At 47.8% G+C, this 144,179-nt stretch overlaps 1 protein-coding gene across 1 annotated transcript; it reads right to left on the bottom strand.

Annotated features, from left to right (window-relative positions):
* Positions 1–35,952: 35,952 nt before the first annotated feature.
* LOC136576818 (vomeronasal type-2 receptor 26-like) lies at positions 35,953–93,997 on the bottom strand. Its single transcript, XM_066576401.1, has 7 exons — positions 93,923–93,997; positions 92,307–92,330; positions 74,037–74,315; positions 66,837–67,655; positions 46,283–46,498; positions 36,971–37,094; positions 35,953–36,860 (listed from the first exon to the last, which is right to left on the bottom strand). Exons 1-7 carry the CDS (start codon positions 93,995–93,997, stop codon positions 35,953–35,955), a joined length of 2,445 nt encoding a protein of 814 aa, XP_066432498.1.
* Positions 93,998–144,179: the final 50,182 nt, after the last annotated feature.

The raw sequence follows: 144,179 nt of genomic DNA, 5'->3' as shown, positions 1-144,179 counted from the left end.
GGTGCAATTAGTGTAACGCAAGCGCTGTCTGCCGCTAAGTGCACGCCAACATACAACACATTTTTTACACCGCTCTGTGTTAGTTGTCAGCTGCCTGCACAGTGTACGGTGACAGACACCCATAGAGGGAAAGTCTGATACACGCTGTATAGCCTGTATTGCATTGAAAAAAACAGATATTAAAAAAGAAATGCTTTTTATGGCTACCTGTGACCCAGTGCATTTGACTGTGTGGCCTGTGGGAGTTCAGGTGCATCACAATTGCATATTGCACAGCTAGTCCTGCTTGCATCCTTCCTTATAATTTATCTCTGGCTTCATTTTGTGTTATATAACCGCTGGCAGCCACCAACTGCGTGGCAATAATTCACAAAAATTTTTACACCGCTCGGTGTCTGCTCGATTCTTAATCCACCATGCTGAGGGGTAGGGGTAGAGGACGTGGACGCGGTCGAGGGCGCGGAGTTCCACGTGAGGGTGTAGGCATAGGCCCAGTTCCTGGTTCTGGTGAATCGCAGCCAGCTGCTGTGGGATTAGGAGAGAGGAAAGTTTCTGGGGTCCTCAGCTTCATATCACAATTTTTGGGTCCACGTCGTAGACCTTTATTAAAAAACGAGCAGTGTGAGCAGGTCCTGTCGTGGAGGGCAGAAATTGCATCCAGCTATCTATCGACCACCCAGTCTTCTACTCTGAATCCTCTGGCTGCTGCTCCTCCTTCCTCCCAGCCTCCTCACTCCATGAAAATGACACATTCTGAGGAGCAGGCAGACTCCCAGGAACTGTCCTTGGGCCCCTGCCCAGATTGGGCAACAATGGTTCCTCTCCCACCGGAGGAGTTTGTCGTAACCGATGCCCAACCTTTGGAAAGTTCCCGGGGTCCAAGGGATGAGGCTGGGGACTTCCGGCAACTGTCTCAAGAGCTTTCAGTGGGTGGGGAGGACGATGACGATGAGACACAGTTGTCTATCAGTGAGGCAGTAGTAAGGGCAGTAAGTCTGAGGGAGGAGCGCACAGAGGATTCGGAGGAAGAGTCGCTGGACGTGAGGTGACTGACCCAACCTGGTGTGATAAGCCAAATGAGGACACGTCTTCAGAGGGGGAGGCAATTGCAGCCGCAGGACAGATTGGAAGAGGCTGTGGGGTGGCCATGGGTAGACGCAGGGCCAGAGCGAATTATCCCCCAGCTGTTTCCCAAAGCACCCCCTCGCGCCAAGCCACCGTGCAGAGGCCAAGGTCTTCAAAGGTGTTGCAGTTTTTCACTGAGACCGCGGACGACCGACGAACTGTGGTGTGCAACCTTTGTCTCGCCAAGATCAGTCGGAGAGCCACCGGCCTCACCACCACCAGCATGCGCAGGCATATGATGGCCAAGCACCCCACAAGGTGGGACGAAGGCCGTTCACCGCCTTCGGGTTGCAACACTGCCTCTCCCCCTGGGCCCCAAGCTGCCACTGAGATCCAACCCACCTCTCACGACACAGGTATGAGCGTCTCCAGGCCTGGACCCACACCCTCACCTCCGTTGTCCTCGGCCACATCCAGCAATGTCTCTCACCGCAGCGTCCAGCTGTCGCTAAGAGAATCGTTGGATCGAAAGCACAAATACGCCGCCACGCACCCGCACGCTCAAGCTTTAAATGTCCACATAGCCAAATTGATCAGCCTGGAGATGCTCCCGTACAGGCTTGTGGAAACGGAGGCTTTCAAAAACATGATGGCGGCGGCCCTGCGCTACTCTGTCCCCAGTCGCCACTATTTTTCACGGTGTGCCGTCTCAGCCCTGCACGACCACGTCTCCCGCAACGTTGTATGCGCCCTCACCAACGTGGTTACTGGGAAGGTCCACTTAACAACGGACACGTGGACAATCACAGGTGGGCTGGTCTACTATATCTTCCTGACGGCACATTGGGTGAATTTATTGGAGGCTGGGACTGAGTCAAAGCCTGGGACCGCTCATATTCTACCCACCCAGAGAATTGCGGGCCCCAGATCAGTGCTGGTATCTGCGGCGGTGTATGCCACCTCCACTAAACCTTCCTCCTCCTCCTATGCAATCTCTGCCTCGCAATCCAGATGTGTCAGCAGCAGCACGTCACCAGCAGTCCGTGTCGCCTGGCTGAAACGACTCAGTTTAGGAGAAAAGAGGCACACGGCCCACGAACTGTTGCATGGTCTGAAAGAGCAGGCCGACCGCTGGCTTTCACCGCTGAGCCTCCAACCGGGCATGGTCATGTGTGACAACGGCCGTAACCTGGTAGTGGTTCTGCAGCTCGGCAGCCTCACGCACGTGCCATGCCTGGCCCACGTCTTTAATTTGGTAGTTCAGCGGTTTCTGAAAGGCTACCCACACTTGTCAGACCTCCTCGGCAAGGTGCGCCGGGTCAGCACACATTTTCGCAAGTCCAACACAAACGCTGCCACCCTGCTGACCCTGCAACATCAGTTTAACCTGCACCGCCTGCTTTGCGACGTGCCCACACGGTGGAACTCTACGCTCCACATGTTGGCCAGGCTGTATGAGCAGTGTAGAGCTATAGTGTGTTAGCGCAAAATTCGCTATTTCATATATACTGTGCGTTTCAAATTAGATAATATGTACAGGCCTGGAGAGCCTTTCAAAGATCACACGTCTCACATCATGTGTCCCAAAAGAGTCTGCCTTTATTCAAGCGCGTAAAGTTTAAATAAAATCTCAACACAGGAAGTGAAGTAATTTAGGATACAGTTACATTATTTTGTGAGCTGATAGGTCATACTCAGAGAAAGGTATTTGTGAGGTCGCTTGTGAGGTCATTCATCTGGGAGGAACTTCGGTGAGCACGCTCAGTTCATTCTTGAATTTGGTCTCATGAGAAGATCATCCTGTTTCTCCTCTCTGCTTGACCAAGACAAAGGCAAAAACATTCCTAAATAGGTTCCTGCCAGTTAGAACTGGTTTGACCAGTTTATGGACAATAAGCACTGCTCCTTAAATTCTTGTGGAGGAGGGGTCTGGGTGGGGGGCGATGTTCCCTTCCCCCAGAGGTTTACATTATAGACAAAATATAGTATGTTTACAGTTTACAACAGAAAATACATACAAAATGGTGAACCTATTGGAAATCTCCCACAGTGGAATACCAACTCCAACATGGGCGGCGTAGTGGGAGTCAGCCTCCTCGATTCTTTACAGAGGAGTGGGCCTGGATGGCAGATATCTGCCAGGTCCTTGGAAACTTTGAGGAGTCTTCCCAGATGGTGAGCGACGATGCTGCAATCATTAGCGTCACCATTCCACTGCTATGCCTGTTGATAAGTTCCCTGCCAAGCATAAAGGCTGATGGTTTGCAGTCGGAAACGGAGGCGGGGGAAGACAGTATGTCGCTGGATAGTCAGAGCACCCTCATGTCTATATCTCAGCGCATCGAGGAGGAGGAGCGGGAGGAGCCTGAGGAGGAGGAAGGGGAAGAGAAAGCTGGGCCCACTGCAGAGAGTAAACATGATGCTTGCCTCACATCCATTCAGCGTGTATGGCCTGCGGAGGAGGAGGAGGAGGAGGAGGACCCTCAAAGTGATCTTCCTAGTGAGGACAGCCATGGGTTCCGTATAGGTTCCCTGGCACACATGGCTGACTTCATGTTAGGATGCCTTTCTCGTGACCCTCACGTTAGACGCATTCTGGCCACTACGGATTACTGAGTGTACACACTGCTCGACCCACAGTATAAGGAGAACCTTTCCACTCTAATTCCCGAAGCCAAAGGGGTTCGAGAGTGATGCAATACCACAGGGCCCTGGCGGACAAACTAATGGTAAACTTCCCATCCGACAGCGCTAGTGGCAGAAGGCGCAGTTTTGAGGGCCAAGTAGCAGGGGAGGTGCGGAGATCAGGCAGCATGTTCAGCGCAGTCAGGGGAAGACTCTCCAAGGCTTTTACTAGCTTTATGGCTCCCCAGCAAGACTGTGTCACCACTCCCCAGTCAAGGCTGAGTCAGAGGGAGCACTGTAAAAGGATGGTGAGGGAGTACGTAGCCGATCGTACGACCGTCCTCTGTGATGGCTCTGCTCCGTACAACTACTGGGTTTCAAAGCTGGACACGTGGCATGAACTCGCGCTGTATGCCCAGGAGGTGCTTGCTTGCCCTGCTGCTAGCGTCTTGTCAGAGATGGTGTTTAAGGCAGCTGGGGGAATCATCACGGATAAGCGTACCCGCCTGTCAACTGACAGTGCTGACAGGCTTACACTCATAAAGATAAACAAAGCCTGGATTTCCCCAGACTTCTCTTCTCCACCAGCGGACAGCAGCGGTACCTAAAGATTATTTTCGCTGCAACTGCGGATGCAAGCATTGTTCTCTATCACTGTAAAAAATGGGGACCTTTACCTTTGTCAATTTGTGTATGATATTCGTCCTCCTCCTCCTGCTCCTTCTCTTGAAACCTCACGTAATCACCCCGAACGGGCAATTTTTCTGTGGCCCAAAAGGCTCATATAACTTTAGTAAACAATATTTATACGTTTCAATTCTCATTAAAGCATTGAAACTTCCACCTGAACCAATTTTTTTTTTAACTTGGGCTGCCTCCTGGCCTAGTTACAAATAAAGCCACAGTAAGCTAAGCGATTAATGAGTTTCACCTGCCCTCTGGGTTTGGCATGGGCAATTTTTCTGGGGTACATTTGTACTGTTGGTACACCAATTTTTTGGGCCCTCATCTACAATGTAATCCAAGTAATTTTTATGGGCTTCGCCTGCACTCATGGTACACCAATGTGTCTGGGGTTAGCCTACACTTTTGCTACAGAAATGTAACTCTGTTCTGCCTACCTATAATTCTGCCACAGTAATGCTAGAGGGGTCTGCCTATACTTCTGCAACAGAAATGTAACTTCGGTCTGCCGATACTTCTGCTCCTGAAATGTGACCTTGGTTTGTTTTTACTGTTACTATTGTAATGTTACTAATACTGGCCTCTGCCTATACTGCTGCTACGTAAATGTTACTGGGGCCTGTCTATACTGCTACTACTGAAATGTAACAAATACTGGGCTCTGCCCATACTGCTTCTACGGAAATGTTACTGGGGTCTGTCTATACTGCTACTATTGAAATGTAACTAATGCTGGGCTCTGCCCATACTGCTTCTATGGAAATGGTACTGGGGCCTGTCCATACTGCTACTACTGAAATCTTAAAAATACTGTTCTCTTCCTATACTGCTGCAACGGAAATGTTAATCTGCTGCTTTCCCTATACTGCTTCTACGGAAATGTTGCTGGGGCCTGTCTATACTGCTACTACTGAAATGTTTCTAATACTGGCCTCTGCCTATACTGCTGCTACGTAAATGTTACTGGGGCCTGTCTATACTGCTACTACTGAAATGTAACAAATACTGGGCTCTGCCCATACTGCTTCTACGGAAATGTTACTGGGGTCTGTCTATACTGCTACTATTGAAATGTAACTAATGCTGGGCTCTGCCCATACTGCTTCTATGGAAATAGTACTGGGGCCTGTTAATACTGCTACTACTGAAATCTTAAAAATACTGTTCTCTTCCTATACTGCTGCAACGGAAATGTTAATCTGCTGCTTTCCCTATACTGCTTCTACGGAAATGTTACTGGGGCCTGTCTATACTGCTACTACTGAAATGTTACTAATACTGGGCTCTGCCCATACTGCTTCTACGGAAATGTTACTGGGGTCTGTCTATACTGCTACTACTGAAATGTAACTAAAGCTAAGCTCTGCCCATACTGCTTCTACGGAAATGTTACTGGGGCCTGTCTATACTGCTACTACTGAAATGTTAAAAATACTGGGCTCTGCCCATACTGCTTCTACGGAAATGTTACTGGGGTCTATCTATACTGCTACTACTGAAATGTAACTAAAGCTAAGCTCTGCCCATACTGCTTCTACGGAAATGTTACTGGGGCCTGTCTATACTGCTACTACTGAAATGTTAAAAATACTGGGCTCTCCCTATACTGCTGCAACGGAAATGTTAATCTGCTGCTTTGCCTATACTGCTTCTACAGAAATGTGACTGGGGCCTGTCTATACTGCTACTACTGAAATGTTACTAATACTGGGCTCTGCCCATACTGCTTCTTCAGAAATGTTACTGGGGCCAGTCTATACTACTACTACTACTGAAATGTTACTAATACTGGGCTCTCCCTATACTGCTGCAACGGAAATATTAATCTGCTGCTTTGCCTATAAGGCTTCTACAGAAATGTTATTGGGGCCTGTCTATACTGCTACTACTGAAATGTTACTAATACTGGGCTCTGCCCATACTGCTTCTTCAGAAATGTTACTGGGGCCAGTCTATACTACTACTACTGAAATGTTACTAATACTGGGCTCTGCCCATACTGCTGCTAAAGAAATGTTACTGGGGCATGTCCAAACTGCTACTACTGAAATGTAACAATTACTGGGCTCTGCCCATACTGCTTCTACGAAAATGTTACTGGGGTCTGTCTATACTGCTACTACTGAAATGTAACAAATACTGGGCTCTCCCTACACTGCTGCTACGGAAATGTTAAACGGATCTGTCTATACAATTATTACTACTGAAATGTTACTGGGGTCTGTCAATACTGCTGTAAATGAAATGTTACTGGGGTCTGTTCCTACTGCTGCAAATGAAATGTTACTGGTGTCTGCCTATACTGTTACTACTGAAATGGTACTGGGCTCTGCCTAGACTGCTGCTACTAAACTGTTACTTGGGTCTGTCTCTACTGTTGCTACTGAAATATGACTGGGGTTTGTCTCTATTGATAAAACTGAAATGTTACAGGGGTCTGTCTATACTGTTGCTACTGAAATGTAACTGGGGTCTGTCTGCACAGCTGGAACTGAAATGTAACTGAGGCCTGTCCCTACTAATACTAATGAAATGTTACTGAGGGTCTGTTCCTACTGCTGTCAATGAAATGTTACCGGGTCTCTCCCTTCTTTTGCTACTGAAATGTTACAGGGGTCTGTCTAAACAGCTGCAAATGAAATGTTACTGGGGTCTGTCTATACTGCTGCAAATGGAATGTTACTGGGGTCAGTCCCTACTGTTACTACTGAAATGTTACTGGGGTCTGTTCCTACTGCTGCCAATGAAATGTTACTGGGGTCTCTCCCTTCTTTTACTACTAAACTGTTACTGGGGTCTGTCTCTACTGTTGCTACTGAAATATGACTGGGGTTTTTCTCTATTGATAAAACTGAAATGTTACAGGGGTCTGTCTATACTGTTGCTACTGAAATGTAACTGGGGTCTGTCTGCACAGCTGGAACTGAAATGTAACTGAGGCCTGTCCCTACTAATACTACTGAAATGTTACTGAGGGTCTGTTCCTACTGCTGCCAATGAAATGTTACCGGGTCTCTCCCTTCTTTTGCTACTGAAATGTTACAGGGGTCTGTCTATATTGTTGCTACTGAAATGTTACTGGGTCTTTCCCTACTGCTGCCAATGAAATGTTACTGGGGTCTCTCCCTACTGTTGGAACAGAACTGTTACTGTGTTCTGTATATACTTATACTACTGAAATGTTACAGTGGTCTGTCTATACAGCTGCAAATGAAATGTTATTGGGGTCTGTCTATACTGCTGCAAATGAAATGTTACTGGGGTCTGCCTGAACTTCTGGAACCAAAATGTTACTGTGGCTTGTCCCTACTAATACTAATGAAATGTTTCCGGGGCCTGCCCCTACTGATACTATTGAAATGTTACTGGGGTCTGTCACTACTGCTGCCAATGAAATGGTACTGGGGTCTGACTGCACTGCTGGAACTGAAATGTTACTGGGTTCTCTCCTTACTGCTTGTACTGAAATGTTACTGGGGTCCGTCCCTACTAATACTACTGAAATGTCACTGGAGTCTGTCTGCACTGCTGGAACTGAAATGTTACTGGGTTCTCTCCCTACTGCTTGTACTGAAATGTTACTGGGGTCCGTCCCTACTGCTGCCAGTGAAATGTTACTGGGGTCTCTCCCAAATTTTACTACTGAATTGTTACTGGGGTCTGTCTATACTGTTGTTACTGAAATGTTACTGGGGTCTGTCCCTATTGATATAACTGAAACTTTACAGGGGTCTGCCTATACTGTTGCTACTGAAATGTTACTTGGGTCTGTCCCTACTGTTAGTTTTGAACTGTTACTGGGGGTCTGTCCATACTTATACTACTGAAATGTTACAGGGGTCTGTCTAAACAGCTGCAAATGAAATGTTACTGGGGTCTGTCTATACTGCTGCAAATGGAATGTTACTGGGGTCTGTCCCTACTGTTTCTACTGAAATGTTACAGTGGTCTGTCTATACAGCTGCAAATGAAATGTTATTGGGGTCTGTCTATACTGCTGCAAATGAAATGTTACTGGGGTCTGCCTGAACTTCTGTAACCAAAATGTTACTGTGGCTTGTCCCTACTAATGCTAATGAAATGTTTCCGGGGCCTGCCCCTACTGATACTATTGAAATGTTACTGGGGTCTGTCACTACTGCTGCCAATGAAATGGTACTGGGGTCTGACTGCACTGCTGGAACTGAAATGTTACTGGGTTCTCTCCTTACTGCTTGTACTGAAATGTTACTGGGGTCCGTCCCTACTAATACTACTGAAATGTCACTGGAGTCTGTCTGCACTGCTGGAACTGAAATGTTACTGGGTTCTCTCCCTACTGCTTGTACTGAAATGTTACTGGGGTCCGTCCCTACTGCTGCCAGTGAAATGTTACTGGGGTCTCTCCCAAATTTTACTACTGAATTGTTACTGGGGTCTGTCTATACTGTTGTTACTGAAATGTTACTGGGGTCTGTCCCTATTGATATAACTGAAACTTTACAGGGGTCTGCCTATACTGTTGCTACTGAAATGTTACTTGGGTCTGTCCCTACTGTTAGTTTTGAACTGTTACTGGGGGTCTGTCCATACTTATACTACTGAAATGTTACAGGGGTCTGTCTAAACAGCTGCAAATGAAATGTTACTGGGGTCTGTCTATACTGCTGCAAATGGAATGTTACTGGGGTCTGTCCCTACTGTTTCTACTGAAATGTTACTGGGGTCTGTTCCTACTGCTGCCAATGAAATGTTACTGGGGTCTCTCCCTTCTTTTACTACTAAACTGTTACTTGGGTCTGTCTCTACTGTTGCTACTGAAATATGACTGGGGTTTGTCTCTATTGATAAAACTGAAATGTTACAGGGGTCTGTCTATACTGTTGCTACTGAAATGTAACTGGGGTCTGTCTGCACAGCTGGAACTGAAATGTAACTGAGGCCTGTCCCTACTAATACTACTGAAATGTTACTGAGGGTCTGTTCCTACTGCTGTCAATGAAATGTTACCGGGTCTCTCCCTTCTTTTGCTACTGAAATGTTACAGGGGTCTGTCTAAACAGCTGCAAATGAAATGTTACTGGGGTCTGTCTATACTGCTGCAAATGGAATGTTACTGGGGTCTGTCCCTACTGTTTCTACTGAAATGTTACTGGGGTCTGTTCCTACTGCTGCCAATGAAATGTTACTGGGGTCTCTCCCTTCTTTTACTACTAAACTGTTACTTGGGTCTGTCTCTACTGTTGCTACTGAAATATGACTGGGGTTTGTCTCTATTGATAAAACTGAAATGTTACAGGGGTCTGTCTATACTGTTGCTACTGAAATGTAACTGGGGTCTGTCTGCACAGCTGGAACTGAAATGTAACTGAGGCCTGTCCCTACTAATACTACTGAAATGTTACTGAGGGTCTGTTCCTACTGCTGTCAATGAAATGTTACCGGGTCTCTCCCTTCTTTTGCTACTGAAAGGTTACAGGGGTCTGTCTAAACAGCTGCAAATGAAATGTTACTGGGGTCTGTCTATACTGCTGCAAATGGAATGTTACTGGGGTCAGTCCCTACTGTTACTACTGAAATGTTACTGGGGTCTGTTCCTACTGCTGCCAATGAAATGTTACTGGGGTCTCTCCCTTCTTTTACTACTAAACTGTTACTGGGGTCTGTCTCTACTGTTGCTACTGAAATATGACTGGGGTTTTTCTCTATTGATAAAACTGAAATGTTACAGGGGTCTGTCTATACTGTTGCTACTGAAATGTAACTGGGGTCTGTCTGCACAGCTGGAACTGAAATGTAACTGAGGCCTGTCCCTACTAATACTACTGAAATGTTACTGAGGGTCTGTTCCTACTGCTGCCAATGAAATGTTACCGGGTCTCTCCCTTCTTTTGCTACTGAAATGTTACAGGGGTCTGTCTATATTGTTGCTACTGAAATGTTACTGGGTCTTTCCCTACTGCTGCCAATGAAATGTTACTGGGGTCTCTCCCTACTGTTGGAACAGAACTGTTACTGTGGTCTGTATATACTTATACTACTGAAATGTTACAGTGGTCTGTCTATACAGCTGCAAATGAAATGTTATTGGGGTCTGTCTATACTGCTGCAAATGAAATGTTACTGGGGTCTGCCTGAACTTCTGGAACCAAAATGTTACTGTGGCTTGTCCCTACTAATACTAATGAAATGTTTCCGGGGCCTGCCCCTACTGATACTATTGAAATGTTACTGGGGTCTGTCGCTACTGCTGCCAATGAAATGGTACTGGGGTCTGACTGCACTGCTGGAACTGAAATGTTACTGGGTTCTCTCCTTACTGCTTGTACTGAAATGTTACTGGGGTCCGTCCCTACTAATACTACTGAAATGTCACTGGAGTCTGTCTGCACTGCTGGAACTGAAATGTTACTGGGTTCTCTCCCTACTGCTTGTACTGAAATGTTACTGGGGTCCGTCCCTACTGCTGCCAGTGAAATGTTACTGGGGTCTCTCCCAAATTTTACTACTGAATTGTTACTGCGGTCTGTCTATACTGTTGCTACTGAAATGTTACTGGGGTCTGTCCCTATTGATATAACTGAAACTTTACAGGGGTCTGCCTATACTGTTGCTACTGAAATGTTACTTGGGTCTGTCCCTACTGTTAGTTTTGAACTGTTACTGGGGGTCTGTCCATACTTATACTACTGAAATGTTACAGGGGTCTGTCTAAACAGCTGCAAATGAAATGTTACTGGGGTCTGTCTATACTGCTGCAAATGGAATGTTACTGGGGTCTGTCCCTACTGTTTCTACTGAAATGTTACTGGGGTCTGTTCCTACTGCTGCCAATGAAATGTTACTGGGGTCTCTCCCTTCTTTTACTACTAAACTGTTACTTGGGTCTGTCTCTACTGTTGCTACTGAAATATGACTGGGGTTTGTCTCTATTGATAAAACTGAAATGTTACAGGGGTCTGTCTATACTGTTGCTACTGAAATGTAACTGGGGTCTGTCTGCACAGCTGGAACTGAAATGTAACTGAGGCCTGTCCCTACTAATACTAATGAAATGTTACTGAGGGTCTGTTCCTACTGCTGTCAATGAAATGTTACCGGGTCTCTCCCTTCTTTTGCTACTGAAATGTTACAGGGGTCTGTCTAAACAGCTGCAAATGAAATGTTACTGGGGTCTGTCTATACTGCTGCAAATGGAATGTTACTGGGGTCAGTCCCTACTGTTACTACTGAAATGTTACTGGGGTCTGTTCCTACTGCTGCCAATGAAATGTTACTGGGGTCTCTCCCTTCTTTTACTACTAAACTGTTAATGGGGTCTGTCTCTACTGTTGCTACTGAAATATGACTGGGGTTTTTCTCTATTGATAAAACTGAAATGTTACAGGGGTCTGTCTATACTGTTGCTACTGAAATGTAACTGGGGTCTGTCTGCACAGCTGGAACTGAAATGTAACTGAGGCCTGTCCCTACTAATACTACTGAAATGTTACTGAGGGTCTGTTCCTACTGCTGCCAATGAAATGTTACCGGGTCTCTCCCTTCTTTTGCTACTGAAATGTTACAGGGGTCTGTCTATATTGTTGCTACTGAAATGTTACTGGGTCTTTCCCTACTGCTGCCAATGAAATGTTACTGGGGTCTCTCCCTACTGTTGGAACAGAACTGTTACTGTGGTCTGTATATACTTATACTACTGAAATGTTACAGTGGTCTGTCTATACAGCTGCAAATGAAATGTTATTGGGGTCTGTCTATACTGCTGCAAATGAAATGTTACTGGGGTCTGCCTGAACTTCTGGAACCAAAATGTTACTGTGGCTTGTCCCTACTAATACTAATGAAATGTTTCCGGGGCCTGCCCCTACTGATACTATTGAAATGTTACTGGGGTCTGACTGCACTGCTGGAACTGAAATGTTACTGGGTTCTCTCCTTACTGCTTGTACTGAAATGTTACTGGGGTCCGTCCCTACTATTACTACTGAAATGTCACTGGAGTCTGTCTGCACTGCTGGAACTGAAATGTTACTGGGTTCTCTCCCTACTGCTTGTACTGAAATGTTACTGGGGTCCGTCCCTACTGCTGCCAGTGAAATGTTACTGGGGTCTCTCCCAAATTTTACTACTGAATTGTTTTTGGGGTCTGTCTATACTGTTGCTACTGAAATGTTACTGGGGTCTGTCCTATTGATATAACTGAAACTTTACAGGGGTCTGCCTATACTGTTGCTACTGAAATGTTACTTGGGTCTGTCCCTACTGTTAGTTTTGAACTGTTACTGGGGGTCTGTCCATACTTATACTACTGAAATGTTACAGGGGTCTGCCTAAACAGCTGCAAATGAAATGTTACTGGGGTCTGTCTATACTGCTGCAAATGGAATGTTACTGGGGTCTGTCCATACTGTTTCTACTGAAATGTTACTGGGGTCTGTTCCTACTGCTGCCAATGAAATGTTACTGGGGTCTCTCCCTTCTTTTACTACTAAACTGTTACTTGGGTCTGTCTCTACTGTTGCTACTGAAATATGACTGGGGTTTGTCTCTATTGATAAAACTGAAATGTTACAGGGGTCTGTCTATACTGTTGCTACTGAAATGTAACTGGGGTCTGTCTGCACAGCTGGAACTGAAATGTAACTGAGGCCTGTCCCTACTAATACTAATGAAATGTTACTGAGGGTCTGTTCCTACTGCTGCCAATGAAATGTTACCGGGTCTCTCCCTTCTTTTGCTACTGAAATGTTACAGGGGTCTGTCTATATTGTTGCTACTGAAATGTTACTGGGGTCTGTTCCTACTGCTGCCAATGAAATGTTACTGGGGTCTCTCCCTTCTTTTACTACTAAACTGTTACTTGGGTCTGTTTCTACTGTTGCTACTGAAATATGACTGGGGTTTGTCTCTATTGATAAAACTGAAATGTTACAGGGGTCTGTCTATACTGTTGCTACTGAAATGTAACTGGGGTCTGTCTGCACAGCTGGAATTGAAATGTAACTGAGGCCTGTCCCTACTAATACTAATGAAATGTTACTGAGGGTCTGTTCCTACTGCAGTCAATGAAATGTTACCGGGTCTCTCCCTTCTTTTGCTACTGAAATGTTACAGGGGTCTGTCTAAACAGCTGCAAATGAAATGTTACTGGGGTCTGTCTATACTGCTGCAAATGGAATGTTACTGGGGTCAGTCCCTACTGTTACTACTGAAATGTTACTGGGGTCTGTTCCTACTGCTGCCAATGAAATGTTACTGGGGTCTCTCCCTTCTTTTACTACTAAACTGTTACTGGGGTCTGTCTCTACTGTTGCTACTGAAATATGACTGGGGTATTTCTCTATTGATAAAACTGAAATGTTACAGGGGTCTGTCTATACTGTTGCTACTGAAATGTAACTGGGGTCTGTCTGCACAGCTGGAACTGAAATGTAACTGAGGCCTGTCCCTACTAATACTACTGAAATGTTACTGAGGGTCTGTTCCTACTGCTGCCAATGAAATGTTACCGGGTCTCTCCCTACTGTTGGAACAGAACTGTTACAGTGGTCTGTCTATACAGCTGCAAATGAAATGTTATTGGGGTCTGTCTATACTGCTGCAAATGAAATGTTACTGGGGTCTGCCTGAACTTCTGGAACCAAAATGTTACTGTGGCTTGTCCCTACTAATGCTAATGAAATGTTTCCGGGGCCTGCCCCTACTGATACTATTGAAATGTTACTGGGGTCTGTCGCTACTGCTGCCAATGAAATGGTACTGGGGTCTGACTGCACTGCTGGAACTGAAATGTTACTGGGTTCTCTCCTTACTGCTTGTACTGAAATGTTACTGGGGTCCGTCCCTACTAATACTACTGAAATGTCACTGGAGTCTGTCTGCACTGCTGGAACTGAAATGTTACTGGGTTCTCTCCCTACTGCTTGTACTGAAATGTTACTGGGGTCCGTCCCTACTGCTGCCAGTGAAATGTTACTGGGGTCTCTCCCAAACTTTACTACTGAATTGTTACTGCGGTCTGTCTATACTGTTGCTACTGAAATGTTACTGGGGTCTGTCCCTATTGATATAACTGAAACTTTACAGGGGTCTGCCTATACTGTTGCTACTGAAATGTTACTTGGGTCTGTCCCTACTGTTAGTTTTGAACTGTTACTGGGGGCCTGTCCATACTTATACTACTGAAATGTTACAGGGGTCTGTCTAAACAGCTGCAAATGAAATGTTACTGGGGTCTGTCTATACTGCTGCAAATGGAATGTTACTGGGGTCTGTCCCTACTGTTTCTACTGAAATGTTACTGGGGTCTGTTCCTACTGCTGCCAATGAAATGTTACTGGGGTCTCTCCCTTCTTTTACTACTAAACTGTTACTTGGGTCTGTCTCTACTGTTGCTACTGAAATATGACTGGGGTTTGTCTCTATTGATAAAACTGAAATGTTACAGGGGTCTGTCTATACTGTTGCTACTGAAATGTAACTGGGGTCTGTCTGCACAGCTGGAACTGAAATGTAACTGAGGCCTGTCCCTACTAATACTAATGAAATGTTACTGAGGGTCTGTTCCTACTGCTGTCAATGAAATGTTACCGGGTCTCTCCCTTCTTTTGCTAATGAAATGTTACAGGGGTCTGTCTAAACAGCTGCAAATGAAATGTTACTGGGGTCTGTCTATACTGCTGCAAATGGAATGTTACTGGGGTCAGTCCCTACTGTTACTACTGAAATGTTACTGGGGTCTGTTCCTACTGCTGCCAATGAAATGTTACTGGGGTCTCTCCCTTCTTTTACTACTAAACTGTTACTGGGGTCTGTCTCTACTGTTGCTACTGAAATATGACTGGGGTTTTTCTCTATTGATAAAACTGAAATGTTACAGGGGTCTGTCTATACTGTTGCTACTGAAATGTAACTGGGGTCTGTCTGCACAGCTGGAACTGAAATGTAACTGAGGCCTGTCCCTACTAATACTACTGAAATGTTACTGAGGGTCTGTTCCTACTGCTGCCAATGAAATGTTACCGGGTCTCTCCCTTCTTTTGCTACTGAAATGTTACAGGGGTCTGTCTATATTGTTGCTACTGAAATGTTACTGGGTCTTTCCCTACTGCTGCCAATGAAATGTTACTGGGGTCTCTCCCTACTGTTGGAACAGAACTGTTACTGTGGTCTGTATATACTTATACTACTGAAATGTTACAGTGGTCTGTCTATACAGCTGCAAATGAAATGTTATTGGGGTCTGTCTATACTGCTGCAAATGAAATGTTACTGGGGTCTGCCTGAACTTCTGTAACCAAAATGTTACTGTGGCTTGTCCCTACTAATGCTAATGAAATGTTTCCGGGGCCTGCCCCTACTGATACTATTGAAATGTTACTGGGGTCTGTCACTACTGCTGCCAATGAAATGGTACTGGGGTCTGACTGCACTGCTGGAACTGAAATGTTACTGGGTTCTCTCCTTACTGCTTGTACTGAAATGTTACTGGGGTCCGTCACTACTAATACTACTGAAATGTCACTGGAGTCTGTCTGCACTGCTGGAACTGAAATGTTACTGGGTCTTTCCCTACTGCTGCCAATGAAATGTTACTGGGGTCTGTCCCTACTGCTGCCAATAAAAAAAAGTTACTGAGGTCTCTCCCTACTTTTACTACTGAACTATTCCTGGGGTCGGTCTATACTGCTGCTACTGAAATGTTACTGGAGTCTGTTTCTATTGCTGCCAATGAAATGTTACTGGGGTCTCTCCCTACTGTTAGTACTGAACTGTTACTGGGGTATATCTATACTTATACTACTGAAATGTTACAGGGGTCTGTCTAAACAGCTGCAAATGAAATGTTACTGGGGTCTATCTATACTGGTGCAAATGGAATGTAACTGGGGTCGGTCCCTACTGTTACTACTGAAATCTTACTGGGGTCTGTTCCTACTGCTGCCAATGAAATGTTACTGGTCTGTCCCTATTGCTGTCAATGAAATGTTATTGGTGTTTCTTGTTTACATATACTACTGAAATGTTACAGGGGTCTGTCTATACAGTTGCAAATGAAATGTTTCTGGGGTCTGTCTATACTGCTGCAAATGAAATGTTACTGGGGTCTCCCATACTGTTAGTACTGAACTGTTACTGGGGTCTATCTTTACTTATACTACTGAAATGTTACAGGGGTTTGTCTATAGAGCTGCAAATGAAATGTTTCTGGGGTCTGTCTATACTGCTACAAATGAAATGTTATTGGGGTCTCTCCCCACTTTTACTACTGAACTGTTACTGGAGTCTTTCTACACTGTTGCTAATGAAATGTTACAGGGGTCTGTCTATACTGTTGCTATTGAAATGTTGCTGGGTCTTTCCCTACTGCTGCCAATGAAATGTTACTGGGGTCTCCCCCTACTGTTGGAACTGAACTGTTACTGTGGTCTGTATATACTGTCTATATAGCTGTAAATGAAATGTTACTGGGGTCTGTCTATACTGCTGCAAATGAAATGTTAGTGGGGTCTCTCCCTACTGTTACTACTGAACTGCTACTGGGATCTGTCTATACTTATACTACTGAAATGTTACAGGGGTCTGTCTATACTGCTGCAAATGAAATGTTACTGGGGTTTCTCCCTACTGTTAGTACGGAAAAGTCACTGGGTTCTGTCTATACTGTTGCTACTGAAATGTTACTGGGGTCTATCCCTACTAATATTACTGAAATCTAACTGGGGTCTGTCTGCACTGCTGAGACTGAATTGTTACTGTGGTCTGTCCCTACTGCTGCCAAGGAAATGTTACTGGGGTCGGTCTATACTGTTACTACTGAAATGTTACTGGGCTCTGCCTATACTGCTTCAACTGAAATGTTACTGGGGTCTGTCTGTACTGTTACTACTGAAATGTTACTGGGCTCTGCCTATACTGCTGCAACTGAAATGTTACTGGGGTCTGGCTATACTGTTACTACTGAAATGTTACTAATACTGGGCTATGCCAATACTGCTGCTACTGAAATGTTACTGGGCTCTGCCTATACTGCTTCAACTGAAATGTTACTGGGGTCTGTCTGTACTCTTACTACTGAAATGTTACTGGGCTCTGCCTATACTGCTGCAACTGAAATGTTACTGGGGTCTGTCTATACTGTTACTACTGAACTGTTACTGGGCTCTTCCTATACTGCTGCAAATGAAATGTTACTGGGGTCTGTCTATACTGTTACTACTGAAATTTTACTAATACTGGGCTATGCCTATACTGCTGCAACTGAAATGTTACTGGGGTCTGGCTATACTGTTACTACTGAAATGTTACTAATACTGGGCTATGCCTATACTGCTGCTACTGAAATGTTACTAGGGTCGGTCTATACTGTTACTACTGAAATGTTACTGGGGTCTGCCTATACTGCTTCAACTGAAATGTTACTGGGGTCTGTCTGTACTGTTACTACTGAAATATTACTGGGGTCTGTCTATACTTATTCTGCGGAAATGTTACTGGGGTCTGTCTATACTTTAACTACTGAAATGTTACTGGGGTCTACCTAGGCTTCTGAAACATAACTGTTAGTGGGCCCAGCTTATACCTACAGGAAAATTACAGGGGTCTGTGCATAGTATGGGTGCACTAAGTTTACCCATTGCGTTGTTTTACATATCTGACCCTAAAAAAAAACCCAGACTGACTAGGGCATGGAGTGTGCGGTGAAGCCAACCTGTATTGTATCTCACGTTATCTTAGCTGTCCGGGGCACTGCAATGGGATTTATTTATGTACCGCCGGTGGGTTCCAGGGAGCCACCCATGCTGTGGGTGCACACAGACTTCCCATAGTGGACTTGTACCTGCCTGTGACTATAAAAAAAAGCCAAACTGACTCTGCCATGCAGTGTGGGCTGAAGCCAACCTGTATTTTATCTGACGTTAGCTCAGCTGTCCGGGGCACTGCAATGATATTTATTTATGTACCGCTGGTGGGTTCAAGGAAGTCACCCATGCTGTGGGTGCACACAGACTTCCCATAGCGGAGTTGTACCTGCCTGTGACTGTTAATTAAAAAAAAACAGTCTTGCTAGGGCATGCAGTGTGGGCCGAAGCCAACCTGTATTTTATCTGACGTTAGCTCAGCTATCTGGGGCACTGCAATGGGATTTATTTATGTACCGTCGGTGGCTTCCAGGGAGCCACCCATGCTGTGGGTGCACACAGACTTCCCATAGCTGAGTTGTACCTGCCTGTGACTATGAAAAAAGGCCAGACTGACTCTGGCATGCAGTGTGGGCCGAAGCCAACCTGTATTTTATCTGACGTTAGATCAGCTGTCCGGGGCACTGCAACGGGATTTATGTACCGTCGGTGGGTTCCAGGGAGCTACCCATGCTGTGGGTGCACACAGACTTCCCATTGCGGAGTTGTACCTGCGTGACTATTATTAAGAGAATCCCAGTCTGACTAGAGCATGCAGTGTTGGCCGAAGCCAACCTGTACTTTATCTCACGTTAGCTTAGCTATCCGGGGCACTGCATTGGAACAAACAAGAGGAGCGATACAGCGCTAATGAGATGTTCACAGCTACACTAGCATTGGAGTCCGCTCTAGGCCCGTGATTGCTGAGGGTTTGTGCAGAGGCCTTTATCCTGGGTGTAGTGAAAGTCCGCTTCCTGCCTAGGATTTCAGAACCTGTTGGCCGAGGCATATGTCCCGGGGAAACTGCAACTGCGCAATGTTGGGGCTGTGCAACTTTTTCCTGGCTAATCCAGTCATTGGAGCGGTGAAAGGAAAGGTAACTGATTTACTGAGCCCGTCGCAGATGAACTAGCATCGAAGTCTGCTTCATGCCCGCATTTGCTGAGGGTGTGGGCTGAGGCCTATGTCCCGGGGGAAGTGCAAGTACGCCAGGCTGGGGCTGTGGAGCTTTTTCCTGCTAATTCAGTCATTGGAGTGTTGAAAGGAAAGCTAACTGATTTAATGAGCCGGTCGCAGATGAACTAGCATCGCAGTCCGCTTCATGCCTACTATTACTGAAGCTGTGGGCCGAGGCCTATGTCGTCGGCGTGGTGCAAGTCTGCCATGTTTGGCCGCTATGATTTATTAATTGTTCATGTCTTGGGTTGCCTAGGACCCACCTATGCTGTTGGTGCCCACTTAGTTCCCATCGCGGTATTTGACCTGTCTGGCACAAAGACACTGACTCACATGGGTAGGGGGCAGAGTGCAGATGGCTTTCCCCTTGCGGTGTCGATTGAGCTATGCGACACCTAGACAGAATGAATACTGTGTGGGCACCTGGATTCCCCATAGCTATGTAACTCATGCCCACGTTTGCAGTTTCTGACGGAGGTGGCACAGGATTGGAATGAAGATCGAACGTCAATTTCTCATCGATTCTCTACAGCATTGTGGGCTATTGCCCCGCCCCTTTTAAGGTGGGCTGCTACCTGGCCCTGTCAACCCTCTGCAGTGTGTGCCTTTGGTTCCTCCTCATGGCAGACGCACTTATGAATAGACATGAGGGTGGTGTGGCTATGAGGCCAGCGTGTGGCATGAGGGCAGGGGGGGGGGGATGGGCAGCATGTAACCCAGGAGAAGAGGCAGCGGTGTGTCCCGCAGGTAGTGATTGTGCTTGGTTGGAGGTAGTGTGGTGCTTAGCTAAGGTGTGCCTTGCTAATGAGGGTTTCTCCGAAGTAAAAATTGTTAGGGGGGGGCCCACTCTTGCCGCTATTGTGGCTTAATAGTGGGACCTGGGAACCTGAGATGCAGCCCTGCATGTAGCCCCTCACCTGCCTTATCCGTTACTGTGTCGTTTCCATCACTTCCTTAGGTTTTGAAGATTTGCACAAATGAAAACCTTAGCGAGCATCGGCGATATACAAAAAATGCTCAAGTCGCCCATTGACTTCAATGGGGTTCGCTACTAGAAACGAACCCTCTAGCATCGCGGAAAGCTCGACTCGAGCAACAAGCACCCGAGCATTTTGGTGCTCGCTCATCTCTAGTTATTACTCATACCCTCCCCAAAGCAGCGTTACATCTGTATTTTCCTCTGACTGCTCCGCTGGGCAGCTCCTTGGTATTACGTCTTCAGGTAACTTGTCTCCACATTTCCTCACATGTTTTCCCTCAGGATTGTTCTCTCTCACAGCATTGAGTAATGGTTTTTACCGCCAGTTTTCTTCCCATTGTTGGCCCCTCCAACTTCCTGTCTCACTCCCTGAGGATGATGGGAGATGTAGTCTTCTCCCCTTCTTTCCCTCCCAGAGAGGCTCATGACAGAATTCCCCTCACATAAGGTCTGCTGGTGTAGCATCTCTCGAAATAGTATTTTACCTGCACTGTTAACTAGAGATGAGCGAATCTACTCTTTTCGAGTATTTACTTGATCGAGCACCGCGATTTTCGAGTACTTCAGTACTCAGATGAAAAGATTCGGGGGGCGCCGGGGGGCGAGGGGAGGCGTGGCGGAGCGGGGGTAGCAGCGGGGAACAGGGGGGAGCCCTCTCTCTCTCCCTCTCCCCCCCTCCCCCCCCCCCACTCACCCACGGCGCTCCCCAAATCTTTTCGTCCGAGTACGGAAGTACTCGAAAATCGCGGTGCTCGGGCAAAAAAGGGGCGTGGCCGAGTAGGCTCGCTCATCTCTAATGTTAACCCTTTTGTGACACAGCCTAATTTGGACGTAAGAAAACGGGTTTGGTGCCATCTCAGCGTTTGTTTTTTGCTTGGCGAACTGTCGTTTTACCTTTTTTGCGTACATACAATGTATTGAAGAACTTTCATTATATTTTGCTGAAGGGCAAGAAGAAAACATCAATTCTGCCATTTTTACAGCGCTACTCATACAGCATAAATGACATGATTCATTTTTTTCTGCAGCTCTGTACGATTACCATGTTTTTTTTTAGATTTTTCCACTATTACTTAATAAACACACTTTCATTGATAAGTATTTTTTTCAAATCGCTGCATTAAAAGCCCAATAACTGTTTTATGCTCCTATGGATGGAGGTCTGCGAGGGCTTGTTTTCTTCAGTAACGAGCTGTAATTACTACTACTACAGTTTTCAGGTATGTGTAGTTTTAATGATAAATTTTATAGCATTTTTTGGGAGGCAAAAATAAACAAAAAAGCTGCTTGGCTTTTTTTCTGCTTTTTTAAGTGCATGCTCGCTAAGATAAAAAGTATGTATCATTTATTCCACAGGATATTGAATTCAATGGGCAACTCGAGCATTTTTGTATGGGACCGATGCTTTGCATAGCTGATAACTTATCAAACACCAGAAAACATCAGACAGTCATGTAAACACCACAGAAACGGATAGGGAAGGGCAGGGACAACATGCATGGCTGCATCTGAGGCTTCCAGGTTCCACTATTAGGCCAAAATAGGGGCAAGAGCCTGGCGGTCACCCCCCTAACTATTTACTTGGGACAGACCATAAGAAACAAGGCATACACGCTGGCACATCTTAGCTAAGCACCACACTAGCTGCAACCAAGGACAATCACTGCCTGCGGGTGACACCACTGCCTCTTCTCCTGGGTTACATGCTGGCATTGCTGTCCAACCCCCCTCACAACCCGGCGTCCACAGCACACACAACATTTTCCCTGCACAGTATTCAGCTGGCCTCATGCCACACACTCACTTTATAGCCACACCACCCTCATGTCTATTTCTAAGTGCGTCTGCAATGAGGAGGAACGGGAGGCGTACACTGCAGAGGGTTGGCAGGGCCAGGCAGCGACCCTCTTTGAAAGTGTGGGCGATAGCCCAGAATGCTGATGAGAATTGATGATAAATTGATGTACGATCATCATTCCGATCCCGTGTCACCTCCGTCACAAAATTGTCAGGAGCCGCAAACGTGGACATAAAGGGGACTCAGGTGCCAGCACTTCTGCACATCTCCATGATGCAGCAGCACATACTAACACCAAGGACTGGTTTGAAGCAGGAGGTATCACAAAAGTAGCAACCACACGTATACAGTGACCCTGTGAACGTCTCATGAAATCAGTTCATTCTGTGTAGGTGACAGATAGTTACAGATAGACAAACACCGTAATGGAAAATCTTTGTGCACCCACAGCATTATTAACGGACGGTATTACACATGAAGAAATCAGAGTGCCCATACAAGGCCGAGTTTCCCCCGTCAAGGACCTCAGCCTTGGCCCACATTTCTGTCCAATTCATTCTTTGTATGCGCCAGATAGCTGAACAACGCAATGGGAAAGCCTTTGTGCACCCACAGTATAGGCGAGCCCCTGGAACCTAGGGACAGAATTAAACAGGTAGAAAAGAGAGTGCCCAAACATGACAGAGTTTCACCCCACCAAGGACCTCAGCCTTGGCCTACATTTCTGCCCAATTCATTCTGTGTTTGTGTCAGATAGCTGAACAATGCAATGGGAAAGTCTTTGTGCACCCACAGCATAGGCGAGAACTTGAAACTCAAAGACAGTACTAAACATGAAGAAAAGAGAGTGCCCAAACCCTGCCCAGGACCTCAGCCCGCACTTTTGTCCAAGTCATTCAGTGTATTAGTGCCAGATAGGTAAAATGACACAATGGGAAAGCCATCTGGACCCTAGCCAAGTCAGTCAGTGTAATTGTGCCAGACAGGTAAAACTCTGCAATGGGAAGTCTTTGTGCACCCACAGAATAGGCAAGCCCCTGGAACCCAAGGAAAGTATTAAACATGAAGCAATTACAGTGCCCAAACATGGCAGAGTTTCACCCCACCCAGGACCTCGGCCTCTGCCCATACTCTCAACAATCGTGGGCATAAAGCGGACTCGGATGCCAGTTCAGCTGTGAACGTCTCACTAATTCAGTTATGCTTCTTCTGATTGGTCCGAACAAGTGTCTCAGATAACTGTGGTAACACGAGAGATAATACATAGTGCCCAGCACTAATCCCCAGACTCCCAGAAGGGGGAGGAGGTGGCATAATAATCCCGAGAAACCATGACCGAGGTAGCACCCGCAATACTCTGTGTGGGAAGCACGTGAGCGGGCCCAGGGTCAGGCTCGGCCCCAGCCTCCACCTTGTGTGACCCAAGGTGCCGTGAGTTACATAGCAATGGGAAATTCATGTGTCCCCACACACTTCATTCTGTGTATGTGTCAGATAGCTAAACACCGGGCTGGGAAATCTTTCTGCACTCTGTACCCTATCCAAGTCATTCAGTGTATTTTTGCCAGATAGGTAAAACACCGCAATGGGAAGTCTTTGTGTACCCACAGCATAGACGAGCCCATGAAACTCAAAAACAGTATTACACATGAAGAAATCAGAGTGCCCACATGGCAGAGTTTCACCCCGCCAAGGACCTCGGCCCACACTTGTGTAATTCTGTGTATTTCTGCCAGATAGCTGAATACCACTATGGGAAACTTTTGTGCACCCACAGTATTGGCGAAACCCTCAAACCTTTCTGTAGCAAGTATATAGGCGGACCCCCCAAACCTCTTAGTAGCAAATGTATAGGCGGACCCCTGAAACTTTTCTGTTGCAAGAGTATAAGCGAATTCCTTATACATTAGTGTACCAAGAGTATAGGCGAAAACCTGAAAAAGTTTGTTTGCCAAGAGTATGGGCGAGGGCAGGAAAACTTTGTTGGCTAAGACTATAGGCAAGGAGCTGAATAATTGGTGTACCAAGAGTATAAATGTACCCCTGAAAAATTGGTGTACCAAGAGTACAAGTGTACCCCTTAACAATTGCTTAACCCCGAGGGCAGGTGAAAGCAATAAACATTTTTTAAAGATGCAGCTCATTGTCACTTTATTTGTAACAGACCCTGGAGGCAGCCCTCTGAAAACATTGGTTTTAAGAAAGCCTTTTGGCCCGCAAAAAAATTCGTAGTTCAGCGTGGTGACATGCTGTTTTAGGAAGAGGAGGAGGAGTAAGTTCCAAAAGGGATAGACAAAGCAACTTTTCCCCTTTTTTGGGGTTAGAAAGAGGAGGCATATTTCTTGTATTGCAGCTAAAAGAACCATTATGTTCCGCTGCTTTTCACTGGTGGAAAAGAGAAGTCTGGGGAAATCCAGCCTTTGTTCATCTTTATGAGTGTAAGCATGTCGGCGCTGGCAGTTGACAGGCGGGTACGCTTATCCGTGATGATTCCCCCAGCTGTACTAGCCACCCTCTCTGACAAGATGCTAGCGGCAGGGCAGGCCAGCACCTCCAGTGCGAGAATTCGTGCCACGTGTCCAGCTTTGACACCCAATAGTTGTATGTAGCAGAGGGATAACAGAGGATTGTGGTACGATCAGCTATGTACTCCCTCACCATCCTTTTACATTGCTCCCTCCGACTCAGCCTTGACTGGGGAGTGCTTACACAGTCTTGCTGGGGAGCCATAAAACTGGCAAAGGCCTTGGAAAGTGTTCCCCTGCCTCGCTGGACATGCTGCCTGATCCTTGCGCCTCCACTGCTAGTTGGCCCTCGGAATTGCGTCCTCTGCCGCTAGCGATGTCAGATGGCAACATTAGCATCACTTTTTCCACCAGGGCCCTGTGGTATTGCATCACATTTGTACCCCTTTCCTCCTTGCGAATGCGAGTGGAAAGGTTCTCCTTATACCGTGGGTCTAGAAGGGTGTACACGCAGTAATCTGTGTTGACCAGAATGCATCTAACGCGATGGTCACGGGAAAGGTGACCTAACATGAAGTCAGCCATGTGTGCTAGAGTCTGATTACGCCACACATTGCTGTTCTCACCAGGAGGATGACTTTCAGGATCCTCCTCTTCAGCCCAAACATGCTGAACAATTGAGAGGCAAGCAGCATGACTACCCTCTGCATGTGGGCAGCAGTCTCTCCTCCTCCTCCTCCTCACCCTCCCCTCCTCCTCTTCCAAAACATGCTGAGAAATAGATATGAGGGTGGTTTGGCTATCAAGCGTCATACTGTCATCGACCTTAATGTTCAGCAGCAAACTTCTCAGCAGGCAAGGCAGCGGGATGGAAATGCTAATGTTGGCTGCATCGCTGCTCACCATTTGGGTAGACTCCTCAAAGTTTCCGAGATCCTGGCAGACGTCTGCCATCCATGCTCACTCCTCTGCAAAGAACTGCGGAGGCTGACTACCACTGTGCTGCCCATGTTGCAGCTGGTGCAGCGTAGAATTCCAGCGCGTGGGAACGTCGCACAGCAGTCGGTGCTCTTTACTGAGGAGTGGTCATGGGTGACAGATATCTGCTTGGTCCTTGGAAACCTTTAGGAGTCTACCCAGATGGTGAGCGGCGATGCGGCAATCATTAGTGTTATCATCCCGCTGCTTTGCCTGCTAAGAAGTTCGCTGAAAAGCATAAAGGCCGACACTTTGCGGTTGGAACAGAAGACGGGGGATGACAGTATGTCACTTGATAGCCAGACCACCCTCATGTCTATATCTCAGCATGTTTTGGAGGGAGAGAGGGAGGGGGAGGAGAGGAGGAGGAGGGAGAAGGGACAGTTGGGCGCACTGCAGAGGGTACCCAAGCTGCTTGCCTGTTCAGCGATGTGTTACGTACTGGGACCCTGGCACACATGGCTGACTTCAAGTTAGGCTGCCTTTCCTGTGACCCTCGCGTTAGACGCATTCTGGCCAACACAGATTACTGGATGTACACCCTTCTTGACCCCCGGTATAAGGAGAACCTTTCCACTCTCATTCCCGAAGAGGAAAGGGGTACGAGAGTGATGCAATACCACAGGGCCCTGGTGGAAAAAGTGATGCTAAACTTCCCATCTGAAAGCACTAGTGGCAGAAGATGCAGTTCAGAGGGCCAAATAGCAGGGGAGTAGCGGGAATCAGGCAGCATGTCCAGTGCAGGCAGGGGAACACTCTCCAAGGCCTTTGCCAGCTTTATGGCTCCCCAGCAAGACTGTGTCACCACTCCCCAGTCAAGGCTGAGTCGGAGAGAGCACTGTAAAAAGATTGTGAGGGAGTATGTAGCCGATCATATCACCGTCCTACGTGATGCCTCTATTCCATACAACTATTGGGTGTCAAAGCTGGACACGTGGCACCAACTTGCGCTGTACACCCTGGAGGTTCTGGCCTGCCCTGCCCCTAGCGTCTTGTCAGAGAGGGTGGTTAGTGCAGCTGGGGGAATCATCACGGATAAGCGTACCCGCCTATCAACTGACAGTGCCAACATGCTAACACTCATAAAGTTGAACAAAGCCTGGATTTCCCCAGACTACTCTTCTTCGGAAAGCAGCAGAACCTAATGTCCTTTTTGCTGCAACAAGAGAAAAATGCATTCTCTATCATACTATACTTTTGCTACAGAAATGTTACTGTGGTCTCACCTATACTTTTGCTACAGAAATGTTACTGGGGTCCGCTTATACTTTTGCTATAGAAATGTTACTGGGGTCCGCCTATGCTCTTGGTACACCAATGTTTCAGGGGTTCGCCTACACTCTTGCTACAGAAATGTTAGAGGGGTCTGCCTATACTTCTGCGACAGGAATGTTACTGGGGTCGGCCTATACGTTTGCTACAGAAATGTTACTGGGGTCTGCCTATACTTTTGCTACAGAAATGTTACTGGGGTCTGTCTATTCTTTTGCTACAGAAATGCTACTGGGCTCGGCCTATACTCTTGGTACACTAATGTTACTTGGGGTCGGCCTATACCCTTGGTACACCAATATTTCAGGGGTTCGTCTACACCTTTGCTACTGAAATGTTACTGGGGTCCGCCTATGCAGTTTCTACTGAATGGTTTGAGGGGTTCACCTATACTTTTGCTACAGACATGTTACAGGGGTCTGCCTATACTTTTGCTACAGAAATGTTACTGAGGTCCGCCTATACTCTAGGTACACCAGTGTTTCAGGGGTTTGCCTATACTCTTGCTACAGAAATGTTACAGGGGTCCGCCGATGCAGTTTCTACTGAATGATTTAAGGGGTCCGCCTATACTTTTGCTACAGAAATGTTACTTGGGTCTGCCTATACTTTTACTACATAATTGTTACTGGGGTCTGCCTATACTTTTGCTATAGAAATGTTACTGCGGTCTGTCTATACTTTTGCTACAGAAATGTTACTAGGTTTTGCCTATACTCTTGCTCAGAAATGTTACAGGGATCTGTCTATACTGTGGGTGCACAAAGACTTCCCATTGCGGTGTTTTACACATCTGGCACAAATACACTGACTGACTAGGGTAGAAATGTGGGCCAAGGTCCTTGGCGGAGTGAAACTCTGCCGTGTTTGGGCGCTCTGATTTCTTCCTGTGTAATACCATCTTTGTGCACCGACAGCATAGGCGAGCCCAAGGAACTCAAAGACTTCCCATTGCGATGTTGATCTATCAGACACCCACACAGAATTAATTGTGTGGGGACACATGGATTTCCCATTGCTAGGTAACTCTTGGCAACTTGGGTCACACAAGGTGGAGGCTGGGACCGAGCCTGACCCTGGGACCGCTCACGTGCTTCCCACGCACAGTATTGCTGCATTGTGGAGATGTGTAGAAGTTGTGTAGAGTCCTCTTTATGCCCACGTTTGCGGCTCCTGACAATTTTGTGATGGAGGTGGCACAGGATTGGAATGATGATTGTACGTCAATTTATCATAAATTCTTAACAGCATTGTGAGTTATCGCCCACACTTTCAAGGAGGGTCGCTGCCTAGTCCTGCCAACCCTCTGCAGTGTGTGCTTCCGGTTCCTCCTCATCCAGTACGCACTTATAAATAGACATTAGGGTGGTGTGGCTATAAGCGAGTGTGTGGCATGAGGGTAGCTGAACGCTGCTCAGGGAAACTTTTGTGTGCGCTGTGGATGCAGGGGCATGCGCGGACAGCAATGCCAGCATGTAACCCAGGAGAAGAGGTAGCGGTGTCACCCGCAGGCAGTGATTGTCCTTGGTTGCAGTTAGTGTGGTGCTTGAGTAAGATGTATGAGCACATGTGCCTTGCTAATGAGGGTTTGTCCAAAGTAAATTGTTAGGGGGGGTGACGCCAGACTCTTGCCCCCATTTTGGCTTAATAGTATGACGTGGGAGCCTCAGATGCAGCCATGTATGCTGCCCCTGCCCTTTCATATCCGTTTCCGTGGCGTTTCTATGACTTTCTGATGTTTTCTGGTGTTGCACAAGTCATGACCTATGCTGAGCATCGGTCCCATACAAAAATGCTCGAGTCGCCAGTTGACTTCAATGGGGTTCGTTACTCGAAACGAGCTCTCGAGCATTGCGAAAAGTTCGACTTAAGCAACGAGCACCCGAGCATTTTGGTGCTCGCTCATCTCTATTTGTTGGTGATGAACTTTAGTGTAATATAGGTATATGCTTCCTGGACGCCATTGACTGGCAAACAGTTTCTGTAGTAACCCATTGGACCTCTGGGATTACATAGCGAAGGGTCAATGGTGTCACAAAGGTAGCACTCTGCGAATGTTTTACTGTACGTTGATCACAACATGATAGGGTTAACACTAGGGAACCATGTTCTTGCAGTTAGTTATATTTGGTACATAGTATATTAGCTATACATTCTACATGTTTAGGGAACTTTATATATATATATATATATATATATATATATATATATATGTAATCAAATTTATCAATATAGCAAAAGGGGTCAAGAAGGGACCCTGGAAACTACAGGCTGGTAAGTCTTACTTCAATAATTAGAAAAAATATTCAAGGGGTTTCTGAGAGACGCCATCCTAGAATACCTCAATGAGAACAACGGAATAACTCCTTACCAGCATGGGTTCATGAGGGGTCGATCATGTCAGACCAATCTGATCAGCATCTACAATGAAGTAAGTTCTAGGCTGGACCTAGGAGAGTCTGTTGATCCTGTATTTCTGGACCTCTCTAAAGCATTTGACACAGTGCCGCATAATAGGCTGATATATTGAAAACAAAGATCTGATATAGGCTGATATATAAAATGAGACAGCTCGGACTGGGTGAAAATGGGTAAATAACTGGCTCAGAGATAGAAAACAGAGGGGAGTAATAAATGGTTCATACTCTGATTGGGCCACCATCATCAGTAGGGGGCTACAGGGTTCAGTATTAGGCCCCATTCTGTTTAATATATTTATCAACAACCTGATAGCGGGGCTTCACAGTAAAAAATCAATATTTGCAGATGATAGAAAATTATATAAGACAATTAATACAACAGAGGACAATGTACAGCTACAAAAGGACCTAGATAAGCTGGGGGCTTGGGGAGAAAAATGGTAAATGAAGTTCAATGTGGATAAATGTAAGGTTCTGCACATGGGCAGGAGAAACGGATGTCTCCAGTATACACTAAATGGGGTATTGCTAGGGAAAAGTGATATGGAAAAAGATCGGGGGTGGTGGAGCCTGGATGCCGAGCGGCATGGTAGTGTGAGAGCAGCGCTCCCGATAGTAGGCTTCTCCCGAGACCCATAGCAGCGGCAGACAGACAGCAACATGGGCAAAATCACAAAAAACAAGGCAGCAGAACATCAGGGAACCCGCCGGACGTCTAAGGGGCAAGTGGATATGCAGCGTTTCTTCAGAGACCGGAGCGCTTGGCCCCCGCCCCCCCCCCCCCTCCAAGATGGCGCCGGCTCGTGAGCTTGTTCCCGCTCCTAGCAGAGGAGATGAAGAAGAGACCCTGTCAAAGGAGGAGGACAGCGAAGGGGTGTCCAGAGGCTTTATGAAGGAGCTCATAACACAAGCCCTGCGCCCCATCAGCTCTGACTTGGCTGAAATCAAAGAGGTGCTCAGGCAGCTGGGGCACAGAGTTAAAGATTTGGAATCTACTTCTGCAGCTATCTCTACCCATGCCATGCAGCTCGAGCAAGTGGTGAAGGACCAGCACTCACGCACACCTGAATAGGGTGCTATTGATGCAGGAAGACCTGGAAAATAGAAATCGCCGCAACAATGTGCGCATCAAGGGTCTTCCGGAAACCTTCACGGGTGAGTGCCTTCCTAACATTGCGAAAGAAATTTTCAACACGTTACTAGGCGCGGATAGAGCTTCCACGATATGCATTGAAAGAATACATAGAGCTCTTAGGCCCCCACCTAGTGCGTCTGAACCACCTAAAGACGTCATTTGCAAACTGCTAGCCTTTCCTGACACAGCAGCTGTATTGAGAGCTACCAGAACCCACAAAGATTTAAAATATGCGGAGACCCCGATACAAATTTTCCAGGACTTGGCACCCTCCCCATTAGCAAAGCGCCGCGTTCTACGCCCACTGCTGGATGTCCTCAGATCCATGGAGATAAAGTATGCGTGGCTCTTCCCCTTCGGACTTAGCATTATGCACAGCGGCAAAAGAGTGAGCGTGCGTATGCCCGAAGATCTTCAGAACCTGTGGAAATTGCTGGACATTGATCCCATAGAGCTCCCGAGCCGGCAACCGCTCCCTGAACCTCCTCAGCTACCCCATCTGGAGAACCCGGGGAGGTGGCTGGTTGCGGGTAGCTCTAAATCCCCAAAAGGCAAAGGAAGATCGGTGAGAATGTGAGACGACAGATCTGTTATCCGGCGATACTAGACACCGTTCATCTCCCACCCAGAGTGGTCCAATTTACCTTGGGCCCCATAATGATGGAGTGACATGCTCCCCTATCCAGTTTTACTACCCCACAGAGGAGACTCTGGAAGCCCCGAGGACACTTAAATACCCAGGCCGTACCACTCCTCCGGAAGCGAACTGGAGACTATACGTTTCCCCCCCCCCCCCCCTCGGGGGATTCACCCGAATAATTACACTCCTTTGTTTTCTCGCTTTGTGCCCGTTAACTTTTTCTTTCTCTTCTAGTAGTGCATAAATTGTTCTATTTGATGTTCTACACGATTTGTTCCTTGTTGAACCTGTCTGCCATAGCAGCATGTGACTGGGGAGCCCACCCAGTCACTTTCGCTCTCCCCCCTGTGGGTCGAGGGTGCTGCCTGTCTGTCCAGGCAGTGAAAAATTATTCTGACATCTCTGCAGGGTCTACGACTCTGTAGGATCTCAGTAATCTGCCCCCAAGTGGTCCGGGGTACTGGGTCCTCTGACCCCCCCCCCCCCCCCCCTGGCCCACGCCTGTTTAAATTGATCAGTGGTATTTTTCTACTGACTTAGTGTTGTTTACTTATTGTTTTGCTAATTATCTTTTATTTGTACCCTTCTGTGTCTTAATTTTTTCCTACCCCCCTCCTTGCTCTACCCCTTCTAACCCGTCCCCTCCTGATACCCTTGGGTGCTGCGTGGGGTGATTGGCAGCTGTCCACACCGCTCTTGGTACGCAACTCACTGTAACTATGTCTGACATTTCATCTCCCTCATCTATAGCTCAAGAACATCAGTATGAACGGACTCCGTCTCACGTCCTTTAATATCAGGGGCCTGAATGCACCACTCAAAAGGCATAACCTGGCGCTTCTTCTGAAAAGGTATGACACCAAAATTCTTTTCACACAGGAAACGCATTTCAAGGGCCACAAACACATGGACTTACCAGGAAAACAATTCCCTAAGGCCTTCCATAGCACTCACCCCTCGTCGGCCTCGAAGGGAGTCTCCATTTTCTTTCACAAATCGATTAATTTCGTAGAGGAGGCTCAATTCAGAGATGACGAGGGTAGAGTCCTTTTCATCGGAGGGTCTCTAAACAACGTTAAACTGACACTAGCTAACATATACGCCCCGAACGCTGACCAGGTACCCTGGCTTTTAAAACAGCTGGAGATATTAAAACACTTTAGAACAGGCCAGACAATTTTGGCGGGCGACTTTAATGTGACCCTCAACCCGCTGGATTCATCTTCCGGTCATTCCCAGACTTCACAGTCTAGACTAAGAAAACTCGGTAGGACTCTGCAGGAAATGGGACTAGTTGACGCCTGGCGTACATTACATCCGTCAAGGAGAGACTACTCATTTTTCTCCCCGGTGCACTCTACGTTCCAGAGATTGGACTACGTTCTGGTCTCCTCTGATCTCCTCACTTCCCTGATTAAGGTTGACATCGATACAATGTCAATCTCTGACCACGCACCAGTACACGCGACCCTCAGAGCGCCAACCCCGCTCCCTCGGGAGTGGAGATGGTCTCTTAATGCCTCTTTACTGGACTCACCCGAGGAGAGGGAGCATTTATCCAAATTACTTGAGGAATACTTCCTCTTGAATTCATCAGACAAGATAGAGACACCAATGGTTTGGGAGGCTCACAAAGCCTACATGTGGGGCCTCCTGATTGCCCTGCGCACACGCATCAAAAAACGCTTACAAAAGGAAATCGACTAAAAATTAACGCAGATAGCAAAAATGGAACTGACAGCGAAACTCTCCGAAACAAAACAGAACTTGAATAATCTGTCGGCTCTAAGGGCAGAATTGAGATTCGTCATAACAACAACATTTAATAAAAAACAAATGCAGTTTAAGCATAAGGTGTATGCGCAGGGCAACCGAGGGAGCAAGCTGATGACCGCGCTGATTAAAAAGACCAGGGCGAGGAATCAGATTAGCTCCATCAAATCTACCTCTGGTTTAACAATGACCTCATCCAAGGACATAGCATTAGAATTTCAGAGCTACTACTCCAACCTGTATAATTTGAAGGGTCCCCCGCAATCCGGGGCTCCGGATGATCCAGTCACCCTGATAGACAAGTTCCTATGCCATCTTAACATTCCCAAACTAAATCTTGCAGATGCATCTGCCTTGACTGCTCGGGTCACCCAACCCGAAGTAGAGAAATTGATAGCTTCATGCCCCCCAAACAAAAGCCCCTGCCCGGATGGCTTTCCCATTCAATATTATAAAGCTTTCATGCCTGTCTTAAAACCAAGACTGACGGACCTATTCAATAATCTATTAGATGGGGCAGCCCTGCCGAGACAATCTCAAGAGGCCCACATAAGCCTGATTCATAAGGAAAATAAGGACCCAGAGTTATGTGGAAGCTATCGCCCAATATCCCTGATCAACTTAGATATGAAATTATGGGACAAGCTACTCGCCAGAAGACTTGAGCCTCTCATGCCTGGTTTGATTGATACTGAGCAGGTGGGCTTTGTCAAGGGAAGGGAGGGGAGAGACAACTGCATTAGATTACTCCATGCAACCCGCTATGCACAACACCATAAGATTCCACTAGCCTTAGTAGGCACGGACGCGGAAAAGGCTTTTGATCGAGTAGACTGGCGATATATGGAAAGCGTCTTATATCATTTTAACTTCCCGTCGGAGTTTATCCGAGCAGTGTTCTCTCTCTATGCGTGCCCCTATGCTAGACTCAAAATCAATGATATCCTCTCTCCCCCCTTTGATATAAGAAATGGTACTCGGCAGGGCTACCCCCTCTCTCCCTCCCTTTTTATTCTGGCATTGGAACCAATGCTATTGAAGGTCAGACAGGACCAGACAATCCGAGGACTGTCGCCTGACAGCCAATCCCTTCACACAGCGGCATTTGCTGACGACATCGTCTTTCTAGTAACTGACCCACATAAGAGCCTTACGCGTCTTATAGATTTACTGGAGGAGTTTAGTGCCGTATCCAACTTTAAGATCAACTTCGCGAAATCGACAGTGCTGAATGTATCTATTCCCGAGAACCAATGTAGGCTTTTAAGAACCAATTCCCCATTTACATGGTCGTCCTCCTCGTTGGACTTCCTCGGCATTAAGCTGTCCAAGCATGCAGAGGACCTATACAAAGAAAACTTTACCCCCTGCTGAGCCAAATTAAACATCTCCTCAAATCCTATGATGTGCCATTCATATCATGGTTTGACAGGAAAAATATTATCAAATCATATATACTACCTATCATTTTATATAAAATTAGAATGATCCCAATTCACCTCCCAGCCAACTTCTTCAAGAGAAAACGCTCGGCTTTTTCGAGCTTTGTGTGGAGACAGAGGAGACCGAGACTGGCACATAAACTGCTGACTAAGAGGCGCGCCGAGGGAGGTATTGATCTCCCGGATACGTACGACTTCTACCGAGCGTCTCAACTACGTTACTGGATAGACTTGTCACAGGGCCGCAGAGACACTCTTTTGTCCACGCTGGTGGAGGGTTACAGTGGCGCCACATTGTCGGAGGACCTTTGGCTCCCATCGGGGTCCCGCTATAAAACGAAAGCTTTCAACCCGTTACTCAGAGGTGCCTGCGGGGTGTGGGACGAGCTGAGGGTGGACCTTGCGCCGCTCCCCTCTTCCCATCCTTCCATTATACAATATTATCAACACGCTAGGTCTCCCACCGGACCTGAGTACTGCCTCGGTCTGGAAAAGATTCAAATCATTCACGATAGCTGACCTTCAAGCTCTAGCTAGCAATCTTCAGCCAGCAATCATTTTAAACAGGCTATTACCATCTGAAAAATTCTCCTTTCTACAGAGAGCCCATGTACTGGGGATATTCAAGAAATTCCTCCTAACATTTAGATCCACTAGGCCACGGACCGCCTTTGAGAAGGCCCTGACCGAAAATAAAGCCTCCCTCAGGAAAATCTCCTTTCTGCGGAAAAACTGTATAACTCCCCTCTCATTTTGTAAACCAGCATTTCTTACCTCGTGGGAAAGGAAGTTGAATATTGTACTCTCAGCAAGCGAGGTAGAGGCGATCCTAAAAACCTCCTTCGGGAGATCTCCTTGCATACTCGCTCAGGAATCACATTATAAACTATTAGCCAGATGGTACCGGACCCCCCAATGGCTACATGACCACAACCTCGCAACCCAGGGTTCTTGTTGGAGATGCGGGAGGGACATTGGATCATACTTACACCTGTGGTGGACGTGCCCATTAATAACCTCCTTTTGGAAAGAGGTAGAGAAAATTATTCAGAAACTGTACCCGAATTTATCCATCTCACCAGACATGGTCCTCCTGTGGAGACCGTCACACCAGTTTCACCCACTGAAGGACAAACTATTAGCCCTTCTATTTGATGCAGCTAAGTCCTTAATACCTTCTCTTTGGATGCAAAACACACACCCCTAGCTCAGACAATGGAAAGAAAAAGTTGATAACCTCTATAATTTAGAAGAGCTACACAGTTGGTCTACAAACTCCCACGATAAATTCACTCAAATCTGGGCGCCATGGATGAGACTTAGGTGACTGGTATGCTGGGACGAATGAGACGGTGCCCGTCTGCCCCTGGAAGGATGCCCATTATACACACCCTAATACTGCGTCAGGACTGCGACGGTAACAAGACGGCATCCTCTACGTCTAGAAGAAAGCAGGTTTCATCACCAACACAGGAGGGGGTTCTTTACTGTAAGTGCAGTGAGACTGTGGAGCTTTCTGCCTGAGGACGTGGTGATGTAAAAATCCATAGAGTTTAAGAGGGATTAGATGTCTTTCTAGAACACTATGATATCACAGGATATAGACATTAAATAATCAGCAGGGTTGTTGATCACAAATGTTGATCCAGGGATTACTCTGGCTGCCATTATGGAGTCAGGAAGGATGTTTTTTCCCTCCATAGGAACTAATTGACTTGCTGTTTTTTTTTTTTTTGCCTTCCTCTGGACCAACAAAGGAGGGTGGGGGGTTGAAACAGGCTGAACTAGATAGACATTGTCTTCATTCAGCCTAACATACTTTGTTACTATGTAAATCTCTCATCTGCTTCTTCCCTCCACTAAATGTGTTTTTGAGTTGAGGTCCGGTCTCCATAGGATAATGTAGCACTTTGGGAAGAATATACACCCTAAAAGTCCAGCACATGAGGTCAATATGGCAAATATCTCCACAGCCACCATGTATTTCCCTCTGGTGCTCAGATAAGCTGGAATCATGGCAATCCAGACACTACAGAACACCAGCATGCTGAAGGTGATGTACTTGGCCTCATTAAAACTGTCCGGTAATGTCCGAGCTAAAAAAGCCATAATAAAGCTAACAGCCGCCAAGACCCCCATATAACCCAGGACAGAGTAGAACCCAATAACACAACCTTCATTACACTGCACAATGATCTTTCTCTGATAGGAATGTGTGTCCAGCTCCAGGAAGGGGGGCGCTAGAGCCAACCAACCCATACAGATTATTACTTGGATGAATGTGCAAAACACCACCAAATAATTAGTCCACTTGCTTCCAATCCAGTGTTTCCAGAAACTGTCAGGCTTGGTGGCTCTGAAAGCAATGGAAACCATGATGGTCTTGGCCAAGACACAAGAAACGGCTACTGTGAAGAGGATTCCAAATGAGACCTGACGTAGTATGCAAGTGAGGTCCACGGGATGTCCAAGGAACGAGAAGACACAGAGGAAGCTCAGCATGATGGAGACCAGAAGGAGGAAGCTCAGGTTCCTGTTATTGGCCTTCACGATGGCCGTGTCTTGGTGCAAAATAAAAGCAACAAGAATCATGAATGTAAGGAAAGAAAATATAGTAGAGACCAGGGAAATAACCAGGACCATTGTGTCATCTGTGTAGGAGAGAAATTCCAGCTGCTTTGGCACACAACGGTCCTTCTTCTTGTTGGGCCAATCAAGGTCTGTACATTTCATGCAGGTTTCACTGTCTGGAAAATCAAAAAATAAAAACCATAAATATTCAGTATCTGAAGAATCATCAATATATCGTTAGTCCATAATCATCAGTGGAGCACACCTATGCGTAAGGTTTTCATACCTGTAATGTTGGAGATTTCTCCTGAGGAGCACTGGACACAATTATAGCAGCAGGTATGGATTTTGGAGTGGGAGACTTTACGAGTTCCTGGTAAACAGTTCTCTGAACATTGAGATGCAGGGATCTTGGGAGAAAGACAATTTACTTTGCATGAGTAAACTTCTAGAATGATCTATGTTCCCTGTGCAATAATTTCTCACAGTCCATATAACCATATCCAATACTTTTCTATGATGGGCGTGTAAGGGATTGTACACCATGCTGGAATGTCTCAAATACTCGTTGATGTAAACAAAAATTTTTATTATTTGCGTGTGGAAGCACACAAATGTAATAGAAACCACATAGTCTTGTAGATATATCTTTTAACCCGTTGCAATCCAATATATATATTATATAACGTATGTATATATATATATATATATATATATATATATACACATACATATGAAAAGGCACAGACATGGCGTGATTAATAAAAACAATTAATTAAAACAATACTAGAACAGGATGAGTAGCGGAGTAAATATTTAACTCGTCTGCTGATTAGGGGTGAAAATTTTATGGTCTCTAAATTGGTGTTAGGGGGTCACCAGGCCAGAGTGTTATCTCTGCTATAGATTTCTCATATTCTCCAATAATCCATGAAGCCACTTACAATGTGGATTTCTGTCTTCAGAGTGTCAAAGATGGCTATAAATTCGCACTCCAAAATTCATCTGGGACGTTGAGATTTAACCCCTTAATGACACGGCCTATTTTGGCGTTGAGGACGAAGCGATTTTTTGGTATTTTTCCATCTCCATTTTTCAAAAGCCATAACTTTTTTATTTTTCCGTGGACGCGGCCGTATAAGGGCTTGTTTTTTGCGTGGCGAGCTGTAGTTTTTATCGGTGCCACTTTTGGGTATATAGACAATATCGTAATTTTTTATTTTTTTTTTAATGATAACAGGGAGAGAAAACGCATCAATTCTGCCATAGATTTTTTTTTTTTTTTACAGCGTTAATCATGCAGCATAAATGACACACTAAATTTTTTCTGCGGGTCGGTACGGTAACAACGATACCAAAATTGTTATATTTTTTTTAGGTTTTTACACTTTTTTGCAATAAAACCCCCTTTTTTTGGAAATCTTTTTTTTTTCTCTATAGCTGCATTCAAAGTCATGTAACTTTTTTATTTTTCTATGTACGGAGCTCTTTAAGGGCTTATTTTTTGCGAGACGAGCTGTAGTTTTCATTGGTACCATTTTGGGAAGTGTACGGCTTTTTTGATCACTTTTATTGCATTTTTTGTGAGGCAAAATGCTAAAAATTAGCATTTTGCCTCTGTTTTTTAGCGGTTTTTTTTACGCTTTTTGTCGTACAAAATAAAAAGCATGTTCAACTTTTTGTACACGTCGTTACGGACGCGTCAATATCCAATATGTGGGGTTTTAGTTTTTTTTCCCTTTTTTTATGCTAATATTAGAAAAAGCTTAAAAAAGGGGTTTTTTACATTTTTTTTTTTTACATTTTTCTTTTTTTTACACTTTTCTTTTCTTTTTTTTATACTATTTGAGTCCCTCTGAGGGACTTACATCACTGTGCCTATGATCGCTGTCATAAGGCATGGCAAAGCTACTGCTCTCCCATGCCTTATCGCCTATACAGCGATTATAGGCACAGGCAATACAGGACGCCAGTGTCTGGCGTCCTGTTGCCATGGTGACAGGCCGGGCTCTCGCGATAACATCGCGAGTTCCGGCCGGAGACACACAGGGATCGCGATCCCTCTGTGAACTCTTTCCCTGCCGCGATCTACTTAGATCGCGGCAGGGAAGGGGTTAACAGCGGCGGGCGCATCTCCGATGTCCCCCCGCTGTTGGAGCGGGACGCCGGCTGTGACTGACAGCCGGCTCCCGCTGCGGGATAGCGCGGGATCTTATGTGATCCCGTGCTATCTCCAGGACGTACCAGGTACGTCATGTTGCGGGAAGTACCAGGCTGCCATGACGTACCAGGTACGTCCAGGAGCGGGAAGGAGTTAAAGTTGCCTTTTGATATAGTAACCTTCATATATTCTATGTTGTGTCTGTGGCTAGTAAAGTGCTCCGCCACAGGTAATTCAGTCTTTCCCTCTCTAATTGTGTGGTGATGAGATCTCATCCTCGCCAACACAACGGCTCCCCAAGAGGGCCTTCACTGCACGGGATCAGGTACACAGCATTGGACATGGAACATGTGAATGTCCCTTGGATTTTGTAGTGCTGCTGTGTGTTGGGGATTTGTATCCTGTCCACGGTCAGTACATGTCAGCAGATCTTACAGCTCCTTACATTGCAGTGATAAGTTGCTTTTTGTGTGTCGGATGACAATGGACTCCTGATTATAAAGTTACTGAAATTTGCAGGTTGCCTGTAACACAGAGGGGAGAGTCCAGGAATATGGTGTTCAGATGGTCATTCTTGTGTAGGTATGGTGGAGTTTCTTTGGGGTTTTCCTTATCACCTCCGGATACGGATTGTAGGTCACAACTAGAGGTACACAGTCATTTCATTCCTTCTCTCTGTATTAGAGCAATTGATTCCTGGGTATCCTGGTGGCTCCTGTGATTTGGTCATCAATTGATGTGGGATGGTAGCCCCGATTTAAAAATGTTTTTTTTTTTATGATGGTATAGATGTACTTCTCTGTCTTTTTGGTTGAAGTAGATCCGGTTGTATCTGATAGCCTGGCTGTAGACAATCGACTTTTTGATGTGTTTAGGATGGAAACTGTCCCATCTGAGGTATGTGTGCCAATCAATAGGTTTTTGGCACAGGGATGTTTGTACTGAGTTGTTTCAAATTTTTATGGTGGTGTTTTATGGTGGGTAGCTTAATGTCAGGTTTGTCATGGGATGGAATGCCTTACATCTCATGGAATTGTATTAGTTCTTGGTCAGAGCTGGTCCAGATGATTATGATGTCATTAATGTAGCAGAAGTAGACAAATGGTTTGATGGAGCAGGAAGCCAGAAGGTCACTTAGCAGTTTTGACATGAAAAAGTTGGCGTATTGCGGTGCCATTTTACTGCCCATGACAGTTCCAGTGAGTTGCAGGAATATCTCTATTTCAAAATAAGAAAAGATTGTGTGTTGTTCATCCTCAAACACAATTATTTCCTCTTTTGGCAAATAGATATATCATGAAAGTTATTATATTAAAAGGTATCTTCAAATCTCAATGTCATAGAAGAATTTTGTAGTACAGGTTTATAACTAGAGATGAGTGAATGTACTCGTCCGAGCTTGATGCTCGCTCCAGTATTAGGGTACTCGAGAGGCTCGTTACTCGAGACGAGCACCACACGGTACTCGAGTCAATTCCATTTCCTTCCCTGCATGTTTTGCACCATTTTCTGGCCAATAGACATGCAGGGAAGGCATTACAACTTCCTCCTGTGATGTTCCAGCCCTATCCCACCCCCCTGCAGTGAGTGGCTGGCGAGATCAAGTGACCGCCGAGTATATAAAGCGGTCCCGCCCGCTGCTCGCCTCAGACACACACTGGGAGAGATTAGGGAGAGTGCTGCTGCTATAGGGAGAGTGTTAGTGTCTACAAGAACCCCAACGGTCCATCTTAGGGCCACATCTGACCGTGTGCATTACTGTTGTGGCTGGCTGGGAGCAGTTTTGCACAATTTTTTTTTTCCATCTCGGGCTGAGCAGGCCATTACAGCTATAGCGTTCTCAGTCTGCAGTCTATTATGCAGAGTATAGGGGCAGTGCTGGTCAAGCAGGGATAGTGGTAGTGTACAATTCTGTCAACAAGTACCCCAAAAAAACTTCTCCTTAGGGCTACCTGTAAGTGTGTGCATTACTGTTGTAGTGGCTCACTATTAGCCAGCTAGGCCTTTCTGTAGCCCAGCGTATAATTTTTTCGGACCACAGTGTGCGTTACATAACCGCTGTGACCCTCCAAGTGCAGGCCAATAATTGCCAATTTTTTTACACCGCTGTGTGCGTCCCATCAACTTCACGCACAGCGTGCAGCAACAGCCGCTGATAGAGCGAAAGACATATACATGCTATCTAGGCGGCTGTTTTTAAAAAAAAATAAATAAATGAACAAAACACTCCTTAGGGCTACCTGTGCGCGTGTGCAGTTTACTGCGTGGCAGCTAGGAGTTGTACTTGCTCACTATTAGCCAGCTAGGCCTTTCTGCAGCCTAGCGTATAATTTGTTTGGCCTACAGTGTGCGTAACATAACCGCTGTCAGCCTCCAAGTGCAGGCCAATAATTGCCTAATTTTTTACACCGCTCTGTGTCTGCTGTATTCTGTGTAGGCCCAGAGAATGTGGCCGTGGACGCGGGCGAGGACGCGGAGGTTCAAGTGAGGGTGTGGGCACAGGCCGAGTTCCTGGTCCAGGTGAATCACAGCCGGCTGCTGCAGGATTAGGAGAGAGGAAAGTTTCTGGGGTCCCCAGCTTCATATCACAATTTATGGGTCCACGTGTTGGACCTTTATTACAAAATGAGCAGTGTGAGCAGGTCCTGTCGTGGATAGCAGAAAATGCATCCAGCAATGTATCGACCACCCAGTCTTCTACGCAGTCCACTGCTGCAACTCTGAATCCTCTCTCTGCTGCTCCTCCTTCCTCCCAGCCTCCTCAGTCCATGAAAATGACACATTCTGATGAGCAGACAGACTCCCAGGAACTGTTCTCGGGCCCCTGCCTTGATTGGGAAAAAATGGTTCCTCTCCCACCTGAGGAGTTTGTCGTGACCGATACCCAACGTTTGGAAAGCTCCCGGGGTCTGGGTGATGGGGCTGGGGACTTCTGGCAACTGTCTCAAGAGCTTTCAGTGGGCGAGGAGGTCGATGATGATGAGACACAGTTGTCTATCTGTGAGGTAGTAGTAAGAGCAGTAAGTCCGAGGGAGGAGCGCACAGAGGATTCGGAGGAAGAGCCGCTGGATGATGAGGTGACTGACCCCACCTGGTTCGCTAAGCCAACTGAGGAGAGGTTTTCAGAGGGGGAGTCAAGTGCAGCAGCAGGACAGGTTGCAAGAGGCAGTGGGGTGGCCAGGAGTAGAGGCAGGGCCAGAGCGAAGACTCCCGCAACTATTTCCCAAAGCACCCCCTCGCGCCAAGTCACCCTGCAGAGGCCTAGGTCATCAAAAGGTGTGGATGTTTTCAGTGAGAGCGCTGACGACCGATGAACAGTGGTGTGCAACCTGTGTCGCGCCAAGATCAGCCGGGGAGCCACCAGTACCAGCCTCACCACCACCAGCATGCACAGGCATATGATGGCCAAGCACCCCACGAGGTGGGACGAAGGCGGTTCACTGCCTCCGGGTCACACCACTGCTTCTTCCCCTGGGCCCCAACCTGCCACTCAGATCCAACCCCTCTCTCAGGACACAGGCATGAGTGCCTCCGGGCCTGCACCCATACCCTCACCTCCACTGTCCTTGGCCCCATCCAGCAATGTCTCTCAGCACAGCATCCAGCTGACGCTAGCACAGGCCTTGTAGCACAAGCGCAAATACACCGCCACGCACCCGCACGCTCAAGCTTTAAACGTGCACATTGTGAAATTGATCAGCCTGGAGATGCTGCCATACATGCTTGTGGAAATGAAGGCTTTCAAAAACATGATGGCGGTGGCGGTCCCACGCTACTCGGTCCCCAGTCGCCACTATTTTTCCCGGTGTGCCGTCCCAGCCCTAAACCAGCAATCTCCCGCAACTTCAATCGTGCCCTCACCAACGCGATTACTGGAAAGGTCCACTTAACCATGGACACGTGGACAGGTACTGGTGAGCAGGGCCAATATATCTCCCTGACGGCACATTGGGTGAATTTGGTGGAGGCTGGGACCGAGTCAGAGCCTGGGACCGCACACGTACTACCCACACCCAGAATTGTGGGTCCTTCCTCCGTTCTGGTATCTGCGGTGGTCTATGCCACCTCCTCTAAACCCTCTCCTCGTCCTCCTACGCAACCTCTACCTCTCAATTAAGAAATGTTAACAGCACGCCGCCAGCAGTCGGTAGAGCGCGGCAGCACAATGGTGGGCAAGCGTCAGCAGGCCGTGCTGAAACTGCTCAGCCTAGGTGACAAGAGGCACATGACCCCCGAGCTGTTGCAGGGTCTGACTGAGAAGACCAACATCTGGCTTTTGCCGCTGAGCCTCCAACCGGGCATGGTCGTGTGTGACAACGGCCGTAACCTGGTGGCAGCTCTGCAGCTCGGCAGCCTCACGCACGTGCCATGCCTGGCCCACATCTTTAATTTGGTGGTTCAGCGGTTTCTGAAAAACTACCCACACTTGTCAGACCTCCTTGGCAAGGTGCGCCGGGTCAGCGCACATTTCCGCAAGTCCAACACGGACGCTGCCACCCTGCGGACCCTGCAACATCGGTTTAATCTGCCAGAGCACTGGCTGCTGTACGACATGCCCACATGGTGGAATTCTACGCTCCACAAGTTGGCCAGGCTCTATGAGCAGCGTAGAGCAATTGTGTAATACCAACTCCAACATGGGCGGCATAGTGGGAGTCAGCCTCCCCAATTCTTCACCGAGGAGTGGGCCTGGATAGCAGACATCTGCCAGGTCCTCAGAAACTTTGAGGAGTCTACCCAGATTGTGAGTGGCAATGCTGCAATCATTAGCATCACCATTCCTCTGCTATGCCTGCTGAGAAGTTTGCTGCAAAGCATAAAGACTGACGCTTTGCGATCGGAACAGAAGACGGGGGAAGACAGTATGTCGCTTGATAGTTAAAGCACCCTCATGTCTATATCTCAGCGCGTTTTGGAGGAGGAGGAGGAGGGGGAAGAGACAGCTGGGCCCACTGCTGAGGGAACCCATGCTGCTTGCCTCCCATCTGTTCAGCGTGTATGGCCTGTGGACGAGGAGGAGGAGGAGGAGTAGGATCCTGAAAGTGATCTTCCTAGTGAGGACAGCCATGTCTTGCGTACTGGCACCCTGGCACACATGGCTGATTTCATGTTAGCCTGCTTTTCTCGTGACCCTCGCGTTAGATGCATTCTGACCTCTACGGATTACTGGGTGTACACCCTTCTCGACCCCCGGTATAGGGAGAACCTTTCCACTCTCATTAACGAAGAGGAAAGGGGTTCAAGAGTGATGTAATACCACAGGGCCCTGGTGGACAAACTGATGGTAAACTTCCCATCTGACAGCGCTAGTGGCAGAAGTCGCAGTTCCGAGGGCCAAGTAGCAGGGGAAGCGCGGAGATCAGGCAGCATGTTCAGGGGAACACTCTTCAAGGCCTTTGCCAGCTTTATGGCTCCCCAGCAAGACTCCGTCACCACTCCCCAGTCAAGGCTGAGTCGGAGGGAGCACTGTAAAAAGATGGTGAGGGAGTACTAAGCCGATCGTACCACCGTCCTCTGTGATGCCTCAGCTCCATACAACTATTGGGTGTCAAAGCTTGAGACTCTTTATAATTTGGGATCCCACAGGCTCCAAATTGTCAGATCCTACAGAAATACTCTTCGGCTAAGGCTGTCCCATTTGCTTCAGTGACTCTGCACGTATTGGAACATTGGACCAATATTCAAATTTGATATCTTTCTTTTATTTTGTCCATGCTTATTTTAAAATTCTGTCTTGTTGTGTATTTATACTGCATTTCCTTATGCTCCCATGTTACAACCTTTTTTGTATATCCTTGTACATATCAGGTATCTTGCCCTGATAGACCTTTTCTAGATTAAATCTGCTATTTAGAAGTTAGCCTTGTGCATTTTAAAAATGAATCATAACTTCATAGATTGTGTTCATAATTCATAGATTGTGTTTCAGTTTACAGATATCAAAACTGGTGGTGGCAGTGTGTATTTGTATGAGCATTGTAGAGATGTGGAGTGCGTTAGAATGGAATAGGTGGATGATTTGAGCTTTCGCTTTGCATGTGTGCATAAGCCTGGGAAAGCTGGGTATAAATTAGACAGTATTCTAATGACTTCAAGCTTTCAATACTGTTAGAATGATCGAGGACAGAGGCTCCTCTGGTCTACTATGTGACAGATAGCATAAAACTTTCACATCCTTATTAGTGGACTCATCTACTCATCCTGTTCTGGTATTGACTTAAGTGCAAATTAATCACACCATGTCTGTGCACTTTCATGTGTATGTGTATAAATATTTATGCCTCTTCGGATCTGTTCCATTAAGCCTGAGAAAGAACCCTATGTAAATTTTAAAGCTTGCTGTAACATCATGTATTTTTGTTAGCCATTAAAAGGTATCATATCTACAAGATTACTTGGTTTCTCTTGCTGGGAACAGTCATATTTTGCTAACACAATTCCAGACTTTTTTTCTCTTTGCAAATATAATAATTACAGTCTCTAGAAGGGCACCGTAAACTAAATTTACAGTCTCTCAATTAAGTATGCCAAACCTGGCTGATGATTCTTGCCTAAACCTTCTATGCCACTATGCGTGTAAGAGAGACTATTTCCTACCACAACATACTCTGCTTTTGCATTATTCACAGGTTTTAACCAGCCACTTGTACTTTATGTTGATGTCCTTGTGCCTCCATCTGATTCTAACATTAACGCTGACCACTCACAGCTGCATACATTTATGGATGCAAGAAAAAAGTAAGTGAGCCCTTTGTACACCCCTAGATCTCCACATTGATTACTAATAAAATATCATCTTATAGTTAATTAAGTCACAATTATGGACAAAATCGGACTAAACTAAAAACACACATATATTTGTACATGTGCTTAAATTGTTATTGCTATGGGACCATCGTGAATAAACTACTTCCTAAAGACTTGTGGATGATATTCCACAATATTTCTTGGTGATTCCGATGTGACTCCAAAAATTTCTACCCTTCAAAGAGAAATGAAAAGCGGTAGATAAGGGGAGATAAGCCGTAAGGGTCATTCTTACTTCAGTTTCCAAGTTTTACTCTTTAGCACAGTAGCTCTCCTATATACTAGCTCTCAGGAACCGTATACTCAGTTCTGGTGTGTTGGATTTCCTCACTAACTAGTCAGAGATACTTTGCACCTCTACTCTAATATAACATATACTGCTGTCTGACACGATGGGTTCATTTTCGCCTCCATCATATAGCACCATATGGTGAGTCAAGAGAAATGTTTTGTGGTTGACCCGGAAGATGGCTGATTATATCATTCTAGTAAGTGACCTATAACTGTGACCACAAGTCCAGGACCAGAGGATTTTTCAGGATTTATTAGCTCAGTCTTCCAGTCCAACTTCCCTCCTCTCTCTTTTCACTGGCGATCCTACAATTCTTGCCCAGATTACCATAGTCTCACCTCGCTGACCCTGTTCTTCCACAAGATCTGATCCGCTTTGATATTAAATGCAGCATCATTTTGTTTTGTTGTTGTAGAACCAATATATTTTACGAACACCGATCCATTCTGTGAAAGGAGCCAATTCACGATGGAATATTGGGAGATGAAATCTCCATTGTCGTAGAATAGCAGATTTCCAGTATTATCTTTCTGACTTCCCAGGTATCGGTGAAGCTGGAAGAATGAAGGAGGGAAATGTATCACACATATGTGTAATGTCTATTTGTGTTGAATATAATGTGTTGGATACAAGCCAAAGAAGAAACTTCTCCAGATAGGAAAGATGCCTTTCTGCAGACAGACTGTTTTGGAGTGTTTGTGCCTTGTCAGTTCAGAGCAGGATATTGGTTGCCTGTGTGAGAGGCCTTGGATGTGGGTCTGAGGGGATAATGTTTCTTCTGAAGAAGCGCAAAGAGTCGATGTTACGTTCATGTGTGAGAGGACCCTAAGACATAGTGTGACATGACAAGCAGTGAAGAAGCTGTGAACTGTCTATATCATATATAGTATAGAAAAAAAGGGAAAAACCTTTATCCAGCTGTGCTCTGTCGCAGGACCTCAAGAGCATATAGGGAATAAGCTTCCACAACGGCCGGTAATAATGAGCCAAGTTTACTCCCATAAAAATAAAACAGAATAGTAACAGGTTTATAGTACCTCTACTATCGGGTAAGCAACGTGTTTCTGCGTCATCTGACGCCTTTATCAAGCATATAATCCTTATACCCAATCTCATATATATATATACAAAACATACCCTAATCAAAGATCCATATGGGGGACATCTGATTCCATCCCTTAACCACGCTAAACGCCATCAAAGCGTGTATGGGTGAAGGGCGGAAGCTAAAGTGGTTCCGCTTTCATCATCCAATGGATGCTGAAGCGCACCTGCGTTCCACATAGATAGCCTTCCATGCAATGTAAAAAAGATCCACGTAATGCGTCATCACGCTGTAGAGGAGGACGCATCGTGGATGAGGTTATCACGCTCCTGAAAGGAGCGCGCGGGGCTTGTCAATGCTCTGTGTAAATAACAACGTGCCGCGTCATCACGCTCTGCTCGGAGGTCCGCAGTGACTTAATTAGTCACGCTTCAGATGGAACGCACGGAGCGTGTCAATGCACGCTATAGACTGACAGTTTAGTTAATTGATCATAGATGGAGCACACGATGCATGTCAGTCTGTAAAACACCCTGGATCTATTACCATACGTTACAGATGTTTGGGAATTGCCCACATTATATGTCAATTATCTCTTTCAACAGCTGGTGATACATTAACTTAATTCCATACCTACAAACCCTATCTCCCAAATGGCAACTCCTGGTTCCCATGCAAAGGGTGATCAATAGATTATTCTAATAAAAAAATATATATAGGGGAATTAAGTCACTGCGGACCTCCGAGCAGAGCGTGATGACGCGGCACGTTGTTATTTACACAGAGCATTGACAAGCCCCGCGCGCTCCTTTCAGGAGCGTGATAACCTCATCCACGATGCGTCCTCCTCTACAGTGTGATGACGCATTACGTGGATCTTTTTTACATTGCATGGAAGGCTATCTATGTGGAACGCAGGTGCGCTTCAGCATCCGTTGGATGATGAAAGCGGAACCACTTTAGCTTCCGCCCTTCACCCATACACGCTTTGATGGCGTTTAGCGTGGTTAAGGGATGGAATCAGATGTCCCCCATATGGATCTTTGATTAGGGTATGTTTTGTATATATATATATATGAGTTTGGGTATAAGGATTATATGCTTGACAAAGGCGTCAGATGACGCAGAAACGCGTTGCTTACCCGGTAGTAGAGGTACTATAAACCTGTTATTATTCTGTTCTATTTTTATGGGATTTAACTTGCCTTACTATTGTGGAAGCTTATTCCCTATATGCTCTTGAGGTCCTGCGACAGAGTACAGCTGGATAAAGTTTTTTTTCCTTTTTTTCTATACTGTACTATCCCCATTTTTCCTGCCAGAGAATTGGGGTTTTCTTTAGAGCTGCTGCTCTCCAAAAAAGTTTATATTGTGTAGGATATCAGACACACATATATTTTTTGGATGATACGGAGGATCCTGACTAAAGATACCTATTGAAGGCTTACTTGGATTCCAGGTGTAGGCGGGACACAAAAATTTTTTTTTTGCTGTTCCGCCCAACACCGGGTAAGTGGAGTGGATTCACTATCTATTATTTTACCCACGTGCAAGGCGCTCTTCCTAATTTGTGTCTCTATATCATATATAAAGATTCCATGGAGATGACAAGTTTATTATTAGAGTTTATAATTAGAGATGAGCGAGCCCACTGGTCCGAGCTTGATGCTCGTTCGAGCATTAGGGTGCTCGAGATGCTCGTTACTCGAGACCAACACCACGCGGTACTTCAGCCAATTGCATTTCCTTCCCCGCATGTTTAGCACCATTTTCTAGCCAATAGACATGTGAGGTAGCCATTACCACTTCCTGCTGTGACGTGCCAGCCCTATCCCACCCTACAGTAGTGAGTGGCTGGCGAGATCAAGTGACCGCGAGTACTTAAAGCGGTCCCGCCCGCGACTCGCCTCAGACGCATGCTGGCAGAGGTTAGAGAAAGTGCTGCTGCTGACATAGGGAAAGTGTTAAAGTAGGATCCAGTCTTCAAGAACCCCAACAGTCCTTCTTTGGGCTACTCATGCTTCATAGTGTGCATTACTGTTGTGGCTGGCTGGGAGCACACAGAGCAACACAGAGTGTTGGGGCACAGCCACTTTTATAGGGAAAGTTATACACTATACAGTCCTGATCCTCCGTGCCAAATACCCCAAAGCTCCTTTTTAGGGCTACATCTGACCGTGTGCATTATACTTGTGGCTTGCTGGGAGTAGTAGGGAGTGTATTACGCATCTAGGCCAGTTCCCAGCCTTTCAGTAATAGCGTTCTCAGGCTGCAGTGCCATACAACCAGCTCTCACCGTGAAACAGCACTCTAACATCTCCTAGCCTACTGGAAGTGACTTCATTTATACCACTCTGTGTCTGCAGTGCATTAGACAGAGGTCTCACCGCTAAACAGTACTGTAATATTTCCTGGGCCACTACAAAATATTTCAGCTCTGCCGCTGTGCAGAGTGTTCCACAATACCTTTTCCTTGGTGGGGTTGAAATAGCCGCAGTTACCAGCACTAGCCACTGGCTTTAGAGTCTTCTCCCACTCCACACAGCCTCTATAATCTACAAGTCCCTGCGAGCAGTAAATTACCCCAAGGTATCAGCGCAAGACAGCGGGTTACTTTTTCCTAGTCACAGCATAGAGCCTCCGCTATCTACAAGTCTCTGTGTGCGGTGAATTAAGCCACAGTTGTCAGTGCTGTACAGTGGGGTAATTTATTTGGGCCCTGCTCTATTCTTAATCCGCCATGATGAGGAATAGGGGTAAGGGTCGAAGATGTGGACGTGGATGCGGATGTGGACGTCCAAGTAAAGGTGTGGGTACAGGCCGAGTTTATGGTCGTGGTGATTCACTGCCGGCTGCTGCGGGATTAGGAGAGAGGCAAGATTCTGGGCTGTCCAGCTTCATATCACAATTTGCGGGTCCGCGTGGCAGACCTTTATTGCAAACAGAGCAGTGTGAGCAGGTCCTGTCGTGGAATGCAGGAAATGCTTCCAGCAATGTATCGACCACCCAGTCTTCTACGCAGTCTACTACTCCTGGCCTAGGGACTGCAACTCTGAATCCTCTGGCTGCTGCTCCTCCTTCCTTCCAGCCTCCTCACTCCATGAAAATGACATATTCTGATGAGCAGGCAGACTCCCAGGAACTGTTCTTGGGTCCCTGCCATGAGTGGGAAAAAATGTTTACTCTCACACCTGAGGAGTTTGTCGTGACCGATGCCCAACCTTTGAAAAGTTCCCGGAGTCTGGGTGATGAGGCTGGGGATCTCCGCCAACTGTCTCAAGAGCTTTTTGTGGATGACGACACAGTTGTCTATCAGTGAGGTAGTAGTAAGGGCAGTAAGTCCAAGGGAGGAGCACACATAGGATTCAGAGGAAGAGCAGCTGGACGATGAGGTGACTGACCCCACCTGGTTTGTTAAGCATACCAAGGACAGGGCTTCAGAGGGGGAGGCAAGTGCAGCAGCAGGACAGGTTGGAAGACGCAGTGGAGTGGCCAGGGGTAGAGGCACGGCCAGAATGAAGAATCCCCCAACTGTTTCCCAAAGCACCCCCTCGCGCCAAGCCTCCATGCAGAGGGCTAGGTGTTCAAAGGTGTGGATGTTTTTTAGTGAGAGCGCGGACGACTGACGAACAGGGGTGTGCAACCTGTGTCGCACGAAGATCAGCCAGGAAGCCACCAGTACCAGCCTCACCACCCCCCAGCACCCCTGGGACTTGTACGAAGGCCATTAACCATCTACGGGTCACATCACTGCCTCTTCCCCTGTGCCCCAGCTTGCCACACTGATCCAATCCCCCTCCCAGGACACAGGCACGAGCGCCTCCGGGCCTGCACCCATACCCTTATCTCCACTGTCCTCCACTCCATCCAGCAATGTCTCTCAGTGCAGCGCTTAGCTGTCGCTAACAGAAGCATTGCAGCGAAAGCGCAAACACGGTGCCACCCACCCTCACGCACAAGCTTTAAACGTGCATATAGCCAAATTAATTAGCCTGGAGATGCTGTCGTACAGGCTTGTGGAAACGGAGGCTTTCAAAAACATGATGGCGGCAGTGGTCCCCCGCTACTCGGTCCCCAGTCGCCACTATTTTTCCTGGTGTGCCGTCCCAGCCCTACACCAGCACGTCTCCCACAACATAAATTGTGCCCTCACCAACATGGTTACTGGGAAGGTCCACTTAACCATGGACACGTGGACAAGGACTGGCGGGCAGGGCCACTATATCTCCCTGACGGCACATTGGGTGGATTTGGTGGAGGCTGGAACTGAATCAGAGCCTGGGACTGCTCACCTCCTACCCACACCCAGAATAGCGGGTCCTACCTCGGTGCTGGTGTCTGATGCGTTTTTTGCCACTTCCTCCAAACCCTCCCCCTTTTCCTCCTCTGCCACCTCTACCTCTCAATTAAGAAGTGTGAGCACGTCGCCAACAGTCGGTAGCGCGCGGCAGCACAGCGGTGGGCAAGCGCCATCAAGCCATGCTGAAACTAATCAACTTAGGTGACAAGAGGCACACGGCCCCCAAGCAGTTGCAGATTCAGACAGAGCAGGCCGACCTTTGGCCTTCGCTGCTGAGCCTCCAACCGGGCATGGTCGTGTGAGACAACGGCCGAAACCTGGTGGCGGCTCTGCAGGTCGGCAGCCTCACACACGTGCCATGCCTGGCCCACGTCTTCAATCTGGTGGTTCAGCGGTTTCTGAAAAACTACCCCCACTTGTCTGAACTGCTCAGCAAGGTGTGCCGCGTCTGCGCACATTTCCGCAAGTCTACCAGGGACGCTGCAACCCTGAGGACCCTGCAACATCGGTTTCATCTGTCAGAGCCCCGACTGCTGTGTGACGTGCCCACTTGCTGGAATTCTATGCTGCACATGTTGGCCAAAATGTACAAGCAGCGTAGAGCAATAGGGGAAAACCAGCCGTAACATGGGTGGTGGAGTGGTAGTCATCCTCTGCAATTCTTTACTGAGGAGTGGGCATGGATGGCAGATATCTGCCTGGTCCTTGGAAACTTTGAGGAGTCTACCCAGATGTGACCGGCAGTGCGGTAATCATTAGTGTTACCATCCCGCTGCTTTGCCTGCTGAGAAGTTTGCTCCAAAACATAAACGTCGACGCTTTGCAGTTGGAACAGGACACAGGGGGTGACAGTATGTCACTTCATAGCCAGACCACCCTCATGTCTATATCTCAGCATGTTCTGGAGGAGAGGGAGGAGCAGGAGGAGGAGGAGGAAGAGACAGCTGGGCACACTGCAGAGGGTACCCATAGTGCTTGCCTCATATCTGTTCAGCGTGTATGGGCCGTAGAGTAGAACAGGAGGAGGAGGATCCCGAAAGTCATCTTCCTAGTGAGGACAACGATGTGTTGCGTACTGATACTCTGGCACACATGGCTGACTTCATGTTAGGCTGCCTTTCCCATGACCCTCACCATTCTGGCCAACACGGATTACTGGGTGTACACCCTTCTCGACCCACAGTTTAAGGAGAACCTTTCCACTTTCATTCCCGAAGAGAAAAGGGCTACGTGAATGATGCAATACCACAGGGCCCTGGTGGAAAAAGTGATGCTAAACTTCCCATCTAACAGTACTAGTTGCAGAAGATGCAGTTCCGAGTGCCAAGTAGCAGCGGGGGCGCGGAGATCAGGCATCATGTCGAGCGCAGGCTGGAGAACACTCTCCAAGGCCTTTGCCAGCTTTATGGCTCCCCAGCAAGACTGTGTCACAACTCCCTAGTCAAGGCTGAGTTGGAGGGAGCACTGTAAAAAGATGGTGAGGGACTACGTAGACAATCGTACCACCGTCCTCCGTGATGCCTCAGCTCCATACAACTATTGGGTGTCAAAGCTGGACATGTGGCATGAAATTGCGCTGTACGCCCTGGAGGTGCTTGCCTGCCCTGCCGCTAGTGTCTTGTCAAAGAGCGTGTTTATTGCAGCTGGGGGAATCATCACGGATAAGCGTACCCGCCTGTCAACTGCCAGTGCCGACATGCTTACACTCAAAACGATGAACAAAGGCTGGATTTCCCCAGACTTCTCTTCTCACTGGCGGAAAGCAGCGGAACCTAATGATTCTTTTCACTGCAACAGGAGAAAAAACCATTCTCTATCACCAGAAAAAAGGGGGTATAAGCTTTGTCAATCACTCTCGGATATTATTACTCCTCCTACTCCTCCTCCTAAAACAGCATGTCATTACGCTGAACTGCCAATTTTTCTGAGGCCCAAAAGGCTCTGTTTATAATTTTTTTTACAATTTTTAAAAGTTTCAAAAGTATTGATACTTTAACAGAAACCTATTTTTTTTCACAGGGCTACCTCCAGGCTCTGTTACAAATTACGCAACAGCGAGTTATGGGTTTCACCTGCCCTCGCGGTTGAGCGATTTTTCAGGGGTGCACTTGTACTCTTAGTACACCAATTTTTCTGGCCCTTGCCTATACTGTTATCTAACTAATTTTTCCGGCCTTCGCCTACACTCTTGGTAACAAAATTTTTTCAGGTGTTCGCCTACACTCTTGGTACACCAATGTTTCGCTTATACTCTTGCTACAGAAATGTTAATGGGGTCTGCCTATACTCTTACTACAGAAATGTTACTGGGGTCCAACTATAATCTTGCTACAGAAATGTTACAGGGGTCTGCCTATACTTTTGCTACCGAAATGTTACTGGGGTCTGCCTATAGTTTTGGTACACCAATGTTTCAGGGGTCCTCCTACACTTTTGCTACAGAAATGTTACAGGGGTCTGCCTATACTTCTGCCACAGGAATGTTACAGGGGTCTACCTATACTTCTGCTACAGGAATGTTACTGGGGTCCGCCTATACTTTTACTACAGAAATGTTACTCGGGTCGACCTACACTTCTGCTGCAGGAATGTTACTCGGATCCACCTACACTTCTGCTACAGGAATGTTACTGGGGTCCACCCATACTCTTGCTACAGAAATGTTACAGGGGTTTGCCTATAATTTTGCTACAGGTATGTTACTGGGGTCTGCCTATACTTTTATTACAGAAATGTTACAGGGGTCTGCCTATACTTTTGCTAGAGGAATGTTACAGGGGTCTGCCTATACTTCTGCTACAGGAATGTTACTGGGGTCTGCCTATACTTCTGCTACAGGAATGTTACAGGGGTCTGCCTATACTTCTGCTACAGGAATGTTACTGGGGTCTGCCTATACTTCTGCTACAGGAATGTTACAGGGGTCTGACTATACTTCTGCTACTGTAATGTTACTGGTGTCCGCCTACACTTTTACTACAGAAATGTTACAGGGGTCTGCCTATACTGTGGATGCCCAAAGATTACCCATTGCAGTGTTTTACCTATTTGGTACAAATACACTGACTGACTAGGGCAGAAATGTGGGCTGAGTCCAAGGTCCTTGGCGGGGTGAAACTCTGCCATGTTTGGGCACTCTGATTTCATCCTATATAATACTATCATTGTGGACTGACAGCATAGGCGAGCCCAAGTAACTCAAAGACTTCCCCTTGCGGTGTTGAGCTATCTGACACCTACACAGAATGAATAGTGTGTGGACACATGGATTTCCTATTGCTATGTAACTCGTGGCACCTTGGGTCACACAAGGTGGAAGCTAGGACCAAGCCTGCCCCAGGGTCTACTCACGTACTTTCCACACAGACTATTGCGGGTCCTAGCTTGGTCATGGTGTCTTGGCCTTGAAAGGCCACCTCCTCCTCTTACTTGGGGTCAGGGGATCAGCACTGGGCAACATGCATTTTCCCTTGTGTTACCACAGTTATCTGAGGAACTGGTTTGGGCCAAACAAAAGGAACGTTACTGCATTAATGAGACGGTCACAGCTACACTAGCATCCGAGTCCGCTTTATGACCACGATTACTGAGGGTGTGAGCCGAGGTGGAGGTCCTTGGCAGGGTGAAACTTCCTTGTTTGGGTGCTCTGATTTCTCATAATGTAATACTTTCCTTGGTTTCCAGGGGCTCGTCTATGCTGTGGGTGCACATAGACTTCCCATTGAGTTGTATTACCTGTCTGGCCGAAACACACTGACTGACTATGGCAGAAATGTGGGCCGAGGCCAAGGCTCTTAGCAGGGTGAAACTCTGCCATGTTTGGGCACTCTGATTTCCTCATGTGTAATACTATGCTTGAGTTCCTTGAGCTTGCCTATGCTGTGAGTGCACAAAGACTTCCCATTGCTGTGTTTTACCTGTCTGGCACAAATACACTGACTGACTAGGGTAGAAATATGGGCCGAGGCCCTTAGCAGGGGGAAACTCTGCCATATTTGGGTGCTGTGATTTCTTTAGGCGTAATATCATCTTTAATTTCCTTGGGCTCACCTATGCTGTGGGTGCACAAAGACTTCCCATTGCGTTGTATTACCTGTCTGGCACAAACACACTGACTGACTAGGGTAGAAATGTAGGCAGAGGCTCTTAACAGGGTGAAACTCTGCCATGTTTGGGCACGCTGATTTCCTCAAGTGTAATACCATGCTTGAGTTCCTTGGGCTTGCCTATGCTGTGAGTGCACAAAGACTTCCCATTGCGGTGTTTTTCCTGTCTGACACAAATACACTGACTGACTAGGATAGAAATGTGGGCCGAGGCCCTTGGCGGGGGTGAAACTCTGCCATGTTTGGGCACTCTGATTTCTTCATGTGTAATACTTTTCTTGGGATCCAGGGGCTTGGATATGCTGTGGGTGCACAAACACTTCCCATTACTTGTAGTAACCTTCAGTATAGACTGTGAGTTATCCAAAAAGAATTGTGGACCAATCTTGCAGAGAAAAATCAGCTCCTCACAGAGATTGATGAATGCATAGTGTTTTATGAGGCTCTGAAGATGATATATAGGTTTTTTTACACAGAATTCAAAGTCCCTTGCACGGTGTAGATGGTCTAACACTTCTAGAAGACAAGACATCTATCCTAAATCAGTGGTCAGCACCAACACATGGTACAGGACTCAGCAATACATTGCATCCCAAAACAGTCAGAGGAAACAGAACTTAATGAGATCCCCACCTTGGAGGAGACATCAAGGCTAGCAAACAGCTGAAAAGTGGCAAGGCAGCAAGAACTGCTGAAATTCCACATGAGGTTTGGGTACATGGTGGTTCAGTGTTACACACTAAAGTCCATCTGCTGTTTGTCTCCTGTTAAAGGGGTTGTCCTGCGAAAGCAAGTGGGGTTAAGTACTTCTGTATGGCCATATTAATGCACTTTGTAATATACATCGTGCATTAAATATTGGCCATACAGAAGTTATACACTTACCCCCTCCGGTGCTGGCGTTCCCGTCTCCATGGCTCAGTTTAATTTCTGTGTCTTCTGGCTTCTTTAGACGCGCTTGCGCTGTGCGGTCTTCTGCCTGGTGAATGGGGCCGCTCCGGCACGCTCGCGCCATAGAGCTGGTCTGCACGTCGTCATCGTAGCTCCGCCTCCATCACGTGGTGCCGATCAGCCAATTAGGTGGCTGTATTGGCAGTGGAACGCAAGGAAGGAGAAGACAATCCATGGTGCACCATGGGAGAAGACCCGCGGTGCACCATGGGAGAAAACCGCGGTGCATCATTGGGAAAGTACCGGCGGCCATCTTTAAAAGAAGAAAAGAAGATGCTGCGCGAACTGGGAAGGAGGTAAGCGATTTTTTTTTTTTTAAATTACAAACGGTATTGATTTTAACGGTGCAGAATGCGGGGTTAGGTTGAAAAAAAAAATTGCATTTCGCCGCGGGACAACCCCTTTAAGAACAAAGCAAATTATCCCAGGACCACTGAGATGCCATCATAATCACCCTATATCTAATATAAATAAGCCTACATGCTTTTTCTTGCACCGCACTTTGACCAGTCTGCCTCACCTTAGGACTTTTGTGTCATTCAATTCTTTAGATCTTGACCGCAGCCATAAAATCCAAAATTTGAGGCAAAACAAAACTTAAAAAATACTGCTCCATAGTTTAGAAATCCAATAAGAGAAAAAAAGAAAGGAGGTGGTAGATTGACTTACCAGGTGCCAGATGAGACACACCCTGCCCAAGGGGACCCACCGCCACCCAACATCCAAGAACGCATATATCAGTAACCCGATGTTCCAGTGGTATACCGGAGAGCCAGCTTGAATCAGTTAAGACTAGAGATGAGCGAGCACTAAAATGCTCGGGTGCTCAGTACTCGAGTCGAACTTTCCGTAATGCTCGAGAGCTCGTTTCGAGTAACGAACCCTATTGAAGTCAAACGGGGCCTCGAGCATTTTTGTATGGGACCGATGCTCCGCATAGGGGATGATTTGTGAAACACCAGAAAACCTCAGAAAGTCATGGAAACACCACAGAAACGGATAGGGAAGGGCAGGGGCAGCATGCATGGCTGCATCTGAGTCTCCCAGGTCCCACACTAAGCCACAATAGGGGCAAGAGTCTGGCGGTCACCCCCCTAAGAATTTACATCGGACAAACCCTCATTAACAAGGCACACCTCAGCTAAGCACCATACTACCTGCAACCAAGGACAATCACTGTCTGCGGGTGACACCGCTGCCTCTTCTCCTGGGTTACATGCTGCCCAACCCCCCGCACAACCCTGCTTCCACAGCACACACAAATTTTCCCTGCGCAGTGTTCAGCTGCCCTCATGCCACACGCTGGCTGCATAGCCACACCACCCTCATGTCTATTTATAAGTGCGTACTGGATGAGGAGGAACCGGAGACTAACACTACAGAGGGTTGGCATGGCTAGGCAGCGATCCTCTTCGAAAGTGCGGGCGATAGCCCACAATGCTGTTGAGAATTGATGATAAATTGCGTACGATCATCATTCCAATCCCGTGCCACCTCCGTCACAAAATTGTCCGGAACCGCTAACGTGGGCATAAAGGGGACTCAGGTGCCAGTACTTCTACACATCTCCACAATGCAGCAGCACATACTAACACCAAAGATTGGTTTGCAGCAGGAGGTGTCGCAAAAGTAGCCACCACAGGTATACAGTGACCCTGTGAAAGTCTCATGAAATCACTAACGCTTCCTGTGGATGCTCCAATCCAGTATCTCGGATAACTGTGGTAATTTGTAGCACGAGAGATAATACATGCCGACCAACGCAGATCCCCAGACCCCAAGCAGCAGGGGGAGGTGGCATAATAAGCCCGAGAAACCATGACCGAGGTAGGAGCCACAATACTTTGTGTGGGAAGCACGTGAGCGGGCCCTGGGTCAGGCTCAGTTCCAGCATCCACCTTGTGTGACGCAAGGTGCCGTGAGTTACATAGCTATGGGAAATCCATGTGTCCTCACACAATTCATTCTGTGTAGGTGTTAGATAGTTAAACACCGCAATGGGAAAGCCATCTGCACTCTGCACCCTACCCTAGTCAGTCAGTGTATTTTTGCCAAATAGGTAAAACTCTGCAATGGGAAGTCTTTGTGCACCCACAGCATAGGCGAGCCCATGAAGCTCAAAAACAGTATTACACATGAAGAAATCAGAGTGACCACACATGGCAGAGTTTCATCCCACCCAGAATCGCGGCCCACACCTTTGCCCTACTCATTCTGTGTATTCATGCCAGACAGCTGAACACAGCTATGGGAAACCTTTGTGCACCCACAGTTGGGGCAAACCCCTCAAACCTTTCTGTAGCAATTGTATAGGCAGACCCCCTCAAACCTCTTAGTAGCAATTGTATAGGCGGACCCCTCAAACCTCTTAGTAGCAAGTGTATAGGCGGACCCCTGAAACTTTTCTGTTGCAAGAGTATAGGCGAATCCCTCAAACCTTTTATTAGCAAGTGTATAGCCGGACCCCTGAAACATTTCTGTAGCAAGTGTATAGGCGGACCCCACCAAACTTTTAGTAGCAAGTGTATAGGCGAACCCCTCAAACCTTTTAGTAGCAAGTGTATAGGTGGCCCCCGCAAACCTCTTAGTAGCAAGTGTATAAGCGGACCCCTGAAAACTTTTCTGTTGCAAGAGTATAAGAGAATCCCTCAAACCTTTTAGTAGCAAGTGTATACACGGACCCCCAAACTTCTTAGCAGCAAGTGTACAGACGAACCCCCCAAACCATTCTATAGCAAGTGTATAGGTGGACCTCCTAAACCTCTTAGTAGCAAGTGTATAGCCAGACCCCTGAAACTTTTCTGTTGTAAGAGTATAGATGGACCCCTGAAAATTTTCTGTTGCAAGAGTATAGGCCAGTGATGATGAACCTATGGCACGTGTGCCAGAGGCGGCACGCAGAGCCCTCCCTGATGGCACGTGCCACCTTCGGCCGCTCACCACGTTAGTGATTACTGGCAGGGGCCGCAGCTCCCTTGCCAGCGTTCACTCAGCAGCGCTGATCCCGGCGCACACAGTGTCGTCAATGTGCAGCCGGGATACCCCTCCCCTGCTGTCTCTCTTAGGTTCCGCGGGAGCAGGGGGTTGAGGCGTCCTGAAGCACACTGTCATCACAGTGTGCACCCGGAATGGGCGCCAGCAGCAGCGCCGAGCAGAGTAGGAGGGGGTAAGTATATAGGTCTCGGTCTCACTATTACTACTGGGGCCGCTATGGGATGTCACCATTACTATTGGGGGCCGCTGTGGGGTGTCACCATTACTACTGGGGGCCACTGTGGGGTTTCACATTACTATTGGGGGCCGCTGTGGGGTGTCACCATTACTACTGGGGGCTGCTGTGGGGTGTCACTATTACTACTGGGGCTGCACTGGGGTGGGTCACTATTACCACTGGGGCCGCTCTGGGGGGTCACTATGGGATATGTTTACACGAGGTGAAAATGCTGCAGAATGTCCTCAGCGGAAATTACCGTGGCAAATTCCACAGCATTTCCGCATCCAAAAGAAGTCAAAATCTGCACCTGGTCTATTTCCAAACGGTCCTGTCCTTTTAAGAACGATGGAGGTAAAAATCATATGTCGTCATAAGCCCCGCCCCCTGATGTGTTGCCACTTTGCAATAAATAAGTAGGTTTTAGGTTGCAGTTTGGGCACTCGATCTCTAAAAAGTTTGCCATCACTGGTATAGGCGAACCGCTCAGACCTTTTAGTAACAAGTGCACAGGCGGACCCCCAAAACCTCTTAGTAGCAAGTGTATATGCAGACCCCTGAAAAACTTTTCTGTTGCAAGAGTATAGCCGAACCCCTCAAACCTTTTAGCAGAAATTGTATAGGCGAACCCCTTCAACCTTTTAGTAGCAAGTGTATAGGCGGACCCCCCCAAACCTCTTAGTAGCAAGTGTATAGGCAGACCCCTCCAACCTTTTAGTAGCAAGTGTATAGGTGGACCCCCCAAACCTTTTAGTAGTAAATGTATGGATGGACCCCTGAAACCTTTCTGTTGCAAGAGTATAGCCGAACCCCTCAAACCTTTTAGTAGCAAGTGTATAGGCGGACCCCCCCAAACCTCTTAGTAGCAAGTGTATAGGCGGACCCCTGAAACTTTTCTGTTGCAAGTGTATAGCCAAACCCATCAAACCTTTTAGTAGCAAGTGTATAGGCAGACACCCCAAACCTCTTAGTAGTAAGTGTATAGGCAGACCCCCCCAAACCTCTTCGTAGCAAATGCATAGGCAGACCCCTGAAACATTTCTGTTGCAAATGTATAGGCAAATCCCAGAAACATTTCTGTAACAAGAGTATAGGTGAACCCCTGAAAATTTTCTGTTGCAAGTGTACAGGTGAACCCCTCAAAGCTCTTAGTAGCAAGTGTATAGGCGAACCCCTGAATTTTTTTTTTTTTGCAAGAGTATAGACGAACCCCTCAAACCTTTTAGTAGCAAGTGTATAGGTGAACCCCCCCAAACCTCTTAGTAGCAAGTGTATAGCCGGACCACTGAAACTTTTCCATTGCAAGAGTATAGGCGGACCCATCCAACCTTTTAGTAGCAAGTGTATAGGAGAACCCACCAAACCTTTTAGTAGCAAGTGTTTAGGCGAACCCCTCAAACCTCTTAGTAGCAAATGTATAGACGGACCCCTGAAACTTTTCTGTTGCAAATGTATAGGTAAACCCCAGAAACATATCTGTAGCAAAAGTATAGGTGAAGTCCTGAAAATTTTCTGTTGCAAGAGTACAGGTGAACCCCTTAAACCTTTCTGTAGCAAGTGTACAGGCAGACCCCCCAAACCTCTTAGTAGCAAGTGTATAGGCCGACCCCTGAAACTTTTCTGTTGCAAGAGTATAGCCGGACCCCTCAAACCTTTTTGTAGCAAGTGCATAGGCGGACCCTTCTAACCTTTTAGTAGCAAGTGTATAGGCGAAACCATCAAACCTTTCTGTAGCAAGTGTATAGGTGGACCCCCCAAACTTCTTAGTAGCAAGTGAATAGGCGGACCCCTGAAACTTTTCTGTTGCAAGAGTATAGGAGAACCCCTCAAACCTTTTAGTAGCAAGTGTTTAGGTGGACCACCCAAACCTTTTAGCAGCAAGTGTATGGGTGGACCCCCGAAAATTTTCTCTTGCAAGAGTATAGGCGAACCCGTCAAACCTTTTAGTAGCAAGTGCATAGGCAGACCCCCAAAACCTCTTAGTAGCAAGTGTATAGGCGGACCCCCCAAACCTCTTAGTAGCAAGTGTATAGGCGGACCCCTGAAACATTTCTTTTGCAAGTGTACAGGCGAACCCCTCAAACATTGGTGTACCATGAGCATAGGCGAACCCCTCAAACATTGGTGTACCATGAGTATCAGCGAACACCTGAAAAAATTTGTTTGCCAAGAGTATAGGCGAGGGTAAGAAAAATTTGTTGGGTAAGAGTATAGGCGAGGGCCTGAAAAATCGGTGTACCAAGAGTACAAGTGTACCCCTGAAAAATTGCTTAACCCTGAAAGCAGGTAAAAGCCATAAACATTTTTTTTTAAATGTAGCTGTCGCTTTATTTGCAACAGAGCCTGGAGACAGCCCTCTGACAACATTTGTTTTAACCCCCGTAAAATTGGCGTTTCAGCACAATGACATGCTGTTTTAGGAGGAGGAGGAAGTTCCGAAAGGGATAGACCAAGTTACTTCTTCCTTTTTTGGGGGTTAGAGAGAGGATGCATATTTCTCCTGTTGCAGCTAAAAGAATCTTTAGGTTCCACTGCTTTCCACCGGTGGAGAAGAGAAGTCTGGAGAAATCCAGCCTTTGTTCATCTTTATGAGTGTAAGCATGTCGGCGCTGGCAGTTGACAGGCGGGTATGCTTATCCCTGATGATACCCCAGCTGCACTAAACACCCTCTCTGACAAGACACTAGCGGCAGGGCAGGCCAGCACCTCCAAGGAGTACAGTGCAAGTTTGTGCCACATGTCCAGCTTTGACACCCAATAGTTGTATAGAGCAGAGGGATCATGGAGGATGGTGGTACGATCGGCTATGTACTCCCTCATCATCTTTTTACATTGCTCCCTCCGACTCAGCCTTGACTGGGGAGTGGTGACACAGTCTTGCTGGGGAGACATAAAACTGGCAAAGGCCTTGGAGAGTGTTCCCCTGCCTGCGCTGGACATGTTGCCTGATTCCCGCTACTCCCTGCTATTTGGCCCTCGGAACTGCATCTTCTGCCACTAGTGCTTTCAGATGGGAAGTTTAGCATCACTTTTTCCACCAGGGCCCTGTGGTATTGCATCACTCTCGTACCCCTTTCCTCTTCGGGAATGAAAATGGAAAGGTTCTCCTTATAACGTGGGTCTAGAAGGGTGTACACCCAGTAATCCATGTTTGGCCAGAATGCGTCTAACGCGAGGGTCACGGGAAAGGCAGCCTAACATGAAGTCAGCCATGTGTGCCAGGGTACCAGTACGCAACACATCGCTGTCCTCACTAGCCCATACGTGCTGAACAGATGAGAGGCAAGCAGCATGGGTACCCTCTGCAGTGTGGCCAGCAGGCTCTTACCCCTCCTCCTTCTCCTCCTCCCCCTCCTCCTCCAAACCGCACTGAAATATAGACATGAGGGTGGTCTGGCTATTAAGCGACATACTGTCATCCCCGTCTCCTGTTCCAACCGCAAAGCGTTGGCCTTTATGCTTAGCAGCAAACTTCTCAGAAGGCAAAGCAGTGGGATGGTAACGCTAATGATGGTAACGTGGAATGAGGAAAATCCTGGGCGCTCCGTGCCGAGCAGCGTTTCCCAGAAAGCGGAAGGAGCAGGCCAGTTTCCCCTGATAGAGCCGACGTCGGTAAAGTAAGGACTCGCAAAACGTCACAACGAGCACCTTGTCGGGGCCAATGGGAAAGAGCTGTGGTCTTTGACACATTTTCTCAAAGTGCTGAGAAGGAGTGGGGACGCACTCAGTCAATGTACCACAGCCTTCCCCCACCGCTGCCTCCCTTGGGGCAGAGCCACTGAGTCCCCCTCTTCCCTGCCAAGTCCCCACTCTGCTTGTCTGGCCGTGGGGCCAACGTGTGGCCATTTCAAGCCTGGGCTCCTCCTCCGAGAAGTCTGGCAAGGCTGAGGTGGGCGCCTGCCCATATCTGCCATGTGACCCCTTGTGAGCCCCTCTCCCACGCAATCGGTGCGAAGATGAGGCGACCGCTCCAAGCCTGGGCATCCCCACTTAGAAGCAGGGCAAGGTGGATGTGGGCGCCTGCCCGTCTCCGCCGTGTGACCCCCATGTGAGCCCCTCTCGCACGCAGTGGTGCGAGGATGAGGTGACCGCCGCAAGCCCAGACACAACCTCTGAGAAGCCGGGCAAGGTAGAGGCGGTGGCCCTCGCCCACCTCTGCCATGTGAGCCCCTGCGAGCCCCTCTCCCACACTGCGGTGCAAGGATGAGGCGGCCGCCCCAAGCCTAGACACCCCCTTCGAGAAGCTGGGCAAAGTAGAGGCGGGGGCCTGCCCGTCTCCACCGTCTGATTCTCTGTGATCCCCTCTCCCATGCAGTGGTGTGAGAATGAGGTGACTGCCCCAAGCCTGGGCACCCCCTCCGAGAAGCTGGGCAAGGTAGAGGCGGGGGCCCTCGCCTGCCTCTGCTAACCTTTTCTCGTGGGTTAGCTTAGCACGGCACGTCACAGCGCAAGAAGAACGTGTTCTCTCTCTCCTCCCAGAAAACGCTCTGAGAGGGCAGAGCATCATACAGCACTAGAGATGAGCGAACGTACTCGTCCGAGCTTGATGCTCGGGCGAATATTAGGGTGTTCGGGATGTTCGTTATTCGTAACGAACACCACACGATGTTCGGATGTTCGGGTTACTTTAACTTTCTTCCCTGAGAAATCTTTTCTATATGCGCTCAATGGGGCCGGCGGCAGCAGCGCCAACCCCATTGAGAACATATAGAAGACAAATCCTTCTTCTCTGCCACAGCTGTAACAGCTGTGACAGAGAAGAACGATGTTTGCCCATTGAATTCAATGGAACCGGCAATACAGCCGACTCCACTGAATGCAATGGGCTGCCGGCGATCGCGGGATGAATTGTCGGAAAGGGGTTAAATAATACATTTCATCCAGAAATGTGTAAAAATAAAAAAAATATATATATATACTCACCTGGTAGCGGCAGACGGAGTTCAGCGCGGCAGGCTGCAGTTCATGAATGGGTGTGAGTGAGGGCTGGCCTCTGATTGGTCAGGCTGTGACCATTCAGAGGCATCTTATTCAGCAGGCGGGGATTTTAAATCCCCGGCTGCTGAATACTACTCACAGCTGTTCAGAGCAGTTCAGGAGAACTGCAGCCTGCCGCGCTGAACTCCGTCTGCCGGCACCAGGTGAGTATATATATATTTTTTATTTTTACACATTTCTGGATGAATTGCAGGAAAGGGCTTATATATTTAACCCCTTTCCGACAATTTATCCCGCGATCGCCGGCAGCCCATTGCATTCAGTGGAGTCGGCTGTATTGACGGCTCCATTGAATTCAATGGGCTAACATCGTTCTTCTCTGCCACAGCTGTTACAGCTGTGGCAGAGGAGAACTTGCTGTGTCGTTCCCATCATTTTCTTGAATTGCCAAGATTTTCACACATGAAAACCTTAGCGAGCATCGGCGAAATACAAAAATGTTCCGGTCGCCCATTGACTTCAATGGGGTTCGTTATTCGAAACGAACACCCGAACATCGCGGGAAGTTCGTTTCGAATAACGCGAACCCGAACATTTTGGTGTTCGCTCATCTTTATACAGCACTAATCTTGTGCATAATTCTCAAAACACATGCCATCTATGGCTGTGATATGACTATCACAGCCATCCATGTCTCCATGGACCAATCACAAGGGTCCCTGGTAGTTTCTATTTACAAAATATGGATTTGGCAGCTTTCTATATTTCCAGGTGCACTAAAACTTTTTGCTTTGGGGTGCAGGGGAGTGGCAGGGGGTTCAGGGGAGGGGCAGGGGGTTTAGGAGAGAGCCAGCTTGGGAGGCCGTCAAAAGGCATATTGGCGGTCGTTAAGGGGTGTATTTTTCAAAATAGGGTCATTTGTGTGGGTATCTATCATTCTGACACCTCTGAGCGTTTGCAAACTTGGCTTCGTGCAGGAAAACAAAATGTTCCTCAAATTTTTAATAATGAATGTTAAATCTGTATGTCTCTAAGGGTGACTACCCACTAGCATTTTTTTCCCGCTGTTAATTCACTGCGTTTTTGTTTTTTTTCAAATATCAATGGGACTTTCTAATGTTAAAATCGTAACGCAGCAAAAACGTCAATTGCATTGAGATTTTAAGATTACAAAGTCCCATTGACATCTGGAAAAAAAAACAACGCAGCGAATTCGCGAGTGGAAAAACGCTAGTGGATATTCACCTTTAAATGCTAAAAAAAAATAAACTAAAGTTTTGTAAATGCGCTTCCAGAATAAAGTAAACACATGGAGTATATATCTTATCAAAAATCTGGACAGTATGTTTGCACATATTTGAGATATTGCAATTAAAAAAAAAAGACAATTTTTCCCCAATTTTCCCAATTGTGTTGCTTTTAACAAATGTACACAAGTTATATCAGTCTATTTTTACGACCAAGTGAAGCACAATATGTGGCTAAAAAGTAATGTCAGAATCACTTGGAGATGCAAAACCTTTACGGAGTTATTCTATGTTACAGTTACACATGTTAGGTTTCCAAAAATTTGCCTGGTCATTAAGGTACAAGTAGGCTTGGTTACCAAGGGGTTAAATTAAAGGTGCCCACACACCTTCAACAGCTGTTGGCTGAATGATCATTGTGTCCCTCAGCTCTGTTTGGCTTGGCTGGGTGTTTACATCTTTAGGGGGGGTTGGTCACAGCCATACAAACTTTCTTCAAGAGAACAAAAGGATCAAGCATTAAAATAAAAAATCTTGCTATTTATATAGCACCAACATATTCTGCAGCACTTTCAGGTAATTATTTATTTATTTTACAGACCCCAGAAGGATGGAAGGCTGAGTCAACCTTGAGCCAGCCACCTGAACCACACAAGGATTGAACTTGAAACCTTCTAATTGTAGGTGAGAACTTACACTCTGTGCCACACGAGGCTCAGATATCAAGGTCCCTGATACTTTTTTTCTCCAAACTCATCTGTCAGAGGAAGTTGAGCATCCCACATAGAAATTAGAGATTTGTCTGGCCCAGCTGTAATAGGTGGATTGGATGACTAAACACTAATGTGTATGAGAGCCTTTACTGTGTACAATTACTACCATCACGGAGTATGTACATCGTACATATATCTCTGCAAACAGCTTGTGAATAAAGTGAATGTTAGGAGTGGGAGAACATCATTAGCAGTGCAATATAATGGCAGTAGGTACACAACGCCGGCGTATGTGCCAACGATCAACTATTCACAGTACAGTTGGGCATACATATCAGTTATACCATAAGATGTTTATGGGCACTCGCATTTTGCACTTACCAGGTGACTGTACTTATGGAGATAATTTATCTCTGCAGATTGACAGTTCCTGGTGAGGTGTAGATCATGTAGAGCCTGAGCCAATATGTAAACTGCTTTATAGACTCGGTCGGAGAGTCCAGGGTCTTGGAAGTTATAAAAGTCTGTGACCCTTTCTGTGCCAGTACAGTTATGAAGAGATTTCTTGTATGCAAACTGAAGTAATTCATTCATTCGGGAATCTCTTGATAGACAGTGGACATTTACCAGCCAAATATGAGCCAGTAACATGTCTTCTGGATGATTTACAGTCTGGAAACTTTCATAGAAGCTGCTCATATCTGGAAGAGGCAGCCGAAAAGGTTCAAGAGCCAAACTCCCATTTAATGCTTCTTTGTGATGTTCTATAATAGCTGCCATTAAAGCAAATGGAGGACCGAAGACCAGAGTCTTATCCCGCAACACAATTCGTAATGCGTGTAACCAATCTGCAAGGTATACAGAATACGTCCCACAGAGTATGATAACCTGGGCTGATGACTTGCTGATGATCTCCATGTTTTTTCTTTCTATCTCATGTATAGCATTTAAGCTCACATATTTTACTTTTATGGTGTAGGCCACACAGATTTCATTCATGGTTAGATATTGTGTCAAAATCTGAATCTCCTCATTACCACTGTCATCGTCTGAAGATACAATCCCAACCCATGTCCATCTAAAGAACTTCATTATCTTGGATAACACCAAACAACTGATCTGGGCACTTTGACTGGTTCTGTAAAAAGTTGGGTAGCGATGTCGATCATTTAAAACAGAACTTGTTGCCCCATAACTGATCTATAAAGAGTAATGATATAAAACAAGTATTAATGCCAAATAAACAGCCTAGAATCTAATGGAAAACCAAAAGAAATAGAAATGATTGCTGGTATGAAATAGCAGCCTAGCCCACACATAGGGCAGAACCTCCCCTCCTGGACCGTAACTACAGATAGAAGAAACAGTAAATGAAGTCCACACATTTCTGCACTGATTATAAAATGTGGTCTGGTTGTATCTAAGTTACAATTATAGCCAGACACAATGGGGAACATTTTCTGCAAGGGCCGTTTGCACAAAAATGTTGTGACTTCTAAGCATTCTGTGTCAGCCCTACAACCTTCTTTGAAAAGAGGGTATGGCTTGTTGGGAGGGTGTACCAAGAAACTTATGCCAGACGCTGGCATAAATTATGCCAGAAATGTGGGCCTGTTGGGGACAGGCATACATTTCTGTCAAGGCACACAGAGGATGGGAGTATGCACTGAGTGCCTAAAGAAGCATGTGTCTCATGTATTCAGCGCACCGTGCGCACTGGAACATTTTCCTAAGCCCGGTGCAGGACATGCCAGCTTAGAAAATTCTTCCCAATGTGACTACTATCACACATACAGCTGTATCAGTCATGGCTTACACTGAACACATTAAGTAATCATCCACAGTGCAGGGAGAAAATGTAAGTAAACCCCTGAATGTAATAAACTGTAGATCCCCTTTAGCAGCAATTACTTACACCAAATGTAAGCAGCTTCAAATAGGATTCCTGCTTCAACAAATTATATGCCTGCAGTCAGAGGAGTAACTTGAAGCTCCTGGGCCCCAATGCAAAACTGTAACAGGGCCCCCAACTATAATGCTTTATTTATAGTATTGGGCTTTGTATATGGCCTTATGGCCCCCTAATGCTCCTTGGCCCAGGTGCAACTGCATCCCCTATAGTTATGCCCCTGCCTGTAGTCCACCATCAGGTCTACAGGTCACATCTCATCTTTTATTATTTTGAAATCCTATTTATCTAGATGCTTATAGGTAGGGTGATTGCGCTGTACTATCTAAACTAGTCAGCAAGAGGGCATACGTTGAGGAGCTGAGCAACAAGGTGCTGGCTTGTCATGACGGCACTTACCATGCTCCCTTCCAGAGGGATGCATGTAGCCTCAGCCAGGGCAGCGCTGCGCTTCTTCCAGACACTCCTTGGAAAGGGATGCCCAATAAACATAGCGAACAGTGATTGAGGTGTTGTCACGGGTGACGCTACTGTTCTGTTACACACTGGATTGACCTTTGGCAGAGAATAAATGAGCCGCAGACAGATATAACGTATCTCAGGTCCATGGGAATGGTCAGGGCTTGGCGAAACTGTACTTAAAATGAACTTCCACCAGTACAAGGCAAAAAAATAAATATTCCAAGTGCAAGCATTAAGACAGACTTGAGTAGAAGTACCTCCACACGTCGATCCCAGACTTCAGGACACCTGTGTGTTAACAATTGAAGATGTGTACCTCCACACAGCGGTCCCAGACTTCAGGACGCTCATGTGTGAACAATTGAAGAGTTGCAGCTTTATGTGGTGATCCCAGACTTCAGGACGTTCACGTAGGAAGTTCAAAAATAACCAGAGTACCTCTGCACTGGGCCTTGGACAATTAGACTCACGTTCAGCTCATGCTCGCTCTCTCCTTTGGGGCTCACTCCTCTAGCATTGATGGTCCTTTCACAATGGGAAACCTCTCCTCTTCCATCTTCACCACATTAGGGTTAAAGGTACCCCCATGTGGCTCTGTGCTTTCCTCTCCTAGACTAGGAAGATGAACCCTGAACGGAACTAACTTTCCCGCTCTCAATCACACACATTTATAATCTCAGACACACCATGTGACAGGACATAAATTGCTACCTTTACCGAACATTCATATCCGTCTCATGCAAACAGTTAACCCATCATGTGCTGCAGCTGTGCAATACATATAACATGATGACTTGACAGTTTTTGCACAGTGCATCAACATTAGACATAACAAATATGACATTTATGGAGGGGACCAGGAAAGCATATGCTGTGCCACTACACAAGAACTTAAAGGGGTTGTCCCGCGGCAGCAAGTGGGTCTATACACTTCTGTATGGCCATATTAATGCACTTTGTAATGTACATTGTGCATTAATTATGAGCCATACAGAAGTTATAAGAAGTTATTCACTTACCTGCTCCGTTGCTAGCGTCCTCGTTCCCATGGAGCCGACTAATTTTCGGCGTCTAATGGCCAAATTAGCCGCGCTTGCGCAGTCCGGGTCTTCTTCTTTTATCAATGGAGCCTCTCGTGCAGGATGCCGGCTCCGTGTAGCTCCGCCCCGTCACGTGCCGATTCCAGCCAATCAGGAGGCTGGAATCGGCAATGGACCGCACAGAAGCCCTGCGGTCCAGCGAGTGAGAAGATCCCCGCGGCCATCTTCATCAGGTAAGTAAGAAGTCACCGGAGCGCGGGGATTCAGGTAAGCGCTCTCCGGTGTTCTTTTTGAACCCCTGCATCGGGGTTGTCTCGCGCCGAACGGGGGGGGGGGGGGGGGGGGTTGAAAAAAAGAAAAAAACCCGTTTCGGCGCGGGACAACCCCTTTAAGCTTCATACAGCCAGGTGTTATGCTTCCATCTACTATTTAGCTGAGCTAACCTGGTCCTGGCCCTCTAGGTTCAGGAATAGCCTTAGCTGCGTGACCTGGTTGTTCTAAGCTAGCCTAGAAATTATTTTAGGGTGCGAGTACTCCTCAAAGGGACTAGTTTTTGTGGTTAAACTGACTACAAGGTGAAGGTTGATATAGAGCAGACATTGAGAAATGGGGGTCTAACAAAGATAGTTTATTATCCCACCTCTCCCTCAGAGATTGATTTGAAAACCCAGTTATTTCTTCTTTCTCTTTACTTCCTAACCGAGTCTCTGTGTGACTATATTATTACCCGAATCCTGAGAAAACTCTCACTATCTAACTGCCTATTAGGACTGAGTATTCAGACAACCCCTTAGGTTGGGTCCTGTTACATATAGATCCTATATTTGATTCCTCCCAAAATCTGGGAAGTTTTCATTGCCTTTTTCTCTATTGAGAGGATAGGTTCTGTAGGTTCCTGATGAGCTGTTGTTATGGTGAAACGTGTCAAGCCATGAACCAACGTGTACTAAACCATGAATGAACTCACTCTGTAAAGTAAAAATCATTCTAGGTTACATTTCGAAATCACAAATCAACGTATTGTTTAATCCAAGGATCATATTTTAGATCCGTGTTGAATGAATGAAGGCAGTAAGACTATCCTGGCTCTGTCATTCTCAGTGTACTAACCTTACAGTGTAACCCACTTACTGGTTGGCATGCCTTAAATCAGATCTCTTTCCTTTTACCAATCCTTGCTTTATGGGTCATTGTGTTCTGTATACTGTATAGGGATTCCTTCATCTTGGATACCAACATGGGTTTGTCTATGTAGATTTATGTAATGTGCATGTCTCAAAGTTTACAGCTCTGCACTTTCCAAGCTTCATGTGTGGGTACTACTCAGCTTCTGTATGTGTTTTCAGCCTGAATTTTTTAATATTTTGAATAAAATTCAGTTTTAAATATGTCTATTCTGCGATGGGCTGTAGCTACAAATAAGATTTACACAATATTGAGAAATGTTGGGCCATTTATCCTTGAAAATGTTTTACAGCTTATCATTATTTCTGGGATGCCTTGTGCGAGCATCCCTCTTCAGTTGATGTCCCAGCATCTCTATAACATTAAGGACAGGATTGACTTTGCCATTCTAAAACATTTTTTTCCCACCATTTTTTATGTTATCACTTGTGTACTTTGGATCCTTGTCCTGTTGCATCACCCTTCAGTTTGATCATTGTTTCCTCTGTGATCACATGCCAAAGCCACCTAAACCATGAAACCCCTCCATCATAGCCCTAAATCATGATACTTCCTCCACTGTAGCCCCAAACTATAGTAGAAAGTGAGGTCCACAGCAGTTTAAGTTGATGCATAAAAACGTATTTTATTCCTCCATGTAGATCGCCGCAATCTACATGGGGGACTAAAATACAAAGATTTTATGCATCAACTTATGCTGCCGTGGACTTCACTTTCTACTATATACTGTTTATGTGGAATTGAGATCTGGGTTCCCAATTCCGTAGCGTTGCATTGGATTTTGGTCCTGCCTTTGTGGATGTTGAGTGAGTGCTGCCTGAAAAAACCTTTTGCTTCTATCATAGCCCCAAACCATGATGCGCCTTCCACTATTTGCTCCAAACCATGATGCGCCTTCCACAAGGCTCCACAGTTGGATTAGCTTTTGGTGTTGGTGTTGAGTGCTCTCTTTTCCTTCAAATATAATATTGTGTATTTGTACAAAAAGGTCCCCTTTTGTTTCATTTTCCCAAATCAATGTAACTTTTTAACAAGTCTTAATGATTGGGAACAGGAAACCAAACCAGAAAAGCAATGGCTGTCAGTGGATGGTTTCCTGTCTTGGTTTTCTATTCCCAATCATTGTTAAGACTTGTGAAAAAGTCACATTAATTTGAAGGAATGCTGCCATCCAATAGGTGGCGCTGCAAAGGTATTTTTTCAACTTCCTTATTTGGAAAATGACATACTCAGTATAGACGTCATGGGTATCTTGATAATAACAAGGTATCACTGAAAGGATAATCAAACTACTAGCGACCACTTGTCTGTGAGTATGTATATGGGTAGGGGTGTGGGAATGCCAGAATTGCAGATGGGTTTTATTTCACAGTCTTATCTAACACAGACAACCTCCTCTTCATCATACACTAATCTATTACATGGACGACCTCCTCCTCCTGAAATACTAATCTATTACACAGACCTCCTGCTCCTCCGATATCTTACGCAGACAACCTCCTCCTCTGTTCCAACTACCACACAGCTTCCCACTAGCACTGAGCCACTATGTACCACACAGAAATGAGTCCAGCACCCACTCTTATGAAAGCTGTCTGAAAGGAAGTCTGTGTTACCCATAGGCACCAATCACAGTGCAGCTTTCATTTTACCTCAGCAGTATAAGAAATAACTATTGGCAACAAAAATTACAGGGGAAGTCAGTGAGTATAAAAAGAAATACACGGGCAACGCCGGGTAATCAGCTAGTAGGTGACAAACCATCAGATGCCGTATCAATAGTTTGTGTAAAATGTCATAGTTTAAGCTTTGGTTGTATTGTTATTAGGCCAAGATCAATAGACCTTACAAGCATCCGTTGTGGTACCCATCTAGTGACGTGATGAGCGATAAACTCTTTTTATAACATCCATTAATTGACTCGTCTTTTGTAACAATCATTATTTGACCCTACGCATGTTTCAACCAAACTATCAGCGGTCCTATATCAGAAAGTACCAGGTTTTTTTTTGGTTCATTGATCCTTGGTACCTCATATCCTACTAGGAGTGGCCGTTCAGTGACAGTAATGTGGATGTAACAATTATAAAACTAGCATAAAATGCATACGCAGAACTCAAATCTGATGTAAATGATGGAACAGGGAATCACCCAGCAGCTCAAAATATACGAGAAATACTAAATGGTGCTAAGATCGGGTGTAGGAATGCGGGGGTTAGACCTAGAAGTGCATTGCATTTTGTGCTTATGGTTATAAATGTTACGTCCACATATAGGACCCCTGATGATACCATTAACGTGGTTGCAATGTGCGTAGTGTCAAACAACGGTTGTTATAAAAAGAGTTTATCGCTCATCACGTCACTAGATGGGTACCACAACGGATGCTTGTAAGGTCTATTGATAGTGGCCTAAGAACAACAATACAACCAAAGCTTAAACTTTAGGACATTTAACACAAACTATTGATACGGCATCTGATGGTTCATCACCGATGAGGTCGCATTCGCATGGTGGCATTTGCCAATAAACAGTGTGCTCTCACCTCCACGATCAATCATTATGATGCCAAGGGCCTGTGTCTGCAACACACATGATTTAATAAATGAAGGATCGCGGTGTGTATTACACAAATTATCACATTTTGTGCTTGGAAACCCATTAGAGGCCATTTTTGTATACGCCTATGGGGATAACCAACTACAAAAGGAGATCCAGCCATTTCATGGTGCGTTCCCCCCGTCCTCCCTTCTTTTGTGTCGTTTTTGGTTTTGTGTTTTTGGGTTTATGCTTTGCTTCATATTAATGTCATCACTGTTAGCTATGAGCAGTTCCTGATTTTTAATTCTAAGTATTAAAAGTCATATTTTATCATTATCCTTTCAGTGATACCGACCTATGCAGCTAAGATCCGAGTCTCAATGATCAATGAGAACCAGAAACATGTTTTTCTGACAGAGCTAAGGACATGAGGATGCCACCTACCTGTGAGTACCGGTATATGGCCAGTATTTGAGCCATGGACACCGTAGATACTGAACCCAGGTCTCCAATAAATCCGACTACATTCCTCTGCTCTCTACAACAATAATTGGGGACGGTCCTTCCGGGTCCTGATAAAATCTGTAGGACACTTCTCACAGATTTCTTGCTTTCGGAGCACGAGTCATATACATGATATCCCAGAGAGATGTTGGGTAGAATTGTCTGATCTCGGTTAATTTCCTCAATAGCGAAACGGAAAGTCAGAAGATACCTGTAGTACTGAGGCACGGGTCTGTGGAGATGAGATAAAGTGGTAGGAGATGAATGGAGGTCGTGTTGGCGACCATCTGATCAGTAAGTATTAACCCTACTGATATTTTTACCATTTTGATATTTTTATGTTCTATTGTGGAAAAACCTTCATGACAACTATGGATTCTAGATTTTCAGGAAATCAGATGGCTAAGGTTGTGTAGTTTTTATGGTGTGTAAAGATACACTGTGTGATGAAATGTTGCAGAAGGTTAGTCGCTGCATGTATTTTTAAGAATACTCCGCCATGTTTTAACGTATGATGTTCATGAAACTGTAATAGACGGAAGAACTCATACCCTTTTGTTTTATGCCATGTTGCCTGAGGGAATTCTTGAAGTTTCTGTACTGATTGTTTGTATCACGTTGGCAATTATCTGTTTTTGTTGGCTTTGCTATAACATCACCAAAAGTTCCCTGAGAGGCAAAGTGTGGTCTCCCCTGAACCCTCCGAAGTAATCTGTGTGATTGCTGGAAGATGCTGTAAAACTGTTCCAGGACAAGGAAGACTGTGTGTCCTCCTATAAAGTACTGTGTGATATAGTGTCCTGTATACTTCGTGAAGAATAGTGAGCATATGAAGATGGGGGCAGAACAGTCTAAAACTTATCTTACCCCTATCGAGATAATAAGAGAGAGGGCGGGGGAGGATATCAGTAAACAAGCCTATAAAATATACAGACAAATAGGACTTAAAAAGGCGGGAACTTTCAATTATGAATTTTGGTCCCAATTTAAAAATAAAAATATTAAAATGCTACGTGACTTAAAGCTAGAAAAAGGTATCGAGGCCATAATAGACTTATCTAGGAAAGCCCAAGACGAACACTGGGACACGGAGGCCAGGGAAGGCATAGTTGTTCATTGTCCTCTGGCCCCTCCACCAACCCCGTCAATTCCTACGGGTCTTTATCCAAACCTTGCAGAAAAGCTTCCACCTGCCTACCCAACTCCCACATCTTCTACGGCTCCCCCAGCACCGGACAATAATCCTTTCAGGGGTCCAGCTTGGGATTGTCCCAGATGCAGGCAGCAGAATCCCTGCTATCTGGAAGATTGTCTTGCTTGTGGGGGCCCCAGACCCCATGGACAATGTGTCCCCGGCAATAGGCCCCCTTCTAATGTTACCCACCAAATGTTCCCTGTAACCTCCACCACTACCACGGGAAAAGGGGTCACGGCTAACGTAGATGTTACTACGGCCGAAGAAGGAGCTGCAGGGGGAGCGCCCCCCCTTCCTTTACACAGACTGAACAGACTAAAACTGTCTCGTCATGGCGTCCCTGGTCAGTCACGGACCAAATGGCCTTATGCCAACAGTTACCAGACCCAGAGACTGAACCAGCAGCCTTCCGTAGAAAAATAGAAGTAATACAGAAAAATTACAATGCCGCATGGACAGACATGGACTGTCTGACTAAATGTCCCGATGGGTTATATGCTAACATTTCCACCCATTGTAAACTGGACGGGCCGCCACGGGATACACGCACCCTTGACAGCGGCAGAGTATTCTTAGACCACTTAAGTCCCTGGCTAGAAAAACAATCAAGAGACAGACAGGTAGCCTTAACCACCTGTAAGAAAGAGAAAAATGAGACTATTGATTGTTATTATGGGCGGCTAGAACAGTGTACCAGAGACATGAATCTACAAAATTGTCCTGATAACATACATGACACCTTGTTCACGGAAGCTTTTATGCAAGGCATAAAAAAGAGCCTGGCCAACAAAATCAAAGCTTTACAAGAAAGCGGTGGGCTTCGCCATGGATGATAAACGATCCGGTGGTGTGGCTGTTAAAAATTATACCATGGATGGTGACCGAGTATGCATAAGTGACCAGCCCCAACAGAGAGAGACCCGTAAATGCTTCAATTGCAGGAAACCCGGTCACCTGGCACGCAACTGTAGAGTCCCTAAACGCCCGCGAAATCAGCAGCCGCCCGTCGCCACACGCCAGCCACCAGACATGCCACCACCTCCGCCAGCCCCAGGAGGTTATGTAAATTATCAATTAAGGTCCGGCAATCCTGCCCCCATAGCCCTTATGGCAGCGGCTGAATGTGGAATACAGGTTTTTCAACCTCTAACTTTAGCGGGGAGGAGGTGCCCTTTTTGATAGACACTGGGGCTACTAAGTCTTGTATAAGTAGAAAGAAAGTTCAGGACCTTCAGCTACCATTATCTGACACTATACATGTGGCATTTGGTATTTCTGGCGATCCCACCCCGATGAGAGAGACGGAGACTGTGGAAGTCTGCTTTCAAGGGTCACGAGTCCTCACTCGCTTCCTGGTGTCACCTGCTGGGGATTGCATCATAGGAACCGATGTGATGGGACCCCTGGGGTGCTGCATACAGCTTCACCCTTCGGGTGAGGCTCATGTCAGCACCACTACGGCCGACCACCAGGTATTCTGTCTCATGGCAGCAGACTTGGTCACTCCGCCTCCTTCTTTTGCTGTCTATATGTTAACCCCAGAAGATGCACAGGTTCTTTCAGCAGTTCCAGAGACTCTATGGGCAAGGGGGAAGATGGACTTGGGGCATCTCCAAGTACCCCCGGTCATGGTGTACCTCAAAGATGGGGAAAAAGCCCCCATGATTCGCCAGTATCCTCTTGCCATGGCACAAGAAGACGCAATAGCCTCCACCGTCACAGAGTTATGTGCCTTGAATGCTTTAAAATCTTGTGTCTCCTCCGCTAACACGCCACTCTTCCCAGTGAAAAAGAAAGGAAAGAAGGGCGAGCCCGACACCTACTGTATGGTTCACGATTTAAGAGAAATTAACAAAGTAACTGTTTTAGAAACACCGTTGGTTTCCAACCCACATACTTTGTTGTCAACCGTACCTTCTGGAACTTGCTGGTATACAGTGGTGGATTTAGTAAACGCCTTCTTTTCAGTTCTATTGCACCCTGACTGTCAGTATTTGTTTGCATTTACATTCCGAGGGAAACAGTATTGTTGGACCGTCCTACCGCAAGGGACGCAAAATAGCCCCAATCAGATGTATGATGTTAGTGCTTGATGCTTGGGCCGCCCCGCCTGGAGTGGTCCTCCTACAGTATGTTGATGACTTACTGCTCTGTGCACCGGACAGGTCTATATGCATAGATGCTTCCCTAAGCCTTCTTTGTTTCCTTGCAGACAGCGGGTGTAAAGCCAGTAAAGACAAATTGCAGTTTTGCAAATCTCATGTTGTGTTTCTTGGTCACTGCCTAGGTTCTGGTACAAAACACCTCACGCCAGAACGTACCAAGGTGGTGGAGGACATGCCACTCCCTACCTCACATGCTCAGTTGCAGACATTTCTGGAGTTAGTTTCATATTGTCGGCCGTGGATTCGCTCTGCCTCCATGACCATGCAGCCTCTGTATGACTGCCTGGGTTCCAAGCCATTTGCTTTGACCCCGGAAACCGAGTCAGCTTTCCGTCAGCTGAAAATACAGATTACCAGTGCTCCGGCACTGGGCCTGCCAGACTATGACAAACCCTTTCAAATGTTCGTGACTGAGATGGCGGGACATGCTACTGCCGTCCTCACACAAGAGCATGGTGATAAAAAGCGCCCTGTAGCATACTACAGTGCAAATCTTGACACAGTAGCCAGGTGTTCACCCTCCTGTGTAAGAGCAGTTCTGGCAGTACAAACACTACTTGAGAAAGCCTCTGAGATGGTCCTAGACTACCCTCTGGTGGTTCTGACACCCCATGATGTACATGGAATTCTGACCCAGGTAAGCCGTAGACATCTGTCTCTTGCTAGACAGATTAAAATGGAACTTGCGGTACACTCTTCATCCAATGTCTCATTTCAACATTGCACCACCTTGAATCCGGCCACCTTATTACCATTAGGTGACACTGATTCAAATGGGGAAGTAAGTACAGGGGACCAGCTTTTTGCAAATTCCCAGACTGATGAGGAGGAGGCCTTTGACACAGAACACCAGCATGATTGTGCAGCGCTCATGGAGCAGGAAACAGCTGGGTTCGCACATGTCACTGACAAACCCCTCATAACCCCCCCCCCCCTTGAAATGTTTGTGGATGGATCTAGATACCTGAATGAGAAAGGCGGTTTTGTGACAGGTTTTGCTGTAGTAACTCTGCAGGAGGTACTGGTAAGTCAACCACTGCCCCCACGTGTCAGCACAAGAAGCGGAACTGTGCGCTTTGACTGAAGCCTGTAAACTAGCCGAGGGCGTAACTGCCAACATCTACACTGACTCCAGGTACGCATTTGGTGTGGCACACGACTATGGGCCTATCTGGCGCGCACGGAGCTTCCTCACAGCTCAAGGCAAGCCGATCAAGAATGGAAAAGCTGTACGTTTACTGATGGAAGCTATCATGTTGCCAGAACAGGTAGCTATAGTAAAAGTTAAAGCACACACCCAGGGTCAGTCCATGGAGAGCAAGGGCAACGAGAAGGCCGATAGAGCAGCCAAGGCTGCAGCCCTGCTGGACAGAGAGGACCGAGTGCGCAGGGTTAGTACCCGGCAAAGATCCTGCCCACCTGAGGACACCGGGGTACCTGCCGGCATTTCTTCTGTAGCCGCTTCTACCGAGGTGGTACTGAAGCCCACCAGAAGGGAAGAGGAGAGATGGGCCATGGCAGGAGGGAGGAAAGTGAAGGATGTGTGGATGATGAGAGAGAGAGCGTGTTTACCGGCTGCTGCCTATCCTAGTTTGGCGTCACTAGCCCATGGAAAGGTCCACGCCTCTCACAATGCCATGGTAGCTCTTGTGGATAAGGTTTGGTACGCTCCAGGGTTTGACAGGATGGCAAAGGCATATGTCAGGGCATGTGAAGTGTGTGCACTACACAACCCAGGGCAGGTTGTCAAAACTCCTAAGAAATGTACACCTCGGCCCTTGTACCCCTTTCAGAGACTACAGATAGACTACATCCAACTGCCCAGGTCAGGAAGGTATGAGTACGTGCTCGTCTGCATGGACCTCTTCTCTGGGTGGCCTGAGGCTTACGCAATGGGGAGTGCCACCGCTCAAGTCACCCCCAAGAAACTGGTGATGGAATTGGTGTGTAGATTTGGGGTGCCAGAAACAATTGAAAGTGACAGAGGAACTCACTTCACTGGTGAAATAATGCAGCAGGTAATGGCTGCTTTGGGGGTAGAGCAAGCTTTCCACACCCCCTACCACCCACAAAGTTCAGGGAAAGTTGAGAGACTAAATGGTATCCTGAAATTGAAGTTACAAAAAGCCATGGCTGAGACAGGGAAGCCATGGCCAGAGTGTCTCCCGATGGCCCTTTACTCTGTACGTACCACCCCCAATCGAAAGACAGGACTTTCTCCATATGAAGTACTGTTTGGCTCAGTGCCAAGATTAGGCCTGTACCATCCACAGGCTCTTCAGCAAGGATGTGATAAAGTTACTGAATATGTACAAGAACTATGCCGTAAGCTGAAAATAACACACGATCTAGTGTTTTCTTCAATTCCAGACCCTGATAACCTAGAAGGAACTCACTCCTTGCAGCCTGGAGATTGGGTGGTCGTAAAAAGACACATGAGAAAGGCTTTGGAACCTCACTTTGACGGACCATATCAAGTGCTGCTGACCACTCCCACTTCAGTTAAACTCGAAGGAAAAGCCACTTGGATTCACGCCTCCCACTGCAAGAAAGTGCCCGAGCCTGTCACAGAATGAAAGGGAGGGTTGCGGTCAGGAGACCAGGGTGGGATGCGGCACTTATGCCAGGGTGGACAATACTGGGTATTTTGACCCTGATATCTGCAGTTTGTCTTATTGGACTGTCCTTTTATCGGGATGCACCCCCACCAACGATCCATATTGAAAGAAGATGGACTGGATGGGCAGAAGGACACCCCAATATGTGGGAATACCTCACAAAAGACGTATTAAATATTTCCCACATGTGTATGCCCAACCTTCGGAGTGGGGAAGATATTTTGCGGACTTGTCTACTGTCTGTCCCCACTCCTGTAAAAACACTTCGCGATATATATTCAATAGTGCATAATGATAGCTATGTGGGAGATGGTAATGTTGTTCAAGAAAATACCTTCCTAAATGTATATGAATATTGTCCCCATTGCGATGCCATCGAACACACACTTTGGTCAAATATGACTCGGTTTCAGGTAAGGAATGTTGCTCCGGCTGAGGTGTGTTATAACTTCACATGTGATAAAAGGTATATTGGAGGGTGTGCGCCAGGGCACACAGTAACTAATGATTCCCAGATACTTTGTAACCGTACAAAGGAGCAATGCAAGAGAATACAGACCCCTATGCTCTGCAACTACACGGTCCGAAGCCCCAGTCATTTTAGGCATGTCAAACTGCCGGTGGGATGGGTCTTATCCTGTGGTAATCAAACCTATACATACATCCCTGGTAATATTTCAGGTGGACCGTGTGCATTGTCCAGGCTAAGTATACTAATGTACCAAAAACCTAACAGCCTGGGATTCATGAATAGACAAAGACAGGAGTTGAAGGGGCTAGATAGCAAGTGTGAAGGAACACCCACTTTACTGAGTTTTTCGGAACACAGGGCACTTGCTGTCAGTATTGTGGGTGTTCCCGGGCTGGCCCAATATAAGGCAAGAGTAATTAATGGCCGAGCATGTGATATGGTAAAAGGTCTGAATGCCACATCTCAGGCTTTGGATCTTCTTCTATTAGATATACAGGGAGTTAGAAAAGCAGCCCTACAGAACAGGGCCACCATAGATTACTTGCTACTTGCGCTAAACCACGGATGTGAGGAATTTGAGGGGATGTGTTGTTTTAACCTTTCTGATCACTCAGAATCCATACACCAAAGAATCAATAACTTAGGGAAAATAGCCGCCAGCATAAAACAAGATAAAGATCAGGGGTGGTTTAGTTTCCTCAATCCTGCAAATTGGTTCTCGGGGTTAGGAGGTTGGTTTATGGGGATCCTACAAAGTATATTACAAGTTGTGATGATTTTATTATGCATGTATATAGCTATAAAAATTGTAATCTCATGTGTCACCAAATGTACTGAAAAAGCTTTCTCTGCACCAATATGAAGTACGTGTTTATGGACTAGGAGTCGTGCTTGCCTTGACTCCATGTCCAAATGGGGGATTATGTATGGGGTTAATTATGTTGCTAAGCTATCAAAATAAGAATAAATAGTTGAAAAACAAAGTATGCTTTGGTTAGTGGAGATAGGAGCCAGCTGGTTGAAAACTGATTTCTCCGAGCTTCTCAAGGTCTTGCTTATCTCCTGTAACTGGACGCAGCGGACCACGGACATCTGTGCTAGACTAACAGGATGTTCTGTCTCTAAGTTTTAGAAATAATAGCTCATTAAGAAAGAATATGTTTATGCAATAATATGCTGGCTGTAAGATAACCGCCTCCTGCATGGGCGATGGTCTATGGTCTATATAATCTGATGTGTTTGCTTCAATAAAGAAGAATTCATTCTGATTTCACCACACTGCATGTGGTGTCATTTTATGTCTTCTCCGAGTACTCGCTGATCAGACGCATTGATTTGGACCCGGCAACATTCGCAGTGGTCTCCCTTGAAAGACCCCCTAAAGTATCCACTTGTAGGTTAAAACATGGTGGCCATATCTCACCTATTTGAGGGCCTGCTAGGGAAATATGGCAGAAATGTTACATTGGTTTTCCATCTGGAAGATCTGTGCACATATTCAGCTAACCCTCAGTGAAGTCATGAAGAGGATGGTGGAGGTGGGACCCTCATAGACTTTAAAACAAAAGGGGGATCTTCCCACACTCACAGACTCAGGAGATGCATCTAAATGCAGAACTGTCCACCTTTCTACTCACTCCGCGCCCCAAGACTGTGTGAAACAGCTTCATAGACTGGTATTTTCTATTACTTTCTCCCTTTTTGCTTTCATATGTTGTGTGTCTGTGTTTCACAGTATAGACCTTATTCTAAAAATAAATTTATTGATATTTGCCTAAAAACATTTACCACAATAGGGCACACCTAACATACAAGAACACAAAACAAATAACCATTTGGGCAATGAACCGAAGCTGCTGGCACTCACAATATATGTTTTAAAAACTAATGCCAACACTACTCCTTATCCTAAAGTGTGCTGCTGAGATACTCTCTCCAAGATAATACTAGGTGGGAGGCTCAAGTGAGAAGAAATACCTCTCTTGATACAGCCTAATCCAAGAGCACCCAGGGCAGTGTTAATTATTCAAATTTATGGAATCACTGCTCCATGTAAGGAGCTATAGCATATATTAATGCTTCTTGCGACTTGGAACTAAAGTATCTACTAATATGCAGCTCGGATAGTATATTCAGCCTCATGCGGGGGGCTTAATGATGGATTGCCCGCCTCTACTAATGCATCCAGGTCTAAATATGGAAGGCAAACATGGATAATTTTGAATTTATTGCATCAATGTTTTTTCTGCGCATATCATTATTTTTGCACCTTTCAAAACCCACAGGGTCTTTTTGCAAAATTGCAATTCAGAGGATCATGACTCCCTGTGTAAGTATATGTATATGTGTTATGACTCGAAACTTCGACGCGTTTCCCCATGGATCTCATAGATCATCAGGAAGTAATTGTCAGTGGCATAGCCAAAACTCAATTAGCTGCCCAGACTAATGAAGACAGACCATCTGCCAGCTAGTGTAATTTACAGAGAGCTGTAACACGATGGGGGCACACAGAAGAGCACATTTGTGCTAGGGGGAAGATACTAATACACACACGGGCCTAAGTGTTATGGGCTGCTGATAATATGGCGCCCAAATCACAGCTCCCGTAGTGTAGAATGTGCTAAGAGAGGGGGAGTGTTAGGGGCTGATAATAGTGGTGCACCCAAATCACAACTCCCGTAATATAGCATGCACTGTCTGAGAATTTTAAAAGAGGCAGAAAAACTCACTTGATGCGCTCCATCCAACTATATCAACAAGTGAAAATCTTACTTGATGTGGGGTGCCTTGGACTCCTGGCACCCCAATATCCAAAGAAGCAGGGAAATTCCAACGATGCAGAGGTGTATTTCATAGAACAATTTATTATGCACATACAAAGGCAAGTGGATATATATCGCAACGCGTTTCGGCTTTTTGTAAGCCTTTTTCAAGCATAAGGGACACATGTCTAGTGATTCCTATTTATAGCTGACATACTCTAGGGGGAAGGGGAAGGGGAGGAGTTTCAATCTAAACAATTTGTAAACCATGAACAATGTATAATTTCTAATTGATAGCATCCCACTCTCATTGTTAATAGTATAATATTATGGGTGTTTATACAGTGTATAAGAACTGTGTAATGTGTTTAGCGATCCCCTTATGGGAACACTACGTTGTCACCACGTGATCGGAACTCAGGACGGGGGGGGGGGAGGGGAAAGGAGGGGGAGGAGGGGAGGGAGGAAAAAAGGGGGAGGGGAAGGGGGAGTCTGTAGATTGTTGCGAAACATACCCCCAAATCGATCTGGCCAGCGTTCGGCATCTTTAGGCACACAATTCTACAGATCACCCCACAGGACACCACCCCAAAAATCAATAGAAAAAAATGCAGGAGAGGGAAACGTGCGGGGCGAAAAATCTACATCAAAACAAATAAAAAATCCAATCCCAACCAAATCAACTCAGAAAATACAATCTCCAATACAGAAGCAATAAAATTGGGCATTTTTAATATTTCATCCCATTCGTTATCCTCTGAGGAGGCTAATATTTTATCTAGAGGGTTATCGTTTAGTCCTTCTACAGACCCGGATTTGTTTGATTTATTTTTAGATTTAAATTGTTTTATTCGTAAATTAACATTGAAACGACATTTTCACATTAAGGACCATAAAATCGATTCATCCTGTGGTGCAGAAGCGCCTAGATCGGATCAAGAACCGCTAATTACCAGTGACCCCATAGACATGACAACAGCATTAGTACGACCTTTATTCACTAACCTCAAATTACCAAGTATTTTCTATCCCTTGGACTCCAAAGGTCCATACATTTCCACATTCTACAATAAGGTTATAGAGGACTTTAGAAGTTTAACCACAACCAAAATTAAGAACAACAGCCAAAGAGGAAATTTAAAACCCTCCCAATTAAAAATAATTCGAAAACTTCAGGAAAATAAAAAAATTGTCATTAAACAAGCCGACAAAGGGGGGGGGGGGGTGTCGTAATAATGGACAGAGACTTCTACGATACCGAGGCCCAAAGAATTTTGGGGGATCCCGACTATTATGCCAAACTGCCTGGGGACCCAACTGATCAATTGAGAAGTGAGCTTTTTAGCTTGATCAATGAAGCCTTTGAAAACCAATGTATCTCAAAAGAAGAAAAATTATTTCTATCCCCATTCCATCCAGAAATAGCCTATTTTTACTTTCTCCCCAAAATACATAAGTCACTACAGAACCCACCAGGACGCCCCATTATTTCAGGTATTGATTCACTCACTAGCCACTTGTCACAGTATATAGATCATCAGCTCCAGCGAATAGTTCAAAGTCTACCAGCATACTTAAAAGACACAGCGCATCTCCTCACATTATTAGAATCTATCAATTGGCAAACTTCATACATCTGGGTAACACTAGATGTGTGTGCCCTCTACTCTAATATTCCCCACAAAGAAGGTGTACAGGCTGTTGGACATTTTTTACATTTAGATCAATCTTTACCCAAGAACCAAAAACAGTTTCTGTTGGATGGTCTGTCATTTATTTTACGTAACAATTATTTTCAACATGATAGGCAGTTCTATGTCCAGACCCGTGGCACAGCAATGGGCACGAAATGTGCCCCTTGTTTCGCCAACCTGTATATGGGGGCCTTTGAGGAGACTATCTCGGACCCCCATATTCGGTTTTATAGACGCTTCATCGACGACATCATCATGATATGGGATGGGACAATCGATGAACCAAACAACTTTGTTTCCAAACTGAATTCCAACACTTGGAACCTCAAATTTACAGGAACACTTAGCCCAATTGAGGTTACATTCCTGGACCTAGACATCAGTACCAAGGAAGGCAGAATAGAAACCCAGACACATTTCAAAGAGGTAGATGCTAATAGCTTGTTAGATTTCCGGAGCAATCACTATAAACCATGGAAAACTAATGTCCCTTATGGACAATTGAAGAGGATTAGAAGGAATTGTACTTCTAACCAAAATTTTGAGAAACAAGCCAAAATCCTGTGTGATAGGTTTAGAGAAAAGAAATATCCTTTAACCCTGATACATGACTCCTATAGGAAAGCTAGGGATGAAGAACGAGTAATAGGAAAGAATAAAATAACACCTCGACCAGAAGAAAAAGGAGCGGTACGTTTCATCACTAAGTACAATAATAAACACAAGGAATTGAAACGGATCTTATCAAAACATTGGAGTATCCTTAAGGCCGACCCACACTTATCATCAGAAATTCCACCAAAACCGAATCTTACGTACCGTAAGAATAAAACCCTTGGGAATATTCTGGCTCCGTCCTGTCCCCAGACAATTAATTCTAAACTCAACCTTAGGAAAAATACATTACTACAAATAACAGGATCATATAAATGTGGAAAAAATGGTTGCAAATGTTGCAATAATATTTGTAACAAGAGAAAAACAGTTGATTTAGGTCCAACAAATCCACCTCACCGTATTAAACAGTTCTTAACATGTAACACCAAAAACGTAATTTACCTCATTGAATGTCCTTGCTCATTACGCTATATAGGCCGAACATCAAATACACTACGGTGTAGACTTAATCAACACCGTTATAACATAAAAAGACAATTCGCATCACATAGTGTCTCTAAACACTTTTCAATCCACCATAGTGCTGATCCGTCGGGAATATCCATCACCCCTTTGGAACAAATTACATCAGGGAACCACTCCAGCCTAGTAAGAAAAGAAATGTTCTATATATTTAAATTTAACACACTACACCCTTTAGGACTTAACGAAACACTCGAGAAATTTTATTAAAAAATTTTTTATTAATATCTTTAGTAACAATATTTTAAATTGATGTCTATTATAACTTATCAATTATTACTTATCATAATTTAGATAAGTGGTTTTATATGATACTAATGCACATAATTCTGTAATTTTATTATTCCTTCCCTCTATTCCCCCCTCCCTTTTAATCCCTGTATATCTCCTTCTCTTCATTCCCACTTTCTCTTTTTTTCCCTCTTGTTTTTATGATTATATATTTTTATGAGCACATATGTATATGTATATATTTTTAGCTTAATCCTTCCCTCCCCTCTATTACATTTTTTCCCCAAATTCTTTCCCCTATAGACAAGAATAAGTATTGTCCATTATGGTTTCCCCGATAATACATTTCCCCTGCATATTTTTGGTCCAAAGGGGCCTCCATAGGCAGTCACATGACTACCTATGAGTAAATTCCATCCACGACACTCTGGCAGTGCGATCACGTGACCCAGCGTCTAAAAACGTCTGACGTCACCACACACGATGGATCCCCACGTGACCGAGCCACGGGAAGATCCTTGCACTAAACGTCATCACGTTTAGTACATCATCACGTGACCTCCCGGGATCCATGACGAAAGATCCCATGGAGGCAAACAGCGGAGATCCGCCTCTTTCGTGTGCCTAAAGATGCCGAACGCTGGCCAGATCGATTTGGGGGTATGTTTCGCAACAATCTACAGACTCCCCCTTCCCCTCCCCCTTTTTTCCTCCCTCCCCTCCTCCCCCTCCTTTCCCCTCCCCCCCCCCGTCCTGAGTTCCGATCACGTGGTGACAACGTAGTGTTCCCATAAGGGGATCGCTAAACACATTACACAGTTCTTATACACTGTATAAACACCCATAATATTATACTATTAACAATGAGAGTGGGATGCTATCAATTAGAAATTATACATTGTTCATGGTTTACAAATTGTTTAGATTGAAACTCCTCCCCTTCCCCTTCCCCCTAGAGTATGTCAGCTATAAATAGGAATCACTAGACATGTGTCCCTTATGCTTGAAAAAGGCTTACAAAAAGCCGAAACGCGTTGCGATATATATCCACTTGCCTTTGTATGTGCATAATAAATTGTTCTATGAAATACACCTCTGCATCGTTGGAATTTCCCTGCTTCTTTGGATATTGGGGTGCCAGGAGTCCAAGGCACCCCACATCAAGTAAGATTTTCACTTGTTGATATAGTTGGATGGAGCGCATCAAGTGAGTTTTTCTGCCTCTTTTAAAATTTTCATTTCTTTCCTCCTTGACAATACTGTTTCGGAGTCGCTCGCTGCTGCTCTCCCCTAGGGGATGTCTCAGGACCACCAACGTTGATTTGAAATACCTCAGTGGACCCACGAACTGACCGGTTTCCTTTCACTAGGACCGGTTCAGTTGCGGTGAGTCCCTTTTTTATATTGTTCCTGTCTGTAATTTCGTTGTACACCATTGGAGCGCCGCTTCTGATTTACTGTTTATTCCATGCACTGTCTGAGAGGGAGTATTAAGATCTTGTAGGAGTCCTAATATTGCAGGCTACTATGTTCTATGTCTCCAATTAACTGCTCCTATGGTGGCACCCAATTTGTTAGAAGGTGGAATAGTTGGTGATCCACCCTAATCCAGTAGATAGTGCTATGCCACCCTCGGTGCTACTAAGCCCTAGATTAACGCTAACTAGGGCTGCGAGTAAAGTCGCCTCTTAAAGATCACCCCCTCTATCAGAGATAAAAAATAAAAAGTACTCATAGCCCGGATGGTGGACTAGAGTATCAACCGCCAAAGAGGAGTTGCAGGGAATATATGGCATTTGTGCTCCACCCATAGGAGGGGGTACATGATTGACACTCCCCCTCATTACTGATGTAAACAATGAACGATACAGGATCATTGCTCACTACCACCATGTCCCCTCTCATAGGTATTAGTAATGTTTGCAGTATAGAGAAACCCATTACTGTGGTGAAGATAAGACGTCCCTGAGTGTCCGGTCAATCGCCGCATAATGATCGCCATGATGACTGGTTATCAGACGTCAGTGGGAGGCCCGGCCCAGTTCAACCCATTTGTAAAATGGGAATTGCCGTGACGTCCTAAGGGGTCACGTGATATGATCGTCTGTGTGCTGTGGTGACGTCACTGTGCTGGGCATCCTGAGAGGCCACGTGACATGATCGGCGGCGTGACGTGATGATGTCACCACGCTCAGCGCCACTGATGACATGACAAGACCGGCGTGTTGTCATAGGAGACCCTGGCATACGCCAGAGGCAGGCCGGCCGTGTGATGACGTGATAGATGGATGAATCCCTGTTGGACATCCTGAAAAAGGGTATGAACTCAGTTGATTTAGAAAATAGATGTTTGCCAACCAGAACACATTAATTGTGGAGGAAAACATTTCTGAGGGACTGTGAATCATAATTATGCTCCTACTATATGGCCAATACATGGTCAGTTACACCAAAGCGATTTGATATTTAAATGCTAGCATACAATGTTCCTAGTAGAGACAGAAGTGTCATCCTTCTATCTGAACCAGAATCGGTTACAAGATAATTCTTCTCAAATAAGGACACATAATAAAGTGTACATGCAGAAAGATGGCATGCCAATACTTTTAATAAAAGAATCTAAATCATAAAACAAAAATAAGTATTTGGAATTACTGCGTCCATAAAAGTCTGATCTATCAAAGTAGTGGCTTATTTACCCCAAATGGGGAACATCGTCCGGAAAAAAATAAAGAACCTCAAAAACGCACTTTCAGTCACCCTGTCTCCCAGAAAAAAATACAATAAGAAGCGATCAAGAAGTCGTATGTATTCCAAAATGTCTGGAAAAAAAGTAGTACAACAAAAAAAACTGTATAACTTTGGAATCGTAGTAATCATAGTGCCCCATAGAATAAAGTTATGTCATTTTGGTGCAGTTTGTGCGCCGTAGAAACAAGACGCACTGAAAGATGGCGGAATGTTGTTTTGCATTCTTTTTTTCATTTTACTCCACTTACAGTTTTTTTAAAGTTTTTCAGTACATTATTTAGTACCATTAGCAAATACAACTTGTCCCACAAAAACAAGCCCTCCTACGTCGATGGATAAATAAATGAGTTAGGATTTTTAAAAAGAGGGGCAGTGAAAACAAAAATGGATTATAAAAAGGGTCCGCGTCATTAAGGGGTTAATATAAGGTTGTTCCCCTTTGGCTATCTTAACTGTATCTTATGTAAATGAGTTGAACACAAATACAAATAATGTAACTGAAATAAGCCTCATTATGTCCTCATATGACCCCTCTATAGAGCTCAGGCTATGAGGCAGAGCATGGAGCGCCTACAGCTCTGGAGATCGGAGCCTACTGTACTTGGTCCCAGAAGTTCATTCTATACATCGAAGTGCTGGAATCTGATGGCCGATGGAATGTTGTGCCTCCCTGCTGTAGAGGCTCAGATATACCCAGTAATAAAAGGGGTTGCATTACTGCCTGTGAAGTGAAAGCATCCTACAATGCAGCATTACACATAGAAACCATATTCTGCTCACCTTTTATTCATTATCTTCTCCTTGTACAGCTGACCTATACAAACTTTCAAAGATGGCACCGCTGGGATAGTACCCATGATGCACTGCTCTCTCTCCTCCTTAGCGGGCGCGGTCCCGATGATGCCGGTCACATGACTGGAAGACCGACAGGTGCACACTGAAAGAAAGCATCGCCATCTCCAGCTAGAGCTGTGACAGATGTAGCAGGAGGTTCCTTCATCTCCCTGGCATGTCCCCTCATCACTGGACACTGGGACACAACAGTCACATCATTGTCACCATGTCCAGTGATGAGTGACATGCCGGGGAGATGAAGGAACCTCCTGTCACAGCTGTCACAGCTCTAGCAGGAGATGGTGATTATGTCCCATTGAAAGTAATTGAAAAGTGAAAGTAACGCACACAGTGCCCCCATGCTTTACCTACATAGTTCCCCCTCAGTGCGCCCCCACATAATATTGGGCCCCCGCACGACATTGTGTCCCCACAGTGCACCCCCACATAGTATAGTGCACCCACATGACATTGCCCCCCCACAGTGTGCCCCCAGATAACATAGTGCCCCCCAAACATTGCCCCCACATGACATGGTGCCCCCACAGTGCCCCCCCATGCTTTACCTACATAGTTCCCCTACAGTGTGTCCCCACATAATAAAGTACCACCACACACTGCCCCCACATAGTGCCCCCGCATAACATGGTGCCCCCACAGTGCACCCCCACGTAACATGATGCTCCCACAGTGCACCCCACATAACATGGTGCCCCCACACTGCCACCACATGGTACTCCCACAGTGTCTCCTAACGGTGCCCCCCCCAGTGACCTCACATAACATAGTGCTCCCACATAACACGGTGCTCCCACAGTCCCTCACATGGTACTCCCACATAGTGCCCACACAATTGTAGCCACAGCAGCATCAGACCCCCGACAATTGTAGCCACGACAGCATAGGTTTCCCCACAATTATAGCCTCAGCAGCATCAGTGCCCCACAATATAGCCCAAACAGCATCAGTGCCCAAATTATTATTGCCACAGCAGTAATAGTGCCCAATAAAAATACCCACAGCAGCATCGGTGCCCACACAATTGTAGCCATAGCAGCATCAGCCCCCGACAATTGTAGCCACGACAGCATAAGTTTCCCCACAATTATAGCCTGAGCAGCATCAGTGCCCCTACAATACTATCCCCAGTAATAGTGCCCCCAAAATTGTAGCCACAGCAGCATTAGTGCCCCCACAATTATAGCCACAACAGTAATAGTGCCCCCACAATAGTGGCCACGGGAGCATCAGTGCCCCCACAATTGTATCAACAACAGCATTAGTTACCCCCAATCATAGCTCAGCAGCATCAGTGCCCCCACAATAGTAGCCCTAACAGCATCAGTGCCCCCACAATTATAGTCACAGCAGTAATAGTAACCCCACAATAGTAGCCCAAGCAGCATCAGTCCACCCCCCCACAACAAATTACTGTGACAGCCCCCACCCCCATGACAAATTGCTGTGACAGCACCCTTCCCCCTACCCCCGCAGCAAATTACTGTGACAGCACCCCTTCCCTCACACTACAATTTACTGTGATAGCCCCCCACCCTGACAAATTACTGTGACAGCAACCCTCCCCCCACTACAAATTACTGTGACAGCAACCCTCCCCCCACTACAAATTACTGTGAAAGAAACCCTTCCCCCCACCCCCACGACAAATTACTGTGACAGTCTCCCTGCCTGACAAATTACTGTGACAGCCCCGCAAGAAAAATTACTGTGACAGCCCCTTTCCCCCGGCCCGACAAATTGCTCTGACAGCCCCCCTCCCCAGCACATAAACAGTAACATACATAAGCCCCCCATCACAAACTTACCCCTTAGCTGAGGACAGTTCACAGGGGGAAGCCGCTGTTCTTCCTCATCTTAAGGTCCAGACCGTCAGTGAGAGCCATGGGGTGAGTGGACTGTGCATGCGCGTGCATGAGACACTGCTGGAATTGCTGTATCCAAGGGCATTGGACAGGTAAATATAGGGGGGGGGGGGGGTACTTGATCAGGTAAGTATAGATGTATTTGTCACAGCGGGACAACCCCTTTAAGAATCGCTTCTCAATGTCAGAAGATATCTATATATATGAAGGTGAAAGCCCTCACTAACTGACTGACTGACTAACTAACTCGCTGACTGAATGATTTGCTGCCTGACTGACTCACTGACTGACTGCTTGCTGACTGACTCACTAACTGACTCACTCACTCACTAACTTACTTACTGCCTAACTGACTCGCTGACTGACTCACTCGCTGACTGACTGACTAACTTAATAACTGACTGACTCACTAGCTGACTAACTCGCTGACTGACTCCCTCACTGACTGACTGACTCGCTGACTGACTGACTAAGGGCTCCCACACACTTGCGTTTGCGTTTTTTGTTAAGGCGATTGTCAATGGGACTTTCTAATGTTAAAAACGCAACGCAGCGCAACTTGCGTTTTTGGTGCATTGCGTTGCGTTTTTAACATTAGAAAGTCCCATTGACAATCACGTTAACAAAAAATGCAAACGCAAGTATGTGGGAGCCCTCACTCACTCACTACCTGAGTGACTCACTGACTGACTCACTGTCTCACTCCTTGACTGACTGACTCACTGACTGACTCACTGTCTCACTCACTACCTGAGTGACTCACTGACTGACTCACTGTCTCACTCCTTGACTGACTGACTCACTGACTGACTCACTGTCTCACTCACTACCTGAGTGACTCACTGACTGACTCACTGTCTCACTCCTTGACTGACTGACTCACTGACTGACTCACTGTCTCACTCACTACCTGAGTGACTCACTGACTGACTCACTGTCTCACTCCTAGACTGACTGACTCACTGACTGACTGACTCACTGACTGACTGACTGGCTCTCTGACTGACTGACTGGCTCTCTGACTGACTGGCTCTAACTGACCAAGTGACTTACTGACTAACTTGCTGACTGACTAACTCCCTGCCTGACTGACACACTGACTGACAGCTCCCCCTGCTAACTCGCTGACTGACTCACTACCTGACTGACTCACTGACTGAATGACTCGGTGATAGAGATGATCGAGCACACTCGTCTGAGCTTGATACTCGTTCGAGTATTAGGGTACTCGAGTTGCTCGTTATTCGAGACGAACACCACGCGGTACTCGAGTCAATTGCATTTCCTTCCCCGCATGTTCCGCACCATTTTCAAGCCAATAGACATGCGGGGAAGGCATTACCACTTCCTGCTGTGACGTGCCAGCCCTCTCTCCTCCCCACAGTAGTGAGTGGCTGGCGAGATCAGGTGACCGCTGAGTACTTAAACTGGACCCGCCTGCGGCTCGCCTCAAACGCATGCTGGCAGAGGTTAGGGAAATTGCTGCTGCTCATTCAGGGATAGTGTTAGCGTAGGATCCTGTCTTCAAGAACCCCAACGGTCCTTCTTAGGGCTACTCTTCATAGTGTGTATTACTGCTGTGGCTAGCTGGGAGCAGTAGTGCACCTTTTTTTTTTTTTTAAGCATCTCGGGCTGTGCAGGCCATTCCAGCTATAGCGTTCTCAGTCTGCAGTGTATTATGCAGAGTTTAGGGACAGTGCTGCCTATATAGGGAAAGTTATACAGCCCTCCTGATCCTCTGTGCAAGATTCCCAACAGTCCTTCTTAGGGCTACATCTGACCATGTGCATTATAGTTGTGGCCTGCTGGGAGTAGTAGTGCATTCATTTTTTATTACGCATCTAGGCCTGTTCCCAGCCTTTCAGTAATAGCTTTCTCAGCCTACAGTGCCGTACAACCAGCTCTCACCGTGAAACTACTCTCTAATATTTCCTAGCCTACTGCAAACTATTTCAGCTATATTGTTCAATGTCTGCAGTGCATTAGACAGAGGTCTCACCGATAAACAGTACTGTAATATTTCCTGGGCCACTGCAAAGTATTTCAGCTCTGCCGCTGTGTAGAGCATCTCACAATACCCTTTCCTTTGTGAGGTTGAGATTACCGCAGTTACAAGCACTAGCCACTCGCTTTAGAGTCTTCTCCCACTCCATACAGCCTCTATTATCTACAAGTCTCTGCGAGCGGTAAATTACCCCTAGGTATCAGCGCAAAACAGCGGGTTAATTTTTTGAAGTCACAGCATAGAGCCTCTGCTATCTACAAGTCTCTGTGTGCAGTGAATTAAGCACAGTTGTCAATGCTGTACAGTGGGATAATAAATTTGGGCCCTGCTCTATTCTTAATCTGCCATGATGAGGAGTAGGGGTAAGGGTCAAGGATGCGGACATCCAAGTGAGGGTGTTGGCACAGGCCGAGTTCCTTGGCGTGGTGAATCACAGCCGACTGCTGTGGGATTACAAGAGAGGCAAGTTTCTGGGCTCCTCAGCTTCATATCACAATTTACGGGTCCGTGTGGTAGACCTTTATTACAAACAGAGCAGTGTGAGCAGGTCCTGTCGTGGATGGCAGAAAACGCGTCCAGCAATGTATCGACCAACCAGTCTTCTACGCAGTCCACTACTTCCGGCCCAGGGACTGCAACTCTGAATACTCTGGCTGCTCCTCCTTCATCCCAACCTCCTCACTCCATCAAAATGACATATTCTAATCAGGGAGACTCCCGGGAACTGTTCACGGGTCCCTGACATGAGTGGGAAAAAACTGGTTCCTCTCTCACTTGAGGAGTTTGTCGTGACCGATGCCCAACCTTTGGAAAGATCCCGGAGTCCGGGTGATGAGGCTGGGGACTTCCGGCAACTGTCTCAAGAGCTTTCTGTGGTTGAGGATGATGAGACACAATTGTCTGTCAGTGAGGTAGTAGTAAGGGCAGTAGGTCCGAGGGAGGAGCGCACAGAGGATTCCGAGAAAGAGCAGCTGGACGATGAGGTGACTGACCCCACCTGGTTTGCTAAGCCTACTGAGGACAGGGCTTCAGAGGGGGGGGGGGGGGCAAGTGCAGCAGCAGGACAGGTTGGAAGAGCCAGTGGGGTGGCCAGGGGTAGAGGCAGTGCCAGAGTGAAGAATCCCCCAACTGTTTCCCAAAACACCCCCTTGCGGCAAGCCTCCGTGCAGAGGGCTAGGTGTTCAAGGGTGTGGATGTTTTTAGTGAGAGCGTGAACGACCGACGAACAGTGGTGTGCAACCAGTGTCGCACCAAGATCAGCTGGGAAGCCACCAGTACCAGCCTCACCACCACCAGCATGTGCAGGTATATGATGGCCAAGCACTCCACAAGGTGGGACGAAGGCCATTCACCGCCTCCAGGTCACACCACTGCCTCTTCCCCAGTGCCCCAACCTGGCACACAGATCCAATCCCCCTCCCAGGACACAGGCACGAGCGCCTCCTGGCCTGCACCCACATTCTCACCTCCACCGCCCTCCACTCCATCCAGCAATGTCTCTCAGTGCAGCGTTCAGCTGTCGCTAACACAAGCGTTGGAGCGAAAGTGCAAACACGCCGCCACCCACCCGCATGCACAAGCTTTTAACGTGCACATTGCCAAATTAATAAGCCTGGAGATGCTGCCATACAGGCTTGTGGAAACGGAGGCTTTAAAAAACATGATGGCGGTCCCCAGTCGCCACTATTTTTCCCGGAGTGCCATTCCTGCCCTACACCAGCACGTCTCCCGCAACATAAATCGTGCACTCACCAACGTGGTTACTGGGAAGGTCCACTTAACCACGGACACATAGACAAGTACTGGCGGGCAGGGCCACTATATCTCCCTAATGGCACATTGGGTGAACTTGGTCAGAGCCTGGGGCTGCTCACGTCCTACCCACACCCAGAATAGCGGGTCCTACCTTGGTGCTGGTATCTGCAGCGTTTTATGCCACCTCCTCCGAACCCTCCCCTCCTCCTCCTCTGCCACCTCTACCTCTCAATTAAGTATGAGCACATCGCCAGCAGTCGGTAGCGCGCGGCGCGTCAGCACAGCGGTGGGCAAGCGTCAGCAAGCCGTGCTGAAAATAATCAGCTTAGGTGACAAGAGGCGCATGGCCCCCGAGCTGCTGCAGGGTCTGCCAGAGCAGAACAACCTCTGGCTTTCACCGCTGAGCTTCCAACCGGGCATGGTGGTGTGTGACAATGGCCATAACCTGGTGGCGGCTCTGCAGCTCGGCAGCCCTACACACGTGCCATGCCTGGCCCACAACTTCAATCTGGTGGTTCAGCAGTTTCTGAAAAACTACCCCCACTTGTCTGACCTGCTTGGCAAGGTGCGCCGCGTCTGCGCACATTTCCGCAAGTGCACCACGTACGCATTCACTCTGAGGACCCTGCAACGTTGGTTTCAGCTACCAGAGCACCAACTGCTGTGCGACGTGCCCACATGCTGGAATTCTACGCTGCACATGTTGGCCAAGCTGTATGAGCAGCGTAGAGCAATAGTGGAATACCAGCTGCAACATGGGCGGCGTAGTGGTAGTCAGCCTCCATAATTCTTTATTGAGGGGTGGGCATGGATGGCAGATATCTGCCAGGTCCTCGGAGACTTTGAAGAGTCTACCCAAATAGTGAGCGGTGATGCGGCCATCATTAGTGTTACCATCCCGCTGCTTTGTCTGCTGAGAAGTTCGCTGCTAAGCATAAGACCAAAGCTTTGCAGTTGAAACAGGAAACGGGGGATGACAGTATGTCACTTGATAGCCAGACCACCCTCATGTCTATATCTCAGCGCGTTTTGGAGCAGGGAGAGGATGTGGAGGAGGAGGGGGAAGAGACTGCTGGCCACACTGCAGAGGGTACCCATGCTGTTTGCCTCTCATCTGTTAAGCGTGTATGGGCTGAACAGGAGGAGGAGAAGGAGAAGGATAATCCTGAAAGTCATCCTACAAGTGAGAACAGCGATGTGATGCGTGCTGGGACCCTGGCATACATGGCTGAATACATGTTAGGCTGCCTTTCCTGTGACCCTCGCGTTAGATGCTTTCTGGCCCACACGGATTACTGAGTGTACACCCTTCTAGACCCGCAGTATAAAGAGAACCTTTCCACTCTCATTTTCAAAGAGGAAAGGGGTATGAGAGTGTTGAAATACCACAGGGCCCTGGTGGAAAAAGTGATACTAAAGTTCCCATCTGACAGCGCTAGTGGCAGAAGACGCAGTTCCGAGGGCCAACTAGCAGGGGACGCGCGGGGATCAGGCAGCATGTCCAGCGCAGGCAGGGGAACACTCTCCAAAGCCTTTGCTAGTTTTATGGCACCCCAGCAAGACTGTGTCACCACTCCCCAGTCAATGCTGAGTCGAAGAGAGCACTGTAAAAAGATGGTGAGGGAGTACATAGCCGATCATACCATTGTTATCCCTGATCCCTCTGCTCTATACAACTATTGGGTGTCTGCGCTGGACACATGGCACGAACTGGTGCTGTACGCCCTGGAGGTGCTGGCCTGCCCTGCCACTAGCTTCTTATCAGAGAGGGTGTTTAGTGCAGCTGCGGGAATCATCACGATAAGTGTACCTGCCTGTCAACTGCCAGTGCCGACATGCTTACACTCATAAAGATGAACAAAGGCTGGATTTCCCCAAACTTCTCTTATCCAACGGCAGAAAGCAACAGAACCTAATGATTCTTTTCGCTGCAACAGGATAAAAATGCATCCTCTATCATCACAAAAAAGGGGGAATTAGCTTCATCAATCCCTCTCGGATATTGTTACTCCTCCTCCTCCTAAAACATCATGTCATCACGCTGAACTGCCAATTTTTCTGCCGTCAAAAAGGCTCTGTTTAAAAGTTTTTTACAATTTTTAAAAGCTTCAAAAGTTTTTATACTCTAACTGAAACCAATCTTTTCAGAGGGCTTACAAATTAAGTAACAGCGAGCTGTGTCTTTAAAAAATGTTTATGGGTTTCACCTGCCCTCGCGTTTGAGCAATTTTTCAGTGGTGCACTTGTATTCTTGGTACACCGAATTTCATGCCTTTGCCTACACTGTTATCTAACAAATTTTTCCGGCCTTCGCCTACACTCTTGGTCACGACATTTTTTCAGGTGTTCGCATATACTCTTGCTGCACCTATGTTTCAGGGGTTGGCCTACACTCTTGCTACAGAAATGTTACAGGGGTTCGCCTATACTCTGGCTACAGAAATGTTACTGGGGTCTGCCTATACTCTTGCTATAGAAATGTTACTGGGGTCCACCTATACTCTTGCTATAGAAATGTTACTGGGGTCCGCCTATACTCTTCCTATAGAAATGTTACTGGGGTCTGCCTATACTCTTGCTATAGAAATGTTACTGGGGTCCGCCTATACAATTGCTACTGAAACGTTTGAGGGGTCCACCTATACTTTTGCTATAGAAATGTTACTGTAGTTCTCCTATATTCTTGCTACATAAATTAGCATAAAAGTAAAAAATAAAAACTATCCCGCGCCTTGGCAGAAATGATGAACTTGAAAAAGACACATATTGTGTTGAAACGCGTTGTTTTAAAGAATAAAAAGAGATTGGTTTTCTGCCAAGGCGCGGGATAGTTTTTATTTTTTACTTTTATACTAAGTTATCCAGCCCGACCGTGCTTGCAAACACGGTGAAAGGATATCCCTGGACGCCACTCCAAAAAAGAAACATGGAGAAGCAAGAAACCTGCTGAAGGCAAACGTGGACAACAGGTGCAGAGGGGTTAACTCCTTCACCACCGGATTAACCCTTCTGGCACCGGGTAAGTCCACCTTTCATTTAGCTACAAAAGCATTTTTAAACTGCAAGTGAGGCGCATTTTAAAGTACATTTTCTATCTTGCTACATAAATGTTACTTGGGTCCGCCTATACACTTGCTACTGAAAGGTTTGAGGAGTTTGCCTATACTGTTGCTACAGAAATGTTACTAGGGTCTGCCTGTACTCTTGCTACATAAATGTTAAAGGGGTCCGCCTATACACTTGCTACTGAAAGGTTTGAGGGGTCCGCCTATACTCTTTCTATAGAAATGTTACTGGGGTTCTCTTATATTCTTGCTACATAAATGTTACTTGGGTCCGCCTATACACTTGATACTGAAAGGTTTGAGGGGTTTGCCTATACTGTTACTACAAAAATGTTACTGGGATCCGCCTATATTCTTGCTACATACATGTTAAAGGGGTCCGCCTATACTCTTGCTAAATAAATGTTACTGGGGTCCGCCTATACACTTGCTCCTGAAAGGTTTGAGGGGTCCGCCTATACTCTTGCTATAGAAATGTTACTGGGGTTCTCTTATATTCTTGCTAAATAAATGTTACTGGGGTCCGCCTATACACTTGCTACTGAAAGGTTTGAGGGGTTTGCCTAGACTCTTGCTACATAATTGTTGCAGGGGTCCGCCTGTACACTTGCGACTGAAAGGTTACGGGGTTCGCCTATACTCTTGCAATTGAAATGTTACTGGGGTTCGCTTATACCCTTGCTACAGAAATGTTACTGGGGTTCGCTTATACTCTTGCTACATAAATGTTACATGGGTCCGCCTATGCTCTTGCTACAGAAATATTACAGGTGTCCCCCTATACTCTTGCTACATAACTGTTACGGCACTCTGCCCCCCGAGCGCCAAGTGGGATGCCCTGATCTTCCCGCACCCCACTGTCCCTGCCTACTTGCCTCGGCCCTGGCTAACCCCAGGCGGACAACTGGACGGCGGTCCCTGCCCTGGCTAGGGACCTGGCGGCTGACAAGCAGGAAACTACCTAATGGGGGGAACAGAGTGCCGACAGAGGAGGCAGATGAATCAGACCAACAAAACTTACAAGGCTGGAGATGGAACTCACAGGCAAACTGGCAGGGTGCTGGATAGCAACTAGTGCTGACTGGGCCAGACTAGATTAGAGGCAAACAGAACCAACAAAAACAGACTGAGTAATAGGGGACCAGAGGGAGCTGACCGACAACTAGGGACTGGCTGAGGAGAACCGCAGACAGACTGGCTAGGTGCATGCAGAACCAATAACTGGCAGTGAGCTCAGTTCACTGCCAGTCTTTTAACCACAAGGTTCCGCCCAGGGGCGGAGAGTGGGAGGAGGCAACTCCACCCGCTGCTGTATAAGAAGCACAGAGGAGTGCGGGCGGCACCCTACGGGCGGGCACGCCCACGCCGCCGCCCACTGGCCAACCCAAGCTGCTGGGATGACCTCGACACAGGGCTCCAGGCTGCTGGAGCCGACGCCGGAGCGACGCGCGCCGACCGCCGGACCCCGTGCCGCGCTGTATGGTAACATTACCCCTCCTCTGACGGGGGACCTCCGGGCCCCCGGAAACTCGACCAGGCTTATCCAGGCAACGGCTGTGAAAACGCTGTACCAACCCGAGAATGTGACCCTCCTGAGCGGACACCATGGACTGATCCTCAGGTCCATGACTTCGGTAGTCTGTGGCTGCCCCATTTCCTTCAGGGCCAACCGTTGACATATCGTCATGTTTCAGGTCGTCTTCCGAGTCAATGTCCAACCATTCGCCACTGTCTTTTGACCCATCCTCGCTACCAATGACGCTGCCTTCAAAATCTGAGGCATCTCTAACTTTAAAATCACTGTCATCTGAGCTATCATACTCCAAAAAACTCTTCCGGGCCCCCAAATATTGTACGGTTCCTGGACCCCGGCAAGAATCCAGGACCTCCTGGGCCTTGTGTTCAACTTCATCACAGACCAGGGTGGGCGGCGGGGGACCGGAGGTGGGCATCACCGAAGAGACAACAGGTTTCGACAAGGACTTATGGCACCCCGTGCGACCCCTCCTTTTGCGATTTCCAGAGGACCGGTGCCCCTTCTGTCCCACCCTGTACGGCTCAAATACCGACCGACTCTCCTCACAATGCAACTGCATACGAGACCCCACCCCTTTCTTCCGTCCCCCCTGCAGCGCACCGGCGGCGACATCAGCAGCAGGACGGGCGGACGGGGTGTGAGGGTAAGTGATACCTCGGGGACTGAGTGCGGTATCGACTGAGCAGGGAGGAGGGGGAGCGCGATGGCTATGGCAGGACGGCCCCCACTGGGTTAGCTCCCCAGTGGCCCAATCGAATTGGGGGTTGTGCAACGCCAGCCACGGCATCCCTAGTACCATGTCTACCGACATTTTCTCCATCACCAGGAATGATAGACCTTCCGAATGGCGACCCCCCACCATGAGTTGTAACACTGGGGTCCTCCATCGTACCAAGCCCGAAGCAAGAGGAGTAGCATCAATGCTAGCAAAACGAATTGGCGTCTTCAGCGCCACAAGTTCAGCCCTCAGGGGCTCAACGAGACGCATGCTAATCAGGTTAGCAGCTGCTCCGGAATTAATAAACCCCTGCCCTAGGCGGGAGAAGTGCCGGAATCTAACCTGGCAGGGTATCAGAAGTCTAGGACGTACCTGAGGTCCTAGGCGACCCTCCCTGCAATCGCCTAGGACTGGAAGTCTTTCTGCCGATTCAGACTGTGGACGCTGAGGCCTCCCGGGGCAAGTTATCACCCGATGTCCAGCTTTCCCGCAGTAGAGACAGAGATGATGTAATAACCGAATCCGGCGTCGCTCCTTGGGGTCCAGCGGGTCCAGTTCCATAGGTTCGGGAACAGAGACTGGTACGGACGGGGAGGGAACAGGACAAATGACCTCCCTGACTCTATTGGTCAGTCTATCTTGCTTCCCAGCCCTGAGCCTCCTATCTGCCTTCACTGGTAACTCCATAGCCTCCTTTAAGGACCCGGGAACGGGATGGGAGATCAACAGTTCTTTGACCGCGTCCGAGAGACCGTGCATAAAAACGTCTTTCAGGGCGCTATCGTTCCATGCAGTATCGCCCGCATAGCGTCTGAAATTGGAGCAATAATCCTCCACACAAAGCGACCCCTGGTGCAGCGCCAGCAACCGCGAAACCGCCAACCCCACTCGGTCCGGTTCATCGAAGATACCCCCGAGTTCCTGAAAAAAGGAGTCCACCGACTGCAGGGAGGGGGAACCCTCGGGAATGGAAAAGGCCCAGGTCTGGGCAGAGCCCCGCAGCAGGGACATTATAAGCCCGACCCTCTGGACCTCCGAGCCGGAAGAATGGGGACGCATCCGAAAAAACAGGCGACACGCCTGTTGAAAAACAAAAAACTTGTTCCTCTCCCCAGAGAACACCTCAGGAAGAGGGTACTTGGGTTCGGGACAGGTAAAGGCGTTCTGCCCCTGCGACAACGCCCACTGCTCCTGGGCCACCATGCGAGCTGACAAATCCCGGATCACTGGCACCAGGTCTTGCAGCTGGTTTGCAAGGGCGCTGATCGCCGCCATGAAAAGAAAAACAATATTTTAAGGGCCAGTTATGTTACGGCACTCTGCCCCCCGAGCGCCAAGTGGGATGCCCTGATCTTCCCGCACCCCACTGTCCCTGCCTACTTGCCTCGGCCCTGGCTAACCCCAGGCGGACAACTGGACGGTGGTCCCTGCCCTGGCTAGGGACCTGGCGGCTGACAAGCAGGAAACTACCTAATGGGGGGAACAGAGTGCCGACAGAGGAGGCAGATGAATCAGACCAACAAAACTTACAAGGCTGGAGATGGAACTCACAGGCAAACTGGCAGGGTGCTGGATAGCAACTAGTGCTGACTGGGCCAGACTAGATTAGAGGCAAACAGAACCAACAAAAACAGACTGAGTAATAGGGGACCAGAGGGAGCTGACCGACAACTAGGGACTGGCTGAGGAGAACCGCAGACAGACTGGCTAGGTGCATGCAGAACCAATAACTGGCAGTGAGCTCAGGTCACTGCCAGTCTTTTAACCACAAGGTTCCGCCCAGGGGCGGAGAGTGGGAGGAGACAACTCCACCCGCTGCTGTATAAGAAGCACAGAGGAGTGCGGGCGGCACCCTACGGGCGGGCACGCCCACGCCGCCGCCCACTGGCCAACCCAAGCTGCTGGAATGACCTCGACACAGGGCTCCAGGCTGCTGGAGCCGACGCCGGAGCGACGCGCGCCGACTGCGGGACCCCGTGCCGCGCTGTATGGTAACAATAACTGTTACTGGGGTCCGCCTATACACTTGCTACTGAAAGGTTTGAGGGGTTCGCCTAGACTCTTGCTACAGAAATGTTACAGGGGTCCACCTATACACTTGCTATTGAAAGGTTTAAGGGATTCACCTATACACTTGCTACAGAAATGATACTGGCATCCGCCTATACACTTGCTGCTAAAAGGTTTGAGGGGTTCGCCTAGACTCTTGCTACAGAAATGTTACAGGGGTCCACCTTTACACTTGCTATTGAAAGGTTTGAGGGCTTCACCTATAATCTTGCAATAGAAAAGTTTCAGGGGTCCACCTATACATTCCCAACTGAAAGGTTTGACGGGTTCACCTATACTCTTGCAACAGAAAAGTTTCAGACATCTGCCTATACTGTGGGTGCACAAAGGTTGCCCATAGCGCTGTTCAGCTGCCTGACAAATACACAGAATGAAGTGTGTGCGGACACATGGATTTCCCCTAGCTATGTAACTCACGGCACCTTGCGTCACACTGTCAGGGAAATTCTGCGTACAGCACCAATCAGGCCCACCCTAATGCCCCGCTGCCGGCGGTAAAGAAGAGACACCACACACGGAGGTCTGGTATAGTTCCTCACACGGGGACATAACTGCGCACTTTATTACAGATTACATGGGGTCTTATACCCTTTGGTCACGTCACTAGGAATGGGTGATGGTCTCATTGGCTCAAATTCACCGCATAACCATATCTGTGAAGTCCGCATTTCCGCCTGAGGCAGTGATAGTTGTATACGTAGTTAAACGTCGTTATCTAGATACGGCGCTTCTGGGAAAACAGCCAAGCATGCGGCCTTCGTATCCGGGTCTGTATTATGTCTGAATTTCTGGACACATCTCTCTCAGCCTTGCAAACCTTTGGAATATCTGATGTAAGGCGACATATTAAAGGGGTTGTCCCGCGCCGAAACGGGTTTTTTTTTTTTTCAACCCCCCCCCGTTCGCCGCGAGACAACCCCGATGCAGGGGTTAAAAAAGAACACTGGAGAGCGCTTACCTGAATCCCCACGCTCCGGTGACTTCTTACTTACCTGATGAAGATGGCCGCGGGGATCTTCTCACTCGGTGGACCGCAGGGCTTCTGTGCGGTCCATTGCCGATTCCAGCCTCCTGATTGGCTGGAATCGGCACGTGACGGGGCGGAGCTACACGGAGCCGGCATCCAGCACGAGCAGCCCCATTGAAAAAAGAAGAAGACCGGGACTGCGCAAGCGCGGCTAATTTGGCCATTAGACGGCGAAAATTAGTCGGCTACATGGAAACGAGGACGCTAGCAACGGAGCAGGTAAGTAAAAAACTTTTTATAACTTCTGCATGGCTCATAATTAATGCACAATGTACATTACAAAGTGCATTAATATGGCCATACAGAAGTGTATAGACCCACTTGCTGCCGCGGGACAACCCCTTTAAGTTTTTCTCATTTTAGCATTGAATAGAACTTGCATACAGGTATAAAAGCATAAAAAACACATGGCAATATATACATATACCCTCACAACACAAGGTGGAGGATGGAACCGAGCCTGACACAGGGCCCGCTCAGGTATTTCCCTCACAGAGTATTGCGGCTCCTACCTCGGTCGTGGTTTCTCGGCCTTATTATGCTACCATCTCCTCCTGCTTGGGGTCTGGGGATCAGCACTCGGCAATATGTATTTGCTCTCGTGTTACCACAGTTATCTGAGACACTGGTTTGGGCCAAACAAAAGGAGCGTTACTGAATTAATGAGACGTTCACAGCTGTACTAGCATCCGAGTCCGCTTTATGCCCATGATTTCTGAGGGTGTGGGCCGAGGCCGCGGTCCTTGGCAGGGTGAAACCCTGCCATGTTTGGGCACTCAGATTTTTTTTATGTGTAATACCGCCTTTGAGTTCCATGGAGTCACCTATGCTATGGGTGCACAAAGACTTCCCATTGCTGTGTTTCACCTCTCTGGCACAAATACACTGACTGACTAGGCCAGAAGTGTGGGCCGAGGTCCTGGGCAGGGTAAAACTCTGCCATGTTTGGGCGCTCAGATTTCTTTATGTGTAATACTGTCTTTGAATTTCATGGGCTCGCCAATGCTGTGGGTGCACAAAGACTTCCCATTGTGGTGTTTTACCTAGGTAGCACAAATACACTGAATGACTAGGGCAGAAGTGTGGGCCAAGGTCCTTGGCGGGGTGAAATTCTGCCTTGTTTAAAGCACTCTGATGTCTTTGTGTAATACCATCTTTGAGTTACATGGGCTCGCCAATGTCTGGCAGAAATACACTGAATGACTTGGGTTGGGTGTAGAAGGCTTCCTCCATTGCGGTGTTCTGCTATCTGACACCTACACATGGATTTCCCATAGCTATGTAACTCACGGCACCTAGGGTCACACAAGGTGGAGGCTGGGACCGAGCCTGACCCTTCGCCCAAATTACGACAGTTATCCAAAATACTGGATTGAAGCATTCACAGGAAGCAAAACGGATTTCATTAGACTTTCACAGGGTCAGTGTATACCTGTGGTGGCTACTTTTATGACACCTCCAGCTTCAAACCAATCTTTGGTGTTAGTATGCGCTGCTGAATTGCGGAGATGTGTAGAAGTGCATGCACCTGAGTCCCCTTTAGGGCAACGTTTGCGGCTTTTGTGACGGAGGTGGCACAGGATTGGAATTATGATCGTACGTCAATTTATCATCACTTATCAACAGCATTGAGGGCTATCGCCCCCACTGTGAAAGAGGGTTGCTGCCTGGCCCTGCCAATCCTCTGTAGTGTGTGCCTCTAGTTCATCCTCATCCATTAAACACATATAGATAGACCTGAGGGTGGTGTGGCTATGAAGCGAGCGTGTGGCATGAGGGCAGCTAAACACTGCGCAGGGAATATTTTGTGTGCGCTGTGGATGCAAGGTTGTGAGAAGGGTTGGACAGCAATGCCAGCATGTAACCCAGGAGAAGAGGCAGCGGTGTTACCCGCAGGCAGTAATTGTCCTTGGTTGCAGCTAGTGTGGTGCTTGGCTAAGATGTGCCAGCGCGTGTGCCTTGCTTATGAGGGTTTGTCCAAAGTAAATTGTTAGGGGGGTGACGCCAGACTCTTGCCCCCATTTTGGCTTATTAATGGGACCTGGGAGCATCAGATGCAGCCATGCATGCTGCCCCTACCCTTCCCTATGCGTTTCTATGGTATTTCCATGACTTTCTGATGTTTTCAGGTGTTTCACAAATCATCACCTAAGTGGAGCATCGGTCCCATACAAAAATGCTCGAGTCTCCTATTGACTTCAATGGGGTTTGATACTTGAAACGAGCTCTCGAGCATTATGAATAGTTCGACTGGAGTACCGAGCACCCGAGCATTTTGGTGCTCGCTCATCTCTAATTAGGAGTACAAAAATATATATAAAATATTGGCTGGACTCAACCGCTGCAACAGACTCACCAATATGTCAGGGTGCTCTGGTATATCCTATATCCTGGTAAGGCTATGAATATGTATGCACTGGTCCATTAACCCTTTGAATGCTGGGTTGCTTACCACCCTGTCAGATCCACCAGGGCAGGTTTTTTGAATGGTCTAATCATTTAATTTCAAATAATTTTGCAGTCGCATTCCAAGAGCCATAACTTTTTCATTTTTCCATTGACACGGATATAGGAGGGCTTGTTTTTTGCGCGACAAGTTGTACTTTTTGAAGCCATCATTTTTGGGTGACTATATATAATGTATTGCATAACTTTTGTAAAAAATTTTTTACGGCATTCAGCGTACAGAATAAATAGTGTGATAACGTTATTCTCTGAGTCACACGATTCCGGCGATACCAAGTTTATACAGTTCTTTTATGTTTTGCTATTTTTGTACATTTAAAACATTTTTTTTTCTTAAAGGTTTGCTTTTGTGCCTCCACATTCCAAGAGCCGTATTAATTTTTTTCCATTGCCAGCGCTCTAGAAGGCCGTGTTTATTGCGGGATGAACTCCAGTCTTCATTTATCTAATTTTTAGGAATATTTAAATTTTGTTCGCTTTTTATTCCATTTTTCTAGTGGCAAGATTAACAAAATCTGTAATTCTGGCTGTTTTTTATTTTTCCCAGCATTCTCTGGGCAGTATAAATAATATATTTCAGTAATTTTCCAGGCCGGTACGATTACGCCAATACCACATTGTAAAAGTTATTTTTCTTTTTCGCGACCTTTTCATAGTTTAAAAAAAAGTAATAAAAGTTTAAATCCCCCTCCTTTTGCCATATCTATAATAAACAAAATCTAAATTATAAAAGAAAAATACATATTTGGTATCACCGCGTCTGTAAAAGTCCAATCTATCAAAGTAGTACATTATTTACCCCGCACGGTGAATGTAGTCTGGAAAAAAATAAAGAACACCAGTAATGAACTTTTTCAGTCACCTTGTCTCCCAGAAAAAAATGGAATAAAAAGCGATCAAAAAGTCGTATGTATTCCGAATTAGAACTAATGTAAAGTACAGGACATCCTGCAAAAAATGAGCCCCCGCACCACTACGTCGACGGAAAAATAAAAAAGTTATGCAGCAGAAAATAGTTTTAAAAAATTAAATGTCTTTGAAAAAAATACAAGTACAAAAAGCTATACAAGTTTGGTATCTTAGTAATCGTACTGACTAGAGATGAGCGAGCACCAAAATGCTCGGGTGCTCGTTACTCGGGACAAAATTATCGCGATGCTCGAGGGTTCGTTTCGAGTAACGAACCCCATTGAAGTCAATGGGCGACCCGAGCATTTTTGTATTTCGCCGATGCTCGCTAAGGTTTTCATGTGTGAAAATCTGGGCAATTCAAGAAAGTGATGGGAACGACACAGCAACGGATAGGGCAGGCGAAGGGGCTACATGTTGGGCTGCATCTCAAGTTCACAGGTCCCACTATTAAGCCACAATACCGGCAAGAGTGGGCCCCCCCCTCCCAACAACTTTTACTTCTGAAAAGCCCTCATTAGCATGGCACACCTTAGCTAAGCACCACACTACCTCCAACAAAGCACAATCACTGCCTGCATGACACTCCGCTGCCACTTCTCCCCCCCCCCACGACCCAGTGTCCACAGCGCACACCAAACTGTCCCTGCCCAGCCTTCAGCTGCCCTCATGCCACGCCACCCTCATGTCTATTTATAAGTGCGTCTGCCACAGGAAAAGCAGGCACACACTGCAGAGGGTTGGCACGGCTAGGCAGCGACCCTCTTTAAAAGGGGCGGGGCGATAGTCCACAATGCTGTACAGAAGCAATGAGAAATGCAATCCTGTGCCACCTCCATCTGGAGTTGCACACGTGGGCATAGCAATGGGGAACGTATGTGCCACACACTATTCATTCTGTCAAGGTGTCTGCATGCCCCAGTCAGACCGCGTTTTTTTATAAATAGTCACAGGCAGGAACAACTCCGCAATGAGAATTCCGTGTGCACCCACAGCATGGGTGGCTCCCTGGAACCCACCGGTGGTACATAAATAAATCCCATTGCATTGCCCATCACAGCTGAGGTAATGTCGTGGTTAATGCAGGTGGGCTTCGGCCCACACTGCATGCCCCAGTCAGACTGGGGTTCTTTACAAGTGGACAGATGTAGTAACAACTCCCTGTGGACCCACAGCATGGGTGGGTGCCAGGAAGCCACCGGCGGTACATAAATATATCCCATTGCATTGCCCAACACAGCTGAGGTAATGTCGTGGTTAATGCAGGTGGGCTTCGGCCCACACTGCATGCCCCAGTCAGACTGGGGTTCTTTACAAGTGGACAGATGTAGGATAAACTCCGTGTGCACCTACAGCATGGGTGGCTCCCTGGAACCCACCGGCGGTACATAAATATATCCCATTGCATTGCCCATCACAGCTGAGGTAATGTCGTGGTTAATGCAGGTGGGCTTCGGCCCACACTGCATGCCCCAGTCAGACTGGGGTTCTTTACAAGTGGACAGATGTAGTAACAACTCCCTGTGGACCCACAGCATGGGTGGGTGCCAGGAAGCCACCGGCGGTACATAAATATATCCCATTGCATTGCCCAACACAGCTGAGGTAATGTCGTGCTTAATGCAGGTGGGCTTCAGCCCACACTGCATGCCCCAGTCTGTCTGGGGGTCTTTACAAGTGGACAGATGTAGGTTAAACTCCGTGTGCACCTACAGCATGGGTGGCTCCCTGGAACCCTCCGACGGTACATAAATATATCCCATTGCATTGCCCATCACAGCTGAGGTAATGTCGTGGTTAATGCAGGTGGGCTTCGGCCCACACTGCATGCCCCAGTCAGACTGGGGTTCTTTACAAGTGGACAGATGTAGTAACAACTCCCTGTGGACCCACAGCATGGGTGGGTGCCAGGAAGCCACCGGCGGTACATAAATATATCCTATTGCAGTGTCCTACTCAGCAGAGCTAACGTCAGATACAATACAGGTGGGCTTCGGCCCACACTGCATGCCCCAGTCAGACTGGTAATATGTACCTTAACAGTAACCTCGTTGGTGGTAATGTGGTGGTGACTGCGGACCTAGTAGCGCGGTTTCATGTAGTTGGTTTTCGGAATGTGGCCATGATTAAGTGGGCCGTGGTGGGGGGATGGTGGTGGTGCTCTCTTGTTGTGTCGTTAAAGGTGAAATTCTTGGACTGCCACCAGACGGACCAATGCAAAGGTATTTGCCAAGAATGTTTTCATTGTTGGAGGAGGAGGGGGATGTTTTGGAGGCACTATGTGTCCTCTCCACATGTCCGTGGTTATATGCACCTTAACAGTAACAGCGTTGGTGGGAAATGGCCTCGCTGCCATCATGTCTTTGTGAAGCCTCTGTTTCCACACCCCAGTGACATACCATTAGCTGCGGTATAGGCAGAGCCCAGAATTATTAACATTTCAGCAGTAGCATTAGGACAGGCCCCACTAACATATCACTAGCAGCAGTATAGGGGGAGCGCAGTCTTAGTTCTATTTCAGTAATAGTAGCACTCAAGACAGGCCCCAGTAACAATTCCGAAGCAGCAGTATAGGAGGAGCGCAGTCTTAGTTCCATTTCAGTAATAGTAGCACTCAAGACAAGCTCCAGTAACAATTCCCATTGCAGCAGTTTAGGGAGATAACAGTCTCTTTCACATTTCAGTAGCTGCAGTATAGACAAGGCCCCAGTTACATTTATGTAGCAAAAGTGTAGGCCAACCCCACACACCTTTCTGTACCATGAGTGCAGGCCAAGAACATAGAAATTACAATGATTACACTGTAGGTGAGGGCCCAAAAAATTGGTGTACCAACAGTACTAATGTACCTCAGTAAAAATTGGCCATGCCCAACCAAGATGGCAGGTGAAACCCATTAATCGCTTTGGTTAATGTGGCTTAAGTGGTAACTAGGCCTGGAGGCAGCCCAGTTTAACGAAAAATTGGTTCAAGTTAAAGTTTCATCGCTTGTAAGAGCATTGAAACACATAAAAATTGTTTAGAAAAATTATATGAGTGAGCCTTGTGGCCCAAAGAAAAATTGCCCGTTCGGCGTGATTGCGTGAGGTTTCAGGAGGAGGAGCAGGAGGAGGAGGAGGAAGATTATACACAGATTGATGAAGCAGAAATGTCCCCGTTTTGGATGGTGATAGAGAACGATGCTTCCATCCGCGGGTGCAGCCTACGTATTGCTTAGGTATCGCTGCTGTCCGCTGGTGGAGAAAAGAAGTCTGGGGAAATCCAGGCTTTGTTTATCTTGATGAGTGTAAGCCTGTCGGCACTGTCGGTTGACAGGCGTGTACGCTTATCTGTGATGATTCCCCCAGCCGCACTAAACACCCTCTCTGACAAGACGCTAGCCGCAGGACAAGCAAGCACCTCCAGGGCATACAGCGCGAGTTCAGGCCACGTGTCCAGCTTCGACACCCAGTAGTTGTAGGTGGCAGAGGCGTCACGGAGGACGGTCGTGCAATCGGCTACGTACTCCCTCACCATCCTTTTACAGTGCTCCCGCCGACTCAGCCTTGACTGGGGAGCGGTGACACAGTCTTGGTGGGGAGCCATAAAGCTGTCCAGGGCCTTAAAGAGTGTTGCACTGCCTGTGCTGAACATGCTGCTCGATCTCCGCACCTCCCCTGCTACCTGGCCCTCAGAACTGCGCCTTCTGCCACTAGCGCTGTCGGATGGGAATTTTACCATCAGCTTGTCCGCCAGGGTCCTGTGGTATAGCAACACTCTCGAACCCCTTTCCTCTTCGGGAATGAGAGTGGAAAGGTTCTCCTTATACCGTGGGTCGAGCAGTGTGTACATCCAGTAATCCGTAGTGGCCAGAATGCGTGCAACACGAGGGTCACGAGAAAGGCATCCTAACATGAAGTCAGCCATGTGTGCCAGGGTACCTGTACGCAACACATGGCTGTCTTTACTAGGAAGATCACTTTCAGGATCCTCCTCCTCCTCCTCCGCCTCCTCCTCCTCAGGCCATACACGCTGAAACGATGACAGGCAAGCAGCATGGGTACCGTCAGCAGTGGGCCAAGCTGTCTCTTCCCCCTCCACCTCATCCTCCTCATGCTCCTCCTCCTGAACGCGCTGAGATATAGACAGGAGGGTGCTCTGACTATCCAGCGACATACTGTCTTCCCCCGCCTCCGTTTCCGAGCGCAAAGCATCTGCCTTTATGCTTTGCAGGGAACTTCTCAAGAGGCATAGCAGAGGCATGGTGACACTAATGATTGCAGCATCGCCGCTCACCACCTGGGTAGACTCCTCAAACTTTCCAAGGACCTGGCAGATGTCTGCCAACCAGGCCCACTCTTCTGAAAATAATTGAGGAGGCTGACTCCCACTGCGCCGCCCATGTTGGAGTTGGTATTCCACTATAGCTCTACGCTGCTCATAGAGCCTGGCCAACATGTGGAGCGTAGAGTTCCACCGTGTGGGCACGTCGCACAGCAGTAGGTGCACTGGCAGATTAAACCGATGTTGCAGGGTGTGCAGGGTGGCAGCGTCCGTGTGGGACTTGCGGAAATGTGCGCAGAGCCGGCGCACCTTTACGAGCAGGTCTGACAAGCGTGGGTAGCTTTTCAGAAAGCGCTGAACCACCAAATTAAAGACGTGGGCCAGGCATGGCACGTGCGTGAGGCTGCCGAGCTGCAGAGCCGCCACCAGGTTACGCCCGTTGTCACCATGCCCGGTTGGAGGCTCAGCGGCGCAAGCCAGCGGTCGGTCTGCTCTGTTAGACCCCGCAGCAGTTTGTGGGCCGTGTGCCTCTTATCTCCTAAGCTGAGTAGTTTCAGCATGGCCTGCTGACGCTTGCCCACCGCTGTGCTGCCACGCCGCGTGACACCGACTGCTGGCGACGTCCTGCTGCTGCTGACACATCTAGATTGCGAGGCAGAGGTTGAGGAGGAGGAGGAGGAGGAGGGTGCTTTAGTGGACGAAGCATACACCGCCGAACATACCACCACCGAGCTGGGGCCCGCAATTCTGGGGGTGGGTAGGACGTGAGCGGTCCCAGGCTCTGACTCTGTGCCAGTCTCCACTAAATTCACCCAATGTGCCGTCAGGGAGATGTGGTGGCCCTGCCCGCCTGTGCTTGTCCACGTGTCCGTTGTTAAGTGGACCTTGGGAGTAACCGCGTTGGTGAGGGCGCGTACAATGTTGCGGGAGACGTGGTCGTGCAGGGCTGGGATGGCACATCGGGAAAAGTAGTGGCGACTGGGAACTGAGCAGCGCGGGCCGCCATCATACTTTTGAAGGACTCCGTTTCCACAACTCTATACGGCAGCATCTCCAGGCTGATAAATTTGGCTATGTGGACGGTTAACGCTTGAGCGTGCGGGTGCGTGGCGGCGTACTTGCGGCCCAACACTTGCGCTAGCGACGGCTGGACGGTGCGGTGCGAGACATTGGTGGATGGGGCCGAGGACAGCGGAGGTGAGGGTGTGGGTGCAGGCCAGGAGACGGTAGTGCCAGTGTCCTGAGAGGGGGGTTGGATCTCAGTGGCAGGTTGGGGCACAGGGGGAGAGGCAGCGGTGCAAACCGGAGGCGGTGAACGGCCTTCGTCCCACCTTGCGGGGTGCTTGGCCATCATATGTCTGCGCATGCTGGTGGTGGTGAGGCTGTTGGTGGTGGCTCCCCGGCTGATCTTTGCGCGACAAAGGTTGCACACCACTGTTCGTCGGTCGTCAGGCGTCTCTGTGAAAAACTGCCAGACCTTAGAGCACCTCGGCCTCTGCAGGGTGGCATGGCGCGAGGGTGCGCTTTGGGAAACAGTTGGTGGATTATTCGGTCTGGCCCTGCCTCTACCCCTGGACACCGCACTGCCTCTTGCAACCTGCCCTGCTGCTGCCCTTGCCTCCCCCTCTGAAGACCTGTCCTGAGTAGGCGTTGCACACCAGGTGGGATCAGTCACCTCATCGTCCTGCTGCTCTTCCTCCGAATCCTCTGTGCGCTCCTCCCTCGGACTTACTGCCCTTACAACTACCTCACTGATAGACAACTGTGTCTCATCGTCATCGTCCTCCTCACCCACAGAAAGTTCTTGAGACAGTTTGCGGAAGTCCCCAGCCTCATCCCCCGGACCCCGGGAACTTTCCAATGGTTGGGCATCAGTGACGATAAACTCCTCTGGTGGGAGAGGAACCACTGCTGCCCAATCCGAGCAGGGGCCCGAGAACAGTTCCTGGAAGTCTTCCCGCTCCTGAGCATGTGTCATTGTAGTGGAGTGAGGAGGCTGGGAGGAAGGAGGAGCAGCAGCCAGAGAATTCGGATTTGCAGCACTGGACGGCGCAGAACTGTGGGTGGATGATAGCTTGCTCGAAGCACTTTCTGCCATCCACGACAGGACCTGCTCACACTGCTCATTTTCTAAGAAAGGTCTCCGGCGTGGACCCATTAATTGTGCGATGAATGTGGGGACGCCAGAAACGTGCCTCTCTCCTAATCGCGCAGCAGTCGGCTGCGATACACCTGGATCAGGAGCTCGGCCAGTGCCCACACTCTCACTTGGGCCTAAGCGTCCTCGGCCGCGTCCACGTCCTCTAGGCCTACCCCTACCCCTCAGCATGCTGTATTACCAGTGATTTCCCAGCCAGGAAATAAATTGGCGCAAGCCTGCAGGCCAAATAGAATTTTTGCCCTTTTTTTTAAAGGAAAGGCACACTGACTATATTCAATCAATAATAAATGTGTTCTGTGGCCCTGCTGTGTGTCACAGAAGTACAGTGTTATTAACTGCAGCAGAGCGGTGATTTCCCAGCCAGGAAATAAATTGGCGCAAGCCTGCAGGCCAAATAGAATTTTTCCCTTTTTTTTTAAAGGAAAGGCCCACTGACTATATTCAATCAATAACAAATGTGTTCAGTGGCCCTGCTGTGTGTCACAGAACTGCAGTGTTGCACTGTTATTAACTGCAGCAGAGCGGTGATTTCCCAGCCAGGAAATAAATTGGCGCAAGCCTGCTGTTAAACTTAGCTGGCTGCGTATGATTTTTTTACGTTCTCCACCCACCACACACGTACCCAGAACGCTGAGGACTGTCAGAGGCAGGCCAAATAGAATGTTTCCCTTTTTTTTTTAAGGAAAGGCCCACTGACTATATTCAATCAATAATATATGTCTTCTGGCCCTGCCTACACAATTCTGTCCCTGTAGTATTACTGCAGGGCGCAATGCTCTGCACGGCCGATTTGGAAAAAAAAAAAATCTGCAACACTGCTAACAGCAGCCTGCACAGTACTGCACACGGTTAAATGTGGCCCTAAGAAGGACCGTTGGGGTTCTTGAAGCCTACACTCACTCCTAACACTCTCCCTGCCTAACCACCACTTCTGTCCCTGTAGTATTACTGCAGGGCGCAATGCTCTGCACGGCCAATTTTGAAAAAAAAAAATGTGCAACACTGCTAACAGCAGCCTCCACAGTACTGCACATGGTTAAATGTGGCCCTAAGAAGGACCGTTGGGGTTCTTGAAGCCTACACTCACTCCTAACACTCTCCCTACAGCAGCTCCAGCACGATAGCACTTTCCCTCAGCTAAGTCACAACGCATCTGAGGGAGGGGCCGATTTTTATACTTGGGTGACATCTGATCGCCCCAGCTACTCACAGCAGGGGGGTGGTATAGGGCTGGAACGTCACAGGGGGAAGTTGTAATGCCTTCCCTGTCTTTCTGTTGGCCAGAAAAGCGCGCTAACGTCTCAGAGATGAAAGTGAAAGTAACCCGAACATCGCGTGGTGCTCGTTAAGAGTAACGAGCATCCCGAACACCCTAATATTCGCCCGAGCATCAAGCTCGGACGAGTACGCTCGCTCATCTCTAGTACTGACCCATAGAAAAATGCTATCATGTCATTTTTGTTGCAACTTGTGCGCCGTAGAAACAAATGCGCTGAAAGATGGTGGAATGTCATTTTTTATTTTTTTATTTTCCTTACTTAGAATTTTGTAAAGGTTTTTCAGTACATTATATGGTACTTTAAATAGCAGCATTAAAAAAGTACAACTCATTCAGCAAAAACCAAGCCCCATGCAGCGAAGTTAATGGGTAAATAAAGGAGGTATGAGTTTTTTAAACAGGATAGGGAAAAAAGAGAAAGGGAAAAAAGGGGGTGGGCGCGTCATTAAGCCTATAAATAATGTACTAACTTCCTTCTCTGGGTCATTACGACGTCGGGATACCACATATGAAACTTTGTTTTTAATTTCTTACAAAGTAAAGAGAGAAAATTGTTGTTATTTTTATTTTTTTTTACTTTTTTTTTAACTTTTTTTAAAAAATTTGTCCCTCAACAGAGACCCATCAGGACCCTCTGATCACATTCCGGGGGTCCAATAGTGACAGCCCTCTACATGCTGTAGTCGCATAGACCGTGGCATGTAAAGGGTTAACACAGCAGAGTTCGGAGGTTTTCTCCAATCTTTGCTGTGTAAGAGCTAGTGTTCAGCAATCCTCTGACAGAGGGAGCCCCCTCCCTCTGTCAGCCCTTTACATGCTCTGGTAGTATAGACTACGGCATGTAAAGGGTTAACACAGCAGAGATCAGGGGTTTTCTCCCATCTATGCTGTAAGAGCTGGTGCCTGGCTATCCTCTGACAGCCAAGTACCAACTCTCACTTCCACAGAGACCATCATCTGGCTTCTGACAAGATGATGGTCTCCATGGCAACCTGTAAAAAAAGCAGTGCTGGAGTTTGGTAATATCAGTGCTGGCAGATCGGTAATATCTTCCTGCTTCTATTTTCTAAGTCCTGCACTGCTCTGTGTGTGACTGTGCAGGCAGAGCACAATGCAACAGCTTATAGCATTGTGCTCTGCAGGTTCCATAGTGAAATAAAGCCCAGAAATCTATGGGCTATGGGCAATGGAGCTCGTCCCGAAAAATTTCCGGGCATGCTACTCAAGGGGTTAAGACATCCACTTGGGAGAGCATCAATGGGAATCCGAAGAATAGTTCATCGGGGGTGAAAGCAAAAACCAATAGTATAGGTAAATCTTATAAAAAAAAACTCAGAGCTTCATCATTGTAGATGGTGAAGAACTAACTTCACAGGGGTGCATCTGATGAGTGCACCCCTTATCCAGTACCACCTGAATACCACTTATGGTTAGATGGAAATTTGTGGTGATGCGAGACTTCACACGTTCCAAAGACAAGTTCTTTTATTCAGACATAATAAATATAACGTGTTTCTGCTAACAGGAAGCCTTTCTCAAGCAGTAAAATACATACTGGAATGACATTATATATATATATATATATATATATATATATATATATATATATATATTAGAAAGGTTCTTACCCACCTCCTCACGCCATTCTCCGATGCAGGGAAGTGACGCCGGTTGATGACGTGATATCGGTCGCGTTCATGTGACCAGAAGTTCCTCGTTGAAACACAGTGGAGTGTGTGTGTGTGTGGGGGGGGGGGGGGGGGGGAGGAGGGGGGCGGGGGCGCCGGCTATTGACGCAATGTGAGTCGCGTTCATGTGACCGGGGAGCTCCTTGTTGGAACGCAATAAGCGTTCCACTGTAGAAGACTCATCGGCGCTATTGGACGGGTCTTGCGCAACCATGCATACCAAAACTGTGTGATACTGTCATATACACTGCACAGGTGACCCAGTTCGGATCATATGATCCATAAATATCATTAAAAGTACATAGTAGGTATACACTTATTCTAGTATCTAATGAACCGTCAAGTGAAACGGAAATATTTGAATGGTTTATAGATCTTAATCGGTTTGTAAGGAAATTAATAGAGATGAGCGAACACCAAAATGTTCGGGTGTTCGTTATTCGGAACGAACTTCCCGTGATGCTCGAGGGTTCGTTTCGAACAACGAACCCCATTGAAGTCAATGGGCGACCAGAACATTTTTGTATTTCGCCGATGCTCGCTAAGGTTTTCATGTGTGAAAATCTGGGCAATTCAGGAAAGTGATGGGAATGACACAGTGACGGATAGGGCAGGCGAGGGGCTACATGTTGGGCTGCATCCTAAGTTCACAGGTCCCACTATTAAGCCACAATAGCGGCAAGAGTGGCCCCCCCCCCCTCCCAACAACTTTTACTTCTGAAAAGCGCTCATTAGCATGGCATACCTTTGCTAAGCACCACACTACCTCCAACAAAGCACAATCACTGCCTGCATGACACTCCACTGACACTTCTCCTGGGTTACATGCTGACCAACCGCCCCCCCTCCCCCCCACAGCGCACACCAAAGTGTCCCTGGGCAGCCTTCAGCTGCCCTCATGCCACACCACGCTCATGTCTATTTAGAATTGCGTCTGCCATGACGAGGGACCGCAGGCACACACTGCAGAGGTTGGCACGGCTAGGCAGCGACCCTCTTTAAAAGTGGCGGAGCGATAGCCCACAATGCTGTACAGAAGCAATGAGAAATAGAATCCTGTGCCACCGCCATCAGGAGCTGCACACGTGGGCATAGCAATGGGGAACCTATGTGCCACACACTATTCATTCTGTCAAGGTGTCTGCATGCCCCAGTCAGACCGGGCTTTTTAATTCATAGACACAGGCAGGTACAACTCCCTATTGTGAAGTCCCTGTCGACCCACAGCATGGGTGGCTCCCTGGAACCCACCGGTGGTACACAGAAATATCCCATTGCATTGCCCAACACAGCTGAGGTAGTAATGTCGTGCTTAATGCAGGTGGGCTTCGGCCCACACTGCATGCCCCAGTCTGACTGGGGTTCTTTATAAGTGTACAGATGTAGTAAAAACTCCGTGTGCACCTACAGCATGGGTGGGTGCCAGGAAGCCACCGGCGGTACATAGAAATATCCCATTGCATTGCCCAACACAGCTGAGGTAGTAATGTTGTGCTTAACCCTTTCCAATCCAATTTGTATATGGTTTTCCTAGGGGGCTTACTCTTTTTCTGCCGTTATACAACGGCGCTATATGCTGGCTAAAGCCAGTACTGCATGAGCTGACACGTAGGATAGGCTCCGACAGCAGAGAGGCTGGCAATATACAGTAAGAGAACCCCGACGGACGTCTACCAACAACGGAGCTGTACAGCCTTAAACCCTAATGTCTTCACAGGTCACACAGTGGACTGGAAAGGGTTAATGCAGGTGGGTTTCGGCCCACACTGCATGCCCCAGTCAGACTGGGTTTCTTTATAAGTGGAAACAGATGCATTTATAATTCCCTGTGGACCCACTGCCTGGGTGGGTGCCAGGAAGCCACCGGCGGTACATAGAAATATCCCATTGCATTGCCCAACACAGCTGAGGTAGTAATGTTGTGCGTAATACAGGTGGGCTTCGGCCCACACTGCATGCCCCAGTCAGACTGGGGTTCTTTAGAAGTGTACAGATGTATTAAAAACTCCGTGTGCACCTACAGCATGGGTGGCTCCCTGGAACCCACCGGCGGTACACAAAAATATCCCATTGCATTGCCCAACACAGCTGAGGTAGTAATGTCGTGCTTAATGCAGGTGGGCTTCGGCCCACACTGCATGCCCCAGTCAGACTGGGGTTCTTTACAAGTGGACACATGTAGGTTAAACTCCCTGTGGACCCACTGCCTAGGTGGGTGCCAGGAAGCCACCGGCGGTACATAGAAATATCCCATTGCATTGCCCAACACAGCTGAGGTAGTAATGTTGTGCGTAATACAGGTGGGCTTCGGCCCACACTGCATGCCCCAGTCAGACTGGGGTTCTTTAGAAGTGTACAGATGTATTAAAAACTCCGTGTGCACCTACAGCATGGGTGGCTCCCTGGAACCCACCGGCGGTACATAAATATATCCCATTGCATTGCCCAACACAGCTGAGGTTACGTCAGCTGTAATGCAGGTGGGCTAAAAATTAATTTGATTACACTGTAGGCGAGGGCCCACAAAAATTGCTGTATCAACAGTACTAATGTACATCCCAAAAATTGGCCATGGCCAGCCAAGAGGGCAGGTGAAACACATTAATCGCTTTGGTTAATGTGGCTTAAGTGGTAACTAGGCCTGGAGGCAGCCCAGTGTAACGAAAAATTGGTTCAAGTTAAAGTTCCAATGCTTTTAAGCGCATTGAAACTTTTAAAAATTGTTCTGAAAAATTATTTGACTGAGCCTTGTGGCCCTAAGAAAAATTGCCCGTTCAGCGTGATTACGTGAGGTTTCAGGAGGAGGAGCAGGAGGAGGAGGAGGAGGAATATTAGACACAGATTGATGAAGCAGAAATGTCCCCGTTTTGGATGGTGAGAGAGAACGTAGCTTCCATCCGCGGGTGCAGCCTACGTATTGCTTACGTATCGCTGCTGTCCGCTGGTGGAGAACAGAAGTCTGGGGAAATCCAGCCTTTGTTCATCTTGATGAGTGTTAGCCTGTCGGCACTGTCGGTTGACAAGCGGCTACGCTTATCTGTGATGATTCCCCCAGCCGCACTAAACACCCTTTCCGACAAGACGCTAGCCGCAGGACAAGCAAGCACCTCCAGGGCATACAGCGCGAGTTCAGGCCACGTGTCCAGCTTCGACACCCAGTAGTTGTAGGGGGCAGAGGCGTCACCAAGGATGGTCGTGCGATCCGCTACGTACTCCCTCACCATCCTTTTACAGTGCTCCCGCCGACTCAGCCGTGACTGGGGAGCCGTGACACAGTCTTGGTGGGGAGCCATAAAGCTGGCCAGGCCCTTAAAGACTGTTGCACTGCCTGGGATGTACATGCTGCTCGATCTACGCACATCCCCTGCTACCTTGCCCTCGGTACTGCGCCTTCTGCCACTAGCGCTGTCGGCTGGGAATTTTACCATCAGCTTGTCCGCAAGGGTCCTGTGGTATAGCAACACTCTCGAACCCCTTTCCTCTTCGGGAATCAGAGGGGGCAGGTTCTCCTTATACCGTGGATCGAGCAGTGTGTACACCCAGTAATCCGTCGTAGCCAGAATGCGTGCAACGCGAGGGTCACGAGAAAGGCATCCTAACATGAAGTCAGCCATGTGTGCCAGGGTACCAGTACGCAACACATGGCTGTCCTCACTAGGAAGATCACTTTCAGGATCCTCCTCCTCCTCCTCCTCCTCCTCAGGCCATACACGCTGAAAGGATGACAGGCAATCAGCCGGTGTACCGTCAGCAGCGGCCCAAGCTGTCTCTTCCCCCTCCTCCTCATCCTCCTCATGCTCCTCCTCCTCCTCCTGTACGCGCTGAGAAATAGACAGGAGGGTGCCCTGACTATCCAGCGGCATACTGTCTTCCCCCGCCCCCGTTTCCGAGCGCAAAGCAGCTGCCTTTATGGTTTGCAGGGAATTTCTCAAGATGCATAGCAGAGGAATGGTGACGCTAATGATTGTAGCATCGCCGCTCACCACCTGGGTAGACTCCTCAAAATTACCAAGGACATGGCAGATGTCTGCCAACCAGGCCCACTCTTCTGAAAGGAATTGAGGAGGCTGACTCCCACTGCGCCGCCCATGTTGGAGTTGGTATTCGACTATAGCTCTCCGTTGTTCATAGAGCCTGGCCAACATGTGGAGCGTAGAGTTCCACCGTGTGGGCACGTCGCACAGCAGTCGGTGCACTGGCAGCTTAAAGTGATGTTGCAGGGTGCGCAGGGTGGCAGCGTCCGTGTGGGACTTGCGGAAATGTGCGCAGAGCCGGCGCGCCTTTACGAGCAGGTCTGACAAGCGTGGGTAGCTTTTCAGAAAGCGCTGAACCACCAAATTAAAGACGTGGGCCAGGCATGGCACGTGCGTGAGGCTGCCGAGCTGCAGAGCCGCCACCAGGTTACGGCCGTTGTCACACACGACCATGCCCGGTTGGAGGCTCAGCGGCGCAAGCCAGCGGTCGGTCTGCTGTGTCAGACCCTGCAGCAGTTCGTGGGCCGTGTGCCTCTTATCGCCTAAGCTGAGTAGTTTCAGCACGGCCTGCTGACGCTTGCCCACCGCTGTGCTGCCACACCGCGCGACACCGACTGCTGGCGACATGCTGCTGCTAACACATCTTGATTGTGAGACAGAGGAGGAGGAGGAGGAGGAGGGTGCTTTAGTGGAGGAAGCATACACCTCCGCAGATACCAGCACCGAGCTGGGGCCCGCAATTCTGGCGGTGGGTAGGACGTGAGCGGTCCCAGGCTCTGACTCTGTCCCAGCCTCCACTAAATTCACCCAATGTGCCGTCAGGGAGATGTAGTGGCCCTGCCCGCCTGTGCTTGTCCACGTGTCCGTAGTTAAGTGGACCGTGGCAGTAACCGCGTTGGTGAGGGCGCGCACAATGTTGCGGGAGACGTGGTCGTGCAGGGCTGGGACGGCACATCGGGAAAAGTAGTGGCGACTGGGAACTGAGTAGCGCGGGGCCGCCGCCTCCATGATACTTTTGAAGGACTCCGTTTCCACAACCCTATACGGCAGCATCTCAAGGCTGATGAATTTTGCGATGCGGACGGTTAACGTTTGAGCGTGCGGGTGCGTGGCGGCGTACTTGCGCTTGCGCTCGAACACTTGCGCAAGCGACGGCTGAAAGGTGCGCTGAACTACACTGCTGGATGGGGCCGAGGACAGCGGAGATGAGGGTGTGGGTGCAGGCCATGAGGCGGTAGTGCCTGTGTCCTGAGAGGGGGGTTGCATCTCAGTGGCAGGTTGGGGCACAGGGGGAGAGGCAGGGGTGCAAACCGGAGGCGGTGAACGGCCTTTGTCCCACCTTGCGGGGTGCTTGGCCATCATATGTCTGCGCATGGTGGTGGTGGTGAGGCTGTTGGTGTTGGCTCCCCGGCTGAGCTTTGCGCGACAAAGGTTGCACACCACTGTTCGTCGGTCGTCAGGCGTCTCTGTGAAAAACTGCCAGACCTTAGAGCACCTCGGCCTCCGCTGGGTGGCATGGCGCGAGGGGGCGCTTTGGGAAACACTTGGTGGATTATTCGGTCTGGCCCTGCCTCTTCCCCTGGCCACTGCACTGCCTCTTGCAACCTGCCCTGCTGATGCCCTTGACTCCCCCTCTGAAGACCTGTCCTCCTGAGTAAGCGTTGCACACCAGGTGGGGTCAGTCACCTCATCGTCCTGCTGCTCTTCCTCCGAATCCTCTGTGCGCTGCTCCCTGGGACTTACTGCCCTTACTACTACCTCACTGCAAGACAACTGTGTCTGATCGTCATCGTCCTCCTCACCCACAGAAAGTTGTTGAGACAGTTGGCGGAAGTCCCCAGCCTCTTCCCCCGGACCCCGGGAACTTTCGAATGGTTGGGCATCAGTGACGATAAACTCCTCTGGTGGGAGAGGAACCGCTGCTGCCCAATCTAAGCAGGGGCCCGAGAACAGTTCCTGGGAGTGCTCCCGCTCCTGAGCAGGTGTTATTGTAGTGGAGTGAGGAGGCTGGGAGGAAGGAGGAGCAGCAGACAGAGGATTCGGATTGGCAGCAGTGGACGGCGCAGAACTGCGGGTAGACGATAGGTTGCTCGAAGCACTTTCTGCCATCCAGGACAGGACCTGCTCACACTGCTCATTTTCTAATAACCGTCTCCCGCGTGGACCCATTAATTGGGCGATGAATGTGGGGACGCCAGAAACGTGCCTCTCTCCTAATCGCGCAGCGGTCGGCTGCGACACACCTGGATCAGGAGCTTGGCCTGTGCCCACACCCTGACTTGGCCCTCCGCGTCCTCGGCCGCGTCCACGTCCTCTAGGCCTACCCCTACCCCTCAGCATGCTGTATTACCAGTGATTTGATTTCACAGGCAGGAAATAAATTGGCGCAAGACTGCAGGCCAAATATAATTTTTGCCCTTTTTGGAAAACGAAAGGCCCCACTGCCTCTAGTGAATGAATTATCTAAGTTTAATAACTGTGCTGTGTCCCTGCTTATGTGTCACAGAACGTGAGGGTAGCAGAGTTATTATAACTCTGGCAGAGCAGGTTTTTTTTTTCCCAATTAAGGAAAGCAAATGGCGAAGCCAGCAGTAAAGCGTAGCTGGGTGCGTATGATTTAGCACTGTTCTTCACGCAGCTCACACGTCTCCACCGCCCGTAAGGACGGACAGAGGCTGGACAAATAGATTTGTTTTCAGTTTTTTCCCACCAAAAGGCAGCACTGCGTATATTCTATGAACATGAGAAGTTTAATAACTGTGCTGTGTCCCTGCTTATGTGTCACAGAACGTGAGGGTAGCAGAGTTATTATAACTCTGGCAGAGCAGGTATTTTTTTTCCCAATTAAGGAAAGCAAATGGCGAAGCCAGCAGTAAAGCGTAGCTGGGTGCGTCTGATTTAGCAATGTTTTTCACGCAGCTCACACGTGTCCACAGGCGTTAGGACGGACAGAGGCTGGACAAATAGATTTGTTTTCAGTTTTTTCCCACCAACAGGCAGCACTGCGTATATTCTATGAATAATAACTGTGTTGTGGCCCTGCCTATACAATTCTTTCCCTGCAGTATCAATGGAGGGTGGAATGCTCTGCAGAGGCGATTTTGAGAAGCCCAAAAAAAATGCAGCACAGCTAACAGCAGCCTGGACAGTACTGCACACGGATAAATATGGCCCTAGAAAGGACCGTTGAGGTTCTTGAAGGCTACACGCACTCCTAACACTCTCCCTGCCTATGCAGCACTTCTGTCCCTAATGCCAGGTGCAACGGTCTGCAGAGGCGATTTTGAGAAAAAAAAAATCCCACTGCTAACAGCAGCCAACACACAGCTATCAGTGGCCCTAATAAGGACCTTTGGGGGGTCTTGAAGCCTACACTAACTACCAATTCTTTCCCTACAGCAGCTCCGGTACAAACAGCACTGTCCCTCATCTAACTCACACCGCATCTGAGGCGAGCCGCGGGAGGGGCCGACTTTTATATTAGGCGAACACCTGATCTCGCCAGCCACTCACAGCAGGGGGGTGGTATAGGGCTTAAACGTTGCAGGGGGAAGTTGTAATGCCTTCCCTGTCTTTCAATTGGCCAGAAAAGCGCGCTAACGTCTCAGGGAAGGAAGTGAAAGTAACCAGAACACCGCATGGTGTTCGTTACGAATAACGAACATCCCGAACACCCTAATATTCGCACGAATATCAAGCTCGGACGAACGCGTTCGCTCATCTCTAGAAATTAACCCTTAAGAAATTCTTTTTACAAAATAGTTTAAAATAACAAGGGGTAGTGAAGAAGATACTTGTTGAGATGCTGAAAGCGTCTTAGAAGCTCCTGTAATGACAAACCTAAAACCTAAGAGTAGCTTTTAACCGACAGAATATAAAGGCCTGTTTGTAGAGACCTTTTATGATGAAGTAATGGAAGATCTTAAGAAAGTGACAGTGAAGGAGACGAAATCCAAAAATGGGGAGAGTTCCAGAAAAGGGAATGTAAATCAGGAACAACGGTCTTGTTTGTATACCTTGTCTAAAAATAAGGACATAATCATTAAAGGGGCAGATAAAGGTGGGGGCATCGTATTGATGGATATGAGTTATTACTTGGAGGAAGCGACAAGAATTTTTAGATGATCAACAGTATTATAGAAAACTTAAGGGTGATCAGACAGCTGAACTAATGGAAGATTTGAAAGATCTTATAAAACAAGCATGTGATAATAAGTGTCTAAATAAACTAGAAAAAGAGTTTCTACATCCGAAACATCCTGAAGCAGCTCACAAAGATTTCAATGATCCATAAGTCCTTGATAAGACCCCCAGGAAGACCCATTATAGTGGGTATTAGGTCCTTGACTAGTGGTCTGTCAGAGTATATCAGCAGACAGCTCCAGAGATTTGTAAGAGTCACCTGTTATCTCTGATAACAATCCCATGGAGAGAATCTGATATATGGGTGTCTCTAGATGTGAGCGCCCCGATATTCAAATATTCCACACAATCTAGGCCTGAAAGTAGTCAAATATGTTTTAAACCAAGACCCATTGATGCCAGATCGACAAAAAGAACTTATACTTGATTAATTTTATTCTTACTAATAATTATTTCACTTTTAATGACCAATTTTATATTTAACTAAAGGGAACAGCAATGGGGACTAAGTGTGCCCCTTGTTATGTGAATTTGTACATGGGGGCATCTGAGGAACAATGTATTAATAACCCCCACATTAGGTTTATTGATGATGTTCTTTTTATATGGGATGGCACTTGTGAGGAGATGGAAATTGTTTTATTCAGACTTTAAATACTAATACATGGGGTCTAAAATGTTTGGGATCCTTTAACTCAGGGAATATCCCTTTTCTAGATTTGGATCCATATATAGAGGAGGGCTGCATTCAGACAAAAACCCATCTTAAACCGGTAGACTGCAATAGTTTTTTAGATTTGTTTAGCTGTCATGCCAAAAAATGGAAACTTAATGTTCCCTTTAGACGATATAAAGGCATCAGGCGGAATTACTCATCCCTACAAGTTTTTAAAAAAACAATCAGGCTTTGACAAAGCGTTTTAGAGAGAAGAGCTATCCAGAAAACTTGACTCTGGCATCTTTAGAAGGAGCAGAAAAAGAAGGAAAGCATAGATTGAATGGAGAAAAGAGCATCCGGCTAAATCAAAGCTCAGAATTACAATTCATCACTCGCTATAACTCCAAACATAAAAAAATGAAAATCCTTCTGAGTAAACACTGGAGTATTTTAAAAGGGGACCCCATGTTTATCGGACAAATATCAGAAAATCCCAGTATAGTTTTCAGAAGGAATGCTCCTCTGTACACACAGGGACAGACAAGAGCAAAGATGAAAGTGCTTGCAGTAAGAGCAAGACCACAGATGATGTCATAATCATGTGACCAGGAGCCGCTAGAGGGGGTCATGTATTACTACACTTGTATAGGGGTATTTATTGGGGATAAAATGACTGTCTTACATGCTAACTGCAGATGTGTGTATGTAACAGAGTTGGATGAGCTGTGTGTGTGTGTGTGTGCATGTAACACAGCTGGATGAGCTGTGTGTGTGTGTGTGCATGTAACAGAGCTGGATGAGCTGTGTGTGTGTGTGTGTGCATGTAGCAGAGCTGGATGAGCTGTGTGTGTGTGTGTGCATGTAGCAGAGCTGGATGAGCTGTGTGTGCATGTAGCAGAGCTGGATGAGCTGTGTGTGTGTGTGTGTGCATGTAGCAGAGCTGGATGAGCTGTGTGTGTGCATGTAGCAAAGCTGGATGAGCTGTGTGTGTGCATGTAGCAGAGCTGGATGAGCTGTGTGTCTGCATGTAGCAGAGCTGGATGAGCTGTGTTGCATGTAGCAGACCTGGATGAGCTGTGTGTGTGCATGTAGCAGAGCTGGATGAGCTGTGTTGCATGTAGCAGACCTGGATGAGCTGTGTGTGCATGTAGCAAAGCTGTATTTGTTCGTGCAGGTAGCAGAGCTGTATAAGCTGTATGTGTGTGCGTTTATGTAGCAGTATTGGATGAGCTGTATGTGTGTATGCAGCAGAGCTGGATAAGCTTTAAGTTTGTGTGCATGTAGCAAAGCTGGATGTGTGTGTGTGTGTGTGTGCGCATGTAGCAGAGCTGTATGTGAATGCTGCAGAGCTGTGTACATCTGTGTGCAGCAGTGCTGTGTATAATGTGAACTTATGTGATTACTCCATTGTGTAAGTGGACACACTAGGTCTGATAGAAGCTGACTGCTCACTGTTAACCCTCTTTCCTATACTGGAACATCAAAGTTAATGACTGTAACCTCAACACTTCGTTAGACCCCCAGAGACATTTAAATTAGTATGAAATATTTTCCTGTTTTCTGTTGTCTAAACCCGGGGGCTTCTTATAATCTGAGAAATGTGGTACCAAATTTGTCATGTGAGCCTGAGAACTCTTCATCACCTATACCGCGCACTCCTCACGACTCACCCTGAGAGTTCGTCACTGCTCACCCCAAGACAGTCCCACTTACCTCAAGGTCGAGGCTCAGCTGTTTACTGACTGAAATGTTTCCCTGGTCTTAGAAAATAACACGTTTCCATTAAATCAGATTTATCTCTTATCTTACTTACTTCCAAAAGTGACATAAGTTTTTATAACATGTTCTGCTCCCATCAGGCTGCTTATAACAGGATGTCCCATCAGGCATTTATCCCAAGTGTCCCTGTTCTATTCTGTTATCATTCTCTGTAATTCAGCACAACGTTTTGTTACTCCTCAGCTTGATCAGTCCATCTTCTCACTGTGTAGTAGCCCAGTACATACTTTCCTGGCCTCTCCATAATGTCATATATGTAATGTCTTATGTTGGTGCGCTGCGCAAAAGTGTCTAGTCATTCTGTTATGTGTATTGCACAGCTGCAGCGTGGGATGGGTTAACTGTTTGCATGAGGCTGGGGCATGACTGTCTGGAAAATGTAACAATTTCTGTCTCGACATGTGGTATGAATGAAGTTATAAATGTGAGTGTTTGAGAGCGGGAAAGGGCTTTCATCAGAGATTCTTCTGGGTTTCTGAGAGTGCCAGCCACATGGGGGTACCTTCAACTCCCATGTGGTGAAGAATGGAAGAAGAAGAGAGGTTTCCTGAGTGTGTTCGTTCCAGATTAGAGACAAGCGAGTACCAAAATGCTCGGGTGCTCGGTACTTGAGTCGAACTTTTTGTGATGCTCGAGAGCTCGTTTTGCGTAAGGAACCCCATTGAAGTCAATGGGCGACTCGAGCATTCTTGTATGGAACCAATGCTCCACATAGTTGATGACTTGTGAAACACAGGAAAACATTAGAAAGTCATGGAAACACCACAGAAACGGATAGGGAAGGGCAGGGGCAGCATGCATGGCTGCATCTGAGGCTTCCAGGTCCCACTATTAAGCAAAAATGGGGCAAGAGCCTGGCAGGCACACCTTAGCTTAGCACCACAGTATCTGCAACCAAGGACAATCCCTCCATGCGGGTGACACCGCTGCCTCTTCTCTTGGGTTACATGCTGGCATTGCTGTCCAACCCTGAGCACGACCCTGCGTCCACAGCGCACACAAAAGTTTCCCTGCCCAGCGTTGAGCTGCCCTCATGCCACACACTCGCTTCAAAGCCACACCACCCTCATGTCGATTTATAAGTGTGTACTGGATGAGGAGGAACCGTATGCACACACTGCAGAGAGTTGGCAGGGCCAGGCAGTGACGCTCTTTTAAAGTGTGGGTGATAGCCCACAATGCTGTTGAGAATGGATGATAAATTGACGTACGATCATCATTCCAATCCCGTGCTTCCTCCATCACAAAATTGTCAGGAGCCGCAAATGTGGGCATAAAGGGACTCAGGTGCGTGCACTTCTACACATCTCCACAATGCAGCAATACTCTGTGTGGGAAGCATGTGAGCGGGCCCAGGGTCAGGCTCAGTCCCAGCCTCCATCTTGTGTGACCCAAGGTGCCGTGAGTTGCATAGCAATGGGAAATCCATGTGTCCCCACATAATTCATTCTGTGTAGGTGTCAGATAGCTCAACACCACAATGGTAAGTCTTTGAGTTCCTTGGGCTCACCTATGCTGTTGGTGCACGAAGATGGTATTACACAGGAAGAAATCAGTGTGCCCAAACATGGCAGAGTTTCACCCCCCAAGGACCTTGGCCTCGGCCCACATTTCTGCCTTAGTCAGTCAGTGTATTTGTGTCAGACAGGTAAAACACTGCGATGGGCAGTCTTTGTGCACCCACAGCATTGGCGAGGCCAAGGAACTCAAACATGTTATTGCAAATGAGGAAATGAGAGTGCTCAAACATGGCAGAGTTTCACCCCGCCCACATTTCTACCCTAGTCAGTCAGTGTATTTGTGCCAGACACGAAAAACACCAATCGGAAGTCTTTGTGCACTCACAGCATAGGCAAGCCCAAAGAACTGAAAGATGGCATTACACATGAGGAAAACAGAGTGCCCAAACATGGCAGATTTTCACCCCGCCAAGGGCTCGGCTTCGGCCCACATTTCTGCCCTAGTCAGTCCGTGTATTTGTGCCAGACAGGTAAAATAATGCAATGGCAAGTCTTTGTGCACCCACAGCATAAGCAAGCCCCAGGAACTCAAGGAAAATATTACACATGAAGAAATCAGAGTGCCAAAACATGGCAGAGTTTCACCCCACCAAGGACCTCCGCCTCGGCCCACATTTCTGCCCAATTCATTCTTTGTATGTGTCAGATAGATTAACAATGCAATGGGGAAGCCTTTGTGCACTCACAGTATAGGCGAGCCCCTGGAACCAAGGGTCAAAAATTAAGCCGGAAGAAAAGAGAGTGCCCAAACATGGCAGAATTTACCCCGCCCAGGACCTTGGCCAACACTTCTGGTCATTCAGTATATTTGTGGCAGATAGATAAAACACAACAATAGGAAAGCTGTCTGCATCCTACCCAAGTCAGTCAGTGTATTTGTCTGCCAGAAGGTAAAACAATGCAATGGAAAGTTTTTTTGCACCCACAGCATAGGTGAGCCCATGGAACTCAAAGACGGTATTACACATAAAGAAATCAGAGCAGCCAAACAAAGCAGTTTCACACCAAGTACCTCAGCCACGGCTCACACCCTTAGTAATCGTGGGCATAAAGCGGACTCAGTATAGCTGTGAACGTCTTTTTAAATCAGTCACGGTTGCTTTTATCGCTCCAAAGACTGGATGAACCACAAAGAAGTTCAACAGGCCATACCTGGCACAGTTGATTCTTTTCCCCCAGGACTTTGGCCTCTGCCCACACCTTCAGTAATTGTGGGCCTCAAGCGGACTCGGATGCTAGTGCAGCTGTGAACGTCTCATTAATACAATAGCGCTCCTTTTGTTTGGCCCAAACCACTGTCTCGGATAACTGTGGTAAAATGAGAGAAAATACATGTTGCCCACCGCTGATCCCCAGACCCCAAGCAGGAGGAAGAGGTGGCATAATAAAGCTGAGAAACCATGATGGAGGTAGGACCCGCAATACTCTGTAAGGGAAGTATGTAAGTGGGCCCTGGGTCAGGCTCGGTCCCAGCCTCCACCTTGTGAGACCCAAAGTGCTGTGAATTAAATAGCTATGGGAAATCCATGTGTCCCCACACACTTCATTCTGCGTATGTGTCAGGTAGCTGAACACCGCAATGGGAAACCTTTATGCACCTACAGTATAGGCGGACCCCAATAACATTTCTATAGCAAGAATATAGGCAAACCTCTCAAACCTTTCAGTAGCGAGTGTATAGGTGGACCCCAGTAACAGTTCTGTAGCAAGAGTTAGGCGGACCCCAATCACATTTATGTAACAAGAGTATAAGCAGATCCCAGTAACATTTCTGTAGCAAGATTATAGGAGGAACCCCAATAACATTTCTGTAGCAAGACTATAGGCGGACCCCTTTAACATGTCTGTAGCAAGAGTATAGGCAAACACCTGTAAAATTTCAGTAGCAAGAGTATAGGCGGACCCCAATAACATTTCTGTAGCAAGAGTATAGGCGGACCCCAATAACATTTCTGTAGCAAGAGTATAGGTGGACCCCAGTAACATTTATGTAGCAAGAGTATAGGCGGACCCCAATAACATTTATGTAGCAAGAGTATAGGTGGACCCCTATAACATGTCTGTAGCAAGAGTATAGGCGGACCCCAATAACATTTCTGTAGCAAGAGTATAGGGGGACCCCTGTAACATTTCTGTAGCAAGCGTATAGGTGGACCCCAGTAACATTTCTGTAGCAAGAGTTTAGGCAGACCCTCTGTAACATGTCTGTAGCAAGAGTATAGGTGGACCCCAGTAACATTTCTGTAGCAAGAGTATAGGCGAACCCCTTAAACCTTTCAGTGGCAAATGTATAGGCAGACCCCAGTAACATTTCTATAGCAAGAGTATAGGCAGACCCCAGTAACATTTATGTAGCAAGAGCATAGGTGGACGCCTGTAACATTTCTGTAGCAAGAGTACAGTCGAACCCCAATAACATTTATGTAGCAAGAGTATAGGCAGACCCCTGTAACATGACTGTAGCAAGAGTATAGTCGGACTCCAGTAACATTTCTGCAGCAAGAGTATAGGCGAATCCCTGTAACATTTCTGTAGCAAGACCCCTGTAACATTTCTGTAGCAAGAGTGTAGGCAGACCCCAGTAACATTTATGTAGCAAGAGTATAGGCGAACCTCTGTAACATTTCTTTACCAAGAGTGTAGGCGAACACCTGAAAAAATTTGGTTACCAATAGTGTAGGCGAAGGCCGGAAAAATTAGTTAGATAACAGTATAGGCAAGGGACTGAAAAATTGGTGTATCAAGAGTACAAGTGCACACCTGAAAAACTGCTCAACCGTGAGGGTAGGTGAAACCCATAAACATTTTTTAAAGCTATAGCTAGCTCTTGCTTAATTTGTAACAGAGCCTGGAGGCAGCCCTGTGGAAAAAAATTGGTTTCTGTTAAGGTATAAATACTCTTGAAACTTTAAAAATTGTAAAAAAACTTTTAAACAGAGCCTTTTGGGCCGCAGAAAAAATGGCAGTTCAGCGTGATGACATGCTGTTTTAGGAGGAGGCGTAATAATATCCGAGAGTGATTGACAAACCTAATTCCCCCTTTTTTATGGTGATAGAGAATGCATTTTTCTCCTGTTGCAGTGAAAAGAATCATTTGGTTCCGCTGCTTTCTGCCAGTGAAGAAGAGAAGTCCGGGGAAATCCAGTATTTGCTCATATTTATGAGTGTAAGCATGTTGGCACTGGCAGTTGACATGTGGGTACACTTATCCGTGATGATTCCCCCAGCTGCACTAAACACCCTCTCTGACAAGACGCTAGTGGCAGGGCAGGCCAGCACCTTCAGGGCGTACTGTGCAAGTTTGTGCCACGTGTCCAGCTTTGACACCCAATAGTTGTATGGAGCAGAGGCATCACGGAGGACAGTAGTACAATCGGCTACGTACTCCCTCACCATCTTTTTACAGTGCTCCCTCCGACTCAGTCTTGACTACGGAGTGGTGAAACAGTCTTGTTGGGGAGCCATAAAGCTGGCAAAGGCCTTGGAGAGTGTCCACTGCCTGCGCCTCACATGCTGCCTGATCCTCGCGTCTCCCCTGCAAGTTGGCCTACCAGGGCCCTGTGGTATTGCATCACTCTCGTACCACTTTCCACTTTGGGAATGAGATTGGAAAGGTTCTCCCTATACCGTGAATCTAGAAGGGTGTACACCCAGTAATCCATGTTGGCCAGAATGCGTCTAACGCGAGGGTCACGGGAAAGGCAACCTAACATGAAGTCAGCCATGTGTGCCAGGGTCCCAGTACGCAACACATCGCTGTCCTCACTAAGATGACTTTCAGGATCCTCCTCCTCCTCTTCAGCCCATACACGCTGAACAGATGAGAGGCAAGCAGTATGGGTACCCTCTGCAGTGTGCCCAGCTATCTCTTCCCCCTCCTCCTCCTGCTCCTCCCTCTCTTCCTCCTCCTCCTCCTCCACAACACGCTGTGATATAGACATGAGGATGGTCTGGCTATCAAGCAACATACTGTCATCCCCATGTCCTATTCCAACCATAAAGCGTTGGCCTTTATGCTTAGCAGCGAACTTCTCAGAAGGCAAAGCATCGGGATGGTAACGCTAATGATGGCCACATCGCCGCTCACCATCTGGGTGAACTCCTCAAATTTTGCAAGGACCTGGCAGATATCTGCCATCCATGCCCACTCCTCAGTAAAGAATTGCGGAGGCTGACTACCACTCCGACGCTCATGTTGCAGCTGGTATTCCACTATTGCTCTATGCTGCTCATACAGCCTGGCCAACATGTGCAGCGTAGAATTCCAGCGTGTGGGCACATTGCCCAGCAGTCGGTGCTCTGGCAGCTGAAACCGACGTTGCGGGGTCCTTAGGGTAGCAGCGTCCGTTGTGGACTTGCGGAAATTTGCACAGACGCGGCGCACCTTGCCGAGCAGGTCAGACAAGTGGGGGTAGTTTTTCAGAAACCGCTGAACCACCAGATTGAAGACATGGGCCAGGTATGGTACGTGTGTAAGGCTGCCGAGCTGCAGAGCCGCCACCAGGGTACGGCCATTGTCACATTCGACCATGCCCGGTTGGAGGCTCAGCGTGAAAAAACAGAGGTCGGTCTGCTCTGTCAGACCCTGCAACAGCTCGGGGGCCATGTGGCTCTTGTCACCTAAGCTGATTAGTTTTAGCACGGCTTGCTGACGCTTGCCCACCACTGTGCTGCCGTGCCGCGCGCTACTGACTGCTGGCGAGTAGAGATGAGAGAGCACACTCGTCCGCGATTGATGCTCGTTCGAGCATTAGGGTACTCGAGATGCTCGTTTCTCGAGACGAGCGCCACGTGGTACGCGAGTCAATTGCATTTCCTTCCGAGCATGTTTAGCGCCATTTTCTAGTCAATAGACATGCGGGGAAGGCATTACCACTAGAGATGAGCGAACGTACTCGTCCGAGCTTGATGCTCGGGCGAATATTAGGGTGTTCGGGATGCTCGTTACTCTTAACGAGCACCACGCAATGTTCGGGTTACTTTCACTTTCATCTCTGAGACGTTAGCGCGCTTTTCTGGCCAATTGAAAGACAGGGAAGGCATTACAACTTCCCCCTGTGATGTTCCAGCCCTATACCACCCCCCTGCTGTGAGTGGCTGGGGAGATCAGGTGTCACCCGAGTATAAAAGTCGGCCCCTCCTGCGGCTCGCCTCAGATGCGTTGTGACAGAGATCAGGGACAGTGGTATCGTGTTGGAGCTGCTGTAGGGAGAGTGTTAGGAGTTAGTGTAGGCTTCAAGAACCCCAACGGTCCTTCTTAGGGCCACATCTAACCGTGTGCAGTACTGTGGAGGCTGCCTTTTGCAGTGGTGCACATTTTTTTTTTTCCAAATCGGCCGTGCAGAGCATTGGGCCCTGCAGTAATACTACAGGGACAGAAGTGGTGGTTAGGCAGGGAGAGTGTTAGGAGTTAGTGTAGGCTTCAAGAACCGCAACGGTCCTTCTTAGGGCCACATCTAACCGTGTGCAGTACTGTGGAGGCTGCTGTTAGCAGTGTTGCACTTTTTTTTTTTTCCAAATCGGCCGTGCAGAGCATTGCGCCCTGCAGTAATACTCCAGGGACAGAATTGAGTAGGCAGGGCCAGAAGACATATTTTATTGATTGAATATAGCTAGTGGGCCTTTCCTTTAAAAAAAAAAGGGCAAGAATTCTATTTGGCCTGCCTTTGACAGTCCTCAGCGTTCTGGGTACGTGTGTGCTGGGTGGAGAACGTAAAAAAAATCATATGCAGCCAGCTAAGTTTAACAGCAGGCTTGCGCCAATTTATTTCCTGGCTGGGAATTCACCGCTCTGCTGCAGTTAATAACAGTGCAACACTGCAGTTCTGTGACACACAGCAGGGCCACACAACACATTTATTAATTGATTGAATATAGTCAGTGGGCCTTTCCTTTAAAAAAAAAGGGCAACAATTCTATTTGGCCTGCAGGCTTGCGCCAATTTATTTCCTAGCTGGGAAATCACCGCTCTGCTGCAGTTAATAACAGTACAACACTGCAGTTCTGTGACACACTGCAGGGCCACAACACATTTATTATTGATTGAATATAGGCAGTGGGCCTTTCCTTTAAAAAAAAAGGGCAACAATTCTATTTGGCCTGCCTCTGACAGTCCTCAGCGTTCTGGGTACATGTGTGGTGGGTGGAGAACGTAAAAAATCATACGCAGCCAGCTAAGTTTAACAGCAGGCTTGCGCCAATTTATTTCCTGGCTGGGAAATCACCGCTCTGCTGTAGTTAATAACAGTGCAACACTGCAGTTCTGTGACACACTGCAGGGCCACAACACATTTATTATTGATTGAATATAGGCAGTGGGCCTTTCCTTTAAAAAAAAAGGGCAACTATTCTATTTGGCCTGCCTCTGACAGTCCTCAGCGTTCTGGGTACGTGTGTGCTGGCTGGAGAACTTAAACAAAAATCATACGCAGCCAGCTAAGTTTAACAGCAGGCTTGCGCCAGTTTATTTCCTGGCTGGGAAATCAAATCACTGGTAATACAGCATGCTGAGGGGTAGGGGTAGGCCTAGAGGACGTGGACGCGGCCGAGGACGCGTAGGCCCAAGTGAGGGTGTGGGCACAGGCCGAGCTCCTGGTCCAGGTGGATCGCAGCCGACCGCTGCGCGATTAGGAGAGAGGCACGTTTCTGGCGTCCCCACATTCATCGCACAATTAATGGGTCCACGCGGGAGACCTTTATTAGAAAATGAGCAGTGTGAGCAGGTCCTGTCGTGGATGGCAGAAAGTGCTTCGAGCAACCTATCGTCCACCCACAGTTCTGCGCCGTCCAGTGCTGCAAATCCGAATCCTCTGGCTGCTGCTCCTCCTTCCTCCCAGCCTCCTCACTCCACTACAATGACACATGCTCAGGAGCGGGAAGACTCCCAGGAACTGTTCTCGGGCCCCTGCTCAGATTGGGCAGCAGTGGTTCCTCTCCCACCAGAGGAGTTTATCGTCACTGATGCCCAACCAATGGAAAGTTCCCGGGCTTCCGGCGGATGAGGCTGGGGACTTCCGGCAACTGTCTCAAGACCTTTCAGTGGGTGAGGAGGACGATGACGATGAGACACAGTTGTATATCGGTGAGGTAGTAGTAAGGGCAGTAAGTCCGAGGGAGGAGCGCACAGAGGATTCTGAGGAAGAGCAGCAGGACGATGAGGTGACTGACCCCACCTGGTTTGCAACGCCTACTCAGGACAGGTCTTCAGAGGGGGAGGCAAGGGCAGCAGCAGGGCAGGTTGCAAGAGGCAGTGCGGTGTCCAGGGGTACAGGCAGGGCCAGACCGAATAATCCACCAACTGTTTCCCAAAGCGCACCCTCGCGCCATGCCACCCTGCAGAGGCCGAGGTGCTCTAAGGTCTGGCAGTTTTTCACAGAGACGCCTGACAACCGACGAACAGTGGTGTGCAACCTTTGTCGCGCCAAGATCAGCCGGGGAGCCACCACCAACAGCCTCACCACCACCAGCATGCACAGACATATGATGGCCAAGCACCCCACAAGGTGGGACGAAGGCCGTTCACCGCCTCCAGTTTGCACCGCTGCCTCTTCCCCTGTACCCCAACCTGCCACTGAGATCCAACCCCCCTCTCAGGACACAGGCACTACCGTCTCCTGGCCTGCACCCACACCCTCACCTCCGCTGTCCCCGGCCCCATCCACCAATGTCTTGCACCGCACCGTCCAGCCATCGCTAGCGCAAGTGTTTGAGCGCAAGCGCAAGTACGCCGCCACGCACCCGCACGCTCAAGCGTTAACCGTCCACATAGCCAAATTTATCAGCCTTGAGATGCTGCCATATAGGGTTGTGGAAACGGAGTCCTTCAAAAGTATGATGGCGGCGGCCCCGCGCTACTCAGTTCCCAGTCGCCACTACTTTTCCCGATGTGCCATCCCAGCCCTGCACGACCACGTCTCCCGCAACATTGTACGCGCCCTCACCAACGCGGTTACTGCCAAGGTCCACTTAACAACGGACACGTGGAAAAGCACAGGCGGGCAGGGCCTCTACATCTCCCTGACGGCACATTGGGTGAATTTAGTGGAGGCTGGGACAGAGTCAGAGCCTGGGACCGCTCACGTCCTACCCACCCCCAGAATTGCGGGCCCCAGCTCGGTGTTGGTATCTTCGGCGGTGTATGCTTCCTCCACTAAAGCACCCTCCTCCTCCTCCTCCGCAACCTCTGTCTCGCAATCTAGATGTGTCAGCAGCAGCAGGACGTCGCCAGCAGTCGGTGTCACGCGGCGTGGCAGCACAGCGGTGGGCAAGCGTCAGCAGGCCGTGCTGAAACTACTCAGCTTAGGAGATAAGAGGCACACGGCCCACGAACTGCTGTGGGGTCTAACAGAGCAGACCGACCGTTGGCTTGCGCCGCTGAGCCTCCAACCGGGCATGGTCGTGTGTGACAACGGGCGTAACCTCGTGGCGGCTGTGCAGCTCGGCAGCCTCACGCACGTGCCATGCCTGGCCCACGTCTTTAATTTGGTGGTTCAGCGCTTTCTGAAAAGCTACCCACGCTTGTCAGACCTGCTCGTAAAGGTGCGCCGGCTCTGCGCACATTTCCGCAAGTCCCACACGGACGCTGCCACCCTGCGCACCCTGCAACATCGGTTTAATCTGCCAGTGCACCGACTGCTGTGCGACGTGCCCACACGGTGGAACTCTACGCTCCACATGTTGGCCAGGCTCTATGAGCAGCGTAGAGCTATAGTGGAATACCAACTCCAACATGGGCGGCGCAGTGGGAGTCAGCCTCCTCAATTATTTTCAGAAGAGTGGGCCTGGTTGGCAGACATCTGCCAGGTCCTTGGAAAGTTTGAGGAGTCTACCCAGGTGGTGAGCGGGGATGCTGCAATCATTAGCGTCACCATTCCTCTGCTATGCCTCTTGAGAAGTTCCCTGCAAAGCATAAAGGCAGATGCTTTGCGCTCGGAAACGGAGGCGGGGGAAGACAGTATGTCGCTGGATAGTCAGAGCACCCTCCTGTCTATATCTCAGCGCGTTGAGGAGGAGGAGGAGCATGAGGAGGATGAGGAGGAGGGGGAAGAGACAGCTTGGCCCACTGCTGACGTTACCCATGCTGCTTGCCTGTCATCCTTTCAGCGTGTATGGCCTGAGGAGGAGGAGGATCCTTAAAGTGATCTTCCTAGTGAAGACAGCCATGTGTTGCGTACAGGTACCCTGGCACACATGGCTGACTTCATGTTAGGATGCCTTTCTCGTGACCCTTGCGTTGCACGCATTCTGGCCACTACGGATTACTGGGTGTACACACTGCTCGACCCACGGTATAAGGAGAACCTTTCCACTCTCATTCCCGAAGAGGAAAGGGGTTCGAGAGTGTTGCTATACCACAGGATACTGGCGGACAAGCTGATGGTAAAATTCCCATCCGACAGCGCTAGTGGCAGAAGGCGCAGTTCCGAGGGCCAGGTAGCAGGGGAGGTGCGGAGATCGAGCAGCATGTACAGCACAGGCAGTGCAACACTCTTTAAGGCCCTGGACAGCTTTATGACTCCCCACCAAGACTGTGTCACCGCTCCCCAGTCAAGGCTGAGTTGGCGGGAGCACTGTAAAAGGATGGTGAGGGAGTACGTAGCCGATCGCACGACCGTCCTCCGTGACGCCTCTGCCACCTACAACTACTGGGTGTCGAAGCTGGACACGTGGCCTGAACTCGCGCTGTATGCCCTGGAGGTGCTTGCTTGTCCTGCGGCTAGCGTCTTGTCAGAGAGGGTGTTTAGTGCGGCTGGGGGAATCATCACAGATAAGCGTACACGCCTGTCAACCGACAGTGCCGACAGGCTTACACTCATCAAGATGAACAAAGCCTGGATTTCCCCAGACTTCTCTTCTCCACCAGCGGACAGCAGCGATACCTAAGCAATACGTAGGCTGCACCCGCAGATGGAAGCATCGTTCTCTATCACCATCCAAAACGGGGACATTTCTGCTTCATCAATCTGTGTATAATATTCCTCCTCCTCCTCCTGCTCCTCCTCCTGAAACCTCACGTAATCACGCCGAACGGGCAATTTTTCTTAGGGCCACAAGGCTCAGTCATATAATTATTCTAAACAATTTTTATACGTTTCAATGCTCTTAAAAGCGTTGAAACTTTAACTTGAACCAATTTTTTGTTAAACTGGGCTGCCTCCAGGCCTAGTTACCACTTAAGCCACATTAACCAAAGCGATTAATGGGTTTCACCTGCCATCTTGGTTAGGGCATGGCCAATTTTTTCTGAGGTACATTAGTACTGTTGGTACACCAATTTTTTTGGGCCCTCACCTACAGTGTAATCATAGTAATTTCTATGTTCTTCGCCTGCACTCATGGTACAGAAAGGTATGTGGGGTTGGCCTACACTTTAGCTACATAAATGTAACTGGGGCCTTGTCTATACTGCAGCTACTGAAATGTGAAAGAGACTGTTATCTCCCTAAACTGCTGCAATGGGAATGTTACTGGGGCCTGTCTTGAGTGCTACTATTACTGAAATGGAACTAAGACTGCGCTCCCCCAATACTGCTGCTAGTGATATGTTAGTGGGGCCTGTCCCTAATGCTACTGCTGAAATGTTAATAATTCTCGGCTCTGCCTATACCGCTGCTAATGGTATGTCACTGGGGTGTGGAAACAGAGGCTTCACAAAGACATGATGGCAGCGAGGCCATTTCCCACCAACGCTGTTACTGTTAAGGTGCATATAACCACGGACACGTGGAGAGGACACATAGTGCCTCCAAAACATCCCACTCCTCCTCCAACAATGAAAGCATTCTTGGCAAATACCTTTGCATTGGTCCGTCTGGTGGCAGTCCAAGAATTTCACCTTTAACGACACAACAAGAGAGCACCACCACCATCCCCCCGCCACGGCCCACTTAATCCCGGCCACATTCCGAAAACCAACTAAATAAAACCGCGCTACTAGGTCCGCAGTCACCACCATATTACCACCAACGAGGTTACTGTTAAGGCTGACTGGGGCATGCAGTGTGGGCCGAAGCCCACCTGTATTGTATCTGACGTTAGCTCTGCTGAGTAGGGCACTGCAATAGGATATATTTATGTACCGCCGGTGAGTTCCAGGGAGCCACCCATGCTGTGGGTCCACACGGAGTTGTAACTGCATCTGTCCACTTGTAAAGAACCCCAGTCTGACTGGGGCATGCAGTGTGGGCCGAAGCCCACCTGCATTAACTACGACATTACCTCAGCTGTGATGGGCAATGCAATGGGATTTATTAATGTACCACCGGTGGGTTCCAGGGAGCCACCCATGCTGTAGGTGCACACGGAGTTGAACCTACATCTGTCCACTTGTAAAGAACCCCAGTCTGACTGGGGCATGCAGTGTGGGCCGAAGCCCACCTGTATTGTATCTGACGTTAGCTCTGCTGAGTAGGGCACTGCAATGGGATATATTTATGTACCGCCGGTGGCTTCCTGGCACCCACCCATGCTGTGGGTCCACAGGGAGTTGTTACTACATCTGTCCACTTGTAAAGAACCCCAGTCTGACTGGGGCATGCAGTGTGGGCCGAAGCCCACCTGCATTAACCACGACATTACCTCAGCTGTGATGGGCAATGCAATGGGATTTATTTATGTACCGCCGGTGGCTTCCTGGCACCCACCCATGCTGTGGGTCCACAGGGAGTTGTTACTACATCTGTCCACTTGTAAAGAACCCCAGTCTGACTGGGGCATGCAGTGTGGGCCGAAGCCCACCTGTATTGTATCTGACGTTAGCTCTGCTGAGTAGGGCACTGCAATGGGATATATTTATGTACCGCCGGTGGCTTCCTGGCACCCACCCATGCTGTGGGTCCACAGGGAGTTGTTACTACATCTGTCCACTTGTAAAGAACCCCAGTCTGACTGGGGCATGCAGTGTGGGCCGAAGCCCACCTGCATTAACCACAACATTACCTCAGCTGTGATGGGCAATGCAATGGGATATTTTTATGTACCACCGGTGGGTTCCTGGCACCCACCCATGCTGTGGGTCCACAGGGAGTTGTTACTACATCTGTCCACTTGTAAAGAACCCCAGTCTGACTGGGGCATGCAGTGTGGGCCGAAGCCCACCTGCATTAACCACAACATTACCTCAGCTGTGATGGGCAATGCAATGGGATTTATTTATGTACCGCCGGTGGCTTCCTGGCACCCACCCATGCTGTGGGTCCACAGGGAGTTGTTACTACATCTGTCCACTTGTAAAGAACCCCAGTCTGACTGGGGCATGCAGTGTGGGCCGAAGCCCACCTGCATTAACCACAACATTACCTCAGCTGTGATGGGCAATGCAAAGGGATATTTTTATGTACCACCGGTGGGTTCCAGGGAGCCACCCATGCTGTGGGTGCACACGGAATTCCCATTGCGGAGTTGGACCTGGCTGTGACTATTTTTAAAAAAACGCGGTCTGACTGGGGCATGCAGACACCTTGACAGAATGAATAGTGCGTGGCACATAGGTTCCGCATTGCTATGCCCACGTGTGCAGCTCCTGATGGAGGTGGCACAGGATTGGATTTCTCATTGCTTCTGTACAGCATTGTGGACTATCGGCCCGCCCCTTTTATGGGGGGGGGGGTCGCTGCCTAGCCGTGCCAACCCTCTGCAGTGTGTGCCTGCTTTTCCTCTGGCAGACGCACTTATAAATAGACATGAGGGTGGCGTGGCATGAGGGCAGCTGAAGGCTGGGCAGGGACAGTTTGGTGTGCGCTGTGGACACTGGGTCGTGGGGGGTGGGGGGGTTGGGCAGCATGTAACCCAGGAGAAGTGGCAGCGGAGTGTCATGCAGGCAGTGATTGTGCTTTGTTGGAGGTAGTGTGGTGCTTAGCTAAGGTATGCCATGCTAATGAGGGCTTTTCAGAAGTAAAAGTTGTTGGGAGGGGGGGCGGGGCACTCTTGCCGGTATTGTGGCTTAATAGTGGGACCTGTGAACTTGAGATGCAGCCCAACATGTAGCCCCTCGCCTGCCCTATCCGTTGCTGTGTCGTTCCCATCACTTTCTTGAATTGCCCAGATTTTCACACATGAAAACCTTAGCGAGCATCGGCGGAATACAAAAATGCTCCGGTCGCCCATTGACTTCAATGGGATTCGTTACTCGAAACGAACCCTCGAGCATCGCGATAATTTCGTCACTCTGTCTGCCGCTAAGTGCACGCCAACATACAACACATTTTTTACACCGCTCTGTGTTAGTTGTCAGCTGCCTGCACAGTGTACGGTGACAGACACCCATAGAGGGAAAGTCCGATACACGCTGTATAGCCTGCATTGCATTGAAAAAAACAGATATTAAAAAAGAAATGCTTTTTATGGCTACCTGTGACCCAGTGCATTTGACTGTGTGGCCTGTGGGAGTTCAGGTGCATCACAATTGCATATTGCACAGCTAGTCCTGCTTGCATCCTTCCTTATAATTTATCTCTGGCTTCATTTTGTGTTATATAACTGCTGGCAGCCACCAACTGCGTGGCAATAATTCACAAAAATGTTTACACCGCTCGGTGTCTGCTCGATTCTTAATCCACCATGCTGAGGGGTAGGGGTAGAGGACGTGGACGCGGTCGAGGGCGCGGAGTTCCACATGAGGGTGTAGGCATAGGTCCAGTTCCTGGTTCTGGTGAATCGCAGCCGGCTGCTGTGGGATTAGGAGAGAGGAAAGTTTCTGGGGTCCCCAGCTTCATATCACAATTTTTAGGTCCACGTCGTAGACCTTTATTAAAAAACGAGCAGTGTGAGCAGGTCCTGTCGTGGATGGCAGAAATTGCATCCAGCTATCTATCGACCACCCAGTCTTCTACTCTGAATCCTCTGGCTGCTGCTCCTCCTTCCTCCCAGCCTCCTCACTCCATGAAAATGACACATTCTGAGGAGCAGGCAGACTCCCAGGAACTGTCCTTGGGCCCCTGCCCAGATTGGGCAACAATGGTTCCTCTCCCACCGGAGGACTTTGTCGTAACCGATGCCCAACCTTTGGAAAGTTCCCGGGGTCCAAGGGATGAGGCTGGGGACTTCCGGCAACTGTCTCAAGAGCTTTCAGTGGGTGGGGAGGACGATGACGATGAGACACAGTTGTCTATCAGTGAGGCAGTAGTAAGGGCAGTAAGTCTGAGGGAGGAGCGCACAGAGGATTCGGAGGAAGAGTCGCTGGACGTGACTGACCCAACCTGGTGTGATAAGCCAAATGAGGACACGTCTTCAGAGGGGGAGGCAATTGCAGCCGCAGGACAGATTGGAAGAGGCTGTGGGGTGGCCATGGGTAGACGCAGGGCCAGAGCGAATTATCCCCCAGCTGTTTCCCAAAGCACCCCCTCGCGCCAAGCCACCGTGCAGAGGCCAAGGTCTTCAAAGGTGTTGCAGTTTTTCACTGAGACCGCGGACGACCGACGAACTGTGGTGTGCAACCTTTGTCTCGCCAAGATCAGTCGGAGAGCCACCGGCCTCACCACCACCAGCATGCGCAGGCATATGATGGCCAAGCACCCCACAAGGTGGGACGAAGGCCGTTCACCGCCTCCGGGTTGCAACATTGCCTCTCCCCCTGGGCCCTAAGCTGCCACTGAGATCCAACCCACCTCTCACGACACAGGTATGAGCGTCTCCAGGCCTGGACCCACACCCTCACCTCCGCTATCCTCGGCCCCATCCAGCAATGTCTCTCACCGCAGCGTCCAGCTGTCGCTAAGAGAATCGTTGGATCGAAAGCACAAATACGCCGCCACGCACCCGCACGCTCAAGCTTTAAATGTCCTCATAGCCAAATTGATCAGCCTGGAGATGCTCCCGTACAGGCTTGTGGAAACGGAGGCTTTCAAAAACATGATGGCGGCGGCCCTGCGCTACTCTGTTCCCAGTCGACACTATTTTTCACGGTGTGCCGTCTCAGCCCTGCACGACCACGTCTCCCGCAACGTTGTATGCGCCCTCACCAACGTGGTTACTGGGAAGGTCCACTTAACAACGGACACGTGGACAAGCACAGGTGGGCTGGTCTACTATATCTTCCTGACGGCACATTGGGTGAATTTATTGGAGGCTGGGACTGAGTCAAAGCCTGGGGCCGCTCATATTCTACCCACCCCGAGAATTGTGGGCCCCAGATCAGTGCTGGTATCTGCCGCGGTGTATGCCACCTCCACTAAACCTTCCTCCTCCTCCTCCTCCTATGCAATCTCTGCCTCGCAATCCAGATGTGTCAGCAGCAGCACGTCACCAGCAGTCCGTGTCGCCTGGCTGAAACGACTCAGTTTAGGAAAAAAGAGGCCCACGGCCCACGAACTGTTGCATGGT

The sequence above is a fragment of the Eleutherodactylus coqui genome, chromosome 1 (assembly GCF_035609145.1).
Source record: "Eleutherodactylus coqui strain aEleCoq1 chromosome 1, aEleCoq1.hap1, whole genome shotgun sequence".
Classification (NCBI taxonomy): Eukaryota; Metazoa; Chordata; class Amphibia; order Anura; family Eleutherodactylidae; genus Eleutherodactylus; species Eleutherodactylus coqui.
This window is presented reverse-complemented; position numbering and strand designations above follow the sequence as displayed.

Coding starts and splice junctions, on each gene's coding strand:
- LOC136576818 (XM_066576401.1), bottom strand. CDS start 93,997: ATGGAGTGGGAGAAGACTCTAAAGCGAGTGGCTAGTGCTTGTAACTGC. Junction 74,316..92,306: donor TGGGAGCCCTTAGTCAGTCA/GTCAGCGAGTCA, acceptor CCCGTGCCTCAG/TACTACAGGTATCTTCTGAC. Junction 36,861..36,970: donor AGAAATCTCCAACATTACAG/GTATGAAAACCT, acceptor TTGATTTTCCAG/ACAGTGAAACCTGCATGAAA.